Source organism: Tachyglossus aculeatus, chromosome 21 (assembly GCF_015852505.1).
Source record: "Tachyglossus aculeatus isolate mTacAcu1 chromosome 21, mTacAcu1.pri, whole genome shotgun sequence".
NCBI classification, from domain to species: domain Eukaryota; kingdom Metazoa; phylum Chordata; class Mammalia; order Monotremata; family Tachyglossidae; genus Tachyglossus; species Tachyglossus aculeatus.
In genome coordinates, this window is record NC_052086.1 from 57,161,868 (window position 1) to 57,283,763 (window position 121,896).

The 121,896-nt window shown below is 43.9% G+C and overlaps 1 protein-coding gene across 2 annotated transcripts; it reads left to right on the forward strand.

The window, feature by feature from the left end:
• Window positions 1-7,911: 7,911 nt before the first annotated feature.
• Window positions 7,912-107,319, forward strand: SMURF1 (SMAD specific E3 ubiquitin protein ligase 1). 2 transcript variants are annotated; one of them, XM_038762444.1, is made up of 18 exons: window positions 7,912-8,115; window positions 75,152-75,190; window positions 80,431-80,539; window positions 81,857-81,990; window positions 82,134-82,199; window positions 83,531-83,606; window positions 84,214-84,452; window positions 85,427-85,511; window positions 86,919-87,065; window positions 87,798-87,996; window positions 90,695-90,798; window positions 94,379-94,493; window positions 95,633-95,811; window positions 96,827-96,964; window positions 98,518-98,638; window positions 100,035-100,236; window positions 104,177-104,261; window positions 105,317-107,319. In XM_038762444.1, exons 1-18 carry the CDS (start codon window positions 8,061-8,063, stop codon window positions 105,414-105,416), a joined length of 2,193 nt encoding a protein of 730 aa, XP_038618372.1. In that variant the 5' UTR covers window positions 7,912-8,060; the 3' UTR covers window positions 105,417-107,319. The 2 variants fall into 2 exon arrangements, with proteins under 2 accessions (XP_038618372.1, XP_038618373.1); XM_038762445.1 differs by having other exon boundaries at window positions 104,186-104,261.
• Window positions 107,320-121,896: the final 14,577 nt, after the last annotated feature.

Sequence of the window (121,896 nt, forward strand, 5' to 3'; positions counted from 1 at the left end):
TCGAAGTCGCTGATAAAGTTAAGACGAGAAAGTTGAAGATGATAATTACATATCTCCACCCCACACAAACCAGCTGCAATTAAACCCTGAATTAACTTAATCTGTTTACATTAGTAGCTTTATATAATGAGATTCGACTATTATCTTTTTCTCTACACTTAAGAACTTACTCTCACACTTATTTGCCCTTCTATTTTTGACCAACTGGGAAAAAGATAGGCGACAGCAAGGCCAATTTTCATCGGGAAAAAGCAGATGATTTCAACTTAAATATAGTCTGCATATAGTATGATTTCAGTTTCCAGTTCAGTAAGTCAGGAAGGCTGGGGGATTAGGTCATTTCCTTGCCTGCAGAAAAAAAAAAAGCTAATATTTGCCACACTTGGGTATTTACTACTTTTCCCTGACATCTTCATCTGACCTTCTCCAATCGTAGGGCAAAGACTAGGTCTAATGCTGAACATCTGATCCCTATGTAATGCACATTTTCTTTCAAGAGGATGGCAGATCCCTCACCTAAATAGACAACTTTGGTTCTAGCCCTACAAATGGGTACGAATAAGAAGTCCCGTATTTTTAAAATGTACCCCCCCCACACACACAAAAAAAAAAAAAGAGAGCCTGAATGTACATTCTGGGGGGAAATGGCCAAATGTACACCATCCCTGGATGGGAGGAAGTATGGAAGAATTTGGAAGGAGTAGAAATGCTAAATTTCCAAACGGGGGAATTCAGAGCCCACCACTACTCTTTTGTTACTTCTAATGCTATTGTCATGTTTGGACTTTAGATATTGAGTGCATTGCTTCTTAAGAGTGTTTTAATTACTGTCGCTTATTATTTTATAGCAATTATCTGTTCAAAACTTGACCATCTTAGTGGAGGGTACTTTATAATCAATTAGAGCATTATTATATTATGATATGCATCCAGGTCTACAGGATTCTGCTTTTTTTCATGGCTTCCCAGGTGTTTTGTCTCCAGATAGCAACCCTTGCCAAACCTAAGTTGAATATTTGCATTGGCTAATTTTAGAGCCAAGGGGTTCTCAATCAAATTCCTGGCTATTTTCCTGGCCTAGCCTCTAATTCCCACTCTGCTTGATTTTGAACTGGTCATTTATCCTCTACGTGCCTCAAATATTTCCATCCCTTGAAACTAAAATTATGAAAATTTATCAAGGGGGTTGTGGTACTTACGGTCCAGTAATATTAGGTTTAACATTGCAGCTAATATCACAAAAGCCTCTGGAACTTGAACTTGGAAGTAAGAGCAAGGAATGTGATAAAAAGCAGCATGGCTTAGTGGAAAGAGCAAGGGCTTGGGAGTCAGAGGTCATGGGTTCAAATCCCAGCTCTGCCAATTGTCAGCTGTGTGACTTTGGGCCAGTCACTTAACTTCTCTGTGCCTCAGTTACCTGTAAAATGGGGATTTGGACTGTGAGCCCCACATGGGACAACCTGATTACCTTGTATCCTCCCCAGCGCTTAGAACAGTGCTTTGCACATAGTCAGTGCTTAACAGATGCCATTATTATTCACCTGTCTACGTGTTTTGTTTTGTTGTCTGTCTCCCCCTTCTAGACTGTGAGCCTGTTGTTAGGTAGGGACCGTCTCTATATGTTGCCAACTTGTACTTCCCAAGCGCTTAGCACAGTGGTCTGCACACAGTAAGCGCTCAATAAATATGACTGAATGAATGAATGAACCTACGGTAAATGACTCACCTACGGTATTAGGATGCTTTCCCCCTGGTTAAACTAGTAACGTATTTCTGTCCGCAGAAGTAATTTGCTTAGTTGACTATAATTCCGTGAGATTTTCACAAGAATGTATAAAAAAAATGTCTAATTACACCACAGGATTATATTTAGTACAATTTGGAAATCACAGTTGAGGGTTCATGCTGAACTGGTGAGATCATTGTTAGTACAGAGAGAGAGAAATCTTAGATCAACCCCCCTTCACCCAAGGGTCAACTGTGGAGGCCCGCTATGGAACGAAGAAAAAGCGATGCCCAGACCAACTGGTAGGGTCAGAGAGAAATATTGTACGGATCGCCTGTACGGAGTGATTTCAAAGTCACAAGGAACTTTCAGCCGCGTGAACAAGCATGTGTCCACGAACTTAGGACCTAAAGGAAATTTAATAAGCCGAGCTTCTCTTTTCTATTAGTGTTTCCTCAGTTTTCATGGGAATTTGGCTCTGAAGTGGAACTCTGGCGGTGTTGGGTAGAGACAGATGTCCATGTCCTCCTACCCTAGCAATATTAGAAGCAGAAGGGAGGAGGGTGTGGCTAGGCGGGAGTGGAATTTAGGGCTCCAACTGGAAACAGGGCACAGCTCCGGCTCCACGTTCGAGGCTGCAGAGGAACCAGGGTCCAGCTGGCTCTCATTTCTGACTCTGGAGTGAGATCCAGGATCAGAAATTGGGACCGGCATTTCCCCGACTCCCTTGAAGCCCCAGACAACGTGAGGGTGAAGGAATGGGGGCGAGCTTATGCTCCGCGATAGCTCCCTTCCACCATTTTTAAGAGCTGTCAGTGAGTCAGAAAACTGGAGTGGAGGGTTAGGGGAGTCGAGGGGTATTCTCAATCAATCAGTCAATCAATCGTATTTATTGAGCGCCTCCTCAGAGGCAGGAGACAGCACCAAGAGATACCCCTGGCTTCCCGCTCTTCCCAGCCATCGGGATACTTAACCTCCTAATTCAAGCTTGGGCAGCGTTTTATTGCAAAAAGTGTGAAGCTAGCCAATATGCAACCTAAATTTTTTTTAAACGATCAACCAATGGCATTTATTAAGCACTTACTATGTACGTAGCAATGTACTAAGTGCTCGGGACAGTACAATTCAAAGAGTTGGCAGATTCGTTCCCAGCCCACAATTCATTCATTCATTCAATCATATATATTGAGCACTTAGTGTGTAGAGCACTGTACTAAGCGCTTGGGAAGTACATTTCGGCAACAGATAGAGACGGTCCCTACCCAACAGCAGGCTCACAGTAACAGCATGGCTCAGTGAAAAGAGCATGGGCTTTGGAGTCAGAGGTCATAGGTTCAAATCTTGGCTCCACCAATTGTCAGCTGCGTGACTTTGGGCAAGTCACTTAACTTCTCTGTGCCTTAGTTACCTCATCTGTAAAACGGGGATTAAGACTGTGAGCCCCCCCGGGACAATCTGATCACCTTGTCACCTCCTCAGTGCTCAGAACAGTGCTCTGCACCTAGTAAGCGCTTAATAAATGCCATTATTATTATTATTAGTAGTAGTAGTATTAGAAGGGGAAGACAGACAACAAAACAAAACATGTAGACAGGTGTCAAAACAATCAGAATAAATAGAATTATAGCTATATGCACATCATTAACGAGTAAACAATGAGTTTACAGTCTAGTGAGGGAGACGGACAACAATATAAATAAACAATTTATAATGTATAATTTAAAGATATGTACATAAGTGCTCTGGGGCCCAGGGAGGGGCAAATATCAAATACCCAAAGGTCACAGATCCAAGTGCAAAGATGACCTTTCCATATGTTTTGTTTTATTGTCTGTCTCCCCCTTCTAGACTGTGAGCCAGTTGTTGGGTAGGGACCGTCTCTAGATGTTGTCAACTTGTACTACCCAAGCGCTTACTACAGTGCTCTGCACACAGTAAGCGCTCAATAAATATGATTGAATTAATGAATGAATGGATGTCGCAGAAGGGAGAGGGAGCTGGGGGACAGAGGTCTTAATTCATTCTTTCATTCATTCATTCGTATTTATTGAGCGCTTACTGTGTGCAGAGCACTGTCCTAAGAGCTTGGGAAATACAAGTCGGCAACATATAGAGACAGTCCCTACCCAACAACGGGCTCACAGTCTAGAAGGGGGAGACAGGCAACGAAACAAAACATGTGGACAGGTGTCAAGTCATCAGAATAAATAGAAATAAAGCTAGATGCACATCATTAACAAAATGAATAGAATAGAAAATATGGACAAGTAAAATAAATAGGGAAGGCCTCTTGGGGGAGGTCTGACAATTATAAAGCTTTGAAGGTGAGGAAGGTGGTAGTCTGGAGTACGTGCAGGGCAAAGGGAGTTCAAGGCTAGGGAGAAAAAATGGGAAAGGGGTCACCTTGGACTGTTAGAAGAGGGGAATTGGCAGTGGGGACGAGGGAGAGAAGTGGTAAATGAGGAAGTCACAGAGAGGCTGTGGAGGGCTCACCTCCTCCAGGAGGCCTTCCCAGACTGAGCCCCTTCCTTCCTCTCCCCCTCGTCCCCCTCTCTATCCCCCCATCTTACCGCCTTCCCTTCCCCACAGCACCTGTACATATGTGTGTACATATTTATTACTCTATTTATTTATTTATTTATTTGTTTGTTTGTTTGTTTATTTATTTATTTTACTTGTGCATATCTATTCTATTTATTTTATTTTGTTAGTATGTTTGGTTTTGTTCTCTGTCTCCCCCTCTTAGACTGTGAGCCCACTGTTGGGTAGGGACCGTCTCTAGATGTTGCCAACTTGGACTTCCCAAGCGCTTAGTCCAGTGCTCTGCACACAGCAAGCGCTCAATAAATACTTTTGATTGATTGACTGGAGGGAGAAGTAAAGGCAGCAACTGGAGCTATGACAGAAGGAGCGAGAGTCGCTGAAGGGGAGAAGGGGATCTGCTGGGGAAGTAGCGGGTTAGGAGAGGTATCTGAAGAGATCGGGCACAGAGCTGGGGAGGGGAGTCTCAGGAGACGAGGGAGTTAACTGAAGAGAGTTGGCCTGGAGTAGTCATTCATTCAGTAGTACTCACTGAGCGCTTACCGTGCGCAGAGCACTGTACTAAGCGCTTGGGAGAGTACGCTATAACATTAAACAGACACATTCCCTGCCCACAACGAGCTGATGGATCAATACAAACGGACCTACCTCCCCCGCTCCCACTGGCAGCTCCTTCCTGAAAATGACTCGCTCCTGCGGGAGAAGTAGGATGATGATTATTCAGAAACTCCTGGAGAAATTTCCGGCCCACGAACCCCTCCTGTACTAACGTAGACCATCTACTCTCCCCCGAGAAGCAGCGTGGCATTGTGGCTAGAGCACGGGCCTGAGAGTCAAGTCATGGGTTCGAAACCCGGCTCCGCCACTTATCTGCTGGGTGACCTTAGGCAAGTCACTTCACTTCTCTGGGCCTCTGTTCCCTCATCTGTAGAATGGGGATGAAGACTGTAAGCCCCACGTCAGGCAAACTGATGACCTTGTATAACTCCAGTGCTTAGAACAGTGCTTGGCACATAGTATGCGCTTAACAAACCGTTGTTGGGTAGGGACCGTCTCTATATGTTGCCGACTTGTACTTTCCAAGCGCTTAGTACAGTGCTCTGCACACAGTAAGAGCTCAATAAATATGATTGAATGAATGAATGAATCCCTTCAAAGCCCTGCGCTCACCTCCTCCAGGAGGCCTTCCCAGACTGAGCCCCCTTTTTCCTCCCCTCCTCCCCATCTCTCCTCCACCCTACCTCCTTCCCCTCCCCACAGCACTTGTATATATATTTGTACAGATTTAGTACTCTATTTTACTTGTACATATTTACTATTCTATTTCTTTTGTTAATGATGTTTATATAGCTTTAATTCTATTTGTTCTGACGATTTTGACACCTGTCTCCATATTTTGTTTTGTTGTCTGTCTCCCCCTTCTCGACTGTGAGCCCGCTCAATAAAAACGATTGGAGGAATGAACAAATACCATTATTATTATTGGAGAAGCAGTGTGGCTCAGTGGAGAGGGCCCTGGCTTTGGAGTCAGATGTCATGGGTTCAAATCCCGGCTCCGCCAACTGTCAGCTGTGCGACTTTGGGCAAGTCGTGGCTCAGTGGAAAGAGCATGGGCTTGGGTGGTCATGGGTTCGAATCCCAGCTCCACCACATATCTGCTCTGTAACCTTGGGCAAGTCACTTAACTTCTCTGAGCCTCAGTTACCTCATCTGTAAAATGGGGATTAAGACTGTGAGCCCCACATGGGACAATATGATCACCTTGTATCCCCCAGTGCTTAGAACAGTGATTTGCACATAGTAAGCGCTTAACAAATGCCATTATTATTATTAAGTCACTTCACTTCTCTGGGCCTCAGTGACCTCATCTGTCAAGTGGGGATGAAGACTGCGGGCCCCCCCGTGGGGTACCCTGATCACCTTGTAACCTCTCCAGTGCTTAGAACAGTGCTTTGCACATAGTAAGCACTTAATTAAATGCTATCATTATTATCATTAGTTCAAATCCTGGCTCCGCCACTCGTCAGCTGTGTGACCTTGGGCAAGTCACTTCTCTGGGCCTCAGTTCCCTCATCTGTAAAATGGGGATGAAGACTGTGAGCCCCCAGTGGGACAACCTGATCCCCCTGTAACCTCCCCAGCGCTTAGAACAGTGCTTTGCACATAGTAAGCGCTTAATTAAATGCCATCATTATTATTATTAGTTCAAATCCTGGCTCCTAGAGAAGCAGCTTGGCTCACTGGAAAGAGCCCAGGCTTTGGAGTCAGAGGTCATGGGTTCAAATCCCGGCTCCACCACTTGTTAGCTGTGTGACTTTGGGCAAGTCACTTCACTTCTCTGGGCCTCAGTTCCCTCATCTGCAAAATGGGGATTAAGACTGTGAGCCCCCCGAGGGACAACCTGATCACCTTGTATCCCCCCCAGCACTTAGAACAGTGCTTTGCACATAGTACCTCCTTCCCTTCCCCACAGCACCTATATATATGTATATATGTTTGTACATATTTATTACTCTATTGATTTATTTATCTTACTTGTACATATCTATTCTATTTATTTTATTTTGTTAGTATGTTTGGTTTTGTTCTCTGTCTCCCCCTTCTAGACTGTGAGCCCGCTGTTGGGTAGGGACTGTCTCTATGTGTTGCCGACTTGTACTTCCCAAGCACTTAGTACAGTGCTCCGCACATGGTAAGCGCTCAATAAATACAATTGATTGATTGATTGATAGTAAGCGCTTAACAAAAACCATCATTATGAAGTCACTTCTCTGGGCCAAAATTCCCTCATGTAACCTCCCCAGCGCTTAGAACAGTGCTTTGCACATAGTAAGTGCTTAATAAAAACCATCATTTTTATATTATTATGAAGTCACTTCTCTGGGCCAAAGTTCCCTCATCTGTCAAATGGGGATGAAGACTGCGAGCCCCCAGTGGGACAACCTGATCCCCCTGTAACCTCCCCGGCGTTTAGAACAGTGCTTTGCACATAGTAAGCGCTTAATAAAAACCATCATTTTTATATTATTATGAAGTCACTTCTCTGGGCCTCAGTTCCCTCATCTGTCAAATGGGGATGAAGACTGCGAGCCCCCAGTGGGACAACCTGATCCCCTTGTAACCTCCCCGGCGTTTAGAACAGTGCTTTGCACATAGTAAGCGCTTAATAAATGCCATCATTATTATATTATTATGAAGTCACTTCTCTGGGCCTCAGTTCCCTCATCTGTCAAATGGGGATGAAGATTGTGAGCCCCCTGTGGGATAACCTGATCCCCTTGTAACCTCCCCGGCGTTTAGAACAGTGCTTTGCACATAGTAAGCGCTTAATAAATGCCATTATTATTATTATTATTATTCCATCAAGCCGGGCCCCCTCGCCACCTCCAACATGGCGCCTGAGGCGCGCCACAGGCGCGAGGAGGAGAGGGAGGGGAGGGCGGGCGGCCCCGCCCCCTCACGCTCTGACGTCACACGTACGTCGCCCGTGCGTCACGCGCGCGGCGCCCTGACGTCACGCGCACGTCGCCCCTCACGTTGGGCGCACGTACGGCGTGGGGAGCTGCCCGGCGACTGGAGCAGGGCGGTGGGCGCATGCGCGGGGGCTGAGGGCGGCGCTCGCTGAGGCGCCTCGCCTCGGTTTCGGAGGCGGAGGAGGCGGCGGAGGAGGCGGCGGCGGCAGGGGGTGTGGACGAAGGGGAAGCCATCCCGCCGGGACGTCGCCGCTGGGACCGCCGGGGCTTGGAGCTGGCGGCCCCCGCCGCCCACCCGTAACCTTCAGGGGGGCCGGGAGATGTCGAACCCCGGGACCCGCAGGAACGGCTCCAGCATTAAGATCCGGCTGACAGGTAGGGTCCGCCGGGTGGGGGCCCCCGGCCTCCTCCTCCTCCTCCTCCTCCTCCCCCACAACCCCGCAGCTTCCGGCCTCCTCCTCCCCCTCCTTCCCGTCCGGTCCGGTCCGGTCCGGTCCGGCCGTCGGGGGCAGGTGGCGGTGTGCCGGCGGGCTCGGTGGGCTGGGAGCGCCCCGCCGGGGGGTGGGGGTCGTCGCGCATGCGCGCCGTCGGGGCCCCGCGCTGGCTGGGACGTGGGACCCCCTCCCCCCGGCTTTCCCCCCTTTCTGCTCTCCCTGGCCCTGTCCCCCCCCCACCCCCCCCCGGCTCTGTCTCTCTGTTTGTTTTCTCTCTCTTCCGTTTTCTCTTTTTCTTTCTCTCTCCCCTTTTTCACTCCTGTTTTCCCCCCGTTTTCTCTCTTCCGCTTTCTTCCTTTCTCCCTTTTTTCTCTCCTCTTTTCACCCCTTTTCTCTCTCCTTTCTCCCTCTCCCCCCGTTTTCTCTCCCCTTTTCACCCCTTTTCTCTCTCCCTTTTCTCTCTCCTTTCTCCCTCTCCCCCGTTTTCTCTCTCTTCCGCTTTCCCCCTTTCTTTTTCTCTCTTCTCACCCCTTTTCTCTCTCCTCCCTTTCCCTTTTCTCTCTCCTTTCTTCCTTTCCCCCCGTTTTCTCTCTTCCGCTTTCTTCCTTTCTCCCCCTTTCTCCCCCTTTCTCCCTCCTCTTTTCACCCCTTTTCCCTCTCCCTTTTCTCTCTCCCTTTTCTCTCTCCTTTCTCCCTCTCCCCCGTTTTCTCTCTCTTCCACTTTCTCCCTTTCTTTTTCTCTCCTCTTTTCACCCCTTTTCTTTCTCCTCCCCCTCTCCCCCGTTTTCCTCTCTCCCGCTTTCTCCCTTTCTTTTTCTCTCCTCTTTTCACCCGTTTTCTCTCTTCCCTTTCCCTTTTCTCTCTCCTTTCCCCCTCCCCCGTTTTCTTTCTCTTCCGCTTTCTCCTCTCTTTTCACCCCTTTTCTCTCTCCTTTCTCCCTCTCCCCCCGTTTTCTCTCTCTTCCGCTTTCTCCCTTTCTCTCTCCCCCTTTTCACCCCTTTTCGCTCTCCTCCCTTTCCCTTTTCTCTCTCCTCCCTCTCCCCCCGTTTGCTCTCTCTTCCGCGTTCTCCCCTTTTTCTCTCTCCCCTTTTTCTCTCCTCTTTTCACCCGTTTTCTCTCTCCTCCCTTTCCCCTTTCTCTCTCCTTTCTCCCTCTCCCCCGTTTTCTCTCTTCCGCTTCCTCCCTTTCTTTCTCCCCTTTTCCTCTCCTCTTTTTCTCTCACCCCTTTTCTCTCTCCTCCCTTTCTCTTTTCTCTCTCGCTCGGTTTTCTCTTCCGCTTTCTCTTTTTCTTTCTCCTCTTTTTACCCCTTTCATTCTCCTCCCTTTCTCTTTTCTCTCTCTCCCCCTCTGTGTTCTCTCTCTTCTGATTTCTCTTTTTCTCTCTCCCCTTTTCTGTCTTTTCACCTTTCTCTCTCCTCCCTTTCTCTTTTTTCTCTCTCCCCCTCTCTGTTTTCTCTCTTCTGCTTTCTCCCTTTCTTTCTCTCTCTCTCCCTTTTTTCTTGCCTCTTTTCGCTCCCTTCTCTCTCCTCCCTTTCCCTTTTCTCTCTCCTTTCCCCTTCCCTCCCCATTCTCTCTCTCTTCCGCTTTCTCCCTTGCTCTCTCCCCTTTTTCTCTCCTCTCTTTTTCTCTCACCCTTTTTTTCTCTCCTCCCTTTCTCTTTTCTCTCTCTCCCCTGTTTTCTCTCTCTTCCGCTTTCTCTCTTTCTTTCTCTCTCCCCTTTTTCTCTCCTCTTTTCACCCCATTTCTCTCCCCTCCCTTTCTCTTCTCTCTCCTTTCTCTCTTCCCCCTCTCTGTTTTCTCTCTTCCACTTTTTCTCTCTCCTCTCTTTTTCTGTCTCTTCACTCCGTTTCTCTCTCCTTTCTCTTCTCTCTCCTTTCTCTCTCTCCCCCCTCTCTGTTTTCTCTCTCTTCCACTTCCTCTCTTTCTCTTTCCCCTTTTTCTCTCCTCTTTTCACCCCATTTATAATAATAATGACATTTATTAAGCACTTACGATGTGCAAGGCACTGTTCTAAGCGTTGGGGGGGTTACAGAGTGATCAGGTTGTCCCACGGGGGGCTCACAGTCTTCACCCCCATTTTACAGATGAGGGAACTGAGACACAGAGAAGTTGTGACTTGCCCCAAGTCACACAGCTGACAATTGGTGGATCTGGGATTTGAACCTCTGACTCTCCTCCCTTTCTCTTCTCTCTCTCTCTCTCCTCTCTGCTTTCTCTTTTTCTTTCTCTCTCCCCTTTTTCTCTCCTCTTTCTTTTTCTTTCCTCTTTCACCCCATTTCTCTCTCCTCCCTTTCTCTTTTTTCTCTTTCCCCCCTATCTCTTTTTCTCTCTTTTTATATCTTCACTCTTTCCTCTTTTTTTTCTCTCTCCCCTTTCTTTTTTCTCTTTCCCTCTCGCTCTCTTTCTCTTTCCCTCTCGCTCTCTCTTTCTCTTTCCCTCTCGCTCTCTCTTTCTCTCTCCTCTCCCTTTTCTCTTTCCCTCTTTCTCTCTCCTCTTTTCACTCTTTCTTTCTTTTTTCTTTCTCTTGTCTTTCTCTTTCCCTCACTATCTCTCTCTTTTTCTCTCTTCTCTTTTTCTACCTTTCTCTTCTTTCTTTTCCTCTCTCCTCTCTTTTCTCTCCTCTTTCTCTCTTTTCTCCTTTTCGTTCTCTTTTTTCCTTTCCCTCTCTCTCTCTCTCTCTCTCTCTCTCTCTCTCTCTCTCTCTCTCTCTCTCTCTCTCCCCCTCCCCCTCTCCCTCCCTCCCTCCCTCACCTTCTCCCTCTCCTCTTCCTCCCTTCATTCCCCCAACACCCCACTTCCCTCCCCTTGGACCTTGGGATTTGTCTGTTTAGATCTGAACACGGAATCCTTTTTGGTGGTTTTTTTTCCCCCCTCCAAACTCATTTCTGCAACGGGACTTTCCAAACCAGAAAATTTCCAGTTAAGGAAAGGGAACCTAAAGTCCTGTGCAATTCCCAACAGGAATTTCCCTCCCGATTTCATTTTGTTTGTTTTTTGGTCTCCTGTTCATGCCATGCCTAATTAATGCCCCCAAATTAGTTTCTGAAAAATCCCCATATTGGGAAGGAAGGATGAAAGGCAAAAACGCAAATGAGAGAACCTGGTTAGGTCATTTTAAAGCGGGTATACACATAAACCGACTTTTGATTTAAAAACTAACGTCTGTTTCAGGATCTGTTATCTGTTCAAAGGAAAGGACTTTTGATTTTTGTTTATAGAGGTGACAGCGTCAATTATTGATGATTCAGAGGGAGACCAGGGGTTTGTGAAGCAACAGGTGATGATTCCAGGAGGATCTTTGTTGCTGGAGGAAGCTTAATGCCATGCCAGGGCACAAACACCTCTTCCCAACTGTAAATTGGGTTATTTTTATGGGTGTGTAAAATGTCGTGTTTTTCCCATTATGATGCTTGTAAAAGTTTAATTATGAGACGGCTTTAATATGCTTCCCAGTTACAGTGCAATCAATTATAAACATCAAATCAGTTACATTTTCGCTGCAATGACCAGAGCTAACTTCATTATTATTATTTTATTTTTATTATTATTCTTCTCATCCTTATTAAATGCTGATTATGTGCCAATCACTGTACTAAGCACCGGGGTAGATCCATGATAGAAGGAAAAGTAAAGAAGTCAAGAGGATCTATCCGTAGAGAAAAATCACTTGTAGATTTTGAGTTCAGTTGGTTGGGTTTTTATATATGCTTGCTTAACCTTTTTTGGGGGGGAACTTTGTTCATAAGGGAAAGGATTGGGCTAATAAAAGTTGCCCTCAGATCCTGGTTAAATGTTTTAGCTGCAGAAATACTTTTAAGATGCTACATACAGATTTCTTAAAAGCAAATCCTATATTCTTTACAAAATGCACTCCCCCCGCCCCCCCCCAGTAGAAATTGTTGCGTATCTAAAGGATTTGACTAGATCTGGAAATACTGCTGCTGATATTAATCACTTAGTAGTACTTGGGAATTGTGGAAAATTGTAATTCTTACGTTAGAAATAGATTAGGTCTTATATTAACTTATGACTGGGAGTTCTTACTTTTGATTGAACACTTGTTAGTTTTTCATACCTGCTAGTTAAATCGCTAATGCCAGTCATTACCATTGGTAGCATAAATATTTACTTAAACCAGTTTTTAGTCGGCCAGTGTATAACACTTGCAGTTTAAACACAATATAAAAGGCTTTAGTGTTGCAACATTTTTTTTTCCTTTGGAAAAATTTTAAAAGTACATATTTGACTTAAAATATCTACTTGTTTACCTATACACTACAGATTACTATACTGTCGTGTTTTGGTTATTAAATTCTAAGTCTTGTGTTCAGAGATTTTGGCTAAATTAAGGCAAGTCGTATTGTGCTTGATTTATAACAAATCATTTTGCGTAGGACTAAATTTGTAATCTGCCCTCCTATGGTTGTGAACCAACTATTTTAGTATTTTTTGAAAAATGCTGTATAAATAATCAGAGGTCTGTATTGTGCTGCTCTGTGCAGAGCACTGTACTAAGCACTTGGGAGAGTGCAGTATAATAGAATTAGCAGATTCATTCCCTGCCCGGAGCAAGCTTAAAATCTAAATACAGTTTAGGTTCAAGTTATCACCAATAACTCTTAATAAATGTCAGGAGCATCTGTAGCAATCTTTCTTTTGGTTTAAAGACAATTGAGACATCACTCAAATATACTGTATAATCATCATGTATAAAAGCAATTGTTTAAATGGGATTTCAATAGTTTATTGACTTTAACGTTTCATATAGTCTATCACAGAGCTGTAAAAAATTTAAGGCAATCATCTAGATTTGATGAATTGGAAAATGTGGCTCATAGGCAGTAACATGCAGAGGTTTTTCAATATAAACACAAGATGGTAATTCGAACATTCAGGAGCAATTTGATTTTTAAATGAAGGTGAGCCTGCCCAGTTGTTCTTGTGGGAAGCATAAATGAAGTTCAGCCTGACACTTTTTGGTGTTGATTTACTTGGGGTCAGAACTTAAGATGAATTTCTGTAAGCTTTGAATGGGTACTAAGGGTCCCATAGTTCTTTTCATGAGAGTAAAGCTCTACCTTAATGTTTTCAGTAAAAATACTGAATCCTTTTACTGTTTTTAGAGAAGCAGCGTGGGTCAGTGGAAAGAGCCCGGGCTTTGGAGTCAGACATCATGGGTTCGAATCCTGGCTCTGTAAACTGTCAGCTGTGTGACTTTGGGCAAGTCACTTAACTTCTCTGTGCCTCAGTTCCCTCATCTGTAAAATGGGGATGAAGACTGTGAGCCCCCTGTGGGACAACCTGATCACCTTGTAACCTCCCCAGCACTTAGAACAGTGCTTTGCACATAGTAAATGCTTAATAAATACCATTATTATTATTATTGTGTCCCCCCAGCTCTTAGAACAGTGCTCCGCACATAGTAAGCACCTAACAAATGCCATTTTTTTTCCTCTCTCGGACTCTGGAGGGCTCTAAACTTTCCATCTTTTATGTTGTCCCTTTTTGGTGTCGAAGTGTTTTCCATTCCCTAGAATGAAATGTACCGATGTAGGGTGAAACAAAAGGGAAATCAAGTTCAAGGAAGCGTGTTCACCATTATTGAAATGCTAACGATAAAAGGATAAAAAAGGAAAAAAGCGATTGTGTAAATATCCTAAACTAATTTCTTTTAACTTGGTTTGTAGAATCCTCATGTTGTGATTGGGTGATTAATTTATGTGTTATTAATAATGTAGTAATAATTATGGTATTCGTTAAGCGCTTACTATGTGCCAAGAACTGTACGAAGCGTTGGGGGTGGATACAAGCAAATCGGGTTGGACACAGTCCCTGTCCCACATGGGGCTCACTCCATCCCCATTTTACAGAAGAGGTAACTGAGGCCCAGAGAACTGAAGTGTCTTTCTCAAGGTCACACAGCAGACAAGCGGCAGAGTTAGGATTAGAACCCATGACCTTCTGACTCCGTGGCCCGTGCTTTCTCTGCTGCGCGGCGCTGCTTCTCCTGCCACTAACATATTATCAATAAGAGCTGTTAGTGGCATACTTTTTTTTCTTTTCAGAAGCATTTAATAGCCTTGAAGATCACTTTGTTGATTCTATTAAATAGTTAATAAGACCAACACTGCAAGTACTTCACATTTCCAAACATCAGTGTTTTTTTATTGAGCGCTTACTGTGTGCAGAGCAGTGTACTAAGTGCTTGGGAGATTATAACAAAGTTGACAGAAACGTTCTCTGCCCACAACGAGTTAGTTTAGAGAGGATGATGGACATGAATATAAATAAACAAATTACAGATTTGTACGTAAAATGCCGTGGGGCTAAGGGAAGGGTGAGTAAAAGGTGAATTAGAGAAGCAGCGTGGCTCAGTGGAAAGAGCCCAGGCTTGGGAGTCAGAGGTCATGCGTTCAAGTCCCGGCTCCTCCACTTGTCAGCTGTGTGACTTTGGGCAAGTCACTTTGCTTCTCTGAGCCTCGGTTACCTCATCTGTAAAATGGGGATTAAGACCGTGAGCCCCACGTGGGACAACATGATCACCTTGTATCCTCCCCACTGCTTAGAACAGTGCTTCGCACATAGTAAGCGCTTAACAAATGCCATCATTATTATAAAGGGTGCAAATCCAAGTGAGTAGGAGAAGAGGGAATAGGTGCGGAGTCAGGGAAGGTCTCTTGGAGATGATGTGGTCGGGATGGTGAGGTGGTGGGGAAGGAGAGAGAGAGAGAGAGAGAGAGTGTGAGAGAGAGAGAGAGAGTGTGTGTGTGTGTGTGTGTGTGTGTGTGTGTGTGTCTCGCCTGTGGACCCCTGGCCCACATCCTGCCTCTGGCCTGGAACGCCCCCCTCCTCAAGTCCGACAGATGATTTCTCCCCCCCCGCAAAGTCTTCTTGAAGACACATCTCCTCCGAGGCCTGTCATCATCATGATGATGATGATGATGATCATCAATCATATTTATTGAGCGCTTACTGTGTGCAGAGCACTGTACTAAGCGCTTGGGAAGTACAAGTTGGCAACATATAGAGACAGTCCCTACCCAACAGAGGGCTCACAGTCTGAAAGGGGGAGACAGAGAACAAAACCAAACATAGTAACAAAATAAAATAAATAGAATAGATATGTACAAGTAAAATAAATAGAGTAATAAATATGTACAAACATATATACATATATGCAGGTGCTGTGGGGAAGGGAAGGAGGTAAGATGGGGGGATGGAGAGGGGGACGAAGGGAAGAGGAAGGAAGGGGCTCAGTCTGGGTAGGCCTCCTGGAGGAGGTGAGCTCTCAGTAGGGCCTTGAAGGGAGGAAGAGAGCTAGCTTGGCGGAGGGGCAGAGGGAGGGCATTCCAGGCCCAGGGGATGACGTGGGCCGGGGGTCGATGGCGGGACAGGCGAGAACGAGGTACGGTGAGGAGATTAGCAGCGGAGGAGCGGAGGGTGCGGGCTGGGCTGGAGAAGGAGGGAAGGGAGGTGAGGTAGGAGGGGGCGAGGGGATGGACAGCCTTGAAGCCCAGGGTGAGGAGTTTCTGCCTGATGTCCTGACTAGGACCACCCCCCAGGCTTTCCTCTTCTCCCACTCTCTTCTGCGTCACCCGGACTTGCTCCCTTTGTCCTTTCCCCCTCCCATCCTCTCAGCACTTATGTCCATAGCTGTCATTTATTTATTTGTATTGAATTTCTGTCTTCCCCCCCTCTAATAATAATAATAATAATGATAGCATTTATTAAGCACTTACTATGTGCAAAGCACTGTTCTAAGCGCTGGGGAGGTTACAAGGTGATCAGGATGCCCCACCGGGGGCTCACAGTCTTAATCTCCACTTTACAGATGAGGGAACTGAGGCCCAGAGAAGTTAAGTGAGTTGCCCAAAGTCACACAGCTGGCAATTGGCAGAGCCGGGGCTTGAACCCATGACCTCTGACTCTAAAGCCCACGCTCTTTCCACTGAGCCACACTGCTTCTCTACTCTAGACTGTAGGCTCATTGTGGGCAAGGAATGTGTCTGTTTATTGCTGTATTGTACTTTCCCAAGCGCTTAGTACAGTGGTCTGCATGGAGTAAGTGCTCAATAAATGCGATTGAATAAAGGAATGACAGAGACACACGGTTGGACAGACTATGGGAGATCCGCAGGAAAGCACCGGCCGGGCCGGCCGGAGCCACCAGGGTGATATTCCGTCCTGTTACCGTTTATCTGCCAATGGTTTTGTGTCTGTCTCCCCATCAGATAAGCAAACGTCAGGAAGACGGAGATTGTCTTCTACCTCTATATTAGTTATTCATTTAGAATATTGAGTTAAAGTTCAATAATATTTGCTTAGGCAAACCATTAATGCTGTTGAAATGAAAAGTCATTCTTGGCATCACAGCAAGTTCCTCACTGTCTTCCTAAATACTGAGATGGTACAAAGGATGATCTCTCTAGGCCAAATTCACATTTGGAAGTTCTGCAAGTTAATATTAATAAATTTCTGGCTTATTGTAAAACTGAAACAGGCATTGTAATTTCTCTCAACTCTCATATTCACAGATAACCTGATTTTTACCTTTTTTTTTCTATGAGGAACTGAATTTTAATGTGTTCTATAAAGAGTCATTAAGCTGAATTTTCCCCCTTTAGCACCAAGAAGCATTGTAGCCTAATGGAAAGAGCACTGGGCTGGGAGTCAGAGGATTTGGGTTTTAATCTCAGCTCTGCAACTTGCCTATTGAATGACCTTGGGTGAGTCACTTAACTGTCCTGCGTGCCTCAGTTTCTTTGTTGGTAAAATGGGGATTCAGTACTCGTTCTCACTCCTGCTTAGACTATGGGACAGGGATTCCGTCCGATCGGATTATCGTGTAGCAACCCCATTATTTACCATGGTGCTTGGTACATAGTGGTATTCGTTAAGTTATTATTATTAATGGTAGTATTTTTATTAGGCAGAGGTCCTCAAAACTGATTCAGCATACTCTGGAATGACTTTATATATTTTATTAATATGTATTTTTCTTTCCAGTGCATTGTCAAAATGTAAAGTTCCCACCTTCTTTAAATCCTAAATTACATGATTTTCTTCTCCTAAATATCCTTGCGAAATGTTATGTCCCATATTTTCTCTTTATACCATGTGCCACTCTGCCATAGAACAATTAGGTAGGAGGTAAAAGCCCTTAGTCGGAGTTACTTATGAAGAAACATTTCCTTAGAGAAAAAAACCCAAAACAAAAAACCCATCCTGTTCCATGTTTCAACACTAGTACGGTGCCGCAGCTAACTGGATTGAATCTTTTGCAACACGTTTCCGGGCAGCTTGAATGAAGGGAACTTGTTCAATATTTAAATTGCTGAATTGCACATCTATCTCACTGAGTTGTGGCAGGGAGAGAAAAGTACAAATTTCCTTTGCTAACACTGGAGAAACAAATCTGATCTCTTCATAGAGTGCCATCATTTTTCCTAATGTAATTTTCTACTGGAGAAAAATGAAATTAATTTTGAACTCTCTTTTTTTGGATGAATTATGTGATATTTGAACTTGTTTGAATAAAGAAATGCAGTTACTGAATTGAAAAACTATTAATTATCTTTCACCGGGGGACTACTATATCCTCTAGTCTATCTTTAAGCAAGGGGATTTGATCAAGTGAAGGCCCCAAATTTCAATTGGCTTGTTGTCAAGGACAATAACCACTCCAGACAAAAAGCCCTAAGGCCGCTCAACTCAAAGTGTAGATGAATTGTACTGACAGAGCTAGATTAAAAAAAACGCACAGGAAACAAATCTGGGGACTCTCGGTCTGGAATCTCTTATTTTTCAGCTATTTGCAAGAGCCGTTGTGTCTGTGTTATGTGAACGCTGGAACAAAGTGGAATGTTGGCTCCACATTGGTGAATTTTAAAAGTCCATTTCATTGTTTCGAGGTAATACGAAATAACGTATACTTGACAAGTGTTGTGATGCACTCCACTCCATCAAATCCAGCTGGGTTCACCTCCATTGCAGCCGAAAGGAATTCTAATTGGCTGTGGAATGTCTCTAACATGAGCCATGTATCACTGAGCATGGACCTATTAGACTGGCTGCTGGCTGATGCAGTTCAGATGTTTAAAACTCATGGACTTGAACCTTCTATGCTTTCAAGAGACTAGAAAAAGTGCGGCGAAGCTGGCTCTTCACAGTAGCAGAGAGAGAGAGAATGCGTGTGTGTTTCACAGAGTGACCGTGGTTTCTAGTTTGAACTCCAGATTGAGAATCAGGCCCCTGGAGTTTGGGATTTCCATTTCCAACAGCACTGCACTAACAGACTTCGGGCAAGTTGTTATTACTCCGTGCCTCAGTTTCTCCATCTATAAATACGGTGCCGATCTCAAAAGGGTCTGATGAAGATAATGATGTACTTAGAACTACAATTCTATTTATTCTGATGGTTTTGACAACCGTCTACTTGTTTTGTTTTGTTGTCTGTCTCCCCCTTCTAGATTGTGAGCCTGTTGTTGGGTAGGGACCGTCTCTAGATGTTGCCAACTTGTACTTCGCAAGCGCTTAGTACAGTGCTCTGCACACAGCTCTCAATGAATACAATTGAATGAATGAACTCTGGGGTATGGCACTGTGTGCTCTCATTATTGTTTTCTGCCCCCAAATAAATAAAAACATGGGCAGAGTTAATGAAAATGGTAGTATATTTAGTTAATTTTTCGCTTTTTAGTATGTTCTTGGAATCTCTTGTAGTGTTAAGCTTAAAGAATAATGCTAAGGGCACATTGCTTGGGAAATTGTTACTACAGATGTACATCACTTCAAAGGGCAAATTAATGCTATAATTTCACGGAAAAGGAACCTTCTGGAGTACAAAGTTTTCAGCCTGGTGCCGGAAAATAATCTTCCTTGTCTTTAAGGGGCCGGGATAATCTTCAGTGCCATATTATAGTTGGGCTTGTCTCCTCAAGCCTCACATTGAAAGCCCAGTGGCCTCCAGGGTTTCGTAAAGGAAAAGGGAAGGCGGGAAAGGGAAACATCTTGATGTGGAAGAGGAGGAAGCGGAGAAGTGGAGGAAGTAGAGCAAAGGCAAAATCATTTCCTTTCAACCTCTGGGGCAAGATTGAATTAAAATGAGCTGCTTTGGGCCCTGGACCCTACTGGCCAGCTCAGCTCAGGGACTCGAAATGACTTGGCAAGAAAGCTCATCTTCAGGTCATCGGTGGTCAGTTGTGCTACCTCCTTTATCAATCAATATCAATAACAATCCCCCTCCATGCACCAGACCACTACTCTCCCCATCTTCAAAGCATTACTAAGGGCACATCTCCTCCAAGAGGCCTTCCCCAGTTAAGCCCTCTTTCCCCCGGCTCGCTCTCCCTGGCACATATGTGTCACATAACACAGACACAATGGCCCTTGCAATAGTTGAAAAATAAGAGATTCCAGACCAAGATTCCCCAGATTTGTTTTCTGTACGGTTTTTCAACCTAGCTCTGTCAATTCAGTTCATCTACATTTTGAGTTGAGAGGGCTTAAGACTTTTTGTCTGGAGTGGTTATTGGCCTTGACAACAAGCCAGTTTAAATTTGGGGCTTTCACTTGATCAAGTCCCCTTGCTGAAAATCTAGCATTTTAAATGAGTGCTTTCTCTGTGCAGAACTCTAAAACTAGCCACTTCAAAGAGTTAGTAGGACCAATCCCTCCCTGCAAGGAGAGTTCAGTCTAGTGGGGGAGAGGAGTTTCCTCCCTTGTAAGGCCAAATGACTTAACTCACATTCGATCCTTTTTTCTTGGAAGTATTCTAATGTTCTGATAGATTCCCAAGGAAAAACACAATATAAAATAAGATACTTTTTTAAATCTGAAAATGAAATCTGCCTTGGAGCTAGTTTATGCAGTGAATCCTGCATGAGATGTAGAATTAAGATTTTTGAGTGTAAATTGTGGCATATTATTAATTTGGAATGCCACTTTGTAAGTCTTTGACCTCTGTGTTAACATCCGTTTCTCCAAAATGGGAGGATAAAGTTACCCTTCATCAGATTGGAAATTTATTTACTGTCAGTTTCAGAGATTCATTTTTTCCCAAACGCTCCTTAGATACTTTATTTCATTGGATGCTCTCTTTTGAATCTCTCAAATGCGGCAAGAATGAAAACCTTAAGAACTCTGAGAAAAGGTTTTCTGTTTGCGTTTTACCTCTTTAAATAATTCTTTAAGAGATCCAAAGTGGTAGTGTTTCACTTTTTCAGTTATTTGAAAAACACCCACACTCAGAAAAACACAGGGAAAGAAAGAGACCTGTTCTGCCCTGTCCTAAATGAATAGCAGCTTCACGTGCATAGTCACAAAAATACTCAGAGGTGCACTTAAATCCAATGATGTAATAAATCATATGCTTTACAATAATCAATATTCTTGAGTGCATTAGGCTGTGGGCATGTCTATTCATCGGTCATTTATTTCCTTTAATGGGATGTTTTGCATTTTCCGAATTGGAGAAATGACTTGTGTTTCCATGACTTTTGGGACTCCCATTAAGATTAGCCATTTCTCTGTGCAATTTCTGCAATTTCAGAAATAGTAATGCTGTTTTTTCATTTTTTGGAATTATGGGCATGGTCATTTAATTGCGAAATCTAGTGTCTCATCTTGCTAGCAGCTATATAAAGCCATTGATTATTTTCTGACCGAATATGAGAATGAGCTATTGGTTAAGAGTTTTAGGACCTGGCACCCTAAATCACTCAACTTGCCAAAACTCAGGCTGACCTCAGCTTATAAGAAAAGATCGTACCTTGAGTTCCAATTTGCTTAATCCTGTTTGATTTATCTATCCCAGCCCACAAGAAAGAGAAAGGCATTAAAAAAAGATTTAGGAGGAGGAAAGTGGGAATGGGGAAATTGACATGTGGGGACACTTAACCAAACTACCATTAAGTTCCTGGAAAATGGTCTCACAGACTGTGGCGTGCTGTTGGTGAAGAACAGGAAGAAAGGGAGGCCCCAGGATAAAAATGAAGAATTAGCTAAAGTAGGAAGCTGTAGAGGACAAAGTCTTGGTGGTGGCAGATTGTAGACTACAGGAATTTTTCTAAATAGAGATGTGAAGAGTTTTTGCTTGAAAGCTAGATTGGGTCAAATATTAGGAAGCATCAGAGTTCACAGGTCCACGTGGATATGATAATCAGCCGGTTAGTGAAGAAACTAATCTATTTTTCTTTCCCTGACTGAGATGATTATATAGAAAGTGTTCGAAAATATTCCAGGTAATGAGTCAGGTTAGGCCAGTCTTTTATTCATTTTGTTGCAGCAAAAGGTCCCTGGCTGTTTGGTAGCCAAAAACCAGGAACTGAGGATGAGCCCATCCTTATATTTCCCGCTGGTCCCGCTTCCCTGGATGATGAAGCACCAAGTCCCTCAAGTCCTATTTGTTCGGGCGCTGGATTGGCACATCACGTGCCGCTCTGCCCCTGTTTGTTGTTGTCTTCATTAGCCTCTCGTTATACACCAAGCTCCTTCATTATCGGCTTTGGGTCATCCAGCGAACACTCTGTGGCTGAAGACGTCTTCAGCAAGAAGTCTTCAGCAAGGGTGGGTGTTGGGATTCAAGGCTATGGGCTGCGGCCAGTAATTTATTTTAGAATTTGCTGATAACTTGAGGTCCCAGGACTACGGGTGGCGGTCGGTGATTTGTTGTTGCTAAGTGTGCTAGTAAGGTAGATCGTGGCCTTGCCAGTTGCCGATTTCCTATGTGGAACTCAGCACAACTGATCAGTATACATAGTCAACGACAGTAATACTACTGATAATAATAATGATGGTATTTGCTAAGCACTTATATGCATGAGCAAGGTTAAGGCTTGACCACAGGAAGCGTAAGAAAAATAAGAGAAAAGCACACACAGCTTATTTATGGAACATATATGTTTTATGTAGCTTTACGATACAGAAGAGATTAGTCTCATCTTTCATTTATAGAAAACGAAAATAACTTTGGGAGGATAGATTGGAAAAATGTGTACTTTATTTTACGTTTAAGGCTCGTGCCTGAAAAGGTACTTTCGTGGCCTGACCTTCAACTATTTAAGACAAAAAGGGTGTTTCTTAAGAAAAGAATGTGAGTGTGAGGTGAGAATTGGGAATGCTACTGTGGGTAGAGAACAGACTTGATTTCTGTTCCTGACTGAACATCGAGGATGCCATTACTGCATCTGATCGATAGTCCTTCCAGTCTAGTATTCCATGTGCAGCTTCAGCAAAGTCCTTTAGTCTGAAGGTTCCTTCCATTTTTTTATGGTTTGATGGTCTCGTTCTTTAATCCCATATGATTGGCTATTTAGTTACCACTAGTCTATTGTTGTTGCATAATAGATTACTGAAAGCCCAGGCTACCTTGACAGTTTTGTCACTCGGTTTCAGTGTTTTGGAAAGAATATTTAGGTCATTTTCCAGAAGCCATTCAACAATGATCAGATGGAGCCATTCAGTCAATCAGTGGTATTTGTTGAGTGCTTACTGTGTGCAGAGCACTGTTCTAAGCACTTCGGGGAGTACAGTATTACAGAATTAGTGGATATGTTCCCTGCCCACAAGAAGCTCAGGGGCTGGCTAAATTGCAGTGAAGCAGCGTAGCCTAATGGAGAGAGCCCGGGCCTGTGAGCCAGACAGTCTGGGTTCCAGTCACACATCTGCCACTTGCCTGCCACTTGTGTGACCCTGGGCAAGTTACTTAACTTCTCTGTGCCTCCATTTTCTCATCTGTGAAATGGAGATTAAATACCCATCCAATAAGCTGTGAGACCAACTTGGGATAGAGGCTGCGTCCATCCTGATTAGCCTGTAAATACCCCATTACTTAGTATGGTGCTTGGACAGATAATCACTTAACAAATACCATAATCATTATTAACCATCATTTCCGTGCTTACATTTAGAATAATAATAGTTACGGGAGAAACCGGACTTAGATATACAAGAACACATTTAGTTTAAGAAGCACGACAGCCACACGTGTCGCTTGACTTTGCTTCAGAATTCAAATAGTGAGTAGCTGGGTTGTAGAGTCCCAGAGATTGTAGAGTCCCAGAGATAGGCACAGTGATAGTATTGTATGTCATGTTTGAATTGTATTTTTTTAAGAAATTGAATTGTGTGGTTTGACAGAATCCTTGTCGATTTGTTTGGATTTTTCAAAATTGTGTAGTGTGGAGTAGCACAAGTCGAGTCTGTGATGGTAATCTTACATTGAATGTCAGTGAGTCTTGTTTGGTTCTTGATGGGTGTTTACCTTTAGCTTTATATGTATTGCCTCAGGTTTCTCTGTTTTTATTCAACAGCAACTGCACATAGGGAGCAGTGGAACTGTTTTAAGGGGATTAGAGAGCTTTTAAGAATGACAGAGTGAAGTTGAGTGGCAGGAATCAAGGGTCTTTATTGAGCAGTACTGTACGCAGAGAACTGTACTAAGTACCTAGGAGAATGCAGTAAAACAGATGGACTTGATCCCTGCCCTCCAGGACCTTATGATCTAGCAAGGGAGACAGGCATCTAAATAAATCACAGCTAGAATCAGGCTTCACTTCCCTTCATAATGTAGAGCAGGGTTAGCCATAATCTGATAACCTTTATTGTAAAATGAATCCTGAATGAACTAGTCAAAGCAGATCTCCAAACATTAGTCAGTCCGGCTGAAATATTGTATGGAACCATTCAGTCCTGCGTAAGAATAATATAGTAATAATAATAATAATAATCATGGTATTTGTTTTATTTTGTTAGTATGTTTGGTTTTGTTCTCTGTCTCCCCCTTTTAGACTGTGAGCCCACTGTTGGGTAGGGACTGTCTCTATATGTTGCCAATTTGTACTTACCAAACGCTTAGTACAGTGCTCTGCACATAGTAAGCGCTCAATAAATACGATTGATGACGATTGATGATGATTTGTTAAGAATTGTAGTAGAAGAAGAAGACCTGGTATTTATGTGTATATACCTATAATTCTGTTGATCTATTTTGATGCTGTTGATGCCTGTCCACATGTTTTGTTTTGTTGTCTGTCTCCCCCCTCTAGACTGTGAACCTGTTGTTGGGTAGGGATTGTCTCTATCTGTTGCCGAATTGTACTTTCCAAGTGCTTAGTACAGTGCTCTGCACACAGTAAGCGCTCAATAAATACGATTGAATGAATGAAGATGTCCTAGGACCTAAGATCTGGTGTAGGTACAAGAGTATTAGTTTTAACAGGTCCCAGTTCCAAGAGGGCTCACAATTCAAGTGAGGAGACAAACTGAGCAAACAGTAGGAATGAAGTTAAAAACAAACCACTAAGGTATAAAATTAAATCAACTGAGATAATAGTTGTTGCAATAAGTAAAGAAGCAGTTGGTGAATGCAGGATCCTTGGCTCTTGACTGTTCCGGGCCTCAGTTAGAGGTGCCCTAGGCAATGGGTCTTCTAGGAGCTCTGGCCAACTTGGGGCCTCTACGCCCTCTGCCCAATCCCTGCTCCTTCTGCAGGGGACAGGGATTGTGTTTTGGTGTTTTGCAGCAGCAGCAGCAGCAGCAGCTGGCTGTTCTGGAATCTCAAATATTCGATAAAGGAAGACGTAGAGCACTGAATTCCCTCATCGGAAATGCATATTTTGAATACTCTGAAAAATCATTTTGATCCCCAGCTTGGTTTTATTTGCCCCATTTTAAAAGTGGATTATTCATTGTCAGTCATATTTATTGAGTACTTACTGAGTGCAGAGCATTGTACAAAGCGCTTGGGAAGTACAAATTGGCAACATATAGAGACGGTCCCTACTCAACAACAGGCTCACAGTCTAGAAGATTAGCCTCTGCCCTGGCTGTAAGCTCGTCTTAAGTCTTTTAAGTTTAAATGTGAAATGTATCTGCTTAGTGTTATTTTGTACTCTCCCAAGTGCTCAGTACAGTGTGCTGCATGCAGTAAGTGCTCAAGACTGTGAGCCCACTGTTGGGTAGGGACTGTCTCTATATGTTGCCAGCTTGTACTTCCCAAGCACTTAGTATAGTGCTCAGCACACAGTAAGCGCTCAATAAATACGATTGATTGATTGATTGAATGAATGAAATGCTGGAGCCTCCCCAGTGCCCATAGGGCTGGGTCACACCTTGTGCAAGGCTCCACTAGAATATGGACTTTCATTTGGGTAAGGCCCAGCTGCTCCCACGGATGTCTGGTTTTCTTTAGGAGCGGTCATAATTCTTCTTCGTAGGGATATAGATGAATAGTGGCACCCCAGTTGCCGTACTTAGTAGAAGCGGCCACCTTTCTTCCCTCACCCGATGGAGGGAGCTTAAATCAGAGAGTGCGGGCTGGCTTGAGCCTAGCTTCCATTGTATTGTGATTTCGTTGGCCCAGGCAGGGCCTTTGTGGTGGATGGGGCTGGATCATCGCTTTTCCCGTAGGAGAAAAAAAAAGTTAAACAGTTGTAATGAAAGATGAGCATTCTCCAAAGGAAGACCTGTTATGACGCTCAAATGCCTTATTCTTTTTCTTTACCTTTATCTTCAGTAACTTTTTCTTGACCCCCACAGCATTTATGTACGTATCGTAGTTCATTTGTATTCATGTCTGTCTCTCCTTGTAGACTGTAAGCTTGTTGTGGGCAGGGAACATGTTTGTTTATACTCTCCCAAGCAGTACAGTGCTCTGCACCCAGTAAGCACTCTGTAAATACCATAAGATTGACTGATTACCTGGATGGTAGTTTGTATTTAGGGTAAGTCATTACCAGTTCAGTAAATAAGTCTTTTAAGTGTAGATGTGAAAGCAGTAATCATTTAGATTACTAAATGAAAGCAGATATTAGTTTCTATGTCACTGGTTTGGCCCCTGAATGAATTTACCCCAAATTCACAGACATGGAGAAAGATTAGCATGTGAATGGTTTGGGAAAACTAAGGCAGCTGTGGCTCAGTGGAAAGAACCCAGGCTTGGGAGTCAGAGGTCATGGGTTCTCATCCCGGCTCCACCACTTGTTAGCTGTGTGACCTTGGGCAAATCACTTAGCTTCTCTGTGCCTCAGTTACCTCATCTGTAAAATGGGGATGAAGACTGTGAGCCCCACGTGGGACAACCTAATTACCTTGTATTTTCCCCAGTGCTTAGAACAGTGCTTGGCACATAGTAAGCACTTAACAAATACCATCATTAAAAATTGCTAAAAAGTGTGGTATTGAGGCCAGACATGTAGTGTAGTTTCAGATGAAAGATGAGAGTCATTGTGGGTGCAGTGTGAATTTATCAGGAAACGAGAGAGAGAGAGAGAGAGACAGAGAGAAAAAAGCAGTATGGCTTAGTTGATAGAGCACATGCCTGGGAATCAGAAGGACCTGGGTTCTAATCCGGATTCTAATCCTAGGTCCATCACTTGCCTGCTGGCAAGTCACTTCTCCGTGCCTCAGTTACCTCAGGTGTAAAATGGGGATAAAGACTGTGAGCCCCATGTGTGACAGGGACTGTGTCCAACCTGATTAACTGCTTTCTACCTAAGCACTTAGAACAGTGCTTGGCATTGAGGAAGTGCTTAACAAGTGTTTATTATTATTATTATTATTAATAATAATGCAAAACTATACAGCACCCTAAGGAACCAGCTCTTTGGCACTAAAAAGATGTCCATCAACTCCATCAACCAAAATACTAGTAAATATGTATGTGGCAGTATTAGGGAATTTAATGGTAGGGAGGACTGGAGAAGCAGCGTAGCCTAGTGGAAAGAGTACAAACCTGGGAGTCAGAATGATCTGAGTTCTAATCCTGGCTCTATGCCACTTGTCTGCTGCGTGTGACCTTGGGCAAGTCACTTAACTCCTCTGCGCCTCAGTTACCTCATCTGTAAAATGGAGATTGTGAGCCCTGTGTGGGACTGAGACTGTGTCCAACCTGATTTGCTTCTACCCACCCCAGTGTTTAGAACAGTGCCTGGCACACAGTAAGCACTTAACACATCCACAGTTATTATTATTAGCTTGTATCTATCCCAGCGCTTAGTACAGTGTTTGGCATATACTAAGCGCTTAACAAATACCACTGAAAAAATGTCCATGTATCAACCGTTGAGACTCTAGTTTTCAGAAGCAGATTTCACCAATCACCAGCTGTGAGGTAGGTATGCACAAAAACACATCTGTTGGCATTAGATCACAACTACTCTTACTCCAAGTGTCTCATTTCAAATATACAGTTTATTAATCATACTTACTGAGCATCTACTAGGCACAGAGCACCGTACTAAGCACCTAGGGAAGTTTGGTGGAAGGAAAAAGACAATCCCTGCCCTCAGGGAGTTTATTCATTTATTGAGAGCTTACTGTGTGCAGAGCACTGTACTAAGCACTTGGGAGAGTACAATACAACAATAAACAGACACATTCCCTGCCCATCATCAATCGTATCATCAATCGTATTTATTGAGCGCTTACTATGTGCAGAGCACTGTACTAAGCGCTTGGGAAGTACAAATTGGCAACATATAGAGACAGTCCCTACCCAACAGTGGGTTCACAGTCTAAAAGGGGGAGACAGAGAACAAAACCAAACATACTAACAAAATAAAATAAATAGAATAGATATGTACAAGTAAAATAAATAAATAAACAGAGTAATAAATAAATGCAAACATACATATATACAGGTGCTGTGGGGAAGGGAAGGAGGTAAGATGGGGGGATGGAGGGGGGGACGAGGGGGAACATAACGAGCTTGCAGTCTAGAGGGGGAGACAGACATGAATACAAACAAATAAATAAATAAATACAAATAATAAATTGGAGAAGCAGGGTGGCTCAGTGGAAAGAGCCCGGGCTTTGGAGTCAGAGGTCATGGGTTCAAATCCTGCCTCCACCACTTATCAGCTGTGTGACTTTGGGTAAGTCACTTAACTTCTCTGGGCCTCAGTGACCTCATTTGTAAAGTGGGGATGAAGGCTGTGAGCCCCCCATGGGACAACCTGATCACTTTGTTAACCTCCCCAGTGCTTAGAACAGTGCTTTGCACATAGCGCTTAATAAATGCGATGGTGATGATGATGATTAAATAAAATGAAAGATATAGGCTGTGGGCCTGGGAGGTGGAAGAGCAAAGGGAACAAGTCAGGGTGATGCAGAAGGGAGTGGGAGAAGAGGAAAGGGGAGGCTTAGTCTGGGAAGGCTTCTTGGGGGAGGTGTGCCTTCAGTAAGACTTTGAAGCTGGGAGAGTAGTTCTCTTTTGGATTTGAGGAGGGAGGGCGTTCCAGGCCAGAGGCAGGACGTGGGTTAGTGGTTGGCAGCGAGACAGGCGAGATGGAGGCACAGTGAGAAGGTTAGCACTAGAGGAGCCAAGTGTGCGGGCTGAGTTGTAGAAGGAGAGAAGCAAGATGAGTTTACCATCTAACCAAGGAGACAAGCAGACACAGATCATTTTTAAGCAGGAGGAAAGACAGAGATACAGCTGGTTACAGCAAGACAAGGGAAAGCTGGGTAATTGAAGAGTAGGACGATTGATTCAGTTGTATTTATTGAGAGCTTACTGTGTGCAAATCACTGTAGTAAGCATTTGAGCACTGTACTAATGATATTGATGTGTATGTACATATAATAATCATATATTATTATCCAGACTGTAAGCTCCTTGTAGGCAGGGATCATGTCTGCCAATCCTCTTGAATTGTACTCTCCCAAGCACTTCAGTCTTAGGGGAGGGAGTACAGGTATTGAATCCCTATTTTACAGATAAGGAAATTCACCTGTCTATGGACCATGTAATATTGTACTCTCCTAAGTGCTTAGTACAGTGCTGTGCACACAGTAAGTGTTCAATCAATAGTATGGGTTGATGGAAACTGAGGTATGGAAAACTTATGTAACTTGCCCAAGATTGCACCGCAGGCCAAAGTAACAGATTTGAACCCAGATTCCCTGACTCCCGGTCCCATGATAGTGCCGAGGTGGTCGTAAGGACGGCCTAACCAGGGGAGGGGAAGATAGTAATTGGGGAGTGCCTTCTGCAGGAAATGGAATTTCAGGAAGGTTTTGAAGGTGGGGAGAGTTGTATCTGGCAAATATGAAGACAAGGCATTTAATACCGCAGTGGCAGTGGTGACCCTAGCTGCTCTAGTCCATCCCTCCTTCAATCAATCAGTGGTATTTCTCGAGCTGTCACTGTGTGCAGAGCACTGCACTGAGAGCTTGGGAGAGTACAGCATAACAGTATAACAAGCAGCCGGGGCTTCGTTAGCCGATGCGTCCTGTCCGTCATAAGAGTAGGGACAACAGGGGCAAGGGTTTGCGTTCCCCAGGCTGGAGCAGCCTCTCGCCCAGGGAGTCCCCTGCCCTCCCAGACTGACCTTCAAACCCTCTCTGCTAATTACTGTCTCCCGTAGGCTCTGTTTATTTCCCCCTTAGTTTTCCTCTCCCTTTTTTAGCTTCCTCCTTTAGGCTGTGGGAGCCACCCATTAGACTTCGACCCCAAGTAGACCAGGAACAGTCTGTGACCTGTTGAATATCTTGTATCTGTCCCAGGGTTTAGTACTGTGCTTGGCTCATAGTAAGCGGTTAACAAGAACCACTATTATTATCATTATTATTATTTCTGCCTTTAACAAGAACCATCCATTTACTGTTATAGTGTACTTTCCTTAGAGCTTAGTACAGTGCTTTGCACACAGTAAGCACTCAATAAGTATGAATGAGTTATCATCAGTATTATTTCTGCCTTCGTTCCCCCGACTGCCCTCGGATTATAATAATAATTGTGGTGGTTGTTAAGTGCTTACTATGTGTCAAGCACTGTACAAAGCGCTGGGGTAGGTACAAGATAATCAGGTCCAACATGGGGCTCAGAGTTGAAGTAGGAGGGAGAAGTGGTATTGAATCCCTATTTTACAGGTGAGGGAACTGAGGCGCAGAGAAGTAAAGGGACATCCCTAGGTCATGCAGTAGGTAAGTGGTGGAGCCAGGATTAGAACCTAGGTCCTCTGACTCCCACCCCGTGCTCTTTCCACTAAGCCATGCTGCCTCTCTTCCATTACGCCAGCCTGCTTCCCTGATATTTTGACAGGCATGGAAATTTAAAGATGTGCGCCCTTTTGTGACAGTAGCAAAGACTAGACCAGAAAGGTGATTTGGCTGCATTAACGCTATTGTCATCATCATCAATCGTAGTTATTGAGCGCTTATTGTGTGCAGAGCACTGTACTAAGCGCTTGGGAAGTACAAATTGGCAACATATACAGTCCCTACCCAACAGTGGGCTCACAGTCTAAAAGGGGGAGACAGAGAACATCCTATGTGATCTTTCTGCTAAAAATAGTAGGAAATTTTGTCAATTGCGACTGGATTATTATGACATGAGCTGCTCATGGATACCTTTGAAGACCAATTGGAAGATTTGGTTGCGGTCCAAATGGGCCCGTCTCACTTTTCATGATATTTGTGCTCTTCATGGCGCAGTATTTATCTGGCGTTATTGGTTGCAGCCTTGAAAATATTTAGTTTGGGAATGGAAAATACATAGGACGTTTCAGCGGGTGAAGGGGAGGACCAAGGATGGATTCCCAGAGCAACAACTTCCATGCTGCTCCATTTCTTCTGTCTCCTTCTCTCCTTTAATCCTCCACCATCCATACAAATGGCATATCATTTGCTCAAAGACAGGAACCTAATTTTCTGGAAGATGGCCTCCCGCCCCTCCCTTTTGTAATTTGAAACTGTCTAGAAAACTCCTGCTTTCTCTTTGTCTTCAAGGCTAACTGTCAAGCATTCACAGTTTGGCTTTGAAGGCAAAGTATCATCTGTTTCCTATTAACCATGATTTTTGTTACTGAATTGTGGTTTATGTCGGAGCAATTCTGCATATAGGAGTGATCATTGTGCCTTGGTGGTGTCGGTTAGTTTTTAGAGGTGCTGCCCAAATGAAATGCCGATGGATGGCCCAAAGGTATTTGAAATCAAGATTTTAAATTGAGAAATCGGATTGTGCCGAGGAACTTAGAGTTGGGTCGATATTAGTGACTTTTGAGGGGGCAGCAGCCCCATTTTCATTCTGTGCTAGCTTTCATAAATAATTATGGTTCATTCTGATGATTCATGTTAAGTTTCACAACTTGCTCTCAGCATGCCACAGGATTACAGGTGACAGTCAAGGCGGTGGTATAACCAAGTGAAATAAAACCAGCCAACTGAAGTCAGGTGTTAACTGGCTTCTCTCCTGCCCCTGAATCAGGGTATCCCCAAGGCTTCCTCCCAAGACTGCGTAAGGACCCTGGGAAACTGTTTTCCCCAAGTTGCTTTGGCAGAGTGGTCAGATGTTGCTGAGAAAACATTACTTTCCCCTAAATTTACTTAGTTTGTCTTTGGGTGTGGTCTTTCCCCTCCATCAACTAGCTTGTTTTCAAATCTGCCGTGATTTTATCGCCAACAGCAGTGTTCCAAGAGATTTCAGTGGAAAAATTAAAAACTTCCAAGCCACTTGTCAATTTGAGTGTACAAAAAAAAATCTCTTGGGAAAGGATAAGCTAAGTATTCTAAGTAGTCTGCGATCCAAAGCATTTCCTGTGTTGAGTGTTTATCAAGTCTGAGCTTCACTTCCAAACTAAGCTAGAGAAAATCTGGGAACTATTCCCAGCTGGTCGCGGGAGGGGAGGAGAGAGGAATACAAGTATCAAGCAACTTAGAAAATATCCCTTTCCCATTTTCTTCTTCCTTTGGACTCATTGATCTTAAATGACCAAGCTCGTAAATTTTGCTTGCGGAATAAAAACCTCTGGATTTCAAAGTGAATGTGACAGGAAAAATAATTGATCATTTGGAACTGGTACAAAATAGCTGGCTTCCTTATGTATATGGAATGGAAACTGGACTTTGGTTAGGATTAGCATTCCAATGGATCGGCTTCATTCTTGTAGCAGAGAGTAAATTACAGGCTAAAACTGCATTGCCTTTCTGTTAATCAGTCCTGGTCTTAAACCACACCTATTTGGGTTCTGATATTGCTGTTTCTTCACAAGGCTAGGTCTCTTATAAATGAAGACGTTTTGGGAAAGCTTAGGTGTAGCAGGAAATGATCGCTGAATTCCTAGATGGTATCCTTCCCTTTCTCAGCCGATTGGGGAACTTTAGTTTCCATACCATGTTGATTTCAGCCAGTCTGCTGTCTGAGAGGAAGTGACCATTGATTGGTGTGAAGATATTGAATGCCACCTGAATAAGCATTCTATGTTAAATGGAAATCTTATTCTTTTGGGGGGTTTTCCCCCCTACCATTCTCCTCTAAAGGAGTGTATTTTATGGGCTACTCCCTTTATTTGGCTCCAAGATGTGATGTTACCAGAAAGCTAGGTCTTTTTTTGTGTTAGTGTGCGCTTGTCTCCCTCACGCCTGAGACATTATGTAGAAGCCTCTTATCTTGTACCTTGCTGTGTGCTTGAAGATTTCTCAACTAAGGATGTCTGGCATCGATGATGAAATTTAAATCCAAACTTAAGCTTTCTTTCAGAGGGATCATGGAATTCTTCCTAATAAGACAAAGATTACAAAAACCCAAACAGTGGCAGCACTCTTCAGATTGCCATTTCTTTTGCGTCGCTCTTCCTCCACGCGCCGAGAATGTAAGCTCCTTATTGGCAGGGATCACATCTAACTACTTTCCTAAGTGCTTAATGTACCGGTGCTCTGTACACAGTAAGTGGTCAACACACCCCATTGCTTGATTGCTAGCTCTGAAAGAAGACGAGAGTTGGTATGGCGGGCTCAGATGGGTCCTGATTTCCTCAACTGCCATAACTGGCATTGCTACTGTGGCTGGTAGGACTCACCCTACCTCTGGGCTGCCATTTCATCCCAGCCTCTCACCTGCTGCAGCTCTACAATTCTAAAAAGAGCAGCCTAAAATTCTAATAAACTGTTGCTATTTAGATTATAGGTTGTAACCAATCATCAGTGAGGTATTTGTTAAGCACGTCCTCTGTGCCGGGGCGCGGAACTAAGCACTGGGGTGGATACAAGCACTTACTACAGTGCTCTGCACATAGTAAGCGCTTAACAAATATGAGTGAATGAATGAATACAAGCAAATGGGGTTGGACACAGTCCCTGTGTAGCTCACCATCTTAATCCCCATTGTACAGATGAGGTAATTGAGGCCCAGAGAGGTGAAGTGACTTGCCCGAGGTCACAAAGCAGACAAGTGGTAGAGCTGGGTCCTTCCAACTCCCAGGTCTGTGCTGTATCCACTAAGCCACGCTGCTTCTCCAATTGTAGGGCTGCTCTTAGATGCTTGTAAGTGCATCTGGAGGCTAAGAAAACTGTAACTGCAGCAAAAAAAGAAATTTGAAGATAAAGCAAATTAGTGTAAAGGTCTAAAAAATCAAGAAAAGCACCAAAACTTATGAAGCTGCCCTCCTGGGTGCTCTGAAGTTGTTGGCTCCCAGATCAGGGCAGAGCTACCTAAGTCTGTTCGTGTGCCTAAGAAGCAATGCATCTGCAGGAACTTGAACTGTCTCCTTGTATTGTTATTGTTCAGAAGTTGGTTTGCCAGTTCCATAGTTCAGGAATACTTAGAAAGCCCTCTGCCTTCTGTGATCTGCGATTTATTACGTCTGCTGCAGGGCATCTTATTCACAAATGGTTTCTCGATCAATTTTATTCTTTATTTTGAAGAGCAATGCCTCTAGGGCTCTGTCCTGGCTCAAGTGCTTTCTCCCTCTGTGCTCATCCTCTCACGCTTCTTCAGCTACGATCACTTCTTTTCTAACCTCTGCCCCCTCTAGACTGTAAGCTCACTGAGGGCAGGGAATTGTGTCTGTTTAAAGTATTGTACTCTCCCAAGCGCTTAGTACAGTGCTCGGCACACAGTAAGCGCTCAATATAGTTGAATGAACAATAAACACAGTTGACTGACTCTACAGTTTCATTTCATCTGGCTTCCAGGACCACCTTACCTTTGGAAGTCTCACCAGAACCTCAAATTGCACATGTCTGAAACTGAACTCTCCTCCTCTTCCCCTAAACTCACTCCTCCTCGATTCCCCGGCTCTTGACAACAGCACCTCCGTGTATCCTGGCCCAGTCGCCCGCAACCTGGGTGTCTTCTGTAGCTCCTCATTGGCTTTCAGGGCTTTCGTTCAAGTGCCAAATCTTGTCCTTTCTCCCTCCACATCGTTTCCCAGATCCAGCCCTTCCTCTCCACCCGAACAACCCGGGTTTAAGCCCGCATCCTATCACAAATAGATTACTGCCTCGCAGCTGAGCTCCCTGCTTCACTCTTTAGCTCATCCAGCAATCCACATCATTTCCGGCAACACCGCTTAGAACACGTACCCTTCCTATCCATCGAGACCTCCAGTGGCTACCCATTTCCCCTGGTGGCAAGCAAAGACTCCTTTGTACTTGGGAGTCCTCTCCATTTTATTTATCGGCTCTCTTCAACCACAACTCCCCAAACTGCACCCTCTCCTCCTTCTTACACCCCATTTTCAACTCTTAACACCTCCGACTCCAACAGTTTTTCCCTTGCCATTTTCCCACATCTTCAGTCATATCTCAGTTGTCCCCTAAACCCCACCTCCTCCAGGAAGTGTTCCCCAATTAATTTACAACACCCTAAAGGGAGTATGTGCTTTGCTTTTGTTCTCTGGCAAGCTACAGTACTTTGCACCCAATAAGTACTCAGGAGAATTGATTACAAGGCCTTGTTCAAAATACTGGAGCAGCTATCTTCTGAGCTTCTGGTCTGTTCCTAGAACCTACCTCCATATAATAATAATAATAATAATAATAATAATAATAATGGTATTTGTTAAGTGCTTACTATATGTCAAGCACTGTTCTAAGTGTTGGGGGGTTACAAGGTAATCAGGTTGTCCTATGTGGGGCTCGCTGTCTTAATCCCCATTTTACAGATGAGGTAACTGAGGCACAGAGAAGTTGAGTGACTTGCCCAAAGTCACCCAGCTGACAAGTGGCGGAGCTGGGATTAGAACTCATGACCTCCGACTCCCAAGCCCGGGCTCTTTCCACTGAACCACGCTGCTTCTCTGCCTTGGCACATTTTGAGCTGGATGGAAAGATTGGTTTTGACATTACCCTTCATCTACAGGAAAATGCGGCTCTGACCTTCTTTTAAACTCTCTGGAATTGATGGGCAAGAAAGTTGTTCTCAGTTTCTATTTTGATGTTCTTTTGATTTACTCGTTGACCCATTTCAAGTCCCGGTTCACCCTTTTGCTTGGTTATTACCAGCCTCTACGAGGAAATTGCTAGGAAGCAACGTGGTGGTTATTAGCCAAACTATATAAGAATTGAGGTTTTTTTTAAAGGTATTTATAAATCACTGTTTCAAGCACTGGGGAAGATAGACGTAATCAGATTGGGTACAATCCCTGTCCCACATGGGGCTCTCTAAGCAGGAGGGGGAACAGATATTTTTTAATTGGCTTCCATGAGGCAAGAGAGTTTTCCAAACACGAAAAAAGAAGCAGCGTGGCTTAGTGGAAAAAGCACGGGCTCGGGAGCCAGAGGTCGTGGGTTCTAATCCCGGCTCTGCCGATTAAGACTGTGAGCCCCATGTGGGACAACTTGAGTAGCTTGTATCTACCCCAGTGCTTAGAACAGTGCTTGGCACATAGTAAGCGCTTAACAAATACCATTATTATTATTATTATTGCCTAGTAGGTATCAAATCTAGTTGTCTGAGTGAGGGCCAAAGCCCTTTTCCGAAGTGTAGATTTGCTCTGGAGGAGAAAAGAAACTTTTTAAACACTTACCTTCCCTCCTGGAGAAACTACGCCACGGAGATATAAATTGAGTTGATTCCTAGCTAATGGGTTATTTAGAAGTCTCAAAGGAGTGTGCCATAGGAGATCTTAGTAGAGAGGAAGATGATCTGTTTTCTTGAAATTAGGTACTGTTGTATATTTTTTTGAAACATCCTTATACTTTTTCAAAGGGGATCCAGAATTCCATTTTGAATGGAAAGTCCTTGTGCAGAAGTGAGAGAGGACATTCCAGGTTTAAACCATTGAATTGAGGTGTGGTTTTAGGTTCACACTCAGCACTCTTGGTCAGGTTGGAAGTCTTTGTGGCACTCGGCTGTTTATGGATGACTTGTACCCTTCCAAATAATTTTCAAACACTCAAGTAAATTGTGAGGATAACGGAATGTAACTGGAGTTTAAGAAAAATGTATTCTAATGCAAATTAATCTCATTCATTCAGTCGTATTTATTGAGCGCTTACTGTATGCAGCACACTGTAATAAGCGCTTGGAAAGTACAATACAGAAAATAGACAATCCCTGCCCTACTTTTCAATACCCACCTTTCTTATTGGTCAATATTTCTGCTTTTCTAAAGTTTTCTTTGTCTTCCAGAAGACACAAAATATATAGACAAGATAAATCTCTGTCTTTAAAGATAAAAGATAAAAATATAAAATCTGAAGCTTTCTGGGGAATTTTTGATTTGAGATTTATGGTCCTTGTGTAGTGATGTATTTGTAAAATAGTTCATCTGAGGGTAATAGGGTGAGTTTCTGTGAGTTTTTCCTTTCTCAGTTGAGGACATTGATTATCTTTTCTATCAACTGCAGCTTTGGGGTTAGGAAATTGCAACCCAGTAATCTCATTTCCTGTTGTAGTATAGAAATTCACTTCTGGACAGAAACTTATTAGAAAGAGAGCTGATAGTCTAGTTTCAAGCCTCTGTTGTAAAGTATTGCTACACAACATGCAACTCAAGTCACCTCCCAATTTTCCCTTTGGCACCTTTCCACTTTTTCATGGCTAGGTAAGAAGAAAAAGAGAAAGCTACTTGGTTCTTTATTTTATAGAGAAATACTGATAAGGGCGTCCACTAATGTGGGAGTTATTGCAACTTAATCTATGGCCTATCACTAGGCAGGAGGGGAAAGAGAAGGGGAGCTTCCAGAGGAATGAAAATCTCACCTGGTGGTAGGTTACCCCCTGTCTAACCTGCATAGAGGAATTCATTTTGCCATGACTGTCATGGAAGCTGAATTTTGGAAGAGCTCATCTCCATGGCCTAGTGGATAGAGCATGGGCCTGGGAATCAGAAGGTCATGGATTCTAATCCTAGCTAATCCACTTGTCTTCTGTGAGACCTAGAGCAAGGCACTTCACTTCTCTGTGCCTCAGTTACCTCATCAGTAAAATGGGGATTGAAACTGTGTCCCACATAGAACAGGGACTGTGTCCAACTTGATTTGCTTGTATCCACCCCAGCGTTTAGTACAGTGCCTGGCACATTGTAAGTGCTTAATAAATACTATCATCATTAGTGTTATCATCCACTGGATAGCCTTTTAGCAAGTACTTTAAAGTGTTTTATTAAATTCCTTTGTTACTCTGCCCAATTTTTATCCTAGTTGTATACAAGCAGATTTCACATAAAAATCCCATCAGTTTACAGTGGTTTGGGTTTGTGAATGAAAGACTTGAGTTGTCAAATTACAACTGATCACTTTAGGCTGTCTTTTATGGTTATTTAAGTGCTTACTTTGTGCCAGAGAGTGTACTAAGCGCATGCTAATCAGGTTGGACACATATCTCACATGGGACTCAAAGTCTTATTCCGCAATTTACAGATGAGGTAACTGTGGCACAGAGAAGTTAGGCGACTTGCCCAAGGTTACATACCATATACATGGTGAAGCTGGGATTAGAGCCCAGATTCTTCTTACCCCCAGGCCCATGCTGTGTCCGTTAGGCCATGTTACTTCTCCTTTGAATTATTGTGCCTTAATTAATCAATCATATTTATTGAGTGCTCACTGGGTACAGCGAACTATACCGAGCGCTTGAGAGAGTACAGTATAGCAGAGTTCATAAACACATTTCCTCGTCACAACCAACTCAGTCTAGAAGGGGAGACAGACATTAATATAAATAAATGGCGTATATCAGTCAGTTGTAATTATTGAGCGCTTACTGTGTGCAAAACACTGTACTGAGTGCTTGGGAGAGTGTAGTACAACAAAATAGCAGACACATTCCCTGTCCACAATGAGTTTACAGGCTAGAGGGGGAGACAGACATTAATGTAAATTAATTACAGATAGGTACTTAACTGCAGTGGGGCTGGTAAATAAGTGCCGTGGGGCTGAGGGAGGGATGAATAAAGGGAGCAAATCAGGGTGACCCAGAAGGGAGTGGGAAAAGAGGAAATGAGGGCTTGGGGAAGGCCTCTTGGAGGAGATGTGCCTTCAGTAAGGCTTTGGAGATGGAGAGAGGGGTTGTCTATCAGATATGAAGAGGGAGGGCATTCCAGGAAAAAGGCAGGATGTGGGCAAGAGGGTGGGGTGAGATAGACGAGGTCGAAGTACAGTGAGTATATTGGCGATAGAGGAGCAAAGTGTGAGGGCTGGGTTGTAACAGAGCAGCGAGGTGACGTAGGAAGGGGCAAGATGATTGAGTGTCTTCAAGCTGACGGTGTGGAGCTTCTGTTTGATGCACAGGTGGGTGGGCAACCACTGGAGGCCCTTGAAGAGTGCAGAAACGTAGGCTGAATGTTTTTGTAGGAAAATGATCTTAGCAGAGTGAAGTATGGACTGGAGTGGGGAGAGACAGGAGGGAAGGAGATCAGCAAGAAGGCTGATACAGTAGTCAAGAAGGAAAGGATAAGTTCTTGGATTAATGTGGTAGCAGTTTGGATGGAGAGGAAAGGGTGGATTTTAGCAATGTAGTGAAGGTTGAACCAACAGGATCTAGTGATAGATTGAATATCTTGGTTGAATGGGAGAGATGAGTCAAGGATGATGCCAAGGTACGGACTTGTGATAGAGGAAGGATGGTGTTGCTCTCTACAGTGATGGGAAAGTCAGGGGAGGACAGGGTTTGGGTGGGAAGATAAGGAGCTCTGTTTTGGACATGTTAAGTTTGAGGTGATGGGAGGACATCCAAGTAGAGATGTCTTGAAAGCAAAAGGAAATGCGAGACGGTAGAGAGGGAGAGAAATAAGAGCTGGAGATACAGATTTGGGTAGCATCTGCATAGAGGTGGTAGTTGAAGCCATGGGAGCGAATGAGGTCTCCAAGGGAGTGGGTGTCGATGGAGAATAGAAGGGGACCCAAAACTGAACCTCGAGGGACCCCCTCAGTTAGTTGGTGGGATGCGGTGGGATGAATGAGACTGACAGTGAATGGCGTGAAAGATAAGAGGTGAACCAGGAGAGACAGTCAGTGATGCCAAGGTTGGATAACATTTCCTGGAGAAGGGGGTGGTCTGCAGTGCCAAAGACAGCTGAGAGGTCAAGGAGGATTAAGATGGAGTAGAGGCCATTGGATTGGGCAAGAAGGAGATCCTTGATGACCTTTGACAGGGTGGTTTTTGTGGAGTGAAAGGGATGGAAGCCAGATTGGAGGGAGGCATTAGAGGAGAGGAATTTGAGACAGCGGGTGTAGACAACTCAAGAGAATTGGAGAGGAATGGTAGGAGGGAGATGGGGCGATAACTGGAGGGAGCCATGGGGTCAAGGGAGAGTATTTTTCTTTTTAGGATAAGGGAGACATGGCATGTTTGAAAGCAGTGGGGAAGAAGCCATTTTTGAGCGAACGGAAGATGATGGTTAGGGAGGAAAGAAGGGAGGGGGCAAATGCTTTGATATGGTGTGAGGGGAGAGGTCGGATGTGCAGGTGGAGGGGCTGGATTTTGAAAGGAAGGTAGGAGATCTCCTTGAGATACCATTGGGAGAGATGGGAGAGTTGAAGAAGGAGCGGGTGGAGGGAAGGACTGGAGAGGAGTAATAGCAGTAGTAGTAGTAGTATTTATTAAGTGCTTTCCGGGTGCAGAGCACTGCACCAAGCCCTGAAAAAGACTGCACCTTTGGGAATTAGGCACAGAGAGGTCATTGCAGGATATTATTTCCTGTAACATTTATTGAGCACCAACAGTGTGCTAGGCTCCTTTTGTTATTTGATCCAGAAACACACATGCGATAAAGATGGTCTACCTTGTGAACAGGACTTGTAGGTCAGTGATCATAAATTGAAAAAGTAAGTCCTCATCTAATAATAATAATAATAATAATAATGGCATTTATTAAACACTGTGTTCAAAGCACTGTTATAAGCGCTGGGGAGGCTACAAGGTGATCAGGTTGTCCCACGGGGAGCTCACAATCTTCATCCCCATTTTACAGATGAGGTAGCTGAGACACAGAGAAGTTAAGTGACTTGCCCAAAGTCACACAGCTGACAAGTGGCAGAGCTGGGATTTGAACCCATGACCTCTGACTCCAGAGCTCGTGCTCTTTCCACTGAGCCACACTGTCGACTTTGACAGTACATAGTATCGGAATTTTTGTGTGTGGGAAAAATTAAGTTTAATTCTTGTAGGTGTTTCTGTTATACATTCTACCTTCCAGACTGTGAGCCCACTGTTGGGTAGGGACCGTCTCTATATGTTGCCAACTTGGACTTCCCAAGTGCTTAGTACAGTGCTCTGCACACAGTAAGCGCTCAATAAATACGATTGAATGAATGAATGAATAATTTTGAATCTGTAGAAACTGTTGAAACTTAGGTTCTTAAGTACAGAAAGCCTGTCAGAGGAGATTTTTCAGTGGGTTGCGTCTGTAATGAGGAAATCCATTTTCCTGAGAGCCTCTGTGCTCTGCATTGCAGCTGTCTCATTTTACTAGCTACTTCCTGGAATACAGCAGGTCCTATAGGCTGGTTGGGTGTTCGGTATCTGTACGTGTGTGTCTTTCCCTCGTTCATTTGCGTGGCCTGTGTCTCCGAAGGGATTTTGAGATGGTGTAAATGAAATGCTATGTAGGCATATAATACTGAGGTCAGAGAATCTGCTAAAAATCCATTTCGTGCAAGTTATATCTATTGGAAACTTTCACACTGAGCAAATTAACAGTCCAGATGGAAACTATTGAATTTATTGGAGCAGCTAAGTCTTCCCAAACATTCTCCCCTGGGATTTAGATGGGGACTCCCCCCGCTGTGATAAAAATAGGTAATTGTAAAGTTTCATATCACAACTTGTGGTGAATTGCGTAAAATTACCTCCTGCGGCCTTCAGCTTTTCAGCACAACAAAGTACAGAATTATGGATTTCTATTTGAAATGCCAGATTCCTGTGTGCATTGGGAGTCGTGGTCGTTTTCTACAGTGTCACTCCTAAAGGGTACCAAGTCAAAATTGCTAATTCTTGTTGTCAGGAGCACAAAACAAAAATGCAATTTGGGGATAAAATTAAAGTTTCTTATTGGGTAGATTTTCATTTCTTTTGGAAGTGTGGCTGTGTGTCATTTTGGTGTATTTGCAGGGGAGAAGCAGCATGATCTAGAGGGTAGGGCAGGAGCCTGGGAGTTCATTTATTCATTCAGTCATATTGAGTGCTGTGTGCAGAGCACTGTACTAAGCGCTTGGGAAGTACAAGTTGGCAACATATAGAGACGGTCCGTACCCAACAGCGGGCTCACAGTCTAGAAAGGGGAGACAGACAACAAAACAAAACATGTAGACAGGTGTCAAATTCGTCAGCATAAATAGAATTATAGCTATATGCACATCAGTAACAAAATAAGTAAAATAGAATAGAATCGATAACAAAATAAATAGAATAGTAAATATGTACAAGTAAAATAGAGTAGTGAGTCTGTACAAATATATAGAAGTCCTGTGGGGAAGGGGAGGAGGAGAGGAAAAAGGGGGCCCAGTCTGGGAAGGCCTCCTAGAGGAGGTGAGCGCTCAGTAGGGCAGACATCACGATCTAGGCTCCGTGTACATAGTTATATCGAAAATATTCTACTACTTCTGGAAGATGTGGCAACTGACATCTGTCTGTGGTGGAAGAATTCTGGCCTTTTCTTGTACTGTAAGATTAGGGGGAATGCATTTCAAAGAGCAATCCTTTCTCTTGGTAAAATGGCTTTCTTAAAAGCCCCTTGAAGTCATTCTCCTGGAATGTGAGTTTGGGTCCCATTTAACTATTTCATCTGGAGAGGTGTTTTAGGTGAAAACCTGAAATGTCTTTTTATGCTGAACCGGTTTTAACATCTGAAAATACATTGAAAATATGTTTTGTCGTTGCAGCAGAATATATTGATCAGTCATGAGGGAGCATATTTGCTAACCAGAGCAATTAATGATGGCAGGTTAACAGGGAGATATATATATATATATATATATATATATATATATACACAGATAAAAATATATATAGTGATAGTTTGAATGATTAAGATTCTACAAGTGTACCTTTTATTTCATATGTGTAAGACAAGGATAGTGTTTATGCTAATAAGAGAACTTTAATATTTGTATTTTCTGAAATTTAGGAGGATGAGGTTAGTCTACAGCCTTAATGTAAAATCTTTAAGACTACCTATTTCCTGCTCCATTGCTATTCATTGTCATATTTATTGAGTTCTTACTGTGAGCTATAGGAGGTCTATAGCAGTTCCCCTAAAAAAACTGGGTCTATCATTCCCTGTGCCTTGTATCAAATCATAGGTGTTGAGTTGTATCATGAGACGATGTGGTGTTCAAAGTAAGGTACCAGGTAAATGCAAAGTGAAATTGATATGTACAAAGAGGGGAGATGTCTGGAAAAATTTTTATTAAAATTCAAATCAGATTTCGAGAGTACCAAATGTCAGAATTCAAAGTTCAAACACACACAAATCGTATTTTCTCTAATTTGCATATATAGTGCTTATTTAAATGGAATCAATATAAACCCCCTTGGAACATTCTTGTGGAAGGTGACTAATTTCATGTCTGGTCTTCAGTTAAGACATGAACTGTAATGTCACATAGAAATAGTTTTTTTCTTCTTCTTTTGCATTTCATTTCCATGCTTGTTAAGAGGCCAAGTGATTGCACCTAGAAATGTATCATGCTTTTCCTTCAGTGTTAGATTGAAATATTCAGGACTTCAGAACTGCAACTCCCAACTGCATTTACAGAAATGATAGCACCTTTTACAGTGAAATAAATATATGTATTGAATGTCTCACTATAAAGTTTAATTGTGTGTGTCTGTGTTGATGTATTTATTTGAATGTCTACTCTTCTGCTCTAAAGACATGACAAGAACACTTTATCTCAGCACCTGAATTTAGTGGGAAATTGCCTAATAGGTGTGTAGCACATTCTGGTGTCACAAATGACTACATTTCTTCTAAATATGCCAATGACATGGGAGTTCCTTAACTGGTGAAAAGTGCATTGCAGTTTTTACAGTCCCTTTTTTTAGAGGTTTTTAATAATAATGATGGCATTTATTAAGTGCTTACTATGTACAAAGCTTTCTAATAATAATAATAGTGACACTTATTAAGCGCTTACTCTGTGCAAGGCACTGTTCTAAGCACTGGTGAGGTTACAAGGTGATCAGGTTATCCCATGGGGGGCTCATAGTCTTCATCCCCATTTTACAGATGAGGTAACTGAGGCCCAGAGAATTGAAGTGACTTGCCCAAAGTCACACAGCTGACAGTTGGCAGAGCTGGAATTTGAACCCACGACCCCTGACTCCAAAGCCCATGCTCTTTCCACTGAGCCACGCTGCTTCCCTATTTAAGAGCTTACTATGTGCCAGTCACTGTCCTAAGCTCTGGGGTAGATACAAGCTAATCAGGTTGACACAGTCCATTTCCACATGGGGCTCACAGTCTTAATCCCCATTTTACAGATGAGGTAACCAAGGCAACAGAGTAGTGAAGTGACTTGTCACAGCAGGCAAGTGACAGAGCTGGGATAATTGCCCTGGTCCTTTTGACTCCTGGGCTTGTGATCTATCCATTAGGCCCTGCTGCTTCTTGAAATGGAGTAAGTTTATATAAGCACAAATCATCAATCGTATTTATTGAGCGCTTACTATGTGCAGAGCACTGTACTAAGCGCTTGGGAAGTACAAATCATGCAAAGAGAAGATGGAGAGAAGGCTGGTCAATTATTTCACCCAGCTTACTCCCCCTCTCAAGTTGACCTGTACTTGTGCTTCTCAAATTTATTTCTGTCACAAATTCATTTTGTTGTTATTGGAAAGCATTATTTCCAGAAAAATGAGACTAAGTATGTCTCTTTAACTTTGATTATGGTCATCATGGAGTAAGAAGAGCATTAAAGTCTTATTCCAGTCCTATTGAACCTTTTTCAGGAACATCTCTGTCTGTCTTGTCTTCCGTGCATAAAAAAATATATTCCTTGCTGCCTCCACGTTACAATCTCATCAGTCTTCTGTTGTTTTATCTGTTGGATCATGGAGAAAATATTTCTGAAATTGAAATTTAGTGAACAAAAAGTCGAGGTGGGCATACTTCAGCCGGCTTGTATGCCCTCCCCTGTTTGAGGGGAAAGAAAAAGCAGCTAAATTTTTCAGGGTTTTACTGTTGAATTTTGGTGCCCCAACATTAATTACCTTTTCACTTTGAAAACACTTCGGTTAGGTGGTGATTACAAACTTCTTAGCATTATTTTTCTTGATCCTCTTCAATTATAGGCTTTATAATGTGGGTGATAAAATAAAACCTCAAACTACGTTTTTAACAATGTCTTCCAAAAAGAGGTAGCTAGCTGCCTGTTAATTTCTTGATGTTTGAAGGACATTATTGAATGGACTAAATATATAAATTTGATGCACCCCATTCTGTTGTGAGTTACATTTTATGCCCACAGCTCTTAGATTATTGATCACAAATGATATTGTTCGTGGACAATAGAAGAGTTTTAGCAAATTGCCTAAAAATCAGTGGAAGAGGCAGTGTGTGTCTTACTGCAAGTAATTTGAAGCATAATACACTTCTGATTCTTGAGCACATTATTTCTATTGTATCCCAGCTGGTAGAGTCGCTGAAACACATTTGTTTGTTGAAAATGTAATTTTGAGGGGGATGGTATTTTTCAGTGATGATGACTGTGTTTGGCATAGAGGAACTATTGATCAAATGGAGCCATTAGCTTAAATATTTAAACAGATACTGTTCTAAATAATTAGAAGAAACACAAGTCGAATACATTGGCTGATACAGCTCTACTTTCAATAAAAAGCATCCTTTCATAATGTCTTATTTCTGTATTGTTCAGGATGCCATTAGAATGTTTATTATTGTTGGGTAGGGACCGTCTCTATATGTTGCCAACTTGTACTTCCCAAGCGCTTAGTACAGTGCTGTGCACACAGTAAGCGCTCAATGAATACGACTGAATGAATGAATGTCAAGTTCGAGTCCCGCCTCCCCCACATGTCTGCTGTGTGACCTTGGGCAAGTCACTTCACTTCTCTGTGCCTCAGTTCCCTCATCTGTAAAATGGGGATTAAGACTGTGAGCCCCACATGGGACAACCTCATCTCCTTGTATTCCCCCCAGCGCTTAGAACAGTGCTTTGCACATAGTGCTCTGCACACAATAAGCGCTCAATAAATATGATTGATGATAGAAAGCGCTTAACAAATACCAACATCATTATTATTATTATTATTATTCATTCACATAATAATGTGTCAGTCGATTGTTTAAAGAGGAGAAAAATCTAACTAGGCCGAAAGTTTTGTTGAGGGACAGTTTAAGGGTATAAGGGGTGCCAAAGAAGCCTGTGCTAGGCCAAAAGTTTTGTTGAGGAACAGTTTAAGGGTATAAAGGGTGCCAAAGAAGCCTGTGCTAAACTGAAGTTCTGCCACTAATTGTGTTCAACTCAACTACCTCGTCAGCCTTCTAGGAGACCTCCCTGCAATAAGTCTCTTCCCCCTTCAGTCCATACTTAATGCTCTCTGGGTCATTTTTCTAAAACAATGTTTTTCCTGTTTTCCTACTCCTCGAAATTCTCCCGTGATTAGCCATTTCTCTCCATTTCAAGCAGAAACCCCCACGGTTGGGTTTAAGGCAATGGTATACTCCCTTATGTATACTCATTCCTCTCCCACAATACTCAACTCTGCTCCAGTTTTTTCAGGCCAACGTACTCAAATACCGTTGAAAAAATGTCCATGTATCAACCATTGAGACTCTAGTTTGCAGGAGCAGATTTCACCAGTCACCAGCTGTGAGGTAGGTATGCACAAAAACACATGTGTTGGCATTAGATAGCAACTACTCTTACTCCAAGTGTCTCATTTAATGATAATAATGGTATTTGTTAAGTGCTTACTATGTGCAAAGCACTGTTCTAAGCACTGGAGAGGTTATAAGGTGATCAGGTTGTCCCACGGGGGGCTCACAGTTTTTTAATCCCCATTTTACAGATGAGGTAACTGAGGCACAGAGAAGTTAAGTGACTTGCCCAGAGTCATACAGCTGACAGCTGTCAGAGCCGGGCTTTGAGCCCATGACCTCTGACTCCAAAGCTCGTGCTCTTTCCACTGCGCCACGCTGCTTCTCGTCTCATTTCAAATATTCAGTTTATTAATCATACTTATTGAGCATCTACTAGGTACAAAGCACTGTACTAAGCACCTAGGGAAATTTAGTGAAAGGAAAAAGACAATCCCTGCCCTCAGGGAGTTTGTTCATTTATTGAGAGCTTACTGTGTGCAGAGCACTGTACTGAGCACTTGGGAGAGTACAGTACGACAATAAACAGACATATTTCCTGCCCGCAACGAGCTTACAGTCTAGAAGAGGGGGAGACAGACATGAATACAAATAGATAAATAAATAAAAATAATAAATTGGAGAAGCAGCGTGGCTCAGTGGAAAGAGCCCGGGCTTTGGAGTCAGAGGTCATGGGTTCAAATCCCAGCTCCAGCACTTATCAGCTGTGTGACTTTGGGCAAGTCACTTAACTTCTCTGGACCTCAGTTACCTCATCTGTAAAATATGGATGAAGACTGTGAGCCCCCCGTGGGACAACCTGATCACCTTGTTAACCTCCCCAGCGCTTAGAACAGTGCTTTGCACATAGTAAGCGCTTAATAAATGCTATTATTATTATTATTATTACTCACTGAACCTCGTTCTCATCTCTCACCCCTAACCTCTTGGTCCCACATTCCCTTCTACTTAACTCCCTTTCCCTTCCACCGCTCTCTTCTATCTTCAAGACCCTTCCGAAATCACATCTCTTCTAGTGAGTCCTCGTGGAAGAGCCCGGGGCTGGGAGTCAGAAGACCTGGGTTCTAATCCCAGCCTCGCCACTTCCCTGCTGTACAACCTTGGGCATGTCGCCTAACTTCTCTGTGCCTGTTTCCTCAAATGCAAAGTGGGGATTAAATAGCCATTCTCCCTCTCCTCGAGATTGTGAACCCTGTGTGGGTGGGGACTGTGTCTGACCAGGTGATCTTGTGTGTACCCCACCACTTAGTACAGTACCTGGCATACAATAAGCACTTAAAGCCATTAATATGATTATGATTATTACTATTATTTCAGGGAACCTTCCAAGATTGACTTCTCATCTTCCTACCTTAATCCCAACCTTTAATCTGACTATTGTCACTTGAGCGCTTCCGAATCACCTAAGCACTTGGGTACTCTGTTGTTTCTCCTTACTTGTAATTTATTATGGTGTCTGTCTTCCCTGCTAGATTGTTGCCTCCTTGAGGACTAGAACCTTGTATACTATTTTTATAGGGTAGAACACTCAATACAGCGCTCGGCATACAATAAGCACCAAAAGTCCATTGATCGATTAATCTGACGTATTCAAAGAGGCTCAAACAAAACCCCCCTGATAGACTAATGCAAGTTAAAACCTAGTATTTGAGGAAGGATTGCATGTGCCCGCTGTTGGGTAGGGACTGTCTCTATATGTTGCCAACTTGTACTTCCCAAGCGCTTAGTACAGTGCTCTGCACACAGTAAGCGCTCAATAAATGCGATTGATGATGATGATACAGCAACAATTTTTATGGCATTTGTTAAGCACTTTCTAAGTGCCAGTCACCTCACTAATTGTTAGGGTAGATATGAGATAATCGAGTTGGACACAGTCCCTGTCCTACATAAGGTTCACAGTCTTAATCCCCATTTCACAGACGAGGTCACTGAGGCAGAGAGAAATTAGGTGGCTTGCCCAAGATCACAGATCAGACAAGTGGTGGAGCTAGAATTAGGGCCCAGGTCCTCTGAGTCCCAGGACTGCTCCTCTTCATTTTTAGTCCATGCTGCTTCCCAAGTATTTATAGAGCCCCAGCTGCCATGGGGCACTGTACTGGGCACTAAAGAAGTACCACATAGCCAAGTGACACTTTCCCTGCACACAAGGAGCTTACACTCTAACAGGGGACACAAATATAATCATTCATTCATTCGATCACATTTATCGTGCACTTACTGTGTGCAGAGCACTGTATTAAGCACTTGGGAAAGTACAGTACAATAGTAAGCAGTGACATTCCCTGCAGTTGTGGTATCTAAACATTTACCGTCTGCTAAGTGCTGGGGTGGATACGAGATGATCAGGTTGGACACAGTCCCTGTCCCATATGGAGCTCGTTGTCGAAGTAGGAGGGAAAACAGGTTTTGAATCCCCGTGTTACAGATGAGGAAGCTGAGACACCAAGAAGTTAAGTGACTTGCTCAAATAGCCACAGCAAGCGGGTCATGGAGCCGGGATTGGAGTAGAAAAATATTTACACCACCTGCAAAATCGAGAAATACGTGGGTAAGGAGGGTGTGAAGAGCCCAAATGCTGACAAGTGCTAGAACTGGCTGAAGGGATAATGTGGTTCAGGGTTCTGGGAAATTAAATGGGGATGGCTTGTGGAGGAGGAGCCCCGGCTCCGCCAATTGTCAGCTGTGTGACTTTGGGCAAGTCACTTAACTTCTCTGTGCCTCATCTGTAAAATGGGGATGAAGACTGTGAGCCCCACGTGGGACAACCTGGTCACCCTGTAACCTCCCCAGTGCTTAAAACAGTGCTTGGCACATAGTAAGCGCTTAACAAATACCATCATTATTATTATTATTATTATTTTATTTTTTTTTTTTTTAGAAGGGTTTTGAATTTGCGGAGACCTGTAACTGTAGTGTGATGGTGGGACGGCAGGGAGGGAGTTACAAGCCAGGGCAGCAGGGCGAGAGTGGAGGCAGAGGCGGGATTGTTCTGCACACAGTTTATTATTTATTAAGCGCTTAGTACAGTGCTCTGCACACAGTAAGCGCTCAATAAATACGATTGATGATGATTGTTGAGAGTGAGGTCCAGTTGAAGTCGTTTAGGAGCAAGTATGACAGCAGATTGTGGAAGACCAGGTGAGGAGAGCAGATAGTCATTTGTATTTATTGAGTGATTACTGTGTTCAGAGCACTGTACTAGGTGCTTGGAGAGTCCAATATAACAAAAAACGGACACGTTACCTGTCCACAACGAGCCTACAGTCTAGAAATGAGCTTATTACAGTGGGACCTTTCGTCCAGGGCAGTTCCAGTTTCTACACAATCTCTCCCACCCGATCAGCAGAAAAGAATGAACACCAATTATAAAGCTATGGACTAAAATCACAGAAAAGTAAAGACAATTTTTTTTTAGAAAGGTCTTCAATCATATAATGAAATCAAAATTTCTGTCCAGCTATTTAAACTGAGAAGTGTTTCTATTTTCAGACGTAAGAAAAATATTACACGAATCTACTCCCATCAGTAATTTCTAGGCACACCAGCTGCATTGGACTGGTGTGAAAAACACTGAAACTGAAGTGGAAATCTCATTAATATGTGCCTGCAAATAGTCAAGTGTTCCTGAGTCACATTATTGCTAGGCTCTAGAGTGTCTACAAATTCGGCAGATGCCGTAGCAATTTATTTACCTACATTTTTTCAGACAAAGAATCACCATGCGACCTTTTCTTGATACCCGGGAAATGCTCATTACATACCGTGCTCAGAAATAAAGTGACTAGTAATGTTACTCAGGTTAATGTAAAATAAAACCCAGAAGGTGATAAGAGATTTGCCACTTAAGTACAGGGGTACCCCAAGGTAATAGAGTTGTGTTCCTCTGTTTCCCCCTCTGGAATGTAAGATCATTTTTTTATGGTGTTTGAGCACTTACTGTGTGCCAGGCACGGTACTAAGTGTTTAAGTAGATAATAATAATAATAATGACATTTAATAAGTGCTTACTATGTGCAGGGCACTGTTCTAAGTGCTGGGGAGGTTACAAGGTGATCAGGTTGTCCTAAGGGGGCTCACAGTCTTCATCCCCATTTTACAGATGAGGGAACTGAGGCACAGAGAAGTTAAGTAACTTGCCCAAAGTCACGCAGCTGACAATTGGCAGAGCCGGAATTTGAACCCATGACCTTTGACACCAAAGCCCGGGCTCTTTCCACTGAGCCACGACACAGTCCCTGGTCCTCAAAGGGCTTAGGGTCTTAATCCCCCATTTTACAGGTAAGGTAACTGAGGCACAGAGCACAGAGAAGTTGTCACTTGTCCAAGGTCACACAGCAGATAAGCGGCAGAGTTGGGGTTAGAACCCAGGTCCCCTGAGTCCCAGGCCTGTGCTATTTCCACTGAACCACACTGCTTCTTTTTGTGAGCAGGGACTGTGTGTACCAACATCGTATTCTCTCAAGGGCTTAGTACAGTGTTCGGCACACAGTAAGCACTCCATAAATCAGATTAATTCTTCAAAAATGTAGTGTATCATGGAGTATGCTTTCCCATAGACTTATGTGTAATTGGTTGGGCTCGAATCTGGAACCAGCCCCAATCTGACAGTTGACGGTTCAGGTAAGTAAAGATTAGTATAGAAGATATTGCTTTGCTACTCCCATGCACCCTGAACTCAGTCTCCTCCCCCGCAGCTCACCAGAGTGTCCGGTAATTTGGGATTTTTGTTGTTGTTGTCTGAGTTTCAATCGTAGCAAGAGGTATGGGGAAGCAGCATGGCGTAGTGGCTAGAACCTGGGCCTGGGAATCAGAAGGGCCTAGATTAAAATCCCGGCTCTGCCTCTTGTCTGCTGTGTGACCTCGGGCAAGTCGCTTCACTTCTCTGTGCCTCAGTTCCCTCATCGGTAAAATGGCGATTGAGATCATGAGGTCCAGGTGGGACAGCGCCTGTGTCCTACCCGATTTGCCTGCATCCACACCAGCCCTTAGTACAGTGCCTGGCACGTAGTAATTGCTTAATAAATACCATAATAATTATTAATTGTTGTTAACGGTGTGGCCGTGGCCATCAGCACTCTTGTGTCGCCCCTCCCCTTCCTCCGCTGCAGTCACTGGGAGCAAACCGGAAGCAGGAAAGGGACAGGAAGGGTCCGCCTCCTCACAGCAGCTCTTGTCCCCATCTTCCCGACTCGTCCTGGATCCCAGAGGCGGAGGGCAGCTAGGTGGGCCTACAAATGGAAAACTAGATGGAGAAGCATGGTGGAACACCCATCATCCTCATCAGTCATCGGTGGTATACAGTGAGCACTCACTGTGTGCAGAGCCCTGTCCTGAGTGCTTATCAGCGTTATCAGGGCTAATGTAAACATATAAACTTATAAAAACTCACAGGAAGGTGAAATAGGGAGAAAGGGAGGGTGACTTCAAGATGTGGTAATATGGGAGAGTCGGAAGGGAGCTGGGACCGAGGAGGGAGGAGAAGGGAGACAGAAGTAGGGCAGGAATTGATTTATGTCTAATAATAATTACGGTATTTGTTAAGCTCTTACTATGTGGCAGGCACTGTTCTAAGCGCTGAGGTAGATAGAAGATATTTGGGTTGGACACAGTCCCTGTCCTACGTAGAGCTCACAGTCTTAATCCCCATTTTATAGATGAGGGAACTGAGGGACAGAGAAGATAAGTGGCTTGCCCAAAGTCTCACAGCAGACAAGTGGTGGAGCTGAGATTCGAACCCAGATCATTCTGACTCCCGAGCTCTTGCTGTATCTGCTAAGCCATGCTGTTCCCCTCGTGAGTAGATTAAACCTTGAGGGCAGGCCTTATGGGTACTGGGATATATCAGCAACCAGTCAGGAAATATCCCTGGGCTGCATATATTATGTGGTGTTAGGCAGTAGACACAGTCCCAGTCCCACATAGACTGTAAGCCCATTGTGGGCAGGGATTTATTGGTACATGTTGCTCTTTGTTGCTGAATTGCACTTTCCAAGCTCTTAGTACAGTGCTCTGCACACAGTAAGCGCTCATAAATACGATCGAATGACTGAACATAAGGCTCACAGTCTTAGCCCCCATTTTACAGGTGAGGTAACTGAGGAGGAGATAAATTAAGTGACTTGCCCAAGGTTGCATAGCAGAAAAATGATTTTTGGTGATATTTCTGGCTATTTTGCTAGTGGATTTTTTTTATATTTTTATTCTATTCTCCTAAGCCATGAAGTTGTGAATTCCTTTGCCGATATAGCTCTGTGGTAAAAAGTGCTATACTACATGTCAAAGTTAATTATTAAATGAAGACTTTTCTTCAGCAGATTTGGAAGGTAAGAAAGCATAACTGCTAAAAGTGTAATGTGGTTGGTCACAGAGTGTTTGGGGATTAGAGTGCGTAAATACAAAGGTAGGGGATTTTAAAAGGAGAGTGTATCAGTGGTGAAAATTAGAAAGTGGGCTGTAGTAGTTAAAAATTATACAGGCAACCTTGTCTGATTATTTTGTATTTACTTTCCAAAGCAGTACCATGGCCTGCTGCCTTGTCACTATCATGGTTTTTTCAACTAACTGTTGGGCAAAGAAATACTGTGCTCGTTAATGTTTGTAACACACGAAGAGAAATCTGCCGTTATTCCAGAATCAGTGTAGTGTATTCTCTATTTCCCGTTTGTTCTAGTTTGATTGCATTTTCTGAAAGTGGTGGAATGGCTCTAATGCACAAGAGTTAATGCAAACATTTTTAAGAAGAAAAATGTTTGATGTATTCTTATAGAAAAATTAATCCTTTGTCTTAAAGTTAGGCTGTGACCCTTTAACAGTTTGGGCTCTAAAGATCTTAAAAATATGAATTAGTGAAAATGGAAAAACTAGTAATTGCTCAAGTTCGGAGCCTTGTCTTAGGACATTCTCTTTTGATGTTTTGGGAATTATTCAACTTTCAGCATTCAGTTCATTCAGTCAATCATATTTATTGAGCACTGTGTGCAGAGCACTGTGCTAAGTGCTTGGGAGAATACAATACAATAATAAACAGTCACATTCCCTGCCCACAACCAAGCTTACAGTCTAGGGTGAGACAGACATCAATACAAATAAATTACAGATTTGTGCATAAGTGCTTTGGGCTGGGAAGGGGGAAGAGCAAAGGGAGCAAGTCAGGGTGATGAGGAAAAGTGGGGCGTAGTCTGGAAAGGCTTCTTGGAGGAATTGTGCCTTCAATAAGGCTTTGAAGGCCGGGAGAGTAATTGTCTATCGGATTTGAGGAGGGAGGGCGTTCCAGGCCAGAGGCAGGACGTGGGCCAGGGGACGGTGGGAAGACAGGTGAGATCGAGGCACAGTGATAAGGTTAGCATTAGAGGAGTGAAGTGTGTGGGCTTGATTGTAGATGGAAAAAAGAGAAGTTAGTTGAGGGCAAGGTGGGGGAGGGCTTTAAAGCCAATAATGAGGAGTTTTTGTGTAATGTGGAGGTGGTTGGGGAACCACCGGAGTTTTTTGAGGAGCGGGTTGACGTGTACTGAATGTTTTTGTAGAAAAATGATCCGTGAAATGTGGACTGGAGTGGAGAGAGACAGGAGGCTGGGAGATTAGAAAGGAGGCTGATGAAGTAATCCAGGCAGGATAGGATGCGTGATTATATTAACATGGAAGCAGTTTGGATGGAGAGGAAAGGGCGGATTTTAGTGATGTTGTGAAGATGGGACAGACGGGATTTAGAGGTGGATCAACTATGTGGGTTGAGAGAGGAGTCAAGGAAAGTGCCAAGGTTACAGGCTTGTGAGACAGGAAGAATGGTGGTGATGGGAACTTCAGGGGGAGGACAGGATTTTGGTGGGAAGATATGGAGTTCTGTTATGGACATGTTAAGTTTGAGGTGACGGGAGGACATCAAAGTAGAGATGTCTTAAAGGCAGGAGGAAATGCGAGACTGTAGAGGAGGAGAGAGGTCGGGGCTGGAGATGTAGATTTGGGTATTGTCCTCATAGAGGTGGAAGTTGAAGCCATGGGAATGAATGAGTTCTCCAAGAGAGTGGGTGTAGATGGAGAATAGGACGACACCCAGAATTGAACCTTAAGGGACCCCCACAGGAGGAGGTCAGAGGCAGAGGAGGAGCCTGTGAAGGAGACTGAGAATGAATGGCCAGAGAGATGAGGAGAACCAAGAGTCAGTGAAGCCAAGGTTGGATAATATTTCCAGGAGGAGGTGGTGGCCCGTGCACAGTGTCGAAGGCAGCTGAGAGGTCTAGGAGGATTAGGATGGAGTAGAGGCCGTTGGTTTGGGCAAGAAGGAGATCATTGGTGACCTTTGAGAGGGTGGTTTCTGTGGAGTGAAGGGGACAGAAATCAGATTGGAAGGGGGTCAAGGAGAGAAGTGGAGGAGAGGAATTTGAGACAGCAGGTGTAGACAACTCACTCAAGACAAGTGGAGAGGAATGGTAGGAGGGAGATGGGGTGATAACTGGAGGGAGCCATAGGTTCAAGGGAGGGTTGGTTTTTTTAGGATAAGGGAGACCTGGCATGTTTGAGTGCACTGGGAAGGAAGCCATTGGTGAGCGAACGGTTGAAGATGGCTGTTAAGGAGGGAAGAAGGGACGGGACTAGAGTTTTGATAAGGTAGGAATTACCCTTCACTTTTTAGTTGGGGTGTAAAATGTATTAGTAATATTGGAAAGTATTGGTTCGATTCCTTTTTTTTCCCACAAATATTGGAGAAGAATATGTATAGAGTGTAGGTGTACCACTTGTACGTGGACAAGTTGCGGAATGGAGAGGAGTGGGTTCATCAGGGCTCCTGGAATGTCGTCAGTCTCGTAGTCAGCACCGAAGCTCTGCTCATGTTGGCACAGCTATGCTGCGGGGGATGGTACGTGAGGGGGCATTGGTGACAACAGTACATCCAAAACAACTGCTGTATTGAGAGCTGAAACTGAAAGCCAGAAGCAAGGAGGACAGAGGACACATTTTAATTGCACATTAAAACCAAACCTCAAACAGTGCTGCATCCCAGCTGAATAAAAAGGCAGCACAAAGGACAGCCTTTTTTGAGCCCCCAAGGTGGCCAGGCCTGAGCATCTCACATTGGCCTTTTCAGTCACACAAGCAGTCATGGGTGAATGTCACCTTCAGTGTTGTCCTCAAATAATTAGGACTATAGATTTTGAATGATCTTCACTTTTGTTTTTGAACTAGACTATCCGTGGTGGGTATGCTTGTTTAGCTCGGGGTGCTTTTGGATAAGGCACAGATCTGGAAAGGGAATCTATGCTTTTGAAAATTGAGTTTACAGCAAGTGTCGATATGGTTGAAAGTACACGGAACTAGATTTCGGTCACTGGACTTTTGGGTTGTTTAACCATACTTTGCCATGTTACCCATGGAAGTCACTTAAAGTGGACTTTGTGTACATCATCTACCTTTTTTGTTACTCCTTTAAGCCCCGGAAGCACTTTTACTGTAGAAAAAATTAATTGTGGGTTGTTTAACCATACTTTGCCATGTTACCCATGGAAGTCACTTAAAGTGGACTTTGTGTACATCATCTACCTTTTTTGTTACTCCTTTAAGCCCCGGAAGCACTTTTACTGTAGAAAAAATTAATTTGGGTTAACACTCCAGTGTTCGATCATGATAAGCAGCTTTGTCACAACAGCTACTCACAGCACTTTTGGGTATATTGAGTCTGGGCAGGCACACCGTGAGGTAGAGACTTTTAAGGAAGTAGGTCACAAAGTGTATCACAACAAACCCACGTGGTTCAAAATGGATCAGCAGTGAAACAGGTCACCATATAATTGGGAGCAGGGGGGATCCCGTTCTACTGATCACCAGTTTGCACTGCCATGTATTTCAAAATTAAATTCCTCCTCTTTCTGGAAAGGAAGAGATACTTCCTTTTTTTCTCCAGCCCATTTACCTATCTCACAAATTTCTTCTTATCTGCAACTGGAGACCAGAATAATTGAATGTTAGTAGTCCTCCCCCTACGTTAGGAATCTTCTAGTTCACACATCCTAGCATTTTCTTTTTCCCATTAAATGAAGGCAAGAGATCATCCCAGCCTGTTAATAGGATCCTTAACATGGTTTTCATCGTTGTTTTTTTGGAGTAGAAATTTGTGATCAGAAAGGTCTTGGAAAATAGATACCGAAATTGTTAAGCATTCTCCCCTGCCCCCACACTTTCCCCTTTGTGAGTCAGACACTCTTTTCATTATTCATCAGTACTAGAAACCCAGTGGCCTAGTTGAGAAGCCCATGCTTAGAAACAATATCCTCCTTTCTTTTGACAGATCTGTTGGTAACAGAAAATATTCATTGTTTAGCACCTTCCCTCCTGTGCTCCTTCAGATGCCAGCCTCTTTGGTCCTTAAGGCTATTGCTTATCAAATTTATTTTTGATTCAGTTTGCATTTAGTCATTACAGTGTACTAGGAGATTGTCAATAGCATTGGCTGAAAAGTAAACTGCTGTAGGCTGCTATAAAATGGTCTGATCTAGCAAAATTTTCCATTAGCAATAAACACTGACTTTATTATTAACTGGTTTCATGGTTTTCCTTACATTGTAAAAGCATTTATAAAATCAGATAAGAAACGAGATCAGTTTAGCTTTGGGCATGTGAAATCTTAGTCTTATTTTGCCTTTTGATTTATATTTCTAATGTTTTTATGTTAATACGTTTTTATCATTCTACCATATTCTTGTAGTTTTTTGAAAGATCATAGCTTGATATTAAATTATTTTGACTTTGCCAAGTTGACAACTAGTAAATAAGAAATTGGGGCTTCTCTCCCTTTTTGGGTTCCGGTATTAGTTTGTAATAATGACGGTAATGATAATGGTATTTGGATAATGGAGAAGCAGCGTGGCTCAACAGAAAGAGCCCGGGCTTTGGAGTCAGAGGTCATGGGTTCAAATTCCGGCTCTGCCCGACTGTCAGCTGTGTGACTTTGGGCAAGTCACTTAACTTCTCTGTGCCTCAGTTACCTCATCTGTAAAATGGGGGTTGAGACTTTGAGCCCCCCGTGGGACAACCTGATCACCTTGTAACCTCCCCAGCGCTTAGAACAGTGCTTTGCACATATTGAGCGCTTAATAAATGCCATTATTATTATTATTATTATTTGCTAAGCACAGACTGTGTGCCAAACAGTGGGATAGATACAAGATAATCAGGTCAGACAGTCCCACCTGGGGTTCATAGTCTAAGGGGGAGGGAGAACAGGTACTGGGTCCCCATTTTACAGATTAGGAAATTGAGGTACCAAGGTGTTAAATATCTTGTCCAAGGTCACACAAAGTGCATATGGAAGAACTAGAATTAGAATCCAGGTTCCCTGACTCCCAGGTTCTTCCAAGCCACACTCCTTCTTAAGGTTAAGTGATTTGGATAATGATTTGCTAATTTTACTCCTCATATCATGATAAAAGGACAGTGAAATTTCAATTTTTAATTTTCACTCACCTCCTTTCAAACTCTACCCCAAACTTCAATTTAGAGTTAATATGCTTTTTCCTCTTCTAATTCTTCAGCCCACCATGATTATGCCATTTGAGATTTTTTTTCATGGTGTTTAAATGCTTACTATGTGTCATTATTGTTCTAAACTCTGGGATAGATACAAGATCATCCCGTTGGGCACAGTCCATGTCCCACATGAAACTCATAGTCTAAATTGGAGGGAGGAGGATTTAATCCCATTTTACAGATGAGGTAACTGAGGCCCAGAGAAGTGACTTGCCCAAGGTTATGCAGCAGACAAGTGACAAAGCTGGGATTAGAACCCAGGTCCTCTGACTCTCAGGCCTGGGCTCTTTCCCACTAGATTCTCAAGCCTAAAGATGTTACTTCGAAAATTCCGTTTTATATTCTACTCTCTGAACATCGGTGGCCTTTGGGATAGTTTTTCTCTTGATAATGCTCAACCGTGACTTGTTTGGAAATCAAGTCTTTCCTTTTCTTGAATTTTTAAAAGGAACTTTGTTCAAAAATTACATGATGTTTTTCTAAATAACATCTAAGATTCAAAGTATTTTATTGCAGGAAATCTACTCTCAGTTTATAGTTTAGGAATTGGATGGCTCAGGTTTGGATGTGTTTTAGGCAGTGAGCCGGACTTCGGTCGGTGAAGGTGAGTCCAGGAGGTGGGCATTTCTATCCACTGGTGTTTACCTGAACACATGACATGTAGAAAACCCTGAACCAACATGTTTTTACTGTAGAATATTAGTGGGGAATGTTCCTATGTGTTTTTTCATTATTAACCAAGAGGCTGACCGAACTTTATGAAAAAAGAAGATTTTAATAGCTCCTCACTGGTCATGGTAGAAATGAGGCTCAATGAGAAGCAGCATGGCCTAGTGGATAGAGCATAGGCCTGACACTCAGAAGGACCTGGGTTCTAATTCCGGGTCTGCCATTTGTCTGCTGTGACCTTGGGCAAATCACCTAACTTCTCTGTGCCTCAGTTACTTCATGTATAAAATGGATATTCATTCATTCAGTCTTATTGTGTGCAGAGCACTGGACTAAGCGCTTGGGAAGCACAAATCAGGAACATGTAGAGACGGTCCCTACCCAACAACGGGCTCACAGTCTAGATGGGACTGTGTCCAGCCTGATTACCTTGTATCTACCCCAACATTTAATACATTGCCTGGCACATAGAAAGCACTTAACACGTACCATTTAAAAAAAAAAAAAAATCTTTAAGCTCATGGGAGGTCTGACTAATCAAGGAGATGATCCTCATCTCGATGAAACATTTCAGTGCCTCTTCCCACCCATCAACTCCCACCGTCATAGTCTGGCACCCAAAAGGCCAAGAATTCAAGATTGGCTAGAAAGCTAGTGTGACTGGTCAGATGGCCTGGTTGTTCTGGCCCCTTTGGAGGATGAATCTGTACTCAGTGACTTGTATTTATCCCACAGTTCTTGAATCGTCTGCTTCAATGTAAGCTTAGCCACACACTATCTTGGAGTTCCTCTGAATTCTAACTGAGGTCACTAAGGCCTTCTTTTAAACTGAAAGTAGCAGCCTCAGAACTTTGACCTGGAAAGCCCTGGCCAGAAGAATATAGTGAGGCCATTCACTAATGCCTGGATTTTAATGACCCAAGGAAAAATCATCCTTCATACACATTTGGGCTTCTTCCCTGAAGTGACATATTAATATGGAAATTATCCTTCTCTCCTTGTTTCCTGGATCCCAGTCACCGGGGGGGCTTGGGGGGAGAGGGAGAGCGGGATTTATGCTTTGGAGTCAAAAGGATCATTTTATATTATTTAGACTAGAAGTAGGCAGTTATTTCACCTGGTCGGCTTTTTATCCAGTTTCATAGGCTGTCAGCGACTGGTCGTACAGACACCTTCCAGCTGTCGTAGGGAAGAGCCGATTGAAAGGTTTAAGACATGGAAAAAATTTACTTCCGCTCTCGGCTGGCTGTGAACTTGCTGCGGAAGCGTGTAGGGATTTTCTGACGACATCCGTGGCAGACTCCGAACTGCCTCTTCCCCGAATCATTTGGCAGCTTGGATCCAAACTCTGGACCAAGATGCTGAAGTAGCAAATGGATTTGTCTGTGGAAACAGCGCCTGCTTGGTTGAACTATAACATCTGCATAGACACCAGCTCCATGGGGCGAGGGACATCACCCTCCCCCGGAATTGGGACTGTGATGGATGAAGCCATTTGGTTTTTGGATCATCGTAGGTAGCTAGCCCTCTGTCCTTCATCCTCTTCCTTTTCCCCTCCATCATATCCCATGGTTCCCCGGCTCACCCCTGTAGTCTGATGAGTTCCTTTCATCCTTTTTTCTTCCTTCTCCTTTTCTTCTTTTTTCCCCTTTTCCCCCTCCCTGATTCCCCCCGCTTTTTTGAGTGAGGAAGGAGTAATAATAATGGTATTTGTTAAGCGCTTACTATGTGCAAAGCACTGTTCTAAGCGCTGGGGAGGTTACAAGGTGATCAGGGTGTCCCACGGGGGGCTCACAGTTTTAATCCCCATTTTACAGATGAGGGAACTGAGGCACAGCGAAGTTAAGTGACTTGCCCAAAGTCACACAGCTGACAGTTGGCGGAGCCGGGATTTGAACCCATGACCTCTGACTCCAAAGCCCGGGCTCTTTCCACTGAGCCATGCTGCTTCTAGGCGTAGTGAGAAGAAACTGATGGCACAAATTCGAAAGAAACTGGTACTACTAATAATAATGATGGCATTTATTAAGCGCTTGCTATGTGCAAAGCACTGTTCTAAGCGCTGGGGAGGTCACAAGGTGATCAGGTTGTCCCACTGGGGGCTCACAGTCTTAATCCCCATTTTACAGATGAGGGAACTGAGGCACAGAGAAGTTACGTGACTTGCCCAGAGTCACGCAGCTGACAATTGGCGGAGCCAGGATTTGAACCCATGACCTCTGGCTCCAAAGCTCTTTCCCCTGAGCCATGTACCATTTGACAAGCTAATCCTGAAGACCTCTATCTGGGAACATAGTTCTCTAAGGAACCCCAAAGCTTAAGTGCGGTATGGAGAATTTAGAGGAATCGAAAGAGAATGATAGAAATGTTTAAAATAACATTTTAAGGTTAAATGAAAGAGAGATCAGAAGCAAGATTGAAAATTGGGGTTTCACTGCTTAGAGAATGTGAGAGGCCTTAATCACGAAATCCAAGGATGTGAAGGACTATCATATATTCTAAATATCTTCTAGACTGTAAGCCCATTGTTGGGTAGGGATTGTCTATCTGTTGCCGAATTGTACTTCCCAAGCGCTTAGGACAGTTGTCTGCACACAGTAAGCGCTCAATAAATACAATTGAATGAGTGAATGAATGAATGTTTTTCTAGGAAAATAGCCTGACGCACAGAGGCTGAAAAGAATTTTTAGAGCCCAGGCTCTCAACAGGGAAGGTGAGGAAAGAAAATGGTGCTTGACCACAGTGGGGAAAATGAAAATGATCCATCTTTATCTACTTTGAATTTGACCGACTGTGAATACCACAGTTTAAAGAGACTGCTTCTCTGCTCTTGTAAAATTATTTTCTTATTCCATATAGATGAGTAGAATTCTGTGAATACAAGTTGCATTTATATCACCAAATTGCATTTTTGGACTCTGTATTCATGGGGTAGTCAGGGAAGGCCTCTTGGAGGTTTATCTAGACTGTAAGCCCATTGTGGGCAGAGAATGTGTCTACCAACTCTGTTATATTGTACTCTCCCAAGCGCTTAGTACAGCGCTCTGCACACAGTAAAGCAGTCAATAAATACGATCGATTAGGGGAGATGTGATGTCAACAAGGCTTTGAAGGCAGGGAGAGTGGCCTGTTGGATGTGAAGTGGGAGGGAGTTCCAGATCCGAGTCAGGCTGTGGGCGAGGGGTCGGCAACAAAATAGAGGAAATCGAGGTACAGTGAGTAGGTTGGTGTTAGAGGAGCAAAGTGAATATCCCAGGTTAGAGTACAAAAGCAGCAAGATAAGATAGGAGGGGGCGAGGTGATTGACAGCTTTAAAGCCAATGGTAAGGAGTTTCTGTATATTATGTTTTGTGTTATTTTTTATTATTATCATCATCTGTGAGAGCACTGATCACTGCTGGAGACACTTTTATTCCTTCCTTGTCTTGTCTATCTTGCTCTTGTCCCATCTTGGCCAGATACTAGGCCTGAATCAGTTCTCGGTTGTACTTTCCCAGTACTTAGTACAGTGTATGGCACATTTTAAATCTTAAACAAACTCCTCAAACTCGACTGGAATATGGACTGAGAGCATCAACTATTAATCCAGTGTTTCCAGTATTTGTTGTGTTCACTGTGTTCAGTCCTTCAGAAAAATATAGTTCTGTGAAAGAATCTAAAGCAGTCTGTGGATTGCTACACCCATTGAGGGTTGAATCAAAATTGGTACGATTTCTGATTGTATTTGCCTTGGAAAATATTAGTGGTAAATATTCTGAAATGGAAGCGTATGGAATTATATTTTCACTGTTTAGATTGATACCCTACAAGCGTTTCCTTTTTTGTTGGTCTTGTCTAGTTTTCCAGAGCCAAACTCCACTTTAATGACACAGTGCATTGATGGTCTTGAGTCATAATATCACAAGGGAAACATGCACCATATTAGAATCCCGAACCTTGCGAAGAAAGAAATGAATAATTTCATGGAAATATTTTCTGGCCCTTACATACTACTGCAGTAGAAATGAACTTGGGTCAGAATATTCATCTAGCTTACAGTGTTACTCTGAATAATTCAAGGTTTTGCATTTTCACAAATATTAAGCCAGGTATTTCCTACCTAGGTATTTCCTACTGGTTTACTATCTATGTAATACAGGGCAGTGTCTCTTTCTATGAAGGTTGATCTTCTACGCCTGAAGTGGTATATGATATTAGTTTGTGGAAGCAGTGTAGTATTTTGTTGTCACATCTGCCCATTTTGGGTGCCAGGTATTTGTTTGGATATATTCATAGTTCATTAATTTGTTCCAAAGCCTAGCGTTTAAAATTGCTTAATGCTGACTCATTGATGTTGGGTAATAAAATGAGAGGCTTTTTCCATGGAGCCTTCCTTAACTATTTTTTTTAAATGGTATTTGTTATGCACTCACTATGTGCCAGGCACTGTACGAAGTGCGGGGGTTAGTCCAAGCTAATTAGATTGGACACAGTCCCATGCCCCCTTGTGGGGCTCACAGTTTTAATCTTCATTTTGCAGATGAGATAACTGAGACACAGAGAAGTTAAGTGACTTGCCCATGGTCACACAGCGGACAAGTGGCAGAGCTGGAATTAGAACCCAGGTCCTCTGACTCCCAGGACTAATTGGTATCCTGTCAAGAAAACTCAGCACCCATTCTTAACATTGTATTGTTGCTATCCTCAGCACTTCAGCATATTTTTATTTATTTGTGTATACTTACATTTGTTCATTCAATTACCATTGCATCCTGATAAAGTTGTACTATTTCCGGGTCTATCGTTGTTCTTCCTCCTATTCCTACTTGCCATTTTCTCCCCAACTTAGATTGCAAGTTCCTTGAGGGCAGGGAATGGGTTTTCTTCTGTTGTACTCTTTCCAGGGTTTGCATTCAGTAGGTGCTCAGTTAATGCATCTGCTAATCAATGCTGGCTTGAAGTTGAATAAAACAAATCTTTGTCCCAAATTTAATTTCTTCCCATTTAGGACTAAAAGTGGCATTTTATTCCACCCCTGGACAGTTTTAAGAGTTTGATACTTTTATACACTTGGTGTCTTTAGCGGGGTTTGTTTTCCATGAACATGCTTTTCTTACTTCAAATATAAATAACTTCCACCTATAAAAATATCATTTCAAAAGCTACATGAGTTGCCCAAAGGTGGAAATCGTAACTGGTCCTTTTAATGGCCTGCACTGAAAATGGAAAAAGGCAGCAGAATTGATCTCAGCAGCTGTTTTGAGAAATGAGTTCGAGATGTCAGCTACTCAAACATTCTTCACAGAAGGCCCTAAGTGATTGATTTTTAATTTTCAATAATATACCAAATTCATTGTAGGCCACAGGGTGTTGGAGGTTTTATTGCATTGGCCAATTACTTCACGCTCTTTACTTTGTTGTTTGTGATGTAGCACAAACTTGGTTGAATATATGCTTTTGGTTCTAATATTCAGGTTGTTCTCATCTTTACTGCCTTGCCTATGACCTTAGGCAAGACGCTTAATCTCTTTGTTCTTCAGTTTTCTCCCTCTAAATTGAGGGTAATCATTTATCATGCCTTGCAGAGATGTAGAGAAAAGCAAAGTGATGGCAAAGTACTTTAAGGATGGCCTCAAAAAGTGTGCTTCAGTGTTGATTAAATGTTGATCGTAGCTTGCTCTGAGTTCTAAAGGAGCATTATTTGGTTTGTACTTCTACTGAATCCTAGCTTTGTAGATGTGTTTAAAACTCAGTTGACTTGCCTGTAAAAACAGTATGGCAGGGGTGGGGAGGAGAAATCCATAGCTTTATTGTGGTTTCCTAACCCTAAGGTCCCCTAACCCTAGTAACTCTAATAATTGTTAGGTAATCTATAACTGAATAAACTGTGCTTTTCTTTCTCCACTGAGTCATGTTAATACAATTTACTTTATCAGGAGAGTATATTTTGTCATTTACATTTCATTGATCTCTTTTAATTATTTTTTCCCTAATTTAGCATCTCCATCTAACTTCATTTAGAAAAACTCAGAGCCAATGAACTGCATTACAAACTATAGAAAGGGGGCAATCATTAGTCAGTTTACCTCAAAACCCACACCATTTAAAGCATGGTGGATTCAGTCCTCAAGTAAATTAGGCATTTGAGAACCATAGTGTTAGATTTACATCAACCACAGAGCCCAAGCAAGGTTCCAAAACTATTCATTGTAGACCTCCTAACATGATTTAATCATTCAATTTGGCCAAAGTCACGGCTCATATGGTTGCTGTGAGAAGCGAACTGCTCTAAAGTAGTTTTGAAAGATGAAGTCACAAACCACCTATTAATTTCCATTGGAAAATTACCTTGAGCTCCTAGAAATACAGAGACAACAAGAGTTTGAAAATCCATGTCCTTGGAGTTCAGTGATGCCATTGCCATTCATGGGGCTGAGGAATAAAGTTGGAGAATATGAGGAAAAAAATAGAAGCAAATTAAACATTACTTTTCTGGGAGTAACAGCAGCACGTAATTTGCGGATCCCCAAAATAGTCATCATTTGAGGGGGGATTTGAAAAGCAGTCAAAAATAAAGCCTTCTCCATCAAAAAATTAGTGAACTTCCTATTTGAATAGGAAGCAAGAACTGTTCCCCTACTAAAATTTCTGGATTGCATAGAAAGTAAGAGGTCTAACTCATAATGGTCTTAGTCTGTAGAAACATTCCATTTTATTTAAGACATAAGCGTGATCCGTAATATGAACTGTCATACAGAAAATCAGACACCTTCAAAGCTAAGGTGTCCGGGAGCCTTGTCAGATCCGTCGCCCATCATTGATGGAGTAAAACAAGGCTGGGGCTGTTCAACATATTCTACCCAGCCACGCTCAAGGCTGCAACAAGTCTCTCTGATTACGATTCTGATCCTCTGTGAAACTTTCAATTTAACAGGCTGAGGTTGGGGAGGAAGGAGATGAGTTTTCAGCTGAATAAACCTTTATAATACATCCTCCTTATCCGGCTGGCCAACGAGATTTGGGAAGTCACCCCTTCTTATATAGTAATGACTGACTTTCTAGAGCCTTTTTCAGATGGAGAAGGCAAATCCCCTGAGACTTAAGTAGAAGTCTCATTCCAGCCACCACTGCGATGTAGGAACTATATATACGGAGAATCAGTGTGGCCTAGTGGGTAGAGCATATGGGCTTGGGAGGCAGAAGGACCTGGGTTCTAATTAATCCCTGCTCTGCCACTTGTCTGCCGTGTGACCTTAGGCAAGTCACTTTACTCCTCTATGCCTGGTACCTCATCTGTAAAATGGGGCTAAAACTCGTGAGCTTCCATGTGGGACATGGACTGTTTCCATCCTGATTTGCGTGTAATAATAATAATAATAATAATAATAATAATTTTGTTATTTGTGAAGCACTTACCATGTGCCAAGCTCTGTACTAAGCACTGGAGTGGGGACACAGTCCCTGTCCCACTGGAGCTCACAGTCTTAATCCCCATTTTACAGATGAGGTAACTGAGGCACAGAGAAGTTAAGTGACTTGCCCAAGGTCACACAGCAGACAAGTGGCGGAGCCGGGATTAGAACTCATGACTTTCCGATGCCCAGGCACGGGCTCTATCCGCTACGTCTGTATTCACCCTAGCGCATAATACAGTGCCAGGCACATAGTAAGTGCTTCTTCTCAAGTAACAAGTAACAAGTGCTTCTCAAGTAAATGCTTGAGAAACAGCGTGGCTTAGTGGGAAGAGCCCAGACTTGGGAGTCAGAGGTCATGAGTTCTAATCCCGACTCCGCCACTTAGCTGTGTGACTTTGGGCAAGTCACTTAACTTCTTTGTGCCTCAGTTACCTCATCTGTAAACTGGGGATTAAGACTGTGAGCCCCGCGTGGGACAACCTGATTACCTCGTATCTCCCCCAGTGGTTAGAACAGTTCTTGGCACATAATAAGCGCTAAACAAAATACCATCATTATTACTATTGTTATTAGATACCATGAAAAAGGGGAAAAAAGGGGAAAAAAGCCATCATGTAGGACAGCTGGCTGAAGAGTTTTGAGTTGAGTGGGGAAACTGCAGGGAATGGTTTTAGATGGTTCCAACCAAATTCCACTAGGGTAATTATTCTGAAAGCTCAAGAAGCAGCATGCTGCCTAAAATGATTCCAAAGAACAAGATTTGCAATGTTTCCCACCTGGGGGTGGACCACTTCAACCAGTGTAAGGGTGCCAACCTGTCAGACGTTGGGCATCGTGCTACCAGCCTGGAATGTGGACTGGCACAGTTACCTGGCACCAAATTGCACTGAATTATATTCCTGCCCAGCCCTGGAACCTGAAAGCCCAGTTTTGCTTCCCAGGGAGGAGGAAGAAATCCTATTTTAGTAGAAGACTGCTTTATGCCCTTTACGTTTTCTGCTACCTTCCAAACTCTGCCAATTGAGCTCTTGTTGCACTGTTGGCTCGGGATTGATAGAAGCGAAACCCAACCTCAATAATTTAGTCAGAAAGACACTTTGAAACCCCTCTTCAATGGTGATCAGTTTACCAAAGGTTAATCTGTCTCCTAAAATCAACAGTGATTGCTAGTGGTAGATTAACATTGAGTTTTGTCCATTTTAATCTTTTCACTGCAAAGAGTAAATAACTTTTGGTGTTTCAAGGATTGAGAGAAGTGTTTAGGAAACAAAGGTTTGTGTGTGTGTGTGTACAACATATACACACACACATACATATACATACCCCCCCTTTTAGACTGTGAGCCCACTGTTGGGTAGGGACTGTCTCTATATGTTGCCAATTTGTACTTCCCAAGCGCTTAGTACAGTGCTCTGCACATAGTAAGCGCTCAATAAATATGATTGATGATGATGATATACGTACACACCCTGAAAGGGCAGCTAAAGAATTTCTGGTTCAGTGAGTTTGGCAGGCAAACAGTGTAGTAGGGCCTAGGGCGTAATCCAGGCCTGTTGACTATTCTTGAGATGGACTCATGATTAGCTCGTATTGGCTCATAATTTCTTTGGTGATCTGTTGCTGCTGAGTGACAGAATTCTACTAACTCGATTGCACACTCTCCCAAGTGCTTAGTAAGGGCTCGGCACTCAATACGTACTGTGGAATGTAATCTTCCTCAACCCCAAAATTAGGTTTCCTAGGCTTGCAGCATCAGAACTGGCAGTCACTCTTCTACAGCAAACCAGAAGCCAAAGCAAAAAGGGAAAATATGCAGAAAATGTAATTCTTGTGATGGCTTTGGCAGGGCTTTTATTCACAAGGAAAAAAAAAAAGAAAGAGAAAAGAGTGGAGATGGCAGGCTTCAAATCCTGACTAGCAGCCCCCATGTGAGCTTTCCTCTATTCTCTTCATATCCAACTGCCAGGACCTGACTGCACGGTAGTTCCCTATCCCCATATCCCCAGGACTTCCATTGGCCTCTGGTCCAGCCCTGGAAGATTTGAACAGTAATCGCGCTCACCATCGTGGCTGCAGCTGTGACCTCCATGGCTTCTGTGGCAATTCGTCTGAGCCGCGAGGAGCTTGAAATCCTGCTTCTCCTTTCAGGCTAATCGTCATCTTTGTCTTGGTTTATGGGGAGAGCACAGGTTTGGAAGTCTGGGTTCTAATCCCCGCACTGCCGCTTGTCTGCCCAGACTGAGCCCACTGTTGGGTAGGGACTGTCTTTATATGTTGCCAACTTGTACTTCCCAAGCACTTAGTACAGTGCTCTGCCCACAGTAAGTGCTCAATAAATACGATTGATTGATTGAGCCCCCTCTTTCCTCTTCCCCTCCCCACCCCCTGCCCTACCTCCTTCCCCTCCCCACAGCACCTGTATATATGTTTGTACAGATTTATTACTCTATTTTACTTGTACGTATTTACTATTCTATGTATTTTGTTAATGATGTGCATCTAGCTTTACTTCTATTTATTCTGATGACACCTGTCCACGTGTTTTGTTTTGTTGTCTGTCTCCCCCCTCTAGACTGTGAGCCCGTTGTTGGGTAGGGACCATCTCTAGATGTTGCCAACTTGTACTTCACAAGCGCTTAGTGCAGTGCTCTGCACACAGTAAGCGCTCAGTAAATGCGATTGAATTGAATGAATGAAACTCACTTAACTTCTCTGGGCCTGTCACCTCATCTGTAAAATGGGGATTAAGATTGGGAGCCCCGTGTAGGACAGGGACTATGTCCTACCTGATTAACCTGTATCTACCTCATTGCTTAGAACAGGCTTAACAAGTACCATTGTTATTAGTAGTATAGTTTTGTTCACCTTTCAGCGATATTGATTAGCGCGTACAGGACAGTAAGTAGACACAATCCCTGTCCTCAAGGAACTTCCTTACTTAGGTTGCCAACCTCCCTCCCTCCCATGCTCTTAGATAGAAAATGCTTTGAAAGCCAGGGACTGTCTACACCTCTTCCATGCGTTCCTTTGTACTGTGCTTTGCACAGAGTAAGCACTTAATACTAGTATTATTAACTTTTGGCTAAGATCAAGTGTTATATCTGCTGTCAGTTGAATATTGGATACATCCTCTCTCTGAGGACAATATAGTAAATGGATTTTTGGAAATCCATTCTCTCCTCTGCAGTCTCATATTTCCTTCTGCCTTCAAAACATCTCTCCTTGGATGTCCTGCCAACACCTCAAACTTAACGTGTCCAAAACTGAACTCTTTGTATTCCCACCCACACCCACTCCTCCCCCTGACTTCCCATCACCGTAGGTGGCATCACCATATCCTCCCTGTCTCACGAGCCTGTAACCTTGGCATTATCCTCCGTTCAGTTCTCTTATTCAACCCACGTATTCACTCCGTCACCGAAGCCTGGCAGTTCAACCTTCACAACGTAGCTCAAATTTCCACTTTCCTCTCCGTTCCACATTGCTACCACATTAATCCAAAGACTTATCCCATCCCGCCTTGATTTATTTTACTTGTACATATCTATTCTATTTATTGTATTTTGTTAGTATGTTTGGTTTTGTTCTCTGTCTCCCCCTTTTAGACTGTGAGCCCACTGTTGGGTAGGGACTGTCTCTAGATGTTGCCAACTTGTACTTCCCAAGCGCTTAGTACAGTGCTCTGCACACAGTAAGCACTCAATAAATACGATTGATTAACACCCAGCTGTGACCACCAGCCCCTTCCTTCCTCTCCCCCTCGTCCCCCTCTCCATCCCCCCATCTTACCTCCTTCCCCACAGCACCTGTATACATGTATATATGTTTGTACATATTTATTACTCTATTTATTAATTTTACTTGTACATATCTATTCTATTTATTTTATTTTGTTAGTATGTTTGGTTTTGTTCTCTGTCTCCCCCTTTTAGACTGTGAGCCCACTGTTGGGTAGGGACTGTCTCTAGATGTTGCCAATTTGTACTTCCCAAGCGCTTAGTACAGTGCTCTGCACATAGTAAGCGCTCAATAAATACGATTGATGATGATGATGACTACTGCATCAGCCACCTCGCCGACCACCCTGTCTCCTGTCTCCCCCCACTTCAGTCTGCACTTCGCTCTGCTGCCCAGATCGCTTTTCTGCACAACCGATCAGTCCACGTTTTCCCAGTTGTTGCCCATCCAGCTCCGCATCAAACAAAAACTCACTACCATAGGCTTTAAGGCACTCAATCACCTTGCCCCCTCCTACCTTATCTCCCTGATTCCTACTTCAACCCAGCCTCCACTATTTGCCTGCCTATCTGCCCTGCCTGTGGCCTGGAATGCTCTCCCCCTTCATATCCGACTGCCGATCACTCTCCCTGCCTTCAAAGCCTTATTGAAAATACATCTCCGAGAGGCCTCCTCCAAGAGGCCTTCCCAGACTGAGCCCCCTCCTTCCTCTCCCTCTCCTCCCCCTCCCCACCCCCCCGCCTTACCTCCTTCCCCTCCCCACAGCACCTGTATATATGTTTGTACATATTTATTACTCTATTTTACTTGTACATATTAATTCTATTTATTTTAGTTTGTTAATATGTTTTGTTCTGTTGTCTGTCTCCCCCTTCTAGACTGTTGGGTAGGGGCCATCTCTCTATGTTGCCAACTTGTACTTCCCAAGCGCGTAGTACAGTGCTCTGCACACAGTAAGCGCTCAATAAATACGATTGAATGAATGAATGAATATTTGCTCCTCTAATGCCCAACTTTTCACTGTACCTGGATCTCGCCGATCTCGCCTGTCCAGTGCTTAGAACAGTGCTTGGCACATAGTAAGCACATAACAAATACCCTCATTATTATCTTACTGCCGATGCCTCTCCAACTTCCTGCCTCTGGCCTGGAATGCTCTCCCCCTTCATATCCGACTGCCGATCACTCTCCCTGCCTTCAAAGCCTTATTGAAAATACATCTCCAAGAGGCCTTCCCTGATTATGCCCTCTTCTCCCAGTCCCTCTGTACCTCACTTGGATTTGAACCCTTTATTCACCCCTCCCTCAGCCCCAAAGCACCAGCGTGGCTCAGTGGAAAGAGCCCGGGCTTTGGAGTCAGAGGTCATGGGTTCATTTCCCAGCTCGACCACTTGTCAGCTGTGTGACTTCGGGCAAGTCACTTCACTTCTCTGTGCCTCAGTGACCTCATCTGTAAAATGGGGATTAAGACTGTGAGCCCCACCGTGGGACAACCTGATCACCTTGTAACCTCCCCAGCGCTTAGAACAGTGCTTTGCACATAGTAAGAGCTTAATAAATGCCATCATTATTATTATTATTTCTTTATGTTAATGCCTGTCTACTCCTCTAGACTGTAAGCTCGCTGTAGGCAGGGATTGTATCTGCCAACTCTGTTATATTGTACTCTCCCGAGCACTTTCTACAGTGCTCCGCACACAATAACCTCTCAGTAAATACAGTTGATTGAGTGGGACGGGGAGGTGGAATAGGAGCTCACTCTGTAGACTCCACGCATCGACCTGGTTCTGCCGTAATTTCAATAATAGAAGCATTTAAGGAGCCCAGGCTGGGTTCTGATCTCAGCTCCACCTTACGTCTGCTATAATGATGAGATGATGATGGCATTTGTTAAGCGCTTACTGTGCTTCGGGGAAGCATTGTTGCTCAGTGGAAAGAGCACGGGCTTTGGAGTCAGAGGCCGTGGGTTCAAATCCCAGCTCCGCCACTTGTCAGCTGTGTGACTTCGGGCAAGTCACTTCACTTCTCTGGGCCTCAGTTCCCTCATCTGTAAAATGGGGATGAAGACTGTGAGCCCCTCGTGGGACAGCCTGATTACCTTGTATCTACCCCAGCGCTTAGAACAATGCTTTGCCCTTAGTAAGCGCTTAACAAATACCAACATTATTATTATTACTATGTGCAAAGCACTGTTCTAAGCGCTGGGGAGGATACACGGTGATCAGATTGTCCCACGTGGGGCTCACAGTCTTCATCCCCATTTTACAGATGAGGTCACTGAGGCAGGGCTGTGTGAACTTGGGCAAGACACTTCTGCTTCAGTGACCTCATATGTAAAATGGGAATCAAGTCTGTGAGCCCTATGTGATACAGGGACTGTGTCCAACCTGATTAGCTTGTTTCTACCCCAGCGCTTAGTTCAGTGCCTGGCACATATTAAACGCTTAACAAATGCCATTTATAAAAGTGTGGGGGGGGGGGGGCTCTATCTTCTTCCCTAATGGGGACTTTGCTTGACACTTCCATACATACTAATTGGTGGCAGGGTAGGTTTTTTTCATTACTACTTTTAGGTTCATCAACCATTCAGACTCTCAAAATGGCTTCTTGTTTTGTTGCATTTTCTTTTTGTTCTTTCAGATGTTTCATTGGTTTTTTTTTTCTTCTCATTTTTTTCAGCCTCTTTCTCTCTTTATCTTTATTAAGAGAAGCTTATTGGTCCTGCGTGTCCATTTAGCCACCTACCTTTTGGGAGCTAAGATACCAACTGCAATGAATTGTAATTCCTGCCCATTTCCAACTGCATTGTTGAGCCTTTGGGGAGAAGGTGCTCTCTGAGTACTGGTCTCTAAGAACATGTGAACGAAACCAGAAGTGAGAAATTACAGCCGGGATTTGTGCGGCTACGTTGTGTGTGGCAAGTTTTGTAAATATAACATACCTTGCATTCATTTATAAATCGCCTTTCTTCCAAGGATCTCAAACAACATTAGAGATCGTGTCATATTTGGTCTCACCTTAGGATACCTAGGGATTTAGAAGCATTGTAAACGGACTTTTGTGAGGTTATGCGGTAACTTGGCAAACCAAGGAGAGAGCTTAAACTCTAAATCCAGGTTTTCAGGTTCGTAGTTGCATTGGAGCACTATCCTGAAAGAGGAAAACTCGACAGTTTTCTAGATTTTCTAGATCTTACTTTGGAGGTATAGTTTGTGTTGGAGTTTATTTTTAGACTGTGAGCCCACTGTTGGGTAGGGACTGTCTCTATATGTTACCAATTTGTACTTCCCAAGCGCTTAGTACAGTGCTCTGCACATAGTAAGCGCTCAATAAATACGATTGATGATGATGATGATGATGAGTTTATCATTATTTCATTTTACCTGTTACAATAGATAATTTCTATCATCCTCATCACATTTTTTCGATGGGGCAGTTATCATAAACTAAATCAGTCAATATGTCCCTAAATGGTCTTTGCACATAGCTTTTAACATATGCTAAAGCCTTCCAGCTGATAACACAAGTGAGCCCTCCTCCCTTTTATGATGTAACTAAATTTCATTATAATGAGCCGTAAATCAAGTAGGGCATGTGCAACATTGTAAGCTTTCCAAATACAAGGAAAGATTCTCGTTCTGTGTGGCCAGAATTCTTTTCAAAATGGCGATTTATAGAATTTCAGAAACAAATGAGCCTCAGTTTGCAGATCGTATCATCTGTCTGTGGCACATACGAATAGAAACTTGTAGGCATCCTTTTGTTAGGACTTCAAGGTGAATCAAATTCATTTAGTCTTTCAATGCTTTTTGAGAAACTACACTTATGTACATATGGACAGGTACGGGCAGCCTAGAAGGGGGACTTAGGAAGATGAGAGGTTTGTCAGGGAAGTGTTGAAGGAAATGTGATTTTAGTGGGGCTTGGAAGATGGAGAGAATGGTGGTCTGTCTGATATGAAAGGGGAGGGAATTCCCGGCAGGAGGGAGGGAGGGAGCAAAGAGTCTAGGTGAGAGGGGCAAGGCACAGTAATTCATAATAATAATAATAATTGGCATTTGTTAAGCACTTACTATGTGCAAAGCACTGTTCTAAGCGCTGGGGAGGATACAGGCTCATCAGGTTGTCCCACGTGGGGCTCACAGTCTTAATCCCCATTTTACAGATGAGGGAACTGAGGCCCAGAGAAGTTAAGTGACTTGCCCAAGATCACACAGCAGACATGTGGCAGAGTCGGGATTCGAACCCATGACCTCTGACTCCAAAGCCCGTGCTCTTTCCACTGAGCCACGCTGCTTCTCTAGTTAATTAGTTTGGCGTTAGAGGAGCGAAGTGTGCGGGCTGGTGAACTAACGAAGCCAGTGTAAAACAATAAATAAAAATAGCAACTTGAGGTTCCAGAAGATAGAAAAATGTTTGTTGGCAGCCAGGTTTTCGGTCTGTGTCAAAAAATATTGACTACAGTTTAGCAGTATTTTTGCATTAATTGAAAGGGAACATCTGGGGGAGGAGGGAATAGGGAGGAAAAGAAAATCGGCACTTGATTACATCAACACAACTAAGAAAAAGTTTGAAATCAGGGATAAAAAGAGGGGAAGTACAGTTAATTTCTGAACCTCCCAAATGCTCTTTTGTGTGTGTTTTTGAAGTCATCAGATATATCTGAAATGTGAAAGTCCTGGTGATGTCATAATCCCATCACTAATTCCTGACTGAAACCCTCTCTGCAGATTGAGAGTTACATATGCCGGCCTTGAATTGTAAAACACTTCTGTTTAAAGGGAGAGATGAGTTTATCCTTGCTCATTGTTTAGGTGGAAACCGAAATTAACCTGGGGCATAATCTAGATGAATTTCCTGTTGATAGTAGGGGTAGATTTTTGACTTAAACCTTGATAGAAACTCTGTCAGTTTTCTTCTCGGCGGGTTGTTTTCATATCCAGAACTAAAATAGTGAGTTCATGGGCCTATGTTGACTGTTCTCTGGGGCAACAGATGAGGGATCGAAGTTCATCATATAGGGAGAGTTTACTATGCCTTAAAATTGTTTTATGTGAAGGCACTTATGATTGAAGGGCAAGGAGACAAAGGGCAAAGTTGTAATGTATTTTTAACTGACAAACATGAAGGAAAAGAAAACCATTTTAATCTCAAGAGGATCTAATTGTACCTGAATAATTTTCTGCCTCAGAAAGTGTACTACATATTGACACATTTTGAAAAGCACTGAAGCTTAGATATTAAAGGTCACATTATTCATCAGAATGCCAAAGTAGCATAGGAAAGTCCGGGTTTCCTTTTTTGTGATGGTAGTTAATTCCCGAGATATAAAAGTAAATGCAGCAGGAAACCATTGAAACTGGCTTTTTATACAGGTGGTATGCAGAAATTAAAATCAGATTTTTGTAAAAGCCTGCCACATTTTTTAAAATTGTAGTTTAATCTTAGCTAAAAATTGGCGGGGAGGGTGGCTGAAATAGGCCAACAGGACTGAGTCTAAATGTATTACTGGATTTTACTAAATTTGTAAGACAGTAGAAGTTAAACTCATAGGGAATTTTCAGGGAGAGCTTTCTCTCAGATGAATAGTGGGCCTTGATGAATTTTGGCTCTTAAAATGCTAACCCAGTTTCTTGCTTTGTTTTTGCAGTGCTGTGTGCCAAGAATCTTGCAAAGAAAGACTTCTTCAGTAAGTAAACATCTATTTCTGCTATTGTACTATATTCTATGTGTGTTTATATTTGTAAACTATAGTGATTTTTTTTTCGTAATCTAAACCTGTGGAACCTTAATTCCTCTCCTGAATAGAATGTCACCGCCTGGTCTACACAAAGGATTAATGGCTTTATTCCCTGATGGTTGCTAGTTAAAGGGGCCATTGAGCCCAAAAGAAAGGAGGAAGTGGTTAACTTCCTCTGTCAAGTAGCCAAGTAAACACCCTCTTTTAATAATAATTGTATTTGTTAAGCGCTGTACAAAGTACTGGTCACTGTACCCTCTTTTGTATCTCTTTCTACGTAGTTCTGTTCTAAAGGACCAATAAAATAATAATAATAATAATAATAATAATAGTAGTATTTCTTAAGCGCTTACTATGTGCCAAGCACTGTTCAAAGCACTGGGGGATACACAGGGTGATCAGGTTGCCCCACCTGGGGCTCACAGTCTTAAATCTCCATTTTACAGTTGAAGTAACTGAGGCACAGAGAAGTTAAGTGACTTGCCCAAAGTCACACAGCTGACAAGTGGCTGAGCCAGGATTAGAACCCACGACCTCTGACTCCCAAGCCTGTGCGCTTTCCACGGAGCCACACTGGTGATAGACCAGCAGCACTTGCAGAAATGGAGAAAAGCTATACGATCTTTTTCGGGAAAAGGCCCAGGGAACACAATGGACATGGTGTACTCCAAATGAAAACACAAAAACAAATCATACTACGTCCTGTCAGATAAAATCCATGTGAAAGACAGTGTATCTACATCCTGTCAGATAAAAGCCATGTGATAGACAGTGTATTTGTGATCGCTGACTTTCAGTCTGTATTGTGACCGTAGATATCCCCAGTTGGCTATGGCAATGACAGTCTCAAGTGAAGAAAAATGAAAAAAAAAAAAACATGAAACAGAAGAACAAAATTTGAGGTCAATCTTGAGCAATTCCTGTCTGCGGTAGAAGCAGAAATGTAGCAGAAAGAACAAAATGCATGTGAAAACAGATTATTTAAGGATTTCACAAAAGACGGAACGTGAAAAGGTGTTACAGAGGCAAGAGAGAACATATAGAAATCATTCGTTGAAAGGTATTATGAAGCTGAGAGAGTAAAGGAGAATAAATGAGGAAAATATATGCGGAACCAAGTTCATAATAATCAAAAAGATAGATGAATAATCCCCAAAGGTAATTGTAGTTATACCAGGAAAAAGTTAAGAAAAGATGGATTGAGGAGAGAAAAAATATGAAGAAAAAGAATACAGCACCTGGCACATGATAAGCATTTAAAAATTGATGCTAATTACAGTTATACACAGAATTAGGAGTGAAACTAGTGGCCAGAATTGTAACAAAAATGCCACTAATTTTACAGTGTTCAGATCCCAGAGTCAAGTAGAAGGTGGTGTTATTGTAGTAGCAGAAATGGAATTCCCAGGTAGAAAAGCACCAGGCTCGGTTGGAAGCACAGCAGAACTGAATCCATGGTATTTATTGAGCGCTTACTCCGCAGAACACCGTACTAAACACTTGAGAGTACAGTAGAATAAGTGGACATGAACCATGTCCTCAAAGAATTTAATCTAATGGGAGGAGTTTATAATCTTGGTCTTCGGCTACAACAATTAATCAGTGTTCTTTTTGAGGGCTTGTTGTGTGCAAAGCACTGTACTGAACACTTGGGAGAGTAATACAGCCCTGGCTCAGCATTTTACAGAGCTTATCATATAGGAAAATCCTTCTAGAAATTATGTAAAATTGCTTTGGTACCAAAGCAGGAAAAACAGATTTAAAGCCTGTTATACAATTATTATCATAGATTACAAAAATTTTCCCTGGAGTCTTATTGTTTTTTAAATGTTATCTGTTAAACGCGTACTATGTGCCAGGCACCGACCTAAGCGATGGGGTAGATAGAAGTTAATCAGGTTGGACGTAGTCCGTGTCCCACAAGGGGCTCACAGTGTTAATCTCCATTTTACAGACGAGGTGACTGAAGCACAGAGAAGTTAAGAGACTTGTCCAGGTCACCCAGCAGAAAATAGGGATTAATACTCTATGTGGGACGTGGACTGTGTTTAACCTGATTATCCATTATGTATCCCAGTACTTAGTACAGTGTCTGGCACATAATAAGCACTTAACAAATACCATTAAAAAGGCCAGGGGGTTCTAATCCCAGCACAGCCACTTATCTGCTGTGTGACCGTAGGCGACTCGCTTAACTTCTCTGCGCCTCAGTTACCTCATCTGGAAAATAGGGGTGAATACTGTAAGCCCTATGTGGGACATGAACTGTGCCCAACTTCATTATCCTGTATCTATCCCAGTGCTCAGTTCAGCGCCTGGCATACAGTAAGCACTTAAAAAATACCATTAAAAAGGGTAGGGAGGTGGAGTCTACCGGCTCAATTTTAGTGTACTCTCCCAAGCGCTTAGTACTACGCTCTGCACACAGTAAGTGCTCAATAAAAACTATTAAAATGCTGTGTGGCCTAGTGGAGGGAGCACATTCTTGGGCGCTGGGTTCTCTAATCCCGGCTCTGCCGGTTGCTTGCTTTGTGACCCTGGGCAAGTCACTTAACTTCTTTGTGCCTCAGGTTCCTCAGCTGTAAAATGGGAATGCCTGTTCTCCCTCCTACTTAGACTGTGAGCCCCATGCAGGACAGAGACTGTGTCCGACCTAATTAACTTGTACTTGCCCCAGTGCTTAGAGCAGTGTTCGATACACAGTTAAAAAAAAATCGATTAAAATAGTTAAAATAATCGATGGCAGAATCGATTATTGTGCTTGTAGCTTGCACGACACCACTGCCGCTCTCTCATCGCTACTGGGCACGTGCCCTCTGGGAACCAGAGTGCAACCAGTGTGTAGAAGGGAAGGGATGAGACACATTGCTAAGTGCCCGGGTAGGGGCACAGTGAATGTTATTGATTGAAAACACGAAACACCACGGCAGATTTAAAGAGACTCTGAATAACAGAAAGCAGAGTGGGATGACAAAGGTGAAAAATGTGTAGAAGTGCATGATTCCTTAATGTGAAATCAAATTTTACCCGTTTGAATTTTGGGGGTCATGTTCTAGAACGCTGTTTTCCAAACTCAGGACCCCATAAGGTAGGTCCAATGTTATAAGTAGCAGTTAAACTATCGAACTCTAGTATTTTTTCCTAATTTTTTTTTTGCATTCACAGGAATACAGGTCCACATGGACCAATTCTCCAGAGTATGCATCCCAAAAAATGTAGGGCGCATTCCGTTAGTGGATTTTTTTTATCTGAGGATATGAAAACCGTCCTTAACAGTCCTACAGAGACTTTCTTGTTGAAAGTGCCCATCCTCTAAATAATTCAAAGCACTCTTTATAAAGCAAATTCAGAATATGTTTCATTCAGTCAATCACTTGTATTTGTTGAGTGCTTAACTGTGTGCAGGGCACTGTACTAAGCACTTGGGAAAGTACAATATAAGAGAATTGGTGGACACTTTCCCTGCCCACAGTGAGCTTTCAGTCTAGATGGGGAGACGGATGCTACTATAAATAAACTATGGATAATATACGTAAGTGCTGTGGGGCTGGGGGTGGGATGAATAAAAGAGTGCAAGGGTGACACAGAAGGGAGTTTTAAAAGAGGAAATGAGTGCTTAGTTGGGGGAATCTTGGAGGAGTCATACTTTTAAGAAGTTTTTGAAGGTGAGGAGATGATCGTCTGTCGGATATGAAGAGGGAGGGCCTATTAGGCCAGAGGCAAGATGTGTCGAGAAGTCAGCAGCAGGATAGACAAGATCCAGGCAGTATTAGAGGAGTGAAGTGTCTGGGCTGGATTGTAATAGGAAATCAGGGAGTCAGGAAGGAGGGGCAAGGTGATTGAGGGTTTTAAAGTTTATGGTGAGTAATTTCTGTTTGACACAGAGGAGATGGGCAACCATTGGGTGTTCTAGAGGAGTGGGAAAATGCGGACTGAACATTTTTGTAGAAAAATGATCTGGGCAGCAGAGTGAAGTATGGACTGGAGTGAGGAGAGACAGGAGGCAGGGAGGTCAGCAAGGAGGTTGATGCAGTAGTCGAGGTGGGATAAGAGAAATGCTTAGATTAACAGAGTAACAGTTTGGTTGGAGATTTTGTGACGCAGTGTTTTGAAGGTGGAACTGACGGCTTGGTGTCAGTCAGTGGTATTTGTGGAGCGCCTAGTCTGTACTAAGTACTCTGGAGAGGTTAGATCCATTCCCTCAAGGAGCTTAATCAATGAATCAATCGTATTTATTGAGCGCTTACTGTGTGCAGAGCACTGTACTAAGTGCTTGGGAAAAACAAGTTGGCAGCATATAGAGACGGTCCCTACCAAGCAGTGGGCTCACAGTCTAGAAGGGGGAGACAGAGAACAAAACAAGACGTATTAACAAAATAAAATAAATGGAGTAGATATGTACAAGTAAAATAAATAAATAAATACAGTAATAAATGTGTACAAACATATATACATATCTACAGGTGCTGTGGGGAAGGGAAGGAGGCAAGGCCGGGGGATGGAGAGGGAACTTGCCATCTAGTAGGGGAGACAGACGTTAAAATAAAGTACATTTAGGGAAAGGACCATAGTATAAGTGTAGGTACATACGTGCTCTGGTGGTGGAGTGAGAAGCAAGCCACTTGTGGAGTACGGCCCCAAGTCCATAGTTGTTGCAGAAGGGAGGGGGAGTAGAGTGGAGAAATGGAGGTTAGTCAGGGAAGACTTCTTGGAGGAGATATTATATTTGTAAAGGGCTTTGAAAAAGGCAGAGTGGTAGTCGGATATGAACACTTTATACCTTAAATATGCATCCATGAGTTCAGAATACCTCACTTGCGAAGAACGTGTGACCTGTGAAAAATCAGAATTAAGAGCAGTTTTGTTCCTAGCAGTAATCTTCTTTTAGAAATTTGAATTTGACGGTATGTAAATTGTAAAAGTAAATTGTAGATTAATGGAACTTTTCCTGAATATTGTGAATCCAATTAAGTGACAGGATGAAATGAAAGGCCCCATTGAATCCAATCTTAATTTTAGTGTCTCCAGTGAGTTTCCCTAATACATCTTGGATGATCGTTTTCTCGCTTGGAAGTCTGAATGGAATTAACATTTCTGAATTTTAACTTCCTTTTGATGGGTAAGCATAAATAATCCTCCTCGTTATCAGTTTTATTTTCATTCATATGTTGCCTTTTTCTTTCCTTTAGGACTCCCTGATCCCTTTGCTAAAATAGTGGTAGATGGATCTGGTCAGTGCCACTCAACTGACACTGTGAAAAATACATTGGACCCGAAGTGGAACCAACATTATGACCTGTGAGTTTTTGAATTCTGTAAAATCCTTCCAGGGGATTTGACTTGAGGGAGGGGAATCCCAAACCCACTTAGTTGAATTATCTTCTTTACTATTATGGCAAAGGCAGCTAGTTAAGGAATTTTCATTTTGTAACTCCAGTAATGGTGTTTACTGAGCGCTTACTGCGTGCAAAGCACTGGACTAAATGCTTGGGAGAGAAGCAGCGTGGCTCAGTGGAAAGAGCCCGGGCTTTGGGTCAGAGGTCATGGGTTCAAATCCCAGCTCTGCCAGTTGTCAGCTGTGTGGCTTTGGGCAAGTCACTTCACTTCTCTGTGCCTCAGTTACCTCATCTGTAAAATGGGGTTTAAGGCTGTGAGCCCCCGGTGGGACAACCTGATCACCTTGTAACCTCCCCAGCACTTAGAACAGTGCTTTGCACATAGTAAGCGCTTAATAAATGCCATTATTATTATTATTACACTACAAGAGAATTGGCAGGAACATTTCCTGCCCGCAGTGAGTTTATAGTTTAGAGGATTAAGAATCTCGTTGGCAAAATCCTCTTGAATCCAGGTTAAAAAAGTCTCATGTTTAATGCATTTAGATTTTAAACAGCGACAGGGCTTAGTGGAAAGAGCATAGGTCTTGAGAGTCAGGAGACCTAGGTTTAAGTTTCTGCTCCACCACTGGCCTTCTGGCTAACCTTGGGCAAGTCCTTTAACTTCTCTGGGCCTCAGTTTCCTCATCTGTAAAATGGAGCTGAGAGACAAGGAGCCCTGTGTGGGACAGGAACTATGTCCAATGTGACAACCATTCATCTACCCCAGCACTTATCACATAGTGCTTGATAAATGTCGTGATTATTATTCATTATTATGAAGTCCATAATTTTCCACTTCCTGTTAATTTTCTCCCGTTATCAAGTTTTTTTATAGTTGATCCCTTAAAAAATCACCTTAAATTTTTGGCCATCTTTTGGGGTACAGTTTTAAACATGGAATTTATTAACCGTTACCTTAGAAACCCTCTATAAGTGGACCAAGGCTTCACCATGTATTTGCTGAAACACTTCTGTTCTAATCCTTTATTGATGTCCTGTATTCAAAATATGTATTTTGGTGTGTTAAAGTAATTCAACAGGTATGTTAGCTTTGCAGTGGTCTTCCTGCTGCGCAAATGCCATTATGCATAGGTTTAAATGGTATTCCAAATAATTAAGAAATTGTCTGGCCTTGTTAAAGTAGTGTGGAGCGAACTTGTAGAACGTGGCAGTACGATGGCAAAATTCAAAACAGAAACTTAAATTGCATTTCCCGTGTATTGTATACCCATTTCAGGTATGTTGGAAAAACCGATTCTATAACCATCAGTGTTTGGAATCACAAGAAAATCCACAAGAAACAGGGAGCTGGCTTCCTGGGGTGTGTTCGGCTCCTCTCCAATGCCATCAGCAGATTAAAAGATACTGGCTGTAAGGACCAAGAGATTTTCTGCCTAACAATGCATTTTACAGAAGACTTACGTGGAATGATATATTTGAATACATTTATTTCCATCCTTTCTCCCCTGTTAACGCTTTACCTTTGGATTAAGTTTTAAATTGTTTGTTTGCAGACCAGCGTTTGGACCTATGCAAACTAAACCCCACAGATACAGATGCAGTGCGTGGCCAAATAGTGGGTAAGAACTTTCTTTTCGGAATGAAGAGGAACATTATCAGAATTTAATATACAGATTTCTTTTGGGGGTGGTGGTTTGAGGGGCACAGAGACTGGTCATGGCGGCAAAGACTCTTTCCAAATCGTTAAGATTTTCCAAGGCAAAACCCAAACAGCTGCTTCTCTTTGTACCGTTAGTCCTTATTCTATGGTTTTAGTAATGCCGTCCTTTTCTTTTTTGTCCTTTGTGCCGTTGTTGAAAGATGAGGATAAAGTGATGAGTGTGCTGAAAAAGCCCAGGGATTGTATCCTTGAGTGCACATTTCACCATTATTTTAATGTATATTTAAGTCATCACTGCCTCAACCTACTATTGATTGTAAGAGTGATGGTTACCTAGACATCGTTGAGGAAAATGGTCCTTTTCCCTGGAAAGCCAATCTGTCTGTAAGACCCAGATGGTCAATGAGGAATTTAGCAGTAATAATAAACTGCAGAAATGAGATGTTCAAACAGATCAGTAAGTTTTGTAAAAGATAATGTAAGACTGCTCAGAAAAGGGCAGTTCATTTAAAATGGGACTACCACCTCCCACCAGATATTTATCAGCTCCCTGTTCTTTCACAATGGGCTTCCAAGGTGGTTGGAATATTGCCAGCACGGAGTATGCTGAAAGGCTAGTCGAAATGGAAATCGGCCATCGTGACGACAGGGAATCTAAAAGAAAAATGTGGTTCCAGCGACCTGCTGCGTGTTAATTTATGACTTTGAGATTTGGAGAGGTTACTTGAGGTTGATTTGGTCCAAAGTAAAACAAAAAAGTGGGAACATGGAGGCTTAAAAATTATGAAAAATAGGGAAAATACTTTCCCCTGATGATTCTCTGTCCTTTTGTTTTATTTTCCTCTATGGGGAGAGGGGAAGAGAACAAGCTTGGAAGCTGCGTAAGCGCTCCCATCACGATGACATCTAGTGGTGGTGAATATCCCGGTTTAAGCATTCCTGTAATCCCTTAAAATGGAAAACTTTGCCAGATCTTGTTGGTATCTATCCTGTGTATTTGCAACAAAAAGCAAAAATGTCCTTTAAAATAACACGGTAGATGGAAAAGAACTGCAAGTGGAGTTGGCATTTAGAAAACACAGCAACCATTTCTTTCCTGGGTTAAACCAGTCACGAGTACAGTTAGTAGCAGCATCAGCCGTTGGGGGTATTGCTTCATACTTAGGGTTAAATATCCTGCACTTCTTTCCCTTTATTTTTTCCGGTAACACTTGTTTTTGCAGTGACTTTGCATGTAAGAGTTGTACAAAAACCCTCAATTTTAATTTAGGGTTTTGTTTGCTCTTTCAGTCAGTTTACAGACCCGGGACAGAATAGGCACCGGAGGTTCTGTCGTAGACTGCAGAGGACTATTAGAAAATGAAGGGTATGTATAACCACTTCAATTCCTGCTAAGGTTTTAGTTTCCCCTGACTTCTGGCATATATGGGAAATGGTTTCTTCATGCTCCACTTCATTATGCTGGAGGCTTGGAAAACAGAAAAATGCCGCAGAATGGTGTGCCCAAATTTACTTTAGTAGTAAGAGAAAATAGTCGATTGGAAAAAGAACTTGGATTCTAAAATATCTAGAAAAGTAAAGATCTACATAAAAGACTTAATAAAGTCGTGTGTTTTCTGCAGTCGGGATTTCTGTTTAGAGCGTAGAAGCACGTGGCAATTATTTGGATTTTAAGTACAGAAAAATTGAATTCTTAATGTTCAGCAGTCTTGTGCTTACGGATGCTATAAGGATGGTTTGAAGTCACTGCTATCCAGGAGTGGAGTCAAACTGATCATCCAGAGAGGCTTTCATTACTAATCCCTTTGGCCAACTGACCCACTTGGGAGCGCCTGTATTTTTCCTTTTCGTTAAAGGAACTGGGACGTTATGCCATTGGGTCCGATCGACCAGTGGATCGATTGAAAGGGAAAGAGATTTTTCTGCTATGGCAAAATGCAGCTCTGGTCAAATTTTGCATACTCTCTTTTCAGAACGGTTTATGAAGACTCAGGTCCCGGCAGGCCACTTAGCTGTTTTATGGAGGAACCTGCACCATACACAGATAGCACCGGGGCAGCCGGAGGAGGGAACTGTAGGTTTGTGGAATCCCCGAGTCAGGATCAAAGACTGCAGGCTCAACGACTTCGAAATCCTGAGATCCGAGGTCACATCCAGACACCTCAAAATAGACCACATGGCCACCAATCACCTGACCTGCCTGAAGGCTATGGTAAAGGGTTTCAGATTGAGTTTATTTTCTAACAGCATTTTCAGTACCGTCCCGATGATTTCTCTGTACGGTGGTCGTCAGTGTAGAGACCTAGGGATGGAAAATACCCGTCACCAAATGTAAATATTCTCCATAAAGCAGCCATAAATCCAGCTAACTTTGAACTGTTGTCTTGAGCAGAAATGCTTGAGAAACTACAGATGAAACACAAATGACATGCAGATAGGAAAGGGAAGCTGATAATCTGCCATCGTTTGTAATAATAATAACAATGATGGTATTTGCTAAGCACTTACCATGTGCAAAGCACAGTTCTAAGCGCTGGGGGTTGGGGGGGATACAAAGTGATTAGGTTGTCCCACGTGGGGCTCACAGTCTTAAGCCCCATTTTCCAGATGAGGTAACAGGCACAGAGAAGTGAAGTGACCTGCCCAAAGTCACACAGCAGACAAGTGGCAGAGCCGGGGTTTGAACCCATGACCTCAAACTCCCAAGCCCATACTCTTTCCCCTGAGCCACGCGGGGGAGATGATAGAGGAGAGAGTGGTCATTCCTATGAAACCAAAGGAGCAATACTCTAAATGAAAGAAGAAGAAAATTTAGCTCTAGGAACTGGAAATCCAAGGAATAATGGCTTGAAAATGAAGTGAAACAAGTTTAGCATCAAGATGAGGACTTTAATAAAGCAATTGGGCCGTGAAATCCAGCAACTAAAAGGATGTGGGGAAGTCACTCTCTGCATTTATTCTGGAAAAGTTAGAAAAGCTAAAACGTGTCAGAGTAAATTTCAGACCCAAAGGATTCATGAACATGCTTCAATTTTGATCCTTTTATCTTTGATTTAATTGACGATTGAGAGTAAGTTTTATTGGTTGTGAAGGTGTCTTAATATGTGATAGAAAAAAACATAGCGTAACATGAACGTTGGTGTAAGACGTATTTTCAACCAATTGTTTTTTTCTTCCTTTACATAGAACAGAGAACAACGGTACAGGGACAGGTTTACTTTTTGCACACACAGACTGGAGTTAGCACGTGGCATGACCCCAGGATACCAAGGTATGATTTTTGTAGTCCCTCGCTTGATCAATTACTTCCCTGCCTAGATCACCAAATGCTCATTAGAGCAGAAGCTCTACATTTTTAAAAAGGCAATATTATGATTGCTCCTATTACGTTAGTCCTACGTTTCGCTAGTGACTTTCATGTAAGTACAAAATCTCACTGACTTTCAGGATATAATTGACATACTGAAGTATAAATGAAGCATTTAAAACCTCATATATATTTTAGAAGAGCACTTAGAAAGTAGATCTGATTATCGAAAATATTCAGGATGTACAGCCTAAATTGTTTTTAAAATAAACAAGTATTTTCCTCTTTCAAGGATCTGATAGCCTATCCTCCCCCCCACACCCCTCTTATGCAGTCTGTGCTGGTGTATTGTGTCCCTCATTGAGGAAACTTACATCGTCAGACTTTTCTTTCTTTGTCACCTCTGTTTCCTGAAATATGTGGCAGCTGCCTGTGTTGAATTTGTCTAGATGGAATACTCCCATCTGTTAGGCAACCCTTGTCTCTTTAAACAAAAAAGGAAAAAACCCTCATGGTAGTTGTCTAAAGTGACCGTTTCCTGGTTTTTGTTCATGAGAACTATGTTACTACCTCAATTAGACCAAATCCTGAAGACTTACTTCCTTTTTATTCTAGACTGATTTATCTTGGCCGAGTTTAGCTACATCTCTGTCCTCTGTGTTCCTCTTCTGGCTTGAATTTGCACCTCAGGTCTATTTTTAGAGTTGAAATAGAACTGGTCAGTCAGTGGAGTGTCTCGTCAGTATCAGCTATAAAAAAAAATATTGATTGTATCTCATTCCAGATAGGATAGCTCTCATCAGCATTGGTTCATTCCAAAACCACTATGAAATTATATCAGTGTAATTCATCACATGGCTAGAAATAGCTTGTTTTAAAAAAAGCATTGTCTTAGAGGTAAGGTGATTCACTTTCTGAGGCAACTATTTATAAAAGGGAGCTTTCAAAAATAGGCTTTACTACCGACTTCACTTTTCCAAAAAGTTTAATTCTTGGAACTTCTCAACTGATAGGTACTTCCAGGCCTGAATATATTGTTTGATTTCTATATTCAGATAGTTACAGCATCAGTCGGGTACATTTTTTTCCTCCTTTTCCCCCTCTGATATCAGGAATAGGTTCACCCAGTGGAACATCTCTGGTCTAGCGGTTGCTAGTAGTGAAAACTGAATCATGACTTTAGCTCCTGCTCCGGAGCACGATTGGAATTGTTGCCAAGTTTTCAGCCTAACTCATAGTAGCTATTTGATCCTGTGACACAGTGACTTTACAAGGTGGCAGAATTTGAACCCCTCTCACCAGTTCCATTGACTTCCCTAGACAGCTTTGTCAAGAGGTACTGACTTTTTCATTATTCTTCTGTTTTGACAGAGACCTTAACAGTGTGAATTGTGATGAACTTGGTCCTCTCCCACCAGGATGGGAAGTCAGAAGTACCGTTTCCGGGAGGATATATTTTGTAGATCACAATAACAGAACCACCCAATTCACCGATCCGAGGTTACATCACATCATGAAGTAAGACACTCTCCTAATTCTATAGTTCATATTATACTCAAACTAAGGTAGCTCTTGGGCACCTACTGGGGTATGTGTGCCCATGGAAAATAAATGCAAGTCTGTTTTGCCACATGAGGTGGGCATTTGCATACTAAGACATTAAAACTGCCGAAGGATGAACACCACTGTGAGCCCACTGTTGGGTAGGGACTGTCTCTGTATGTTGCCAGCTTGTACTTCCCAAGCGCTTAGTACAGTGCTCTGCACAGAGTAAGCGCTCAATAAATACGATTGATGGATTGATTGACCAAATGCCAGTGCTGTTTTTTTCCTCACGTGCAGTTAGCCTAAATGAAATTCATTGAGACTTGTCATTGAAGCAGCTCCATTAAGGCTCTTTCGCAAACTGCATTTAACGAAATGTCATAGCCCTGGAAATATCCTTGGACCTTAAAGTAAAATGATAATTTTCTTGAGTGCCCACTCAGCATTCACTTAAAGTATTATCCAGGCCGGATAATGTTACTTAACAAGAGTGTTTTACTGCCTGTCCTAACGGGGTAACTTTGAATTGGCATCCGTTGAAGATCCCAAACTTCTTCGTCCACATTAGTCCATCACCACAAATCATTCCAACTCCCATATGTGACTCCTGGCCTCCCTAGCTAAATTTGTCTTATTTGACTTCATCATCACTCCCCTGAATAATCCTTCGCGTTTGGAGTAAGTTTGGCATTTATTCCTTTCAAGTCACCAATGCCAACTAAAGGAACCCAGCCAGACTCTGCCAGTGCCGAATGAAGGGTCGTTAGAAGACGAAGAGCTTCCTGCCCAGCGTTACGAGAGAGATTTAGTGCAGAAACTAAAAGTCCTTAGACATGAACTTTCTCTTCAGCAACCCCAAGCAGGGCATTGCCGCATTGAAGTATCCAGAGAAGAGATATTTGAGGTATGTAGCATGTTCAAAGTTCGCAGGGTGCGGATGGAATTCGATGATGCTGATTCAAAGCTAGTGATTCATGAAACCATTTTGTGCTCAGTGGGGCCTCTAAATAAATCACTCTCATTTCCTCGATAGGTCAGTGGTTTTTATTTGAGCTCTTACTTTGTGCAGAGCACTGTACTAATTGCTTGGGAGATTACAGTTGGTAGACACAGTTCTTGCCCTCAAGGAATTTGATCAATTCCCCTAACTATAATTTATTTTAATGTCTGTCTTCCCTGCTGGATTTTAAGATCACTGAGGGCAGGGATAGTGTCTCCTTACTCTCTTGTACTCTCTCGAGTGCTTAGTACAGCACCCTGCAAACCATAAGTGTTCGATAAATATTATTGATCGAATGACTTCATTTCCCAATGAAGCAGGGAATTTATTTAACCAAGGCCTGTAAGATTTTCAACGTATTTCTCCCAAACTTAAAAATTTTAAAGTAAATAAGTGTAACAGTTTGTGATTTATGCTAAAACGTTATAGAAAACACTTAGAGGTGATTTCCTTTCCTTTTTGAGATTAGGTTGGAATAAAGAGTAAAGAGCAGTTTCTGGATCTTGTGTCCACTATCACGTTCTTATGGTCAAGCGCTTAGTACAGAGCTCTGCACACAATAAGCGCTCAATAAATACGATTGATTGATTATGGTCAAAGGGATGAAGAAACAACCTTAGCTAGTATGCATAGTGAAGACCTGCTGCTGAAATTTAGATTTTGTTTTAGTACCAAACTTTTAGAACCAGAGTGTCTTAACAAATCAGCCTAAATGTTGGTTGTGGAGTAATCTCTTCCTTTTACCCCTTTCCCTTACCCTTTTCGGCATGAAAGATCAGTGGTATTTGTACTGTGTGCAGAGCATTGTACTAAGCACTTGGGAGGGTACAATGCAATAGAGTTGTATTGTACGGGCCTGCTCTTTAGATATGCTCCCTTCCCACAAGGACCTTACAGTCTAGAGGAGGAGACGGACGTTAAAATAAATCACAGAGATGAACGTAGGTGTTGTGAAGCTGCGACTGGAGTAAGAAGCAGGGTGGTCTAGTGGGTCTGGGAGTTGGAAGGACCTGGCTTCTCATCCCGACTACCACTTGTCTTCCATGTGACCTTTGGCAAGTCACTTCCTACTCTGTGCCTCAGTTCCCTCATCTATAAAATGGGGATGAAGACCGTGAGCCCCATGTTGGGACATTGACTATGTCCCAAACTTTAAGCTTGCCCTCTCCTACCTCACTTCACTGATTTCCCATTACGATCCCACCACACACTCCACTAGCGCCAACCTACTCACTGTACCTCGATCTCAACTATCTCACTGCCAACCCCGTGCCCATCTCAGCGTGGCATAGTGCAAAGAGGATGGGCATATTAGCGTCTGTCTGCCCCAGTGCTTAGAACAGTGCCTGGCGCATAGTAAGCGCATAACAAATACCATCAAAAATATCAAGTGCTTAAAGGGTGAAGATGTAAGTGCTTTGAAGCTGGGGCGACTAGAGTGGCTTGTCTGTCATATATGAAACGGGGTAAGAGTTCCAGGCCAGAAGGAGTAGATAATTATTAATAATAATTGTGGTATTTATTAAGCTCTTATTCATAGTAGGAAATCAGTGAGGTGAGGTAGGAGAGGGCAAGCTGACAGACTGTCTTAATGCCGAAGGTAAGGAGAGGAGCGGAAGAACATGGGCAACCACTGAAAGTTCCTGAGGAGGTGTGGACTGAGTTTTTTTTTAGAAAAATGATCCGGGCAGCAGAGTGAAGTGTAAGGACTAGAGTGGGGAGAGATGGGAGGCAGGGAGGTCAGTGAGGAGACCGACGCAGTGGTCAAGGCAGGATATGATTAGTTCTTGGTTCATGGTTGCAGTTTGGATGGAGCAGAAAGAATGGATTTTAGCAATGCTGTCCAGGTAAAATGGACAAGATTTAAAGATTCTACCTACTTTCGATCACTAAAAATTTGAGTGTGAAATGTAAGAATTTATAAATATTAGGCTTCTCCAGTTAAAGAGTTAAATGGGAAGGAGTATAGGTATTAAAGAAAGAAGATACAGATGGAAACCTAGGATGACCGTAGTTTTTCTGTGCCTTTGTGGAACCTTGAATGTCCTTGATGCCTTTTTCATCTGCGGCTGTTGGTTCTAAGCAGAAACCGGACAGTCATTACTAAAATACCCTAGATGTTTTAAGTGATACACCGTAGCTGTCATCTAGATGTAGAGCTTGTTTGTTGCATAAAAATTGATTTTTAATTGGAAAAGGCTGTTACCAGTTATGTGTTCTATAAAAATGTTGACATATTTCTCCCTCTAGTATTAGCTATTTGCTGTCATGATTTGAGCAACGGCCGCCTGCTGCGTTTTATAAATAATGTAGAAATGGCTGTGCTAAATGAACAGAATTCAGTGATTAAACTTTAATTCTCTTACGATTGTGTAGAAAAGGGAGAGAACTATAATCCACCTGAGTATGAAAACTACTCAGTCCAATTTTTCCCATGCCCAAAAGCTACGGGCTATGGGTCATTAGGAATTTAGATAGGACCATTAGCTTTTTCAGACAGCAGAGGACCATTGGCAAGTGTTAATATTCCTTCTAAAGAGCCTAATTTGCTACCAGGAGAATTGGACACTAAGAGAATTGGGCTCGTTATTTTCATATACAGGAGTCTTACCGTCAGATCATGAAGATGAGACCAAAAGACTTGAAGAAGCGCCTAATGGTAAAGTTCCGTGGAGAAGAAGGCTTGGACTATGGTGGAGTGGCGAGGTGAGACTTGAATTTATTCATTCTTTTTACTGCTTGGATTTTAGCCTGCATCATAAATTATTTAAACAGAAAATGTGTTCCCACCTTTAAGCATTCCAGCACATTGGCAATGCTAGTGTACTTTTCTCGGAGCTAGCAACACTTCCAGGAGCTCTTTGGGCTACTAAAGTTTGTTTCCCTTTGCTATTCTCCTAGTAAAGAGAGTGCATATGCAGGCCATTTAGAGCCCTTTCCTATAGTAAAAGAAGTTGGCCAGTAAATGCAGGCTCTCGACCATTTATTTGCTGTTTTTCAGAAAAGGTGGAATCGAGCCTTTAAGTCCATGCCTATTTTCCTCTGAACTTGAACCTGAATCGTGCACTTTCTCTTGTATTGAAGTCAATTCAACGTAGGGACTTTTATGAATAAAAGCCTCTTCGTTGGCATAGCGCTTTACTAACGGCCTCTCTTCGTAGAACTGAATTATTTTCACCACTTGGCCAGTGTAGTGGGTTTCCCTGACCTCAGCCCTTCTAAAAAGAATCTGCCTTTGTGAACTACAGACCTGAACTTCGCCCTCCCTTTCTTCAACAGGTGGGAGGAGGTAGTCATTTTAGGTTGTCTTTCCAAGCCTCTTTTTGAAGATAACCCCTTGCATTTTGTTTCCTAACAAGAGGCTAGGGTTTCTTTCACTCTGTTCCTGAATACTCTGCTCAATAAATCCTGTTGACATTGTTGCCATCTGAAATTGATGGTGAGTTTCTCGAGGGCAGAGATTGTCTCGCGTAGTTGACACTGAATAGTTTGTAGCTTTAGGGCCCATATTCTCATGTTCTTAACATTTCTTTTTCATGGTTCTGAATACTTCAAGGCTCTGGGCTTACGCCAACTTTCTTGGCTTACCTGCTTTTATGTAAGGCTTTTTCACTTCGAACTAAACTTCCCGAACGTCATTTATTTGCTGGAGGTACGTATCCTGTACCTCTTGGGATTATCAATTCCTTGCCACCACAGCCTTTTAAAAACCAATTTCTTCCAGCTACAGATAATGTGACTCAGCTTCCTCACTTTAGACTTGGATTCCAAGACAGTCCTAAAAATCCTGTTGCCCTCCTAACTTTTTCCTCTAACATCCCATCTCCCCTGCCCATAATTCTGCCTGTACCACTCTTGGAACGCTACCAGCATTCATCTTTACCATTACTCTTCCTCTGCTGGAATCCTTTCTTAGGCTTTAATCACTTCCTGTCTAGACAGTTGTAATTCTCTGGCTTTTTGAAAATTACTGTCTCAGATCCCCACACCTGAAAATTTGGGCGCATCTTGAGTTTTGCAGCTAATTGGGTTTTATCTTTCTCTTTAAGCCCTCCATATTAATAGTACCCTCATCAGAATTATTCCAAATCCAATTCTGAATTTCCTTACAGGCCTCCAGAGTTGTAAATAGACTCATCTCATCTACTTTATCTTACATGGGTCCTTCCCCATCTAATTCACTCCACGCTGCCTCTTTCTGTCCTTTCCTTGTCTTGTTGCCACAGTGTTTCATAGTTCACTATAACTTTGGCATTCGTACTGTCTTGTCTGGAATTTTCTCTCTGTTAACCCATCCTGTCGGCAAAGTGTTTTTTCACCTTTTAGACTGTGAGCCCACTGTTGGGTAGGGACTGTCTCTATATGTTGCCAACTTGTACTTCCCAAGCGCTTAGTACAGTGCTCTGCACACAGTATACGCTCAATAAATACGATTGATGATGATGATGAAGGAATAAAGCATTTCGTGGCATAGTACCCATCACGGATTTCTGAGAGCTTGTTGCCTGAGGAGAGGTGACTTGTCTGCCATCCTGGGGCAGTTCTGAGCTTGGAGAGAGTCAAGGTTGTCCAGGATTTAAAAACATAATTAAACTATTACTGGGTTAGCCTCGTGGGCCATTGTCTGAGAGGGGCAACAGAATGCTTCGAGAAACCCTCCTAAATGTTTAGTGATTGCCATCTAACATCTCAAATCCTTCCCTCTGTGTCCCTAACATTTCTCTCTAGTATTGCATCATGAGGTCCTTGCCCATGAATTTATCCAAACTTCTTTAAAACAACTGAATCTTTTGCCGTGCTTAATTTCCTATGGTAATAAATGTCTTTGCCCTGCTTACCACTTGCTGTGTGAAGAAATGCTTCCTTTTGTGAATCCGCACCTTCCACCCTCCAGCTTCAGTGACTGTCTCCCGTGGGATTTGGTGAACAACATTCCTGCGTTCACCTTACCCACACCTATCATGATTTTGCCAAGTTCCATCATGTTCCCCTTTCAGTCTTTGCCTCTTCAGATTGACGATCCCTAATCATTTCATATTTCTTAAAATTAAAATTTCCGCTCAAGAAATTTCCACGTGGAAATTGGGTGGAATCCGAAGAGAAAATTCCCCAACAAGTAACATTGACTTCCCTCCCACCAAAAAATTGCAGAAAACCCTGCAGTCTGTCTCCTTACCCGCTACCCCAGCTGTTGTCCGTGGTTGACAGAAATGTTGCTCCCTGGGTGATAAATTATCACAGCTTTTTTGTCTCACTTCCAAAATAATTGGGGGAAAACACCAGCTAACTGGCCAGCCCATTCAGCCAGCTGAGATCCAGAACGTAAAACATTCATGGGATTTTAAAGTAGGTTCCTCTTTTTCCTCTGGCCTTTTCTCACCTTCTCTACTTCTATTTTTCCATCACTTGGTTCTCCTGTCTGTCCTACCGAACCTGTCTATATCAACCTTTCTTATTTACTCATCCCGCCTGCCTCTCCCACTTGCCTGATGTTGCCTCATGAATGTGAGCTGAGGGAGAAGGGAAGCAGAGGGGCCTACGCCCCCAGGCTCCCGGGGAGCCAGATCTGGATGGGAGTGAAGACAAGAGCAACTTGAGACTGTCCTGATCCCTTTCATCCTCCCTCTGCTCCACAGATTAGGGAGGGTGTGGATCTCAGGCAGCTCACACATCTGCAGCCTTTGAAGGCAGGCATTCCGAGGCCATTATTTATACAGATGGATTTGCTTGAGGAATTTCAACATTGGTAGTTATTGCTAAGGCTTTCTACTGTAAAGCATTCTTCTGACACATCCAATCCTCAAATTTCATCAGCCCATGTACAGTATTGTAAAAAAAAAAAAAAAAAAAGGAGAGGCACACAAGCAAAAATTGCGCTTTCGGGCACTTTTTGGATCTCTGCCTCTTTACCGAATTCACTTCCCCAGCAAGCGTCCTTTTGTCTGAATCTCTATGAGTGAAGTTAACTCTGCCCTGGTTGAGGTGCCTTTTGGAGTTCTTAGGAGTACTGGACCCACTTGAACTTGGAGCTTGCATTCACTCAGTGTGGGTTATATGGGTAGTGCGGATTAATTTCCACGGACAGGACGTTTTCAAGGATTTCATTAAGTTTCCAATCCCTCTGTTGTTTTAGGGTAAAAATGATCCAGAGATCAAATCACGTTACTCTACATTAATTTCTACATTATCGTCCTTCCTAGTGAGGTAGCACGATTCCTATAGAGTCTTTATTGGAGCATGAAATGGGAGATTTTTGGTGACTGCAGAATGGTACTTTATTCCCTAGGGAGTGGCTTTATTTGCTGTGCCATGAAATGTTGAATCCGTATTATGGACTTTTCCAGTATTCTACGGACAATATATACACGCTGCAAATCAATCCAGACTCGTCAATCAATCCTGTAAGTATTAATGAGCAGAGGGGTGGTCAGTTTAGATGGCAAAATATTTATTATGTAATGGGTTCATCTTACAGTGTGATTCTGGGTTTATTCTTTGTTGGTTCTCTCAGATGTAAGCAGTGAATCGAGAAGCGTTAGGAGTTGGGTTAAGAGCTGTGTTTGAGCAAAGGCATAGGTTGCCGTGCAAACAGTCATACTTTTAGAAACCGTCTTCTAAGGTGATACTTTCTGAGAAAGAGATTGGTCTGAGGCAAATTTATGTGATAACTAGGAATCCTTCCTCATCATTTGAGGGTCTTTTAATCTGTTGCCGTTTGTCATATTAAAGGTTCATTCAGTCGTATTTACTGAGCGCTTACTGTGTGCAGAGCACTGTACTAAGCGCTTGGGAAGTACAAATCGGCAACATCTAGAGACGGTCCCTACCCAACAGCGGGCTCACAGTCTAGAAGGGGGAGACAGACAACAAAACAAAGCACATAGACAATTGTTCGGGGAAGTATTCTCAGTTGTCAGGGCCAGGGTGGGCAGCAGTCCATCAGCCCACCTCGAAATTCAGCCAAAATCTAGTGCTTACATTTACTTGACTTCCCTAGCCACAGATGCCAGGGGCCTTATGGAGGAGGGAGTTGGTTGGTGAAGAGCCCAATGGGGTGAAACTGAGGGCTTTAAAGGCAAGATGTTCCTCCTTCACAAAGTCAGAAGTGTTGATCCCCTGCCCCCACAATGAAACATAGGCAAAGCAGAAATGCTGTGCTTAAAAAAAAAAAATAGGGGTTTTAACATCTTGTTCTTGTCCTAATTTATCCCAACTGAATTTTATTCCCATCCCTTTATTTGTTTAAAACTCTGAAGTGTGGTTTTTTTTTATTCGTATTTGGTGGAGGTGGGGGTTCCTTTACAGAGGTAAGAAAATGGACTTCCTAATTGTTCTCTGAATTCCATCTGGTGACTTAGGAGGCCCACTTACAATTAAAAATGCAGCAGAAGGGGAAGTTATACAGTTTATGCCTGAAGAGTCTCAATTTCAGTGTTTTCTTGTAGCCTTTCCTAATGGCTTAGGGAAAACTTGCCCCAAGCCGTTAGCATTTAGTCAGTTATTTCTCTGAACAATTCTTGTTCTCTGGTGTCCCCTGCAGGATCACTTGTCATATTTTCACTTTGTTGGTCGGATAATGGGTTTGGCTGTGTTCCACGGACACTACATCAACGGGGGTTTCACGGTTCCCTTCTACAAACAGCTGCTGGGCAAACCCATTCAGCTGTCGGATTTGGAATCTGTTGACCCAGAACTGCACAAGAGTTTAGTGTGGATTTTGTGAGTATTGTGCCTTTACAAATCGTTTACCTGTCGAAGGCGCGGGATGGGCCTCGGTAGAAGCAGATGTCAGTTTCATTTAAAATCTTCTGAGCTGGACAGAGGAGGCGGAAATTGGAGAGGAGGAGACTGGTGAATGGGCTAGAAAAGAACCTTAGATTTAAACCAAGAGCATTGGGTGTATCTGATCATCTTCTCATCTAGAACCCACTTTTAACTCTTGCTGGACTAATCGTGACTGAATTTATAATTGTATTTATGAACTGGGCCTGTTTGGGGTGTAAAAATGCTACATCTTTAGAAGTAAACGTTTCTCACTAGCCACTAGAGAAAACTGAAAATTAGAGTTGATAATTGTGGTGTTTTTCAGCATTCGTCATGTGCCAAGTACAAAGGCTGTGCATTGAGATAGAAGCAAGACGATCAGATCAGACACAGTCCCTGTCCCACATGGGGCTTATGTGGAAGGGAGAATGGGTATTTTTTAATCCACTCTGTTCAGATGAGAGAAACTGAAGCCCAGAGAATTCCAGTAACTTGACTGTGAATCACTTTCCACTAAGCTTTACGCCGCTTCCCAAACTATGGAATAGTCAGATATTTGTTGATGCAACAAAATATCCATAAGGCAACCCTCTTTTCACATTTTTCTCTTAAAATATGAGAGAGCAACTTTATAGAAAATCTGCAGAAGTTAAGGCTGTGTGAATGTTTGAATAAGTATGGTAAATTATGAAATGGCCTGTTTGCTTCCAATGCTTTTAAATTCAGGCTGCACTTGAAAGGACGTGTAAAATACTTTCAGGGTTCAGGAGTAATGTTGAAATGTGATATCTTTCTCCTTGTGGCTGTAAATGTTGTCGTCCAGATCCTGCAATATCTTTGCATTTATTGGGCTTCCATGGTAGTAATAATAATAATGATGATGGTGTTTGTTAAGGGCTTACTATGTGGCAGGCACTGTACTAAGTGCTGAAAATGATCTGACTTCAGCCTTCTCCTTTGCCTCCGACAGAGAAAATGACATAACACCTGTGCTGGATCATACTTTCTGTGTAGAGCACAATGCTTTTGGGCGGATTCTTCAGCATGAGCTCAAACCAAATGGTAGAAATGTTCCCGTGACGGAAGAGAACAAGAAAGAATATGTCCGGTAATGTCCTGGAAAGTCAGCCGCGGCAAATAATTAGCAAACACCCAAAAGATACATGACACTTAATTAGGCATTAATAGGACTTACTCAATTCCAGTTAGCAGGGTGCTTTTTCCTCAAGGAGTTTATAGTCCATTTAGTGGATGAGCCAAGCTTGTTTGAATTCTGACCGCCCCTTACACTGATAATCATGGAATGAGATATAAGTAGAAGGGGCCTCAGGAGTTCGAGACACACCTCCTGTGTGTTGAAGTAGAAACTCGACCAACACAAGCCTTCTAGCCAGCAGTGAAATTTCCCTCTTAAGGCAGTTAAAACACGAATGTGGAAAGGATTTGTAAGTTTTTTGTGTGTTTGGGAGGGGGTGGGGGTGGTTATTTTGCTTTTTTAGCATCTTGGGGTGGGATGAAAGAGGAAACTATGATCCCTGTGACTTGATAATATCTTATTGGAAAACAAACTTCACCAGGTCAACTTCTTTTCCCCTCCAATTTCTTCCATTATGTGACATGAGAATGATACCAGTCATATTGGCGACCAGAAATCTCCCATTTTCCTGGACTTAATCTCGACAGCAGCCATTTTTCTGCCTCGTAGGCACTGGAAATAAATCACTGAAAGTGCTTGTCAACTGGGGACAGGAGAGGATTTGGAAGATAAGATTTCACCTGTTTCTTTAAGCCTTAGCTCAGCCACTTCCTTATTCGTGGCTCAAAAATATGTCTTTTCACCTTAATTTCTGGCTGATAGTTGTTATAATCCTGTCGAAGGAGGTTAAACTGTACTAGTTTAACTGCAGTCCCTTCTGGACTGTGAGCCCGCTGTTGGGTAGGGACTGTCTCTATGTGTTGCCGACTTGTACTTCCCAAGCACTTAGTACAGTGCTCTGCACACAGTAAGTGCTCAATAAATACGATTGATTGATTGATTGATTAAACTAATTCTTAGGCTTGTTTTCCTAAGTACGTTTTTGCATCTTGAAAGTTCCTCCAGGTCAGAGTTCTATCATTTACTCCCAAGTGCTTAGGACAGTGGTCCTCACAGAGTAGGTTCTCAGTAAATAAATGATGGTGGCTTAATTTAGTTTAGCTACTTTTCTGCATGGTCTCTCTCCCTGTCTCTGCCTCCCTTCCTCCCTCCCTCTCTCTCTTTCTCTTTCTGTATGTCTAGCTCTCTCCACTTAGCCCTGGATTGTCTCCTCTCCCTCCTCCTTCCCCTCCAAGTCTTAGGAACGACTCAGGGTTAGCTTTCTGAGGTCTGAGCAAGATCCTTGTTGGAGAAGCAAACAGGCTAAGTAAAGTCCACCTGTTGCTTCAGTATCCGTGCTCTGCAGAGAGCTCAAGGTGGGTTGACATTTGTTTTGGTGTTCCTTCAGCCTTTACATTTAGACTACTTGTTACAAGCCTTTGGGGAGGTTATGTAAAAGGTTTTAGACCCACAGCATGTGTTAGTTCTAATGCCTCATGTCAGAGATTTCTGTACAAAGAAAGAGTTCTTCCTCCATAATTCGATTGCATTTCCAATTTTGGTTTTTGTCATTTTTCCCTGTCCAGGTTATATGTGAATTGGAGGTTTATGAGAGGAATTGAAGCGCAGTTCTTGGCCCTTCAGAAAGGATTTAATGAGCTGATCCCTCAACACTTACTAAAGCCTTTTGATCAGAAGGAGCTGGAGGTAATGTGTGGTCGCCATTTAGAGTGAGAAGTAAAGTCAGGGGATTAGCCCGCCTAGTTAGTTTTCATAATTCAGCTGCCAAATGATCATCCGCTTTAGTGCCACTGCTTGTGTTAGGACAGTATCGTTGCAGATCAGGATCCCATAACCGGGGACAGTTCTTAAAATGAGACTAAAGCAAAAGAGGGGAAATAATGGCCAGTTTACAATCGCTGAATTTATACTATTTCATCGTGAGACCCAGCTTTACACATCAGGCCCTGTCTCTGTATTCATTAGGGTCCCGTAAGGTACTTGGTCTGTTTTTGTTTCTGTTAATCAGTGGTATTTATAGAGCACTTACCATATTCAGTGCTCTGTACTCAGGAGAGTGCAGTATAACAGAGCAGTAGACACATTCCCTGCCCATTTCAAGCTTACAGTCTAGAGAAACTCAGAGTTTAGAGGGAAGGTACACCGCTCGCCTCTGATTCCTTTTGCCCTCCTAGGGAAAAGAGTTAAGGGTTTGTAGTTCCATTGAAATTCTGGTGCACAGTTTCCTCTTCCCATCCTCCTCCTTTCCCCCTACTCCTTTCCTCAATCCACTCAGTTCAGCTCCTTTCCATTTAAAAAAAAAATCATTAGCATTTCCAGCCATTTTTTTTATTAGTAAAGGTAAATATGATGGTGGTGAATTTCAGTGACCTTGAAGGAGGACTGGAGCTATTTTAAATTGTCATTATAATTTACACTTGCCTGCATCCTGATTTCTTTTTGACTGACCTAGACTCTTTCAGGCCCTCCGTTTGGGACCTTTCACGCGGCTGTGTCAGGACGGTCCAAGTCTTCCCAAGCCAGTGCAAAAACAACACAGAGCATATTTGATTACAAGCAAGTGTTGTGTTATAGCGAGTTATAATACAACTTGTTAATAGCAAATGTTGACAACACGTGGAGCCATCCTAAGGGTCAGTAGCATAGGGCGAGGGAGGGTACAATCTGTATACACCAAACTGCAGTTGTAGGCCAAGTGGGCGTGCCACTTGACTCTCTTGCTAGCCTCCACTGTAGTGGTGATAGTGACCGGCCCCAGAAACCCTGCATTAATAATAATAATAATGATTGCATTTGTTAAGCGCTTACTATGTGCAAAGCACTGTTCTAAGCGCTGGGGGGATACAAGGTGATCAAGTTGTCCCACAGGGGGTTCACAGTCTTAATCCCCATTTTACAGATGAGGTAACTAGGGCTCAGAGGAGTTAAGTGACTTGCCCATGGTCACACAGCAGACATGTGGCAGAGGAGGGTGAAGTTCCCAGCAGAGGATAGAAAGCCCCGAAGCCCAAGCACAAATACACAGTGACGTTTCTGCTCCCGCGTCTTGTAATATTGACTTTGTGTAATATTCTAATCGCAGCTTATAATAGGAGGCCTGGATAAAATAGACCTGAACGACTGGAAGTCCAACACCCGCCTAAAGCACTGCACGGCCGACAGCAATATCGTAAAGTGGTTCTGGCAAGCGGTGGAGACGTTCGACGAAGAAAGAAGGGCCAGGCTGCTGCAGTTCGTCACTGGGTCTACCCGAGTTCCCCTCCAAGGCTTCAAGGCATTGCAAGGTGACTGATGTGTGGGCTCGGGTCACATGGGTTTCCGCGTTCAGCTTATTCGGGTCCTCTTGAAGCTGGCGGCAGGAAGATCTGGTAACGTGGTCCTAAAATTTGGGGGTTACCTTGAAGCGGAAGAGAGCGGTACTCGACTGTTTTATGCAACGATGGTAGCGCTGAGTGTTCCTGGGCCGATAGCCCCAGGGGCCAGATGCTGGGAAAGTTGGTTTCAGGTGAGAAAAAGAATAGGTCCACTAGTAGTTATCAAATCCCAGTGCGGAGGGGTCTCCAGACAGATCGTAGAGCGTGTCATTTTCTGTAGAGGAGTGGATTTTACTTTTGGAGAAGCAGTGTGGCCTAGTGGAAAGAGCACAGGCTTGGGAGTCAGAGGGCCTAGGTTCTAATCCCGGCTCCACCACTTGCCTGCTGTGTGACCTTGGGCAAGTCACTTAACTTCTCTGGGCCTCAGTCCCTCATCTGTAAAATGAGGGTGACTGTGAGCTCCATTTGGGACCTGCTGATCTTGTATTTCCCCCAGCGCTTAGTCCAGTGCTTGGCACATAATAAGCATTTTAAAAATGCCGTTTTGTTGTCGTCATTATTAGCTGACCCTCCAAGATTTCCGAGGTAACCTGTCCCTGTGCTACAGAGCCCTCACCGAAGGCAGAGTAAAATGCTAACGTATCTTATTATCCTTTCTTCTTCTTCTATCCTCAACCTGAAATTTTTGAGGCACTGAAAAAATGTCAGTAGCGATCTAGTTAAAGGGCAGAGAGTGCACTGATGAACCTGTGCCCTCGTTTGCTGGGTACCAGGAACTTGCTTATCACTTGGTTGTAATCCGAGCATTATCAAAGGGGGCCAGCCTGATAAACAATTGTCAGTTTCAAGAAGACAATATTGGTAGAATTCAGTTGCGTGATCAGTGCCTCAAAATGCCCATTTTCTCAGAACCTGCCCTGATGTGCCTTCAAAAATAGCACGCACATGAGAAGCAGCGTGGCTCAGTGGAAAGAGCATGGGCTTTGGAGTCAGAGGTCATGGGTTTGAATCCCGGCTCTGCCACTTATCAGCCGTGTGACTTTGGGCAAGTCACTTCACTTCTCTGGGCCTCAGTTCCCTCATCTGTACAATGGGGATTAAGACTGTGAGCCCCACGTGGGACAACCTGATCACCTTTTAACCTCCCCAGTGCTTAGAACAGTGCTTGGCACATAGTAAGCGTGTAATAAATGCCATTATTATTATTATTATTATTATGAAGATGACTTCTGATAATACAGTTGACGCTGGGCAGTGCCAAACACCAAGGCCACGCAAAGAGCTGTCCTCGCCTCCCCTCCCAAAAATGGCACTTCAGAGTAAATGATTTCACTACACACATACAAAGAGCAACAACACTGCAGAAACAGAAAATCTCATTGTTCATTTTTGAGGTCAGGCACGGCTTGCCTAGAATTACTGGGCCGAGCCCAGTGAGATAAATTTGCGGAGGCTCAAGTCCAACCTGATAGCGGTGGCCTCCTTGTTCATAAACAAGGATGGAATTTGACCGAGTACTGGGACCTCAGAAGGTTTATTCTCTTCCTCTGTTGCCTCTTGCGTTTCTGGGGCGGAGGGTGAGGAGGTCTCCAAGTCTTATGTGGTGAGAGGAATCCTGGAGAAGTTAAGAGCGAAAACACTGAATTCTCACTGAAAACCTAGTCATAGGGAGCCTCTCCACCATTCATTCAATCAGATTCACGGGCAAATTTACACAGTACAGATTCAGCTTCACCAGTGTCACACATCATCATAATCAAGACCAAGTCCCTATTGCGGATAGATTTAAAAAGAACAATACGTACTCCGTGCTCTGGAGGATCTTAGGGTCTAACGGGAATTATAGATCATACATAAATTAGATATTAGGCTCACGTGCTAGAAAAGAAAATTCATATACAGGGTTTGTTAAGATGTAGCTAAGTGGCTGGAGAGGAGGGTATGATCAAGGTTGGAGATTGGGACCAAGTAGTTCATCTGGAAAAGCTTTATGTTGGAGGTAAAATGTTAATAAAGCTTTAGTCGAACAGGGGAGAGAACATGCTTTTGGATAGCAGAAAGAGGAGAGTATTCCAGGCTGGGGAGTGGGTGAAATTTTACAGCGAGTGAGAGTGAGTTCCAAACAGAGTAAAAAGGCCCAGGTATGAGTCTTAGGGATCACCTATAATTAGGTCATGGTCTAGGAGAGGAAGGAAGAACCAGCTGAAGCAGTGGTCAGAGACGGAGAGGAAAATAAAACTGTGTCTTTGCCCTGGAGGAGAGGGAGTGTTGTCAACAGTGTCAAAGGCATCAGAGGGATTAAAAAGAGTTATATAGAAAAAAGACTACTGGATGTAATCAGAAAGAGGCCATAGAGCGGTTTCAGTAGTACTAATGAGGTCTATTATGTGCTCACAATGTAGAGAGCCCTGTGATAAGCACAGGGGAGAAGATTCAAGGATGTTGATTCATATGTGATTCCTGGTCCACAGGGGCTCACAATCTAGAGCGGGGAGGACATACATACAGGGAGAGAACATTGGCATCAGTAATACACGAAGAGTAGCAATAATAATAATGACGATATTTGTTAAAGCGCTTATTCAGTGGAAGGAGCACGGGCTTTGGAGTCAGAGGTCATGGGTTCTAGTCCTGGCTCCACCACGTCTGCTGTGTGACCTTGGGCAAGTCACTTAACTTCTCTGAGCCTCAGTTACCTCATCTGTAAAAATGGGGATTAAGATTGTGAGCCCCACGTGGGACAACCTGATCACCTTGTATCCCCTCCAGCGCTTAGAACAGTGCTTTGCACATAGTAAGCGCTTAACAAATGCCATCATTATTATTATTACTATATGCCAGCTAATCAGGTTGTCCCACGTGGGCCTCACAATCTTAATCCCCATTTTTACAGATGAGGTAACCAAGGCACAGAAAAGTTGTGACGTGTCCAAAGTCACACAGCTGATAGGTGGCGGGGGCAGGATTAGAACCCATGATCGGGCTCTTTCCACTAAGCCACGCCGCATCACTGCTGGGAAGGAATAGTCCTCGGGATTTCCCTCTCTTTGACATTCTGGACTGGGGGGGGGGTCTTGCCTAGAGTGGTGAAATCCTGTTAGCAGGGAACAAGAAGAGTTGATAGGAAAAATGGAGGCAGCAAGAATAGGCAGCACATTTCGGGAGTTTAGACCTAAGCGAGAGCTAGAGGTAGAGTTGAGTTTGTTTGTTTTTCCAGTAGCTGAGACGACCACTTTTAAGGCAGAGAAGACATCAGAAGAGGAGGAAAGAGTCATGATACCTCTGAGGGGAGAGAAGGGTGGGAGCCGTTATTGTAAGAGGAGAAAAGAAATGGGTAAAATCCAAGTCCCGGCAGATTAGCTTTCCCTTCTAGAAAGGACTGCTCTTAAGAGATGGCTGGAAGAGTGAGAGACTGAGAGTGAGACTGAGGAGGAGAAAATCATCACACTATGAAAATACTCTCCAGGGGCTAACTTCCTAAAAATTCAGCCTCCTGGCCACCAGCCTTTAAATTTACAACCCAATCAAACTGGTCCCAGGCCCTGTTATTTCAGAGTCATTCAATCCATCGATGGCATTTTTTGAGCACATACTGTGTGCAGAGCGTTAAAGAAAGTGCAGTACAACAGGGATTGTAGGCGTGATCCCTGCCCACAAGGACCATACGACCTACAGGGGGAGGAAGGCATCAAAGCGGATTAGGGATAGGGGAAATAGTAGAGTGGGAAAACCCTCAAGAGTCGCCGTGAGGCCTTTGGGAGCATCGGTCCAGGTCTCGAGGCAGACACAAGCTCACACGATCACCTTTTCCATAGAAGTCGTGACTGCCGTCCCGGGAAGGCCGTGGGAAGCCCACTGTGGGTCGCTGCCGGGTCCCTGAAGTGCATTAACTAGAATGTCGGTTTGTAAGGTTCTACAGGCGCTGCAGGACCCAGGCTGTTTACTATCCATCTGATAGATGCGAACACAGACAACCTTCCGAAGGCCCACACCTGGTAAGGCCCCCACCCGTGCTGCCCGGAGAGACGTAGCCGTTGCCCCTTGGTGGGGGGGGGGGGGGGGGGGGGGTGGAGGGCGGGAGACCGGCCCCAAGAGAGCGCGTGCTGAAGATCGGTCGTCAGACCCCGCTGGGAGGAACAAAGATTTCACAAAGATTCCTTTGGGTGCGGGCTCCCTGCCCTGATTCGGGACGGGTACCTCTCATTCGCCTGTATTTTGGTCGTCCAGTCCTTTTTCGGGGAAAAAGTGAAACGGGCAGCTTTAATGGATCGCAGGCTGCATCCCCTTAAGGGATGACCTGTCCGACGCAGCAATACCGCTCTCAACCCGCGGTATTTAAAGAGCGCTTACTGTGTGCGTAGCACTGTCAGCTGTGGGGCTTTGGGCAAGTTGCTTCACCTCTCTGGGCCTCAGTTCCCTCATCTGTAAAATGGGGATTAAAACTGTGAGCCCCCCGTGGGACGACCTTGATCACCTTGTAACCTCCTCAGCGCTTAGAACAGTGCTTTGCACATAGTAAGCGCTTAATAAATGCCATAATTATTATTATTATTATTATTATTATTACGCACCTAATGTAACATCAAGGGGGCCCCCCATCCCCCTCACCCAAAAATGCTCTCCTAGGCATGAGATTGGATTGAGACTAAATGCTGCTCCATAGTGGCCTTGTGCTAAAATCCGTTCGTCTTGGAAGAACCCCGTCTACTAGGCTTTACCTCCGAAAGAGCAGAAATTAAAATGCAGTAAAAACCGGAGGACTCTTCTTATTCACAGAAGGATGATATTAGATCCGCCTGGTGCTGGTTTGAACGCTTTGGGGTTTGGTTTGAGGTGTGGGGTTGGAGGAATCCCTCCATTAGATGCAAAACCGTATTATTGGGAATCAGAGAATCGGCCTCCTTCCCGAAAGAGCCGACGGAGACTGCATCTTTCCTCGCCGATCCCTCCCACGGCTAGCTCGGTCTCCCTTTTCTGTTCTTCTGTCACGAAGTCCGTCGGGTCGGGCATCCACCGCCCCTGACCCCTCTGTATTTGTCCCTCGCCCTAGCTTTAATCGGATCGACATTCCGCCTTACGAGTCCTACGAGAAGCTCTATGAGAAGCTGCTGACCGCCGTGGAAGAGACTTGTGGCTTTGCCGTGGAGTGAAGAGGCAATGGAAGGAAATGGAATCTCACTCATGGACCAGATCAAAAGCTCAAAGCTTTCTGTGAGCCTCCTGCCAAGCTGTCTGAGGCATCGGAACACTAGACAACTTAGGGGGAAGGGGTTGTTTCCCCTCCTTTTTTGGGGGGACTTTTTTGGTGGCTCCCACCCACGCTTTCCTCCTTTATTACGATAGACCCTTTCACCTCCTTTCCATCACCCATCCAGATACAACGCAGCCAAGTTCAGCATTTGGCTTTGGTTACACAGGATATTCTGCTAGACTTGTAACACATATTGTGATAGGGTCGATGACCTGTGGTCTTTTATAGGAGTATCAACCCACGGTTAAGAAACTGAGCTTGGCTTCCTGAGGACTTGCGGCGGGCAGGTACCCCTGGCCGTCCCGTCTCGCAGCAAAGCTGAGCCCCTTGTCAAGTTTCGCAGCCGGCCAATCTGCGTTTCCCAATTGCACACCTGAGCGACCTGTTACAAGGTAACCGATGAATTTCTAACAGAAAACAAAACCCTCTAGCGTACGCACATTTGAGTGGACGGCAAGTTCTGCCGTAGCAGGAAGCTCTGGATTTGAAACAGACAGACAAGTGGTTCACCTTTGGAAAGATGAAGGAATCCGGGACGGCTTTAACCGTAGGCGTGAGGGATTTCTTTGGGGCGTCCTGACTGAAACTTTGTTTTGCACACGGGGACGGTTTCATTTCTCCCGCGGAATCCCTTGTCCCCCCCTGCCCGCCCCGCTGGAGATACTTTCCGATAAAAGCGCCACTCTGGTGCCTGCCGGGGCAGTGAAATGGACAGAACTCGGGGTCAGATCCAAATGACCAGTCCCAAAGCTGTGATTTTTCTGTGCCACTGTTTTACCTGATATCAGAGCAGCCCTCCTGAGGCTTGAAACTCTTAACGGATTTTTCTTTTTACGAGGAAATTGCTAAAAGCTAAACTAACGGAACAAAGTTCTTTTTTTTTTTTTTTAAGCATCGTTGGTGTGATGAAAGACATCTTTAAGGGAGAGAGGAAAGGATAACCAGAGGGACCAAGTCTCAATGTTTTGGGGAAAATAGTGCAAGGATTTTAACGGTTTTTGTCATCAGAGGGGAGATGATTCCACGATGCTACATGCAGCGGGTTTTCTAATGCCCAAAGCCAACGTTAAACGGCAGGACTTGGCCCATTGCTGAAGTGGCTGCCCGCAGCGAGGGAGACCCAAGCAAGGCCCGCCCTAAGGTCACTACCACCTCTCCTAACTTGCACAAGATTAAGGCCGTATTTAGCCAAGCGGCGTGGCTTCAGAAAGACCAAGTCAGCCATCAGGTGGCCAGCAAAGTTTCAGTACAGTTATAGGGTATTTGTTTTCTTTCTTGGCAAGTCCGGGATTATTCACTAACAAGGCATTTAGCAGCTGTGGAGTTTCTGGCTAGAGCTTTGGAATTCAGCCATTGTCTGAGATGCATTAGGAAACACCTTTTGGAATATCAGTTTTGTCTCTGTTAAAGTCACTCAACTTTCTCTCTCTCAAACATACACACACAGACTCACAATCCCACACACACAGAGATATCGATAATAGCTTTAAGCTGGGATAGTACAGTTCCCCAGTTGATTGGACAGTTATCCCCTCTTCCCAAACTTGGGGTGTTTTCCCCCTTGTCTTTCTCCCCGAGAGTTCTTCTGGTTCGATCACGGGAAGTGGGAAGAATCCCCTCATGCTATGAAATTGTACCTTTCTGTGAGATTTGCACAGTTTGGCTGAAGTTTGCGGAACGGGATTGGGTAAGTCGGCTTCTTCAGACGGTTGTAGCAGCGGAGCCGCATTCCGGGACAAGTGGGGTCCTGTGGATGTCGGAGGGGCAGGCGGCGTGCTGGGACTGCTAGCGGGGGGAATCAATCAATCGTATTATTGAGCGCTTACTGTGTGCAGAGCACTAAGCGCTTGTCACCGACTGCTCTCTGGCCTTGAGAATCCCGCTGGAGCCCAAATTTCCAAAAGCCTTTCAGGGCTCAACCTAGAGGTTCCACCCGTCCGCTCCCCCACAGACTTCGGCTGGGAAGGTCCCACGAGCCCAGGACGTGAAAGGAAGGAATGGGAGGCGGAGGTAGGGAAGTGCCGAGCCCGGGGATCGGGGACTGTCCTGAACGAGCGTCCTAGGATCCTCAGCTGTTCCACAGAGATGGACCAAAAACTAAGGGCAGATGTTTAAAAAGGCTTCTTAAACTCTGTTGCTCGATTTAACAGCCTTTGAGACTACCTCCTCCACGCCGGCAAGAGCGGGGTGAGGGAGCCCGACCCTTGAGAGCCTGTAGCCAGTTTAAGAGCTTTGGGAGCGGCTGTGCCTCTCTCGTATGTCCTTGCCATGTAGCGTCACCTAAAAGCAACCAAAACCCGGGCGGTGGGTGGGTGGGCAGGTCGGCAGGCGGGCTGGTGGTCTTCCTTCACCGCCCGAGCAGCCTGAGCCAGATCGCGATGCTGCGAAGTGCGGGTCATTAGCCGGTGGCCCTCGCCTCGGCCGTTCTCCCTCCTTCCCCTTTGTACTTTGCTTCGGTGTCAGGGTACCGGACCGTACGCCCAAATTCCTCGGCAAAGCTTTAGGGGTTTTTTGTCCCCAGTCGAAGCCTGCAGATGACTTCTCCCCCGAAATGAGCGGACTTTTCAGTGACATGGTTGAAGCTCCGGTTAGCTCCTCCCACACAGGCCAGTGTTAGCGAGTTGAAACTTCAAGAACTCCGACCACGCGGAATGGCGCGGTCCTTGTGGCACCTTCCCAAAGAATAAAAAGGGGCAGGGAAACCGTAGTTCTGTGTGTTCCTCCACCCGGTAACCTCTTGGAGAGGAGAGGGAGTCCATTTTTGAAGTCATCTGGAGGCACGATCTCTTCCGTCGCCCTCGGGATCAAAACCTTGGCCCTTCCCTGCCTGCGGGAACTGCTCCTTAGGAGCAGATCTCGATCGCTCGCCCCGACGAACTGTCACCAGCCTACGCTGTACACTCAGGGATGTAGGAAAACCACCACCCGTCTCGGGGTCTAAACAGGAAAGGAAAAAGAGGCGCTTTACGGGTGCTTGGGTGGCGAGTGAATGGTGCCCTTTCGATTTCTGCGAAGGAGAAGCGGTCTGTTGGTCCTAGTCGCGAAACGGCGTGATCTGAACTCTTGCGACGACGGCCGGGGCGGTCCAGGAGCTCTCGGGGAAGAGTCCTCCTGGGAGAACCCACCACCACATCTCCCTCCATGTCCGATGTCCCGAGTTCTAATGCCGCGCGGCACGACGGTCTCCCGGAAACACAGTATCATTTTTTTTTTTTTAAATGGTTTGTTTTCGTTCCTCAACCACTTTATAATGTATTTTTTTAATTTATTTCGTAATGTCTTGTTTTTAAGTATTGCTGCTATCCTCGTTATCCTCCCCACTGTTTCGATCGCTGATTTTATTTTGTGAAAGTTGTACACTAATGTTTCATTTTATGTCTAAATCAAAGTATTTAAAAAAAAAAAATACTAGTTCTATTTAACGTGGTTATGGACCCAGCGGTGGGGTGGGCGGGCGGGGGGGGAGAAACCAGTGATTGTATAGTAGGCTGGACCCAGGAGGTCGTGTTCATTTTTGTTACATATGCAATAAACTCACAACTTTACATTTTGGGTATATACACCGTTCTGTACATGAAAGATGTTTCCTTGACTGCCTGAAAGGAAAAGCCTGGCAGGAGAAATTACATTTTTTCTCACATCGCTCTAGCCGAATTTTACAGACATAATCCCTGCATTGTTGGGGAGTGGGTGGAGGGGTCGTTGTGGAAACCACCGTCAATGATAATGTGAGGAAAATGAACCGGGCTTCATTAGCCTCCAGGAGTAGAACCTAATAAGAATAATGGTATTTGTTAAACGCTTACTATGTGCCAAGCACCGTTCTATGTGCTGGTATAGATAGAAGGTCTTAGTACAGAGCTCTGCACACAGTAAGCACTCAATAAATACGATTGATTGATAGAAGGTGATCAGGTTGTCCCACGTGGGGCTCACGGTCTTAATCCGCATTTTACAGACGAGGTAGCTGAGGCACAGAGGAGTTAAGTGACTTGCCCAAGGTCACACAGCAGATAAGTGACAGAGTGGGGACTCGAACCCGCGACCTCTGACTCCCAAGCCCGGGCTCTTTCCACTGAGCCACGCTGCTTCTCTTCCTAGTGAAAGGAATAGGCCAAGATGGGAGGCAAGCAATGGGGAAGCTCAGAATAATAGTAATAATTGTGTTATTTGTTAAGTTACTAAATAATAATTTAATAAATAATAATAATAATAATTTGTTGTTACTAAATAATAATAATAATAATAATAATAATAATGAACTAAGCCCTGGGGTGGATACAGGGTGAGTGGGTTGGACATAGTCCCTGTCCCACATGGGGCCGGCAGTCTTCATCCCCATTTTACAGATGAGGGATATGAAGCATTGAGCAGGTGAAGTGGCTTGCCCAAGATCACACAGCAGACACGAGGCAGAGCCGGGATTAGAACCCAGATCCTTCTGATTCCCAGGCTCCTGCTCTAGCCACTAGGCCACACCGCGACTCTAGCCCTAGAGACCGCAGGCCCGCAGGCCCTAGCACCCTGCCCCTGTGGGAGAAATTGTAGGTTAAAGTTCTGAGCTGCCTCTATGCAGCTCCCCTCTCCCCTTCTTAGAGAAGCAGTGTGGCTCAGTGGAAAGAGCCCAGGCTTGGGAGCCAGAGGTCATGGGTTCTAATCCCGGCTCTGCCACTTGTCAATCAATCGATCGTATTTATTAATAACAATAATAATAGCATTTATTAAGCGCTTACTATGTGCACAGCACTGCTCTAAGAGCTGTGGGGGGATACAAGGTGATCAAGTTGTCCCACATGAGGCTCACAGTCTTAATCCCCATTTTACAGATGAGGGAACTGAGGCTCAGAGAAGTTAGGTGACCTGCCCAAGGTGTCACAGCAGATGTGTGGTGGAGGCAGGATTCGAACCCATGACCTCTGACTCCAGAGCCCGTGCCCTTTCCATTTATTGAGCGCTTACTGTGTGCAGAGCGCTGTACTAAGCGCTTGGGAAGTTTGGGCAAGTCACATAACGTCTCTGTGCCTCAGTTACCTCATCCGTAAAATGGGGATTAAGACTGTGAGCCCCAGGTGGGACAACCTGATCACCTTGTATCCCCCCCAGCGCTTAGAACAGTGCCCCGCACATAGTAAGCGCTTAACAAATGCCATCATTATCATTATTACTCTTGCCCTGAAACCCTCCCCGTATTCCCACTTGAAAGGGTCCTAAGCGGGTGAGCGTTAACAGCCTCCTTTGGGGCCTGTGGAGGGATCAGCACACAGTAAGCGCTCAATAAATACGACTGAATGAATGAATGGGTGACTCCTGTTGAAAACTCACCCCTTTTCATCTCCACAAAAGTTTCCTCCAAAAACCCCTCTGATGGGCACAACCCTCTGTATATCAGGACGTTAAACTGCGTCTATTCTTTCCCATCCTCAAACCTCGACGTATCCCCTTCGCTACCGCCTCAGCCGGGAAATCCATTTTAATTCACAAGGGATGACTAAAGTTTCTGTGAATTGATGCTTCGGTGAGGCGGCAGATTTGGGTCTGTGAGCAGATCGTCATCATCAATCGTATTTATTGAGTGTTTACTATGTGCAGAGCACTGTACTAAGCGCTTGGGAAGTACAAATTGGCAACATATAGAGACGGTCCTTACCCAACAGTGGGCTCACAGTCTAAATGTTTCGTCCCGGCGCGGGGAGAGCGGGCTTGGCACGCCTTGGGCAAGCTCAAGCCTGCGGAAGATTAGGGTTTGGAGGAGAGTCACCCAAGTAGCCCAGTCATTGGACTTTAGAGTTAAGTAACCAGTGCGGCTGTATTCTTGACAACTGCAGATTGCTCTTCGCATGTGCTGTAAGGGGCTTAATTTGGGTTGGTAGTCAGAAAAGGAAAAAAAAGCAGGTAAGTTGAAACCCTGCGTTCTCTGTGAAAGTCTCCCAGGGGAAATTATTTGAATTTCCTCGCACCTGTTGGATAGGACAAAAGCTAATTAAAAATTAGGTTAATTTAGAATTGGTGGGTGGGGAGGGTCTGAATTTCTGCTGGTAAACCATTATCATAGAGGAGCAGCGTGGCTCAGTAGAGAAGAGCCCGGGCTTTGGAGTCAGAGGTCATGGGTTCGAATCCCGACTCCGCCACCTGTCTGCTGTGTGACCTTGGGCAAGTCGCTTCACTTCTCTGAGCCTCAGTTCCCTCATCTGTAAAATGGGGGTGAAGACTGTCAGCCCCCCGTGGGACAGCCTGATCTCCTTGTAACCTCCCCAGCGCTTAGAACAGTTCTTTGCACATAGTAAGCACTTAATAAATGCCATTATTATTATCATCATTAAATTTGTGCAGATCAGCTACTGTTCTGGAGTAAGGAAAGACACAGAAAATCCCACCGGTTCATTCTAAGGTCAGCTGCTGGTTACAGTGTGTCTCAAATTTTAGCATGTTCTCATAATTATGGCATTTTGAAAGACAATTGTGGCATTTAAGTGCCGTAATTACGAGCTAAAGGTTGGGGACACCTGTAAGGTGACGAGACCGGGGACGGTTCCTGTCCCGGATGGGGCTTGCCACCATATCCCCATTTTACGGATGGGGAAACCGACACAGAGAGGTTGAGTTGCCCGAGGTAAAACAGGCCATGCAGATGTTCACTCGATATGCTACTTACACATACACTTGTGGCAAAAGAATTCAAAGAATATTCTGGCAACCTTAATTCGACGAACAAATCTAGGGAGAAAAAAAGAGAAAGCGTGTATTGATGACTCTTCGAAGGAGCCATCTTCGTCTTCCAGGCTCTCAACTATGGCTCTCGTTTGTCTTTGTGACCCCAGACAAAAGGGGGTATTAAAACCACAAATTTCGTACAAAATTTTCCAGGTGGTGACACGGTTCAATGTCCCGATTTTGTATTTTGTTTTAAACTTTGTTCCTACGGCATGCTCTAGTAGTTCCCTTCTGGGAATCTTCACTGAAAGCATTGGGGTTTCTCAGGCCTTCACCCTTCCCGGGAGAAATCCCAATCGGCGAGCGCTTCGGGTGTTCATCGCCTGCAGGTTCTTATATCCAGATTTGCACATTAGAACTTCGCCAAATCTCTCGAGTTCGTAGCGCAGGTGACGACGGATGGCCCCTTCGGAGCAATTTCACAATATGATTTTATGACTTTTTTGGCTCAGGGCTGCGATGTTATGGACCAGTAGAAAAGAAGGTTGATTTCATTTACTGCCTGCCCAGTCTAGCGCTGTCGTATGGTATTCTCCCGAGTGCTTAATATATAGGTCTGTACACAGTAAGCGCTCAATAATGCCACCAATTGATGGATTAAGGGGGAATGTCGTGCTGCCTTCCACTGAGCCAGATACCTTCCCTCTCTAGTCCATAAAGCACTGGAGAGCAGAGATCATGTCTACAGTACCCTGCACGCAGTAAGCCCTCCATAAATCCCACCCGATTGAAACCCACAGAGAAATTTCCGGGTCCTTCTCCTCTTTGACCCAGAGGCTTTTGTTTGTTTTTGTTTCGGGGCGAGGGGTCCTTTTTGTTTTTCATTGGGAAAAGAGCGCAAAGATTCATGATCTCAATGGAGAGTTCTGCCCGCACAAGACTTCTGGGAGGGGTGGGAAAAGCTGCTAGCCTGGGGTTTTGTTTTGAAAGCTAGAAAAGCCCATAATAGCTTGAAAAGAGCACTTCTGGTCTCCCGATCTTTCACTGACGGTAATAGAAGTACCACCAGGAGCAATTAAAACAAACACACTGACTAATTACTGTAATGATGAAAATTACTAACCCTATGTTCTTTGCATTCTGATTGGGCCTCCAAATTAACTGCTGGAAAAAGAATCAGGGGGAACATCTGGTTATGGGGAATGAGCATCCTGATATTCCGGGAACAAACTGATGAAATACCTGAGCGGGCATTAGGAATTCTGAAAGAGGGCGAGGGCCTGCCGGTTCTGTATTAAACCCCTTCCTCCCGTAGCTCTACTCATTTGCGAGGATTTATGGATTTATTTCTGAAGTTATCCACGGGCCTGGACAAGTTAAATAGTTCTTTTTCACTATTGTAACATTTCTTTTTCCTGTGCCTTTCTCTGCAGTCAGGGAGTAGGATCAACTGAGGCACAGAGAAGGCAAGTCACTTCACTTTTTTTTTATAGCATTTGTTAAGCGCTTACTATGTGCAAAGCACTGTTCTAAGCCCCGGGGGGATACAAGGTGATCAGGTTGTCCCACGTGGGGCTCAGTCTTTTCATTCATTCATTCAAACGTATTTATTATTTTTTATAGCATTTGTTAAGCGCTTACTATGTGCCAAGCACTGTTCTAAGCGCTGGAGGGATACAAGGTGATCAGGTTGTCCCACGTGGGGCTCACAGTCTTTTCATTCATTCACTCAAATGTATTTATTATTTTTTATAGCGTTTGTTAAGCGCTTAGTATGTGCAAAGCACTGTTCTAAGCGCTGGGGGGGATACAAGGTGATCAGGTTGTCCCACGTGGGGCTCCCAGTCTTCTCTTTCTTTCATTCATTCATTCATTCATTCATTCAAGTGTTTTGTTTTTTTTTTTATAGCATTTGTTAAGCACTTACTATGTGTAAAGCATGTTCACTTCTCGGTGCCTCAGTTCCCTCATCTGTTAAACGGGGGTGAAGAATGTGAACCCTAAGTGGGACAGGGACCGCGACCGATCCGATTGTCTTGTCTCCATCCCAGCGCTTAATACAGTGTGTGGCACATAGTAAGGGCTTCTTCACAAGTGCCATTCTGATTATCAACTGGGCCCCAGGTGGTGCAGTTGGCGCCAGCCTCCCTCCCCCTGCCTGCGCCCTCCCTGCCCATCAGGTCCCCCAGGACCCAGGATTGAGGGGGCACTTCCGAAACCAGCAGGAAGAAAGGAGTAACTGCGTTGACTTGGGAACACTCAGCTTTTTCCCAGACACTGCCCTTGGGTCGACCTTCCAAGGGGAAAATTGGAGAAATCGTGGATCCAACTTAGTGAGAGCTGGAGGAGGAAGACAAGGACGTCCCAGTAGGTGTCTGCCCAACACCAGTCCCCTGTCCCGTCCCCCTCGCCCCCTCCAAACCCCCAGGGCAGTGAGGCTGCGCCCTGGGCCCAGACCTGTCCTCGCAGGCTCCTTCCTTCTAGGACCACAGAGAGCAGGCCCCCACTTTCCCTCCACCCCGGTTTACCACTGGTCTCATTCATTGAGCAGCAGCATGGCATGGTTGATAGAGCATGGGCCTGGGAGACAGAAGGGCATGGGTTCGAATCCCGGCTCTGCCACTTGCCTGCTGTGTGACCTTGGGCCAGTCACTTCATTTCTCTGGGCCTCGGTTTCCTCATCTCTAAAATGGGGAATTGAGATTGTGAGCCTCATGTGGGACAAGTGCCCAACCCAATTCATTTCTATCCACCCCAGTGCTTAGACCAGTGCCTGGCACATAGTAAGCGCCTAACAAATACCATAATTATTATTATTATTCATTCATTCACTGGTATTTATTGAGCACTTACTGTGCGCAGAGCACTGTGCTAAATGCTTGGGAGAGTACAATACAAAAATAAACAGATGCAGTCGCTGCCCACAGCAAGTTTACAATCTAGAGGACTTATCGGAAGTGAACCTGGTGTGTTTCCATGCTTGCTGTTAATCAATTGTATTTATTGAGCGCCTACTGTTTGCAGAGCACTGTACTAAGCGCTTGGGAAGTACAAGTTGGCAACATATAGAGGCAGTCCCTACCCAACAATGGGCTCACAGTCTAGAAGGGGGAGACAGAGAACAAAACATATTAACAAAATAAAATAAATAGATATGTACAAGTAAAATAGAGTAATAAATACGTACAAACATATATACTTATATACAGGACCTATACAGGACTGTTAGAGACCACAGGCCAACCCAACCCAATTTGTTTCTATCCACCCCAGTGCTTAGACCAGTGCCTGGCACATAGTAAGTGCCTAACAAATACCATAACTATTACTATTATTATTATTCATTCATTCACTGGTATTTATTGAGCACTTACTGTGTGCAGAGCACTCTGCTAAGTGCTTGGGAGAGTACAATACAAAAATAAACAGACGCAGTCCCTGCCCACAGCGAGTTTACAATCTAGAGGACTTATCATCGGAAGTGAACCTGGTGTGTTTCCATGCTTGCTGTTAATCAATCAATCAATCATATTTATTGAGTGCTTACTGTGTGCAGAGCACTGTACTAAGCGCTTGGGAAGTACAAGTTGGCAACATCTAGAAGCAGTCCCTACCCAGCAGTGGGCTCACAGTCTAGAAAGGGGAGACTAAGAACAAAACATATTAACAAAATAAAACAAATAGAATAGATATGTACAAGTAAAATAAATAGAGTAATGAATACGTACAAACATATATACTTATATACAGGACCTATACAGGACTGTTAGAGACCACAGGCCAACTTCCCAAGGCATTATTGAAAAGGAAAGATCATTTCTACAAGGCTATTGCCCACCACTCACCAAAGATTCAGAAATCACTCTAATGCCGTACATATGCTCAGGCACTTGTTAATCATTTGCACAGAAGAATAGAAGCCAGGCCTATATTAGCCTCAGGACATGTAAAGCCCGCTGCTCTTTACCCAGGAAAAATGAGGATATCTATTTTTTCACGCTATTATCTCATTTGACTAGACTTTGATTTGGGCTGTAAATGCTGCAGGCTTTTCTGAGGCAGCTAGTTAGAGGGCCTGACAGGAACAGGCTTTTTCCCCACCAGGTGAACAGAGAACGTATCTGCCAAATCTGTTATACTCTCCCAAGAGCTTATTACAGTGCTCTGCACAGTAAGTGTTCAATAAATATGATTGATTAGTTGCTTGATAACAAAAACCTGTCCGCTTCAGGCCTCTTCAACAGCTCCTGTCATCAGTCCTACATTGGCTGGAGATTCAGTCGTGGAGCAAATTCACGGTTCACCTCTCACCCTGATTTTTTAAGACGTTTCATGGATTGTGTCTGTTGTACTCTCCCTGACACCTAGTACAGTGCTCCGCACGCAGTAAGTGCTCAATAAATACCCTGACTGACTTCACGGTCTGAGTCCCAGACCCCCGGCCCAGGTTGAAGCTTCTGTGATGTAAATAATAATAATATTAATAATGGTATTAAGCCTTTCCTACATGCCATTCGCTGTACTAAGCTGTGGGGCAAAAACAAACTAATCAGGTCGGTCATTATCCCTCTAAGTAGGAGGGAAAACAGGTATTTAAATTCCAGTTTTCAGATGAGGAAACTGAGGATTGGAGAAGTCAAGGGACTTGCCTGAGGTTGCACAACAGGCAAGTGGCGGAGTGGAGATTAGAACCCAGGACCTTCCGACACCCACACCTGTGTCCTATCCATTAGGCCATGCTGCTTCTCCCCAATTCTGGCCAAGTCGTGCCTCGATTATGGCCTCCTCACCCTCCTGCTGCTCTCCTCCTATTTTGGCACCAACCGCCACTACTGCTAGGACAGCTGGGCCCAGGCAGTTCTCAGGAGAAAATGAGTGGGGAAAAAAGATGGGGAAAGAGGAGAGGGATAAAGAAAGCTAGAGAAGCAGCGTGGCTCAGTGGAAAGAGCCCGGGCTTCGGAGTCAGAGGTCATGGGTTCAAATAATAATAATTTTGGTATTCGTTAAGCGCTTACTATGTGCAAAACACTGTTCCAAGCGCTGGGGAGGATACAAAGTGATCAGGTTGTCCCATGTGGGGCTCACAATCTTCAAATCCCGGCTCTGCCAATTGTCAGCTGTGTGACTTTGGGAGGAGATCGTGGCTCAGTGGAAAAGAGCCCGGGCTTTGGAGTCAGAGGTCATGGGTTCAAATACCAGCTCCACCAATTATCAGCTGTGTGACTTTGGGCAAGTCACTTAACTTCTCTGGGCCTCAGTTCCCTCATCTGGAAAACGGGGATGAAGACTGAGAGCCCCCCGTGGGACAACCCGATCACCTTGTAACCTCCCCAGTGCTTTGCACATAGTAAGCGCTTAATAAAAATGCCATTATTATTATTAACTAGCCCTCAGACTGTTTCGTTAGCCCCGGTGGCCAAGCGGCCTTACCTCCGCCGGCACGTCCACCGCCAGGATTGACGCCAGGACCCCCAGTTTCTTTGTGGATCGGCAGTGCTGGCGAACAGTTGAATCGATAGGTTGCCCTATCACCCTCTGGGAGAAGGGATTCAGCGCCTGCCGTAACTCGAGTCCCTGCTGCCAATTCCCTCGGGGTAGTTCAACGTGGATGTGGCTGTCCCCTGCCTGGCAGGCAACAGGCTGAGCCCCCTCATCTCTTGGGCAGCCTGCTCTCCTGCTGCCATTAAGGCGATTTCCATTCTGTCCGGCGGAGAACACCCACACTAGATACCAGTTCTCCCCATGGCAGAACCAGGCTGCCTCAGTTCTCAGACTCCTTCCCTGCGGGCCCCTAGTTCCTCTTCCTCAGCCTCTTCTCTTCCCCGGAGTATGGGTCCCGCTGGAAGCTTGTCTGTCATCATCATCATCATCATCAATCATATTTATTAAGGGCTTACTATGTGCAGAGCACTGTACTAAGCGCTTGGGAAGTACAAATTGGCAACATATAGAGACAGTCCCTACCCAACAGTGGGCTCACAGTCTAGAAGGGGTAGACAGAGAACAAAACCAAACATACTAACAAAATAAAATAAATAGAATAGATATGTACAAATAAAATAAATAGAGTAAAAAATATGTACAAACATATATACGTATATACAGGTGCTGTGGGGAAGGGAAGGAGGTAAGATGGGGGGGGATGGGGAGGGGGGCGAGGGGGAGAGGAAGGAAGGGGCTCAGTCTGGGAAGGCCTCCTGGAGGAGGTGAGCTCTCAGCAGGGCCTTGAAGGGAGGAAGAGAGCTAGCTTGGCGGATGGGCAGAGGGAGGGCATCTGCCTATCTGTCTGTCTGCCCGGTTGCCTATCTACCTGTCTGTCTGTCTCCCTACCTACCTACCCCATCTAGAAAGGGGAACCGAGGGTTGCGATGGGAGGGAAGCAGTAGCAGCAGGAAGTCAGTGATGAGCCAACGTACCGTTCCAGCCCGGCATCCATTGGAAAGGAACAAGAGCTCCGAGCTTAAAGGAACTGCCGGTTCCTGTCAGATCAATCAATCAATTGTATTTATTGAGCACTTACTGTGTGCAGAGAACTGTACTAAGCGCTTGGGAAGTACAAGTTGGCAACATATAGAGACAGTCCCTACACAACATCATCATCAATCATATTTATTGAGCACTTACTGTGTGCAGAGCACTGTACTAAGCGCTTGGGAAGTACAAGTTGGCAACATATAGAGACAGTCCCTACCCAACAGCGGGCTCACAGTCTAGAAGGGGGAGACAGAGAACAAAACCAAACGTATTAACAAAATAAAATAAATAGAATAGATATTTGCAAGTAAAATAAATAAATATGTACAAACATACAGTGAAGCAATATGATGTTTCTCCCATTTTTCTAGATTTACCCTAAGCAATCTCTATAAAAACAGGCTCCATGCAGCTGCGACTCATTCTCTGTATTGGGAAATGGGGTGCCCATTAAAAGGAGTTGATATTGCATACCATTATTGTTCCCTCTTCCCGTCACTGGCTCTTGTCCCAGATAACAGGGACAAGATGGGGCAAGGAGGCCCGCAGATGGTGAAGCAGCCAAGCCGGGAACATGGTGGCTTGTGATCCTAGAGATGCCCGCTGTCTGCCCTCTCTGACCACCAACGCCAGCTGAGAATGTCAGCAGAGCTGGGAGGGCTTCCTTTCAGGGTAAGAACACTAGCAGGGGAGGAAAAGAGAGAAGAAGAGGAGGGTAGGAGCCCTCAGGGAGCAGGCTGCCTTCCTGTCTGGATCTCCCTCGCCCCGGGGGTTTCCTCAACTGAGGCCTGTTGGGCCGAGCCCCGGACCCCCAGAGGGCTTGTAGCTGGGAAGCGTTCTGCCAGCCTCTGACGTCTAGTCCAGGGCCTCGAGCCCCATGCAAGTGTTTAATGTTGCCTGGCCTGCGGGAGTGGTGGATGGAGCCCTATTTGGCCTTCCGTATCTGGAAACTCCGCTGCTTCCAGCTGTCTGCTCGGTTAGTGGAGGCTGAGAGGTCCCTTGGAGTCTGGAGTCTCCCCCTTCTAGACCGTGAGCCCGCTGTGGGGTAGGGACCGTCTCTAGATGTTGCCAACTTGGACTTCCCAAGCGCTTAGTACAGCGCTCCGCACGCAGTAAGCGCTCAATAAATACGATTGAATGAGGGTGGGAAATGTCTGCCCCCGAGGCGGCAGCCCATAGAGGGGGAGAAGCAGAGCAGGCGGGGCCGCCCGGGCAGGAGGGAAGGGGCATCTGCCACAGGAGGGACCGGCATTTCACCTTGGGGAGGACAGAGGGGCAGCACAGGAGCTGCCTTCTGGATGGACAGGGCCAGGGAGCAGTTGAATATATGTTTGTACATATTTTTTACTCTATTTTATTTGTACATACCTATTCTATTTATTTTATTTTGTTAGTATGTTTGGTTTTGTTCTCTGTCTCCCCCTTCTAGACTGTGAGCCCACTGTTGGGTAGGGACTGTCTCTATATGTTGCCAATTTGTACTTCCCAAGCGCTGAGTACAGTGCTCTGCACATAGTAAGCGCTCAATAAGTACGATTGATGATGATGATGATGAAAGGAGACGGGAAAGTGTTTGTGTGTGTGTGTGTAGCGATGTGTGTAAGTGTGCCTGTGTCTGTCTGGGTGTGCATGTGAGCCCGCTGTTGGGTAAGGACCGTCTCTATGTGTTCATTCATTCATTCAATTGCATTTATTGAGCGCTTACTGTGTGCAGGGCACTGTACTAAGCGCTTTGGAAGTACAAGTCGGCAACATATAGGGACGGTCCCTACCCGATTGTCACTCGTCCCTCTCTCGGGAGACGGGCTGGCAGCCACCTTCCTCCTTTATTGCTGTAACTGAACTCATGTCTCCGAGTCATTTTGCCTGTAACAAGACTAATAATGATGATGGCATTTAGGAAATGCTCACTGTGTGCAAAGCACTGTTCCAAGCTCTGGGGAGATTACAAGGCGATCAGGTTGTCCCACGGGGGGCTCACAGTCTTCATCCCCATTTTACAGATGAGGTCACTGAGGCACAGGGAAGTGAAGTGACTTGCCCAAAGTCACACAGCTGATACTTTGCAGAGCCGGGACTTGGACCCCTGACCTCTGACTCCAAAGACCGGGCTCTTTCCGCTGTGCCAACTTGTACTTCCCAAGCGCTTAGTACAGTGCTCTGCACGCAGCAAGCGCTCAGTAAATACGATTGACTGAATGAATGAATGCATGCACCCATCCCTCGTGAGTGCTAGAAGGGCATCTGTGAGGGGTCTCAGGAAACAGCACAGCCTCATGGAGAAAACACGGGCCTCGAAGCCCGAGTACCTGGGTCCTAACCCTGGTTCTGTCACTGGCCTGCTGTGTGGACTTGGGCAAGTCACTTAATAGTAGTAATAATAATAATGGCATTTATTAAGTGCTTACTATGTGCAAAGCACTGTTCTAAGCGCTGGGGAGGTTACAAGGTGATCGGGTTGTCCCACGAGGGGAGCTCACAGTCTTAATCCCCATTTTACAGATGAGGAAACTGAGGCCCAGAGAAGTGAAGTGACTTGCCCAAAGTCACACAGCGGACAATTAATTGGCAGAGCGGGGATCTGAACCCATGACCTCTGACTCCAAAGCCCGTGCTCTTTCTACTGAGCCACGCTTCTTCTCAATTTAACTTCTCTGGGCCTCAGTTTCCTCAACTCCCAAATGGGGATTCAGTGCCTTTTCTCCCTCCTATTTATCAATCAATCAATCAATCAATTAATTGTATTTATTGAGCACTTACTGTGTGCAGAGCACTGTACTAAGCGCTTGGGAAGTCCAAGTTGGCAACATATAGAGACAGTCCCTACCCAACAGCGGGCTCACAGTCTAAAAGGGGGAGACAGAGAACAAAACCAAACATACTAACAAAATAAAATAAATAGAATAGATATGTACAAGTAAAATAAATAAATAAAAAAGTAACAAATCTGTACAAACATATCTACATATATACAGGTGCTGTGGGGAAGGGAAGGAGGTAAGATGGGGGGGCGGAGAGGGGGACGAGGGGGAGAGGAAGGAAGATTTAGACTGTGAGTTCCTTGTGGGACAGGGTTTGTGTCAGATCTGGTTAACTCATATCTACCCCAGCACTTAGAACAGTGCCTGGCACATAGTAAGCACTTAAAAGCACGCAAAGATAGGAAGGGGCTGAGTGGAGGAGTTGGCAGTGGTTGAGGATTCATTCAGTCAGTCATATTTATTAAGCCCTTACTGGTGTGCAGAGCACTGGAC

Bases quoted from the DNA above. Each gene is read 5' to 3' on its own strand.
- SMURF1 (XM_038762444.1), top strand. From the start codon at position 8,061: ATGTCGAACCCCGGGACCCGCAGGAACGGCTCCAGCATTAAGATCCGG. The intron at 81,991-82,133 runs GTAAGGACCAAG...GTTTGTTTGCAG, and splicing joins CAGATTAAAAGATACTGGCT to ACCAGCGTTTGGACCTATGC. The intron at 87,997-90,694 runs GTATGTAGCATG...TTTCATATACAG, and splicing joins CCAGAGAAGAGATATTTGAG to GAGTCTTACCGTCAGATCAT.